General features: G+C 39.9%; 4 protein-coding genes and 1 long non-coding RNA gene across 7 annotated transcripts; 3 read left to right on the top strand and 2 right to left on the bottom strand.

Moving 5' to 3' along the window:
- Window positions 1–7,695: 7,695 nt before the first annotated feature.
- Window positions 7,696–36,482, top strand: LOC121730824 (endoplasmin homolog). Of its 3 annotated transcripts, none has more exons than XM_042119998.1 (8): window positions 7,696–7,886; window positions 8,008–8,103; window positions 17,282–18,123; window positions 21,810–22,273; window positions 22,756–23,081; window positions 29,351–29,550; window positions 35,890–36,271; window positions 36,337–36,482. In XM_042119998.1, the coding sequence occupies exons 1-7, from the start codon at window positions 7,841–7,843 to the stop codon at window positions 36,250–36,252; spliced, it is 2,337 nt and encodes a 778-aa protein (XP_041975932.1). In that variant the 5' UTR covers window positions 7,696–7,840; the 3' UTR covers window positions 36,253–36,271; window positions 36,337–36,482. The 3 variants fall into 3 exon arrangements, with proteins under 3 accessions (XP_041975932.1, XP_041975933.1, XP_041975931.1); XM_042119999.1 differs by having other exon boundaries at window positions 35,890–36,266; window positions 36,332–36,482; XM_042119997.1 differs by having other exon boundaries at window positions 35,890–36,482.
- Window positions 36,483–53,474: 16,992 nt separating this feature from the next.
- Window positions 53,475–69,058, bottom strand: LOC121730826. Its single transcript, XR_006036152.1, has 3 exons — window positions 69,048–69,058; window positions 61,645–61,650; window positions 53,475–53,578 (listed from the first exon to the last, which is right to left on the bottom strand). It is a non-coding gene; the product is annotated as an uncharacterized LOC121730826 (long non-coding RNA).
- Window positions 64,715–67,726, bottom strand: LOC121730825 (solute carrier family 35 member E1 homolog). Its single transcript, XM_042120001.1, has 2 exons — window positions 67,139–67,726; window positions 64,715–65,542 (listed from the first exon to the last, which is right to left on the bottom strand). Exons 1-2 carry the CDS (start codon window positions 67,455–67,457, stop codon window positions 64,914–64,916), a joined length of 948 nt encoding a protein of 315 aa, XP_041975935.1. The 5' UTR covers window positions 67,458–67,726; the 3' UTR covers window positions 64,715–64,913.
- A 303-nt stretch (window positions 69,059–69,361) lies between the features above and the next one.
- On the top strand, window positions 69,362–70,269 carry LOC121731012. Its single transcript, XM_042120302.1, has one exon. The coding sequence runs from the start codon at window positions 69,569–69,571 to the stop codon at window positions 69,968–69,970; it is 402 nt and encodes a 133-aa protein (XP_041976236.1). The 5' UTR covers window positions 69,362–69,568; the 3' UTR covers window positions 69,971–70,269.
- Window positions 70,270–100,716: 30,447 nt separating this feature from the next.
- LOC121730999 (protein vestigial) lies at window positions 100,717–128,486 on the top strand. Its single transcript, XM_042120280.1, has 4 exons — window positions 100,717–100,861; window positions 108,741–109,134; window positions 118,945–119,262; window positions 128,126–128,486. The coding sequence occupies exons 1-4, from the start codon at window positions 100,754–100,756 to the stop codon at window positions 128,173–128,175; spliced, it is 870 nt and encodes a 289-aa protein (XP_041976214.1). The 5' UTR covers window positions 100,717–100,753; the 3' UTR covers window positions 128,176–128,486.
- The last annotated feature ends 15,693 nt before the right edge of the window (window positions 128,487–144,179 follow it).

Raw genomic sequence — 144,179 nt, forward strand, 5'->3', positions numbered from 1 at the left:
ATAAACCGGTAAACACGTAAACAAAATGTTGGACTTTTCTAGAAGGTTCGATGTATGTACTTGCGCACCTCATGCCATCTAGTATTGAGTAGGGGATTTATGTTGCCTGTGCTCCCTCGGTAAGTTTCGCTGGTTTGTCGCTAGATGGCACCACGTGTCCGTATACCATGTACCGTAACAATACGTTAGTTAGAGTAAATATATTATGTGTCCCTTGTAGAGTTCACTGTGGAAGAAGCAGTGCTGAAAGACATTTTTTTGTGATTTGCATAAGCAAGCGCCCTGGCGTAAAGAGTTTCCCCATACAAAAGTGAAAAAAAAAATGTTCTCTTTCAGCGCTACTACTTTTACACTAAACTGTATACACTAGACTCATACACAGTACACACCCTAACGTATTATCACTTAGTTTTGTTATACCCTGTATACTAAAAATATGAAGCTGAAGTGTTTGTGTTTTTTTTTTTTTTTTTTCGAAAGGGTCTAAGCTACTGGTCTGGTTAAGACCATGGTAGTTTAATCGTGGCTATAACTAGTCTGTTGCTAGTTGGTTTGGAAATAAACAATGAGGGGGGCCTGGCCCCCTCCCCTAAAGTCACACGTGTGTCATTCTAGACGGGCAATATTGGGGAGAGCTACGAAAATAAGCTATTTTTATCTGACGTGGGGACACGGGTCCCCCCTGCTCTTAAGGGGTCCGACCCCTTACTCACTCTCAGACGAGTGAGGCTGCTCAGACGAGTCAGGATGTGTTTGTGTTTGAAAGTGCTAATCTCAGAAACTGTTTGTTCGATTTGAAAAAATATTTTTGTGTTGGATAGCCCATATATTGAGGAAGGCTTTAAGGCTAATAAATAATGCCGTTTTTTTATTTTCCTGAGTATTCATGTTATGATTGAATTTACTTTTAGTAGTGTCCGACCAAAGGTCTATTTTTGGCCGAAGCCGAAGCCGATTAATCGGCAATCGACACAACCTTCGGCCCAAGCCGAAGCCGAAGGTTTATAATCTTAATCTCGACTCTCAGTAATTAATTTTGTTCAAAATTTTCTATAAGCTACAATGAATATTAAAATTATTTCAAAACTTCAATATTGACAATATTGGTTTACCTCTATACGAGTATTGACTGTTTCATATAGAAATTGATTTTGAGATAGTAATAAAACTTGCGATTTTGTGATTTATTTATTAATTATTTGTAGTCGTTGAGTGCGTGAGCGGGAAGCTAAGCGATTTCTACTGGAACGATTGACGGTGCTTAGGGACAAAACATACTAAAAGTCCTGACGTCTAGGAGGTGAGCGGTAGTTTTTGTCTAATATATATATATATATATATATATATATATATATATATATATATATATATATATATATATATATATATATATATATATATATACACACCTTTTAAGCGTGATTACGTTTAGAAAATTTTCCCGCCTGTCATCACTTTCTTGACGGACTATACCAAATTTTAAAGATTAAGATTATTTTTACACAACTTTACTTATAAACTATATTTTATGATTGGTAGGTTTAAGGTTACGTCACTACATAAAGTACTGATTAGTGAGTTATTTAATCACGTGTATTAATTTATTAACAATCGAAAAAATCGAAAAACCTAATTCAACATGGTACCACCTCTTATAGAAATACGTATGAGTAAGTGATAGCGCGATCTAGGCGACTCTTGGCGCCATCTGTTATGAATTTTTGGAACTAACTTAATTTGAACAAATTTACGCATTTTCACCCCCTTACAACCCTTTTTTCCAGTCAAAAAGTAGCCTATGTCCTTTCTCAGGCTTTAGACTATCTGTGTACAAAATTTCATTATAATCGGTTCAGTAGTTTTGGCGTGAAAGCGAGACAGACAGACAGACAGAGATACTTTCGCATTTATAATATTAGTATAGATTATCATAATATGCGTCATATTTTGTAGTGATCATATTATGATCACTACAAAATAAACGCAATTTTCAAAAAGGTTGGTGGGCCCTATTCTATAAAAAATGTTACAATACCCAGAAACGAAGGCTACGAGGTCAATATACGCAAAAAATGAAGATAGTTTGATTCTGGGCAAAATTTTCTTTAAGCTTAATTGAAGGAGTTATAATTGATTTTAAAATGACACGCATTCCTGCCTAACGCCACACGCAAAAAAAGTGATGGCACTGATACGTGCCACCCGCAACGAATCTGTTAATTCACCACGTTACCCATCTTAGGAGTTTTTCAGGACAGAGTACAGACAAAAACCTACAAATATTAATACAAACATGACTTTGTTAAAAAAAAAATGTTAATAAATAAATAAATAAACGTTTATTCAACAAAAATTTACTATGCTAGTCGTGTATTGTCGTTTCAGAAGTGTGTATCGGCGAGGGGTGCGGGGCGAGCACGGGTGGTGTGGGCGGGGCAGTGGCCGGGGGCGGGGCGCTGAGCGCGTCGCGACTGCGGCTGCTGCTGGACACGACGATGATCGACGCGGCGCTCGACCTCGATGAGCCGGAGCCGCCGCCGCACCTGCCGCCCGCCGCGCCCCGCGCGCCGCCGCCGCCCGCCGCCCGCGAGCGGGTCCTCTGACTGCCGAACTGCAATACGACGAATATATCCGAACACCTCAATAAAATATAATATTATTATTTTTATTAAAATGATTGTTTTACTATGGTTTCACTTAGAAATCCTTTTAGCCTAAGAAAATTATGAAAGTAGCGACTGCATGAGACAGGTTCATTCTTTACCTATTTAAATAACTTAAGGCGAGAGCGACACGTGTGACGTGATTTACGAAGTCATGACTCATAACCTGCGGGGCTAAAATGGTAACTTTTAGCAATTCCTCTCAATCAATTCAGCGACGATATTACGAGCAATATCGTCGGTGATTCATCTAATTTTGTAAAATAACGTCCTACGTCAACGGCAATTCAATTCAGTAGCAGATTTATAATTGATACTGTATTGCCATTCTGAAAAACATAAAATCGAACAATTCTGGTGGTTTGAGAGGCCATTTAGGTTTTAGCGGTTTCTGGTGGTTTACGCTGCTGAATTTGGTGGGTTAGTAAAAAAAAGGTTGGCAACACTGGATTCAACTAAGCGACCATTTTAGCCTCGCTGTCACCTGACGGAGTCACGAGCACGAAAAAACGCGACACACCAAGTTCTAAAGAACTGAAGTTTCACAAAGTACGTGTAGCGCTGTCTCACCTTCAATAATCCTATTCACTAAATTATTGTACTAAAGCTAGTAGGTAATAGAAATTTGCACCTGAATAATTTATTGTAGAAACTAGACTGTCTAGAAAGTATTAGAAACTATAACAGTATTACATAAGCATTAATAATAATAATAGCTCCCACACCGGTTTCGGCAGTGTTGCCAACTTTTTTTTTTACTAACCCACCAAATTCAGCAGCTTAAGCCACCAGAAACCGCTAAAACCTAAATGGCCTTTCAAACCACCAGAATTCTACTAAATAACGTAAAGACAACAACAACTTATATGAATATAATTTGAAAATATACTAACCTAACCTAACCTAACCCACCAAATTCAGCAGCTTAAACCACCAGAAACCGCTAAAACCTAAATGGCCTTTCAAACCACCAGAATACTGAACACCTTATTTTAGAAATAGCAAATGGCGTGACTAAAATATTGCTTGGGGTATTCTACAGTCCTAATCTCTCCGTCAATTATTTTACTGCCTTCGAAAAATTGCTCGATGAACTAATTCCTTCTTATGAGCACATTATTTTGATGGGAGATTTTAACACTTGTCTGCTGAAAGACGATTATCGTTCTAAAAAACTTATCTCTATCATTAACTCATTTAATCTAAATACTCTTCCTCTGCAAGCCACGCATCACTATCCTCATTCCACACCATCACTTCTTGATCTTATGTTTGTTTCTTCACTTCACCTTGTAGACTCTTACGGTCAGTGTCCAGCGCAAGGATTTTCTTACCATGACTGCATATTCCTCTCATACAAATTTCGTCTAGCTAAAACCAAGCCCAAAGTTGTCTTGCATCGGTCCTTTAAAAATATCGACATAGACAGTCTCCGCGAGGATGCTGAAAATGTGGACTGGGAAGAGATAACCAATGCTGATTCGATTGACGAAAAAACTTTTATATTTGAGAGTAGAATCATCGAACTCTTTGATAAACATGCACCGGTACGCCCTGTTAAAATAAAGCACCTTCCAGCGCCATGGCTAACAGACGATATTAAATCCTTAATAAATAAAAAAAATCGTGCAAAAGCTAAATTACGCCAAACACATTCTGATGTCGACAAATTAGCCTATAATAAACTCCGCAATCGCTGCAACACAATGTGCAGAGATGCGCAAAAACGTCACATTCAATCGTGTGTCGAAAATGGTGACCAAGCTAAAGTATGGAGGTTTTTAAAGTCACTTGGAGTTGGCAAAGATCCTAAAGCCTCTATTTCGTCCGGCATTGATTTAGATCTCTTAAATAGTCATTTTGCTAACCCCGAACATGTCTACGATACTCACAAAAAAGCTTACACAAGTCATACTATATCTAACTTACCTATACCAGATTACCCCCCATTTTCATTTAAGGATTTATCTATCAGTGATGTTAAAAAGGCTGTTCTGTCAATTTCATCTAAGGCTGTGGGTAGTGACAACATTGGGCGTAACATGATAGTTCCATTGCTTGACACATTATCACCAGTCCTCGTCCATATCCTTAATTTTTCCCTCAAAACCTCTGCTTTTCCTAGCTCTTGGAAAGATTCTTATATAATTCCTCTGCCCAAGAAATCTAGTCCCCTATCTTTCTCTGATTACCGCCCAATTTCAATACTTCCTTTCCTCTCGAAAATTCTTGAACGTTTAGTACAGCAACAGCTATGCTCTTTCCTTAATTTAAATAATATATTAAATCCTCTGCAATCAGGTTTTCGCCCCGGCCATAGAACTTCTACAGCCTTAGTTAAAATTACTGATGACATTCGTCATGGCATGGATAACCAAAATCTAACTATTCTCATCCTTTTGGACTTTAGCAATGCTTTCAATACAGTAGACCATGACATTTAATTACTCCTTCTTAGATCGCTCAATCTATCTCCTGAGGCCGTTAACTGGTTCCGCAGCTTCCTACAAGGACGCCGGCAGCGTGTTAAAATCGACAATAAAATTTCCTCATGGTGTGATGTATTTGCAGGCGTGCCCCAAGGTAGCGTGTTATCTCCTCTTCTATTTTCCATTTTCATAAACTCTGTTTCACAAATAATTTCTTCTTTCTACCATATGTATGCAGACGACTTACAAATCTATAGACAGGCTTTACTTTCCTCACTTTCTAACGTGATTGCTCAACTTAATACTGACTTGTCAGAAATACTTAAGTGGAGCAATTATTACGGTCTTAATCTCAACCCGAAAAAAACCCAGTGCATCATCATTGGTAGCAGGCAGCTGATTGCTAAAGTCGACTGGGCTAACTTACCAGAAATAATTCTTGACGGGGCTATCATCCCCTATAGCTCCTCCGTTCGCAACCTCGGTATATATTTTGACCGCACTCTTTCATGGAACACCCAAACTCAAGAACTCCGCAAGAAGCTCCTCGCTGCCACTGCTTCTCTCAGACGCCTCAGTTACTTCCTTCCTGTATCAACCAAAATCTCATTAGTTCACGCTCTACTCTTTCCCATCCTAGATTACGCAGATGTCTGCTACAGTGATCTAAATGATCAACTTCTTTCTTCCCTTGAACGCCTGCAAAATCTTTGCATCCGATTCATCTTTGGTCTGAGAAAATACGATCACATATCTAACTACCGGATAGAGCTAAAGTGGCTACCTGTTAAGTTGCGTCGGAATACACATATTCTTCATCTTCTTTTTAATATTCTATTCAATCCCAAAACTCCTGCTTACCTCAAACAAAACTTTACCTTTCTTGGACACAAGCATCCTACACTTCGCTCAGCCAATAAATTAACTCTTGCCTTCCCTTCCCACAACACTAACTTCTATGACTCTTCCTTCACCGTCTCTGCTATTCGTCTGTGGAATTCTTTACCCGAAAGCATACATAAGTCCAAATCTATTGATACCTTTAAAAAAAGACTCAAACAATATTACTTAGATTTAGCTGCAAACTCTTAAACCCTTACGATTTATCCTCTTCTTCGATTCATATTATTATATTACTTATATGGTATAAAGTATCTATTATATTTATTTGTGTATTATATTTATTTATTTATATACTAATAGTATCTTATCTTATTTTTGTTTTAAATATTTTTAGTTATATTTTATGGTTGCCTGGTAGAGACTGCTTCCAGCAGTAAGGCCGCCAATTCAAACTATTTCTGTTTTTGTAACATGTGTAAATTGATCTATTTTGTTTGTTTGAATAAAGAGTTTTTTATTTATTTTATTTATTATTTAATTCTACTAAATAACGTAAAGACAACAACAACTTATATGAATATAATTTGAAAATAATACAATATTATTATGAAATAATTATTTTTGTTTCTACAAAAAGGAAAACTTTAGTTACCTATGTACCTATGTATAAGTAGGTTCTTAACTAAAGAGTAAAGATGAACATCTTTAGAGGAATCATTATCATTTACTTGTTCAGTTTGTGAAGAATAAATTTCTTTACTTCTAATTTTTGTAATACGGTATTTGGTATTATGTTCTTATTACAACTTTGCACAAAAGAAAGGCGATCAAACTTCATCCGGTTTCTCTGTAAAGTCTTGACAACATTCATCATGCTAAATAATCGCTCTATATCAGCGTTAGAATGCGGCAAAACTAATAAAGATAATAATAATATAATTAAGTTTCCAGTGTGCGTCTTCAAGGGCTAGAAACATAATAAAAAAAACTAGTGGTTTAACTTCGAAGCTAACACTAACTTAAATAATCTAATCCACTAACGGCCGTTCCCAATATTTGATCTATCTCTGGTTTTGCCCTACTAGAGATAGGAATAGCTCACAATTGACATAAAATATATGTCTCTAATGTCTAATGTGAGTTATTCCTATCTCTAGTAGGGCAAAACCAGAGATAGATCAAATATTGGGAACGGCCGTAAGAAATCCACTAGCCACTAAAATCAAATTTTTCCCGCCGAAAGGTACGTCTAAACCACCAGATCTAGTGGAAATTCCACTAAGTTGGCAACACTGGGTTTCGGTGATGGTGGCCGGTTTCATTAAAACCAGGCCAACTACGCAGGAGTAATTTTTTATAGTGCCCAAGCGTGTGCGCAGTACACAAGAGCACTCTCTATTCCTTTACTCTCATAACCCAGTGGGACGGAAGACCGACACGAGCACTACAATATCAGCATTACCAGCCTCAATTACAGCACAATAAGTACACACAACCAAACCTAAAAAAAACGTTTCTCTAGATTACGTTAGCAGTTTTTAAGCTATTAAAAAAACCTACTGTCAAAATATGGCGTCTGTCAAATGTGTGTCAACGTTAATGCCAGTGTCAAATATGTTAGCCAATGGAATTGAGACATTTGTATTTTTGAGACACCTCATTGGTCGTTTTAATTGCGTGGTCGAACGTCACTGGTTAAAAGAAATTTCTTTCGGATTGAGCCAACTATTTAATCCTACCGAATTATCTCAAAAGCACGAACGATCGTAGTTGGTCACCTCAAGTGAAGAGTAGCGTTGTTTTTTCAAGCGGGTTCGACGACATTCGTTATAGAGACGGCCGGCTTTCGGCATATTTTAATTTTTATAAGAACTAAAACTGATTTTGTAATTAGTTTACGTGAGAATGAAACATCTGGTGTGGATAGGGGTGGCCGTCCTGCTTTGCTCAGGTGAGTGATTCACGTTTCACTGCATTCAACGTCAACTCTCTTGCGACCGAACGACCATAAGTCGAACTGTAAGTAACATTTTGCAAGAGAACGAGTTTAATCGGTTCCGTTTGATGTTCAGGATGGAGTTCGGCCCAGGAGAGCGTCGGCGTCGGGAGCGTTGAGGAGGTGACGGTGGACGCCGATCTCGGCGCCTCCAGAGAAGGTTCTCGCACAGGTAACGTCGACACAACCCTTCGACTCGGCCAGTCATGAATTCATGGATAAATAGTAAATACTTATTGTATGAAATTCCTTTTTTTGACAAAATATAACAATAAGAATGTATGAAGTAGGTAGCTAGTATGTATATAATTCGAATTTCGATTCGAAATTATAAAATTCGGTAATTTGAACATAAAAATTATATGTAACCGATAAAGTTATTGGTTACAGTCCAAGGAAAGGATGGCATAGTAGATGTATGGCAGAAAATTGGTTCCTGTGTGATAAACTAATAGTAAATCTGGGAAATATTCAGGGGCACTAAGTTAGACAATGTACCTAATGGGTGACATCAATTTAAAAGAAAGATTGAGGCCTGAAATGTGGACTCCGCCAGCTGTTATCAATGATTAATCCCTGTATAATAAATTAACCCAAGGCTCCTCAATACACAATCTAATCTGGCGATTATTTTTTGTGGTCTGATTATGATAATGTCCAATACAAAATGTTTATCACACTACATCACTCACTACATCAGTTGTAGTAAAATAATTTTCATAGAGAGGAATTTAGGTGTGATTGATACACAATAGTTTACAACATTTTATTCATTAAGTTATCTTACAAGCGTTTGTAGCTTGCATCATTTATGAGAACTCTCAATTGCTCCTTCATCCAGCCTGAGTCCCGTATGTGATGCTTGAGTCTTCTGTCTTCTACATGGGACTCCCCAAACGAGTAATCCCACCACCAGCCATATCTTAAAATTAGTTCAATTTATAATATTGGATCCAATTCCATATTTCGTATTGTATTCACACATGACAAAAAAAATGTATGTATTGTAAATTTCAATGTATTGACACAAACTGAATAGTATACAGTAGACCCACACTAATCCGGCCCCTGCCTAATCTGGCGCCCCTTGTAATCCAACAGCATATCACTGGTTAATTTAGGTACATAAACATTATTTTGGCCAATCTTTTTAGGGTTCCGTACCCAAAGGGTAAAAACGGGACCCTATTACTAAGACTTCGTTGTCTGTCTGTCTGTCCGTCCGTACATCTGTGTGTCTCCAGGCTGTATCTTAAGAACCGCTATAGCTAGAATTCTGAAATTTTCACATATTGTGTAGATCTGTTGCTGCTATAACAACAAATACTAAAAACAAAATAAAATTAATATCTAAGGGGAACTCCCATACAACAAACGTGATTTTTTTGGCTTTTTTTGGTCGTTATCAATAACGGCAACAGGTAGGCACTCGGAATTTTCATAAAGGCATTATATGTGTAATTTAGATTACACATATATAGACATTATATGTGTAATTTAATTATTAACAATAATATTAAAATAAAATTAAATAAAAAACAATAAAAAAAATATGTTTATTGCAGACTATTACAGTCCATAGAGGTTAGTATTAACAATAATCTTATTCCTTTGTTAGTAAAACAATACACAGTGATTTTTAATTTTACCTATTTGCCGTATTTGCGCCACGGTACCGGCGCACTGGTGACATGGACGTGTTCCTAGTGCGCCGCTATCGCGCCGTCGGCTTGTCTACATATCGCCTTCAGTATGCTGTTGTCAGTCCCGCGAACCCTGTACATCAGTGACGCTGTACTAGCATCAGCGAACATGCCAGATGCACTACAGTATCGCGGGAGCGCCAGCAGCATCCTGAAAGCGTTTTTGTACTGGACACGAAGAGCGTCAAACGCCCGCCTCGTATATGCCACCCACAGGGTATACAGCGGTTGACAAAAAGCTTTAAAAAGTGCAATTTTGACCTCCACTGTACACCGCGCAAACCGGCTGGCTAGCATATTGCAGCGCACGGCTAACGCTCTTCTTGCCCTCTCCATATCATCATCATCTCTGTCCTCGTGTATGATATGTCCCAGGTATTTAAATGACTATTTTAAGCGCGGCCCCATTTAAAGTAACAGGTGGAACATGCACAGATTTTGCTTTACCCACCTTAAAAACCAAAAGCTAACTCTTGGAGACGTTATATCGAAGGCCGTGTACACTCGCGTAGGTCTCACAAATCGATAGCAGTCGCCTGAGTGCGCTGATTGACGGGCTAAGCAGTGCCATGTCGTCCGCGTAACTGATGCTGTTCATGCAAACGCCATCAATCGAGCAGCCGACACCGGCACTGCTCAGCTCCTCAATCAGATCGTTTATGACTTTATGTAGATGTTAAATAGGGAAGGCGAAGTGAGTCCACCTTGTCTCAAGCCACACTCAAGCTTGTACACCTCGGCTAGCTCTCTACTCCACCTAACCTGGTTAGTCTGCTCGCTATACCAATATTCAAATGTGCGGATGAGCGGTTCGGGTACTCCTGCCCTTCACAATTTAGTCCAGAGGACCTTGTATTTGACTAAATCAAAAGCCTTCGATAGGTCTAGAAAGGCTGCATACACCGGTGTCTTCCTCTGTGTATACATAGTACCTAACGGTGTGTTTGAGCGACAATATTGCACATTCGGTAGTATAATTTAGATCGAAACCCAAATTGCGCAACACTTATATGGAGATGTTTGACACGCATGCGATGGCTGTGCAATGGTCGCAACACCTCTACATGATGGCCGTGTTCAGTTGTGATCTAAACGTCGTTCACGATGTACGTGTAAGCATTAGCCATTGCGACAGTGCAAAACGTGCATTTTTAATAATTTATGACTTCACCAGATGACCCGGTGAACTTCGTATCACCTCCCTCCTAATATGAACCTTCTCTTGAAAATAATGGTTTATGGTAGTGATGATGATGACAATGATGAATGTAATAATAGCATAATATGCTTTCCGTTCTTAAAACAACGCCGAAACTCCCAAAATTGTATCTTTAAAGAGTCAGGAGTTATGTACATATATGTATAATGTAAAAGCTATAATAATTATTGTAAAGTTTCATTAAAATCCGTTCAGTAGTTTTGAGTAAAAGAGTAACAAAAGTACTCGTAACAAACATCCATACAAACTTTCGGCTTTATCATCTTAATATATATATTTCTTGTGTGCGTGTGTATGTGACTGAACTCCTCCTAAACGACTGGACCAATTTTGATGAAATTTTTTGTGTGTGTTCGTGGAGATTCGAGAATGGTTTAGATTTATAGTTTGGTCTACTGGAAAATGTTTTTTCAATTAATTTCTTATTTATAAGGAGTTGTTGATTTTGGAATGTTTTACATTAGATCCGGCGGACGGCGCTATCATCGCATTCAATATTATTCTATTTAAATTTTAGTTTGTCCTGACAGATGGTGCTACGATTAATTTGAAAAAAATTTTGTTATTCAATTCATGTGATGATTAAAATATTAAATAAATAACACATAGGCTACAATTTTAACCGACTTTCAAAATGGGGGAGGTGTTATGTTCGTTTTCTTATATTCAACGATTACTCCGCCGTTTGTTAACCGATTTTCAAAATTTTTCTTTTGGTATATATACCTTTATCATCTTAATATATATATTTCTTGTGTGCGTGTGTATGTGACTGAACTCCTCCTAAACGACTGGACCAATTTTGATGAAATTTTTTGTGTGTGTTCGTGGAGATTCGAGAATGGTTTAGATTTATAGTTTGGTCTACTGGAAAATGTTTTTTCAATTAATTTCTTATTTATAAGGAGTTGTTGATCTTGGAATGTTTTACATTAGATCCGGCGGACGGCGCTATCATCGCATTCAATATTATTCTATTTAAATTTTAGTTTGTCCTGACAGATGGTGCTACGATTAATTTGAAAAAAATTTTGTTATTCAATTCATGTGATGATTAAAATATTAAATCTTAATATATATATTTCTTGTGTGCGTGTGTATGTGACTGAACTCCTCCTAAACGACTGGACCAATTTTGATGAAATTTTTTGTGTGTGTTCGTGGAGATTCGAGAATGGTTTAGATTTATAGTTTGGTCTACTGGAAAATGTTTTTTCAATTAATTTCTTATTTATAAGGAGTTGTTGATCTTGGAATGTTTTACATTAGATCCGGCGGACGGCGCTATCATCGCATTCAATATTATTCTATTTAAATTTTAGTTTGTCCTGACAGATGGTGCTACGATTAATTTGAAAAAAATTTTGTTATTCAATTCATGTGATGATTAAAATATTAAATAAATAACACATAGGCTACAATTTTAACCGACTTTCAAAATGGGGGAGGTGTTATGTTCGTTTTCTTATATTCAACGATTACTCCGCCGTTTGTTAACCGATTTTCAAAATTTTTCTTTTGGTATATATACCAAAAGAAAAATTTTGAAAATCGGTTAACAAACGGCGGAGTTTACACCAAATTAGGATGATACCCTATAGGGTATCATCCTAATTTGGTATTATATTCAGAAAAGTGGTGATCTGATGAAGGATCCATAAGTAATCGAGGGAACTCCTCAAAACTTATAGGGAAACATATGGTGATTTCGGTTTCGTGAGAAGTATTCTAAGCATATGCTACCAACAAGTAAGATTTTGCACCGAGATATACCTGGTATACCGTGGTTCGGAAGGTACTGAGAGAATTCCTGATTCTTTATAGATACAAGTTTGGGAGTTTCGGCGTTGTTTTAAGAACAGAAAGTATATGCTACTATGCAAATTACATTCTTCATCATCATCATCATCACTACCATATTATACCATTTCATAGTCTTTTAGATCGAGACTCGAGTTTGTCAAGCGATAATTTAAAAAAATCTATATCTACCTAATATTATAAACCTGAAGAGTATGTTTGCTTGAACGCGTCAATCTCAGAAACTACAGGTCCGATTTAAAAACTTATCTCAGTGTTAGATAGATCATTTATCGAGTAAGACTCATCATTTATCGAGAAGGTTATATTATATTATTACTCTAAGACTAATACGACAGAAGAAACTCAGGAAAATGTGGGAAAAACGGGGGAAATATTTTTTATGGGAAAATGTACCTACGGATTCTGTAAAATTTCTAATTTACGCGGGCGAAGCCGCGCGGGACATCTAGTCTTAATATATATATTTCTTGTATGCGTGTGTATGTGACTGAACTCCTCCTAAACGACTGGACCAATTTTGATGAAATTTTTTGTGTGTGTTCGTGGAGATTCGAGAATGGTTTAGATTTATAGTTTGGTCTACTGGAAAATGTTTTTTCAATTAATTTCTTATTTATAAGGAGTTGTTGATTTTGGAATGTTTTACATTAGATCCGGCGGACGGCGCTATCATCGCATTCAATATTATTATATTTAAATTTTAGTTTGTCCTGACAGATGGTGCTACGATTAATTTGAAAAAAATTTTGTTATTCAATTCATGTGATGATTAAAATATTAAATAAATAACACATAGGCTACAATTTTAACCGACTTTCAAAATGGGGGAGGTGTTATGTTCGTTTTCTTATATTCAACGATTACTCCGCCGTTTGTTAACCGATTTTCAAAATTTTACTTTTGGTATATATACCAAAAGAAAAATTTTGAAAATCGGTTAACAAACGGCGGAGTTTACACCAAATTAGGATGATACCCTATAGGGTATCATCCTAATTTGGTATTATATTCAGAAAAGTGGTGATCTGATGAAGGATCCATAAGTAATCGAGGGAACTCCTCAAAACTTATACGGAAACATATGGTGATTTCGGTTTCGTGAGAAGTATTCTAAGCATATGCTACCAACAAGTAAGATTTTGCACCGAGATATACCTGGTATACCGTGGTTCGGAAGGTACTGAGAGAATTCCTGATTCTTTATAGATACAAGTTTGGGAGTTTCGGCGTTGTTTTAAGAACAGAAAGTATATGCTACTATGCAAATTACATTCTTCATCATCATCATCATCACTACCATATTATACCATTTCATAGTCTTTTAGATCGAGACTCGAGTTTGTCAAGCGATAATTAAAAAAAATCTATATCTACCTAATATTATAAACCTGAAGAGTATGTTTGCTTGAACGCGTCAATCTCAGAAACTACAGGTCCGATTTAAAAACTTATCTCAGTGTTAGATAGATCATTTATCGAGTAAGACTCATCATTTATCGAGAAGGTTATATTATATTATTACTCTAAGACTAATACGACAGAAGAAACTCAGGAAAATGTGGGAAAAACGGGGGAAATATTTTTTATGGGAAAATGTACCTACGGATTCTGTAAAATTTCTAATTTACGCGGGCGAAGCCGCGCGGGACATCTAGTATTAATATAGTTTCATTCATTATGAGACCACGTACTCGTCATTTTGAATGAAATTCGTAAATTGTAATACGAATTACGACGCCCTCACTCGACCGCGGTCAGGCACCGACTGTCGTATCGCCAACGTGGACGCGTACCGCCATCGCTGGGCCATCATCCTTTGATGTGCGGTCGAAAAACCGACACCGCCGCCATTCCACGGCCAGCGCTGGCGCCAACGGCCATCCTACGCCACTACGTCCTCCACACGCTGGGCCATCGTGATGGCCCACTACGCTGGCCCATCGTGAAGAGCCGCAATTATACAGAACGTATATAAAGACCTAAAAGTCTCGGCAAGTGTGGACCCGCATGCTGGAAATGCTCAATGTTGAGACTGTCGTCGCCGGATGATCGCCCTCGTGTCATACTTTTGATAATATTAGCAACATCCTTCGCTGTGACACGCGCCGGTACCTGGACGGAGCTATCGGCCCCGGCAGTCCCACCACTGTCGCCCTCATCAGCTGATACGGATGACGGAACCCTAAAATGTTTCAGGAACATATTCGCTATGTTTTTCGGCTCACTCATACCATCAACGCTCACCGGAACACCCGATTTCGAATTGAGCTGCTTAGTGGTTTTCCAAAAGCCACGGAAATCTTTTTGTTTATATATTTATTTGCCAAAATATCCATCTTGATTTGTTCATGATAATTTTGACAGAAACGAAGCTTCGCCTTAATAGTGCAGCACGAGTCGGCGCATGAGCACCGGAAACTATTCCACCTCAATTTTTTTATGCGATCCTCTTCAAATTGCCCTTCTGATGATATAAATGCATGTTGCCGTGGCGCAACCCGGTGCAATGTTGTTTAAACAATTGCAAGGAATTGTTATTTTTCAATTAATTTATTAACATTTTTTTTTTATATTCTTTATTGAAATATGTACCAATAAAAAAGGTCCTATTTCCCTTTTCACGATAAAGTTAATATTTTTAAAGATATGAATTTTTAAAGGTTCGAATAATCTTAAATTTGGGTACTTTCGACCCATGAAAAATATATTAAAAAAATAATAATGTCTAAGTAATATCTTTTTTTTTTTAATTCTCCATACAATAGTTAATAATATTGATAACAGAGATTAAAAAAAAACATTATTCGTATCTTTTTTATCTTAGCAAAAGTAGACAAAAAATTGTGTTTTTTGTATGGGAGCCCCCCTAGTCTAGCTAAAGCGGTTCTTGAGATACAGCCTGGCGACACACATACAGACAGACGATCACACAACAAAGTCTTAGTAATGGGGTCTCGTTTTTACCCTTTGGGTACAGAACCCTAAAAATGTAGGCAGTACTCTATAATCCGACAAATTCGCTAATTCAACACGGCCGTGCAAAATGTTTGTCGGATTAACGGGGGTCTACTGTATATAAAACATAATAGATACAACACAAGTGGTGGCTTTACTAATATACACCCGGAACCGGTGGTAAGCACCAGTAGTATCAACATTCTGAAAGTATTTGTTATGCTAAGTACACACATACGGTTCGGTTGTTCTCGATAGTTTTACTCCAAATAGAATAATTACTGTGTGGACCGCAAAACTCACAGCTCGAAGGCTCGCATCGAGCCAGCTCAAAGACTTGCATCGAGCTGGCTCGATGGAATTAAATATATTGATTTGGAGAAAACTATTGAGTAATGCTGAATGTATGGACGAAAGCCCGAGCCGTGGCTTTTACCCGATTGTGATTGCTCGATCGAGCAAAACCGTTACATAGAAATGAATCAATTTTTTTTACAGCAATTTTTCTGGATTATGCTGGCAATAGCTTCATATTTGTTAGATTTTAAGGGAGCAATAAACTTCTTATGGTAACGTTAGATTGAACTCCTATAGCGGCACTCGGTGACAAATATTAATAAGTTAACTGTAATTAAATGAATTTGAAGTTGTATACTGAAGATAAAAGCCTCAAGGGTGGCCATCAGTAACAATATTTGAACGTTAACGACTCACTGGTGTGTGGTGGTGAGGGGCTCCGGGTACCTGTCCCGCGGTCCGCGCCGGTATAGCTCCCCCACACGCAGCACCTCCTCCTCCCCTACACCCTCCACGCCGCCCGCCGCCCCCCGCTCGCACCCGGACATCTTCACCTTCACAATAGCCGCTAGAACGAAGGGGCGTTTTAGGGCGTTACCTCGGGCCTCGGGCCGTCTCGGCAGTTAAAAGCATTCTCGGCTCATTCGAAACCGTATACTCACGCAAACCCATCGGCTTGACTGATGATACGTAGGAGCGACCTAGCTGGCGGCGCGGCGCGAATCGCAGCTGGAACGGCGGCCCCCCTCCCCCCGCGTCCGCCCGCGATGCCGCCTCGCTCTCCATCTCCGCCGATCTCTCCATGTGTGATGTGGTGTACCCCGCTCGTGTCACTACTCCCAGACCGACGACGAATCGTGTATTTGTTGAATCGATACGGCCATGGGAACACCGCCCTTTCCTGCCGGAGTGTCGCGTGCTAGTAGTTACTCTCGACCCTAATATGGAAATAAAATAGTTTGTTGTTAAATAGTCCTGGGCCTAGTATAATAATAATTTCAGCACTGATGAAGCTAACCATTCTACATAAAACACAGGTTTTGTCGGGACAAAACCTAGCTGGCGGCGCTTTTATAAGCTTGGTCGGGACCCAGCCTATAAGCAACTAGATGATGCGCAACTCTGTTGCGTCAAAATTAGTTTTAAGCGTTTTCACATAATATTAGTATGGATACAGTGGTGTGGGCCTTAAAGGTTTAGATTGGGAAAAAAGTTTTACTTAATAATATTCTGTAATTTTCAAAAGCAACTGGTATATTTTGTAATGTCGAAAAGCAAACTATTGAGACATACTCGGATTCTTGTTTTTTTTTTCAAATTAATTTTTAATAAGTGTAATGGTGGGTATGCAGATGCGGAGGCGGTCCTGCGCGAAGAGGAGGCGATCTCGCCGGACGGGCTGAGCGTGGCGCAGCAGCGCGAGCTGAAGGCGCGCGCGCAGAATTACACCTTCCAGACCGAGGTTAACCGCATGATGAAGCTCATTATCAACTCCCTCTACCGCAACAAGGAGATCTTCCTCCGGGAGCTCATCTCCAACGGCTCGGACGCGCTCGACAAGATCCGGCTGCTGTCGCTGACGGACCGCGAGGTGCTCGCCGCGCAGCCGGACCTCAGCATCCGCATCAAGGCCGACGCCGAGAATCGTCTGCTGCACATCATCGACACCGGCGTGGGCATGACCCGCGCTGACCTCGTCAACAACCTCGGCACCATCGCCAAGTCCGGCACCGCCGACTTCCTGGCGCGCCTGCAGGACGCCGACGGCGCCGCCGGCGACACCGGCGATATGATCGGCCAGTTCGGCGTCGGCTTCTACTCCGCCTTTCTCGTGGCGGACCGCGTCACCGTCGTATCCAAGCACAACGACGACGTGCAGCACGTGTGGGATTCGGATGCCAACTCGTTCAGCGTAGCGGAGGACCCGCGCGGAAACACGCTCGGCCGCGGCACGCACATCACGCTGCACCTCAAGGAGGAGGCGGCCGACTTCCTGCAGCCGGACACCATCCGCGGCCTCGTGCGCAAGTACTCGCAGTTCATCAACTTCCCCATCTACCTGTGGGCCTCGCGGACCGAGACTGTCGAGGAGCCTGTCGAGCCCGCCGCCGACGCCGACGACGACGACGCGCAGGTCGAGGACGCCGACGACAAGGAGACCAGGAAGACCGAGAAGACCGTGTGGGAGTGGGAGGTAAGAACTACAGACCTATATACAAACTATGCATCTTTGCTAAAATATTTGAAACTTTGGTTTATAAACAAGTTTACGCATTGATTAAGAGTTGGTTTATCCATTATGTCCATTATATATGGACAAGGGTTTGCAAGTTGATGCCATATTTACAGATTTTAGTAAAGCTTTCATGATCTCTGTGTTTTGCTACAGAAACTTCTGACTGCAGGCATACATGGAAATCTTTATTGCTGGTTTCATCGTATGTTAGTAATAGGTAACAAGCGGTGGCACTCAACGGATTTATAATTTATATCTGGATGGGTGGCAGTACCCTCTGATGTCCCTCAAGGTTCACTGGGACCTCTACTCTTAGTAATTTTCTTGAATGATATTTTTAATTGTTTATTACCAGCTACTTTTGTACGCCGATGATACCAAAATTCTCAAATACATATCCTCGATTGATGAATGTCGGATTTAACAGGAGGATCATAATACATTTATCAATTACTGTGTGGTTAATAATAGGTCGGGACTCGGGGAAAAAGACTTTTCGCATTATAGTACGTATGAACTTGTCATAAAATTTCTTGGGCTATACAAAATGTATCTGGCTGATTTTGGTATCCTAAGATTTAATTTTACAGAAGACAATTCCAAATTCAAATTAGGTAAATGTGAGATTTTCATAATAGGCTATCTTAAATTCAAGACCATTTGTTTGTGTTAATATTACTTTAAACTTGTGGACTGTATTAGATGTAAAATATAAGATAAATATAAAATTAATACGTTGAAGAAAGAAGTCGAAGTGAAGATCCGGTGTTGCTAGCGTTCCTGTGTTGCCAGATGACACGACCGGAAGACGTCTTGACGTAGGCTGGATTGCTTATGTTTTTTGCCCGTTAAAAGTTATAACCGTTTATGGTTACTCTAAATCGCGGAATCGCGTACATACTCCCGGGCCTTGAAGTATGATCTTCAATGTTGTTTTATTTATTGATGAATTGGAAGAGGGCACAGGTTATTGAAGCTCCGAATTAAAGTGCCCTTTTTTTGTTTGTATTTCGGCAACTCGACCGACTCCGTCCCTTTATTAGCTTTGTGAACCCAACCCAAGAGCCAAAGCAAAGGTGGCACGTTGGACTCCTTGATGAGCACTATATCTCCAATTTGTAGTTTCCCAGAAGAAGTTTGCTTGAACGTTGTTTTTGTTGAAGTTGATAGATGTATTCTTGAGAGTAGCGACTCCAAAAATGCTGCCTGAGCTTCTCTATTCTTTGATGACGTTGAAGGACGTTGATGTTTGTATTTTCAAGTTGGGGATATGGTACAGACAGAAGTGGTCGTCCAATAAAAAAATGGGATGGAGTTAAAAAGGATATGTCTGTCGGGTTGGTAGACAAAGGAGTAAGAGGCCTTGAATTTAAGATTTTGAGATTGAAGAGAAGAGAAGCCTCTATCTGATAATTTTTAGCAAGAGTCTTGCTCCATGCAAGACTATTGCTAAAAAAATTTATTTTGTCGCAGTGACTATAATATAATAAGATAAAATATTTATAACAAATATTATATTATCTACTTAACATGAATTTTAAGTTCTTGTAATACAGCGTGCAAACAGGCAAACGAACAGGCAGCGATGTGTCAGTAATTGCAGGGTCCCGTTTTTATTATTTTGATTATGTAACTAAAAATTTGGGAATATACGTGGCGGCCGAAAAGGTCGAAGATCTTCCAACCAAGAGTGAATCCAAAAATCCAGCCAAGTGCGAGTTGGACTAGCCCATGAAGTGTTCCGCAGCAGCAAAAAGTTTATTTTTTGAAATTAAAAGGTTTTTGATTTATTTTTATATTTCAGTTGATTTAATGCAAGTAAAATTAAGGTTTACCATGAGCCATGACGTTTAGAAAAAACTACTTGCTAGTTCTCGTTCAAACCAATTTTAATTGGTAGTTTTATAGTAATATACGTCATATATTTTTTAACTTATCATAAGTTACTTCAGAAGTTAGAGGGAGGGACACAGATTTTACCACTTTGGAAGAGTCTCTCGCAAACTATTCATGTTAGAAAAAAATGATAGTAGAAATCTCAATATTGTTACGTGCTAGGGTTCGAGGATTTGGAGAGAAATACCTGCTGACTCTCTTGAAGACTTTATTAACACTAGGTCACACACACAAAGCACTAAGGTCCAAAACACTAAGCACTATCATTGTCCTAGGTCGTAGCCGAGTCGTAGGTTCACTATCACTATCACTCACTATAGATCACTTGTTTTCTCTCCGAAGTCGACTCGAATATCGCTCAGACGCAACTGAATTGCCGGGCCGTCTATCTGCGGCTATTTATATGGGCGAGACGAGTTCCAGAAAGTTCCTTGCCCGATTCACGTAAATAAGTAAACAAGACTTTTCTAGAAAGTTCGAGCACAGTCTATTCGAGTATGTACTAGCGCACCTAACGCCATCTAGTATCCAATAGCGGATTTACGCTGTCTGTGGCTCTAGGTGTCCGTAACACTATGATTTTGAAAGACCAATCTATAGATACTCCACACGCATATGTTAGATAAAAAAATACTTGAGAGGTGTCAAGGGACAACCGGATTGAATGAAGTTATTTCTTATGTACATAAAACCTGTATACACTAAAAAACAAATCATCGGCCAAGTGCGAGTCGGACTCGCGCACGTAGGTTTCCGTACCGTTGTAGAGCAAAAATAGGCCAAAAATTGTGATTTTTGTATGAGAGCCCCGCTTAAATATTTATATTATTTTAATATTTCAAGTACCTAGTTGTTGCCATTATTGATGACGAGCAAAAAAGGGTCGGAAAAATAACATTTTCAATTCAAGAATCATTCTCTAAGATAAGATCATGTAGCTAGTCTAATAATTTAGGTTTGAAAATGTTTTTTTGAGAAAATTAAAAAGTTCACAAAAAGTTTTGAAAAATGTTTGCAAGAGTCTTGCTTTTTGCAGGACCAAGGCCAAGACTGGTCCTCGTCTTGGTCTTGGTCTTGCTTCGCTCAGCGCTACCCCCAGGCCCCAACCTAATAAATTGAATCTAAATGTCTCCAAATGCTATACTCTGAACTTTAGTCGGAAAACAAAACTTATTCATTTTCAATATCAACTTGATAAGGTTAGGTGTGATATAGGTTTTAGTCTTGAACGAAATTAAGGACTTTGGAGTAATCATAGATAATAATAAATTAACTTTTGACCAGCACATAGATCACATCCTGAGCAAGGCATCTAAGGCTCTGGGATTTATCATCAGATCAAGCAAACGTTTTAAATCTATTAAGACTCTAAAAATTCTATAGACTATACTGCTCATATTTTTATGTCTTCTGGAATAACTCTGAGGTCTGGAATCCCAAATCTGTGCAAAAACGTTTCTTGAAATTTCTTTAACTTAAATGCAATATCATCCTTTCAGACTGTGAGTCACGGTGCAAAAAGTTTAATTTCCTCCCATTGTATTGATTCTCTGGCATTGCATACTTGCTTACTTAATAAATTATTCCACCACACAGTAATTATTACTCGATTTTGAGTAAAACTATCGAGCAAAACCGCATGTCAGTACTTAGCATTAGATGTTTGGGTCTAGACACACCTAATGTAGGGTGGTGATTTTCTGATTGTCGTGTATCTCCTCTCGTCTCACGTATTATCACATCGACAGGTGATGAACGACAACAAGCCGATCTGGACGCGCAAGCCGGCGGAGGTGTCGGACGAGGAGTACACGTCGTTCTACAAGAGCCTGACCAAGGACACGGCGGCGCCGCTTGCGCGCGCGCACTTCGTGGCCGAAGGCGAGGTGACGTTCCGCGCGCTGCTGTTCGTGCCGCGCACTCAGCCCGCCGACTCCTTCAACCGTTACGGCGCGCACACCGACCACATCAAGCTCTACGTGCGCCGGGTCTTCATCACCGACGAGTTTAACGACCTCATGCCCAACTACCTCGCCTTCATACAGGGTATAGTGGACTCGGACGACCTGCCCCTGAACGTGTCGAGAGAGACGCTCCAGCAGCACAAGCTCATCAAGATCATCAAAAAGAAACTGGTCCGCAAGGCGCTCGACATGCTCAAGAAGATCTCCGACGACGAGTACGAACACTTCTGGAAGGAGTACTCCACCAAGTGAGTGTCACTATGTCAACCGAGATTTTCGGTGATTTAACTCGCCCACTTGGGCCTAATTTTTATTATTAATTATTTGAGGGCCCAGTAACCGCTGGGCGCTAATACAATATATTAATAACACTAATCATACAGAACAGAACATATTTTGCACCGCTAACAACAGTGTCAGCAGTGCCAACTGAAAATAATATGTGGCAAGCACGTGTCTCTGTGATTTTAACGCTCAGATCAGATATAATTTACGTTAAAATATCTTTACTTATTTAAACATCTATCGTAAGACCCAAAGTTAATTTTGAATTTGTAGTTTATTTGTAGAGTACAAATGTAATCATTTTATTGCTCAATATAATCACCATAGATATTACAAAATATAAGTTCTCAGACTCTAACCGCTGCATTGCATCATTACTAAGAGCGCGAGAGATATAGGCATACATAAATAGTAGAGGGTTAAACTGAGTCTTGTCGTCGGGCAGCATCAAGCTGGGCGTGATGGAGGACCCGTCGAACCGGTCGCGGCTGGCGAAGCTGCTGCGGTTCCACTCGTCGCACGGCCCCGACATGACGTCGCTGGAGGCGTACGTGTCGCGCATGCGGCCCGGCCAGCACCACATCTACTACGTGGCGGGCACGGGCCGCGCCGAGGTGGAGCGCTCGCCGTTCGCCGAGCGGCTCGTGCGCGCCGGCCGGGAGGTGCTGTACCTCACCGAGCCCGTGGACGAGTACTGCCTGTCCGCGCTGCCCGAGTACGACGGACACAAGTTCCAGAACATCGCCAAGGAGATCTTCGACCTCGACGAGGGTGAGTCTATACGGTGTGCGAGTGTCCACTATCATAGTAGTGATGTAGGTATCCCACGCCAAGCACGAGGAGGAGAACCGAGCCTTTAAGGTTGTGTTATATAATGTAACACAGAACACTACATATGCAGACACTTGTTGGTTAGGAGGTAGTATTGTAATGTAATGTTTAGTCGAATTTATAATGTTACTAGCTGTCCCGGTGAACTTTGTGTCACTTTAAAACCTTCCCAGGACTTCTTCGAATATTTTAAGACTATTTTCAGGCCAATCCGTTCAGCCGTTCTTGAGTTTTAGCGCGACTAACACATTTGAAAATCCATTTTTATACATAAGAATATTACGTGCTAAAGCACCTGGTGAGGGAGCACCTATACAATTAATAATTTCTGTAATATAAAGGTGCTCCCTCGCCAGAGCATTCGCTTGTAATGTGACGTTACAGAGTCGAGTATTACATTTGTGAAGGCGGAGATCTGAACATTACAATGCGCACCTTATACGCGCGTTATAATATATACTAATACTAGCTGTTGCTCGCGACTTCGTCCGCGTGGACTTTAGTTTATAGCGCGCGGTGTCAACAAAATTTGTGTTAATTTTTAAAAACTTTTTAAAACCCTGGTAAGTGGTACCCCTCTTAGGGCCACGCTACACCGGAATGGCAGCGCTGAAAGTGCTCGCCTCGCCGCTTACATTCCGGTGTAGCGCGGCCCTTAATCAAAATACCCAAAACAGCTGTGCAGTGTGCACATAATCTATACTAATATTATAAATGCGAAAGTATCTCTGTCTGTCTGTCAGTCTCGCTTTCACGCCAAACGCCAAAACTACCGAACCGATTGTAATGAAATTTTGTATATAGATAGTCTAAAGCCTGAGAAAGGACATAGGCTACTTTTTACTGGAAAAAAGGGTTGTCAGGGGGTGAAAATGCGTAAATTTGTTCAAATTAAGTTAGTTCCAAAAATTCATAATAGATGGCGCCGTGCGTCTTCTACATCGCGCTGACGCTTGCTCAAAAGTCTTTCTATAAGAGGTGGTATCATCTTACATTTAATTTTCGATTTTTTTCGATTGTTATATCTATTCTACGGTATTAAATAACTCAGTACTTTATCTGTGCGGTGACGTAACCTTAAACCTATCAATGATAAATAGTTTATGGGTAAATTTGTGTAATTGGGGGGCTAAATAAGCTTTAAAATTTGGCATAAAATATAAAGTTTAATATAAAAAAATGAAATACTTATAATTGTGTGCACACTGCACTGCTGTATTGATTTAAGGGGTACCAGTGTTTTTTTATAAAAGCTTTTGACACCAATTTTGTTGACATCGCGCATTATAAACTGAAGTCCACGCGGACGAAGTCGCGGGCAACAGCTAGTAACTAATAAGTATGATTAGTTCTATGTTACAATGAAGTAAAAAATAAAACGCCATCTGTTGAATCGTATTAGAACTAAAATGTTCATTGCATCGATATATTTCTGGATTTTTTATAATATTATACATAAAATATATTTAAGTAAAGAATAAAACGCCATCTGTTTTCATATATTAGAATTAAAATGTTGATTGCATTGATACATTTACTGGATGGAATATAGGCCAACACGGTACACTTGAACTCCTTTATTTTAGAGCGCCTTCTGTTGTCAACTTGTCACATATATTAGAAATGCAGTAGGAGTTCTATAAGATAAGATAGATTGATTATTATTATACCAAGTGATAATATTATTAAACATCATATTCTAACGTATTAAAAACTATAAACAAAAACATAATAACTAATAAGTATGATTAGTTCTATGTTTGAATCGTATTAGAACTAAAATGTTCATTGCATCGATATATTTCTGGATTTTTTATAATATTATACATAAAATATATTTAAGATTTTTGAAATATTATTTTAATACACATCCAAGACCCAGGAACATTGAAAACTTTTTGTTCCGCCTGCGGGACTCGAACCCACGACCCCCGGGATGAGCGCTGGCCACGCGCAATGCGAATTAATTTTCATCGATATTTTCATGGAAATAAGATATTTTCCCACATCAAAATGTAGCCTATGTCCTTTCTCAGACTCTAGAATAACTGTGTACAAAATTTCATTGCAATCGGTTCAGTAGTTTTGGCGTGAAAGCGAGACAGACAGACAGAGATACTTTCGCATTTATAATATTAGTATGGATTATAAAGAGGTAAACTTTGTTTGTTTGTTTAATTTATGACGTTGGGACAAAGAAGACTACATTCCCGGTTAACGATCAGTTTATTAATCCTCGCTTAAACCTAATACATAGGTTCTTATACTAATACATTGTATACGTTAACGTATATATATTACTTATAGTCACTACGCCACAAATTGTAATGAATAGGCTTAAAAACTACTGGACCGATTTTAAAAATTCTTTCACCATTCGAAAGCTACATTATTTACGAGTAACATAGGCTACTTTTTATTTTGGAAAATATAGGGTTCCGTAAGATATTTCAGTTTTTCGTAAACAACCAGAAAATTTACTTATTTTGCGTACGCTGCCTAAACTATAAAATATACTAAGTAAATGTAGATCTTATATAAATATCTACAAAAATGTCCGCGACACACTATACCTATCTATGTCAAGTGAGGCACAACAACCATTTTTTTATTTAAAAATCTTGATTTTTATTGATCTACATTTAAACGGATTTGTTTTACTCATGCTAATAATCCTTATCAAAAGAAATTATTTCATCACTAAGTACAGTTTATCCATACTAATATTATCTCTGTCTGTCTGTCTGTCTCGCTTTCACGCCAAAACTACTGAACTGATTGCAATGAAATTTTGTACACAGTAATTCTAGAGTCTGAGAAAGGACATAGGCTACATTTTGATGTGGGAAAATATCTTATTTCCATGAAAATATCGATGAAAATGAATTCGCATTACGCGTGGCCAACGCTCATCCCGGGGGTCCCGGGTTCGAGTCCCGCAGGCGGGACAAAAAGTTTTAAATGTTCCTGGGTCTTGGATGTGTATTAAAATAAAATTTCAAAAATCTTAAATATATTTTATGTATAATATTATAAAAAATCAGGAATATATCGATGCAATGAACATTTTAGTTCTAATACGATTCAACAGATGGCGTTTTATTTTTTAGTTCATTGTAACATAGAACTAATCATACTTAATAGTTACTAGCTATTGCCCGCGACTTCGTCCGCGTGGACTTCAGTTTATAAAGCGCGATGTCAACAAAATTGGTGTCAAAAGCTTTTATAAAAAAACCCTGGTACCCCTTAAATCAATACAGCTGTGCAGTGTGCACACAATAAGTATTTCATTTTTTTATATTAAACTTTATATTTTATGCCAAACTTTATATTTTAGGCTAAATAAAGCTTATTTAGCCCCCAATTACACAACTTTACCCATAAACTATTTATCATTGATAGGTTTAAGGTTACGTCACTGCACAGATAAAATACTGAGTTATTTAATACCGTAGAATAGATATAACAATCGAAAAAAATCGAAACTTAAATGTAAGATGATACCACCTCTTATAGAAAGACTTTTGAGCAAGCGTCAGCGCGATGTAGAAGACGCACGGCGCCATCTATTATGAATTTTTGGAACTAACTTAATTTGAACAAATTTACGCATTTTCACCCCCTGACAACCCTTTTTTCCAGTAAAAAAGTAACCTATGTCCTTTCTCAGGCTTTAGACTATCGGTATACAAAATTTCATTACAATCGGTTCGGTAGTTTTGGCGTTTGGCGTTAAAGCGAGACTGACAGACAGACAGACAGACAGAGATACTTTCGCATTTATAATATTAGTATAGATTATGTGCACACTGCACAGCTGTTTTTGGGTATTTTGATCAAATAAGGGCCGCGCTACACCGGAATGGCAGCGGCGAGGCGAGCACTTTCAGCGCTGCCATTCCGGTGTAGCGCGGCCCTAAGAGGGGTACCACTTACCAGAGTTTTAAAAAGTTTTTAAATTTGACACAAATTTTGTTGACACCGCGCGCTATAAACTAAAGTCCACGCGGACGAAGTCGCGGGCAACAGCTAGTGTAGAATATATTTGGTCTTTGAATTATTAAAATTTGATGTTTGGTTTAGAAGTTATGGCGAAATTAAAATATTGCGATGTATGCCCGTTTCGAAGTGGGCGCTGCGCTACCAAAGCGGCGATGCGCTCGCGGGAAGGGTATCACTATACATCGCCCGCGTAATTTAGGAATGTCACGGAAACCATAAATTTTTCCGCAAGAAAGAAACCTATGTCCTTTCACGTGGTCTATTCTTCATGTAAATAATGTACCAATACAAAAAAAAAAAAAAGTATTGTACACATTGAATAGCTCTGCAGAAAACACGATAGTATATACGAATAAGGATATCCCACAATAACATTTATTTTGTTATTTACTTTTTACTTCAAATTTTCGAAGTGATTTTAACCAATACGGCAATAATCCTTATTCAGTTAAATACTTTTAATAATTTATTGATTATGGCCCTTTACAGCATTTTTTTTAAATGAAATAAGGGGGCAAACAAGCAAACGGGTCACCTGATGGAAAGCAACTTCCGTCGCCCATGGACACTCGCAGCATCAGAAGAGCTGCAGGTGCGTTGCCGGCCTTAAGAGGGAATAGGGTATTAGGGGAGGGAAGGGAAGGGAGTAGGGGAGGGTAGGGAAGGGAATAGGGTAGGGGATTGGGCCTCCGGTAAACTCACTCACTCGGCGAAACACAGCGCAAGCGCTGCTTCATGCCCGTTTTCTGTGAGAACGTGGTATTTCTCCGGTCGAGCCGGCCCATTCGTGCCGAAGTATGGATCTCCCACGTATGAAAGCGTATAAAGCATATTATGATTTAAATTTTAAATGAATATTTTCGAAGACATTACAGATTTAAAAATTGCGGGACGTAGCTTTTGCGGCAGTAGGTATCGACCAATGCGGGCCACGGGTAGTAATGAATATAAATTAATTATTTGTCAAAACTACTGAATCGATTTTAATCAATTTTTTTAGTGACAGGCTATAATATATTTTGTACCCGTGCGAAGCCGGGGCGGGTCGCTAGTACATAATATTTTGATATAACTTGGAAGTTGGAACCTATTAAATTTGACATTACACGGGAATGCTCATCGGTCAGGGAGTTAGTATTGTAAATTGTAATGTTACGCTCAAAGTCGAATCTACAGGATGCAATGAAACCTACCTGCCATTTTTTTCCAGGGCTTAGGTATCATTAGGAGAGTCCATTTAACGAAAAAAAAATGGGTGTTATTTTTTTTAATGACATATTTTATCCCATTTAAAAACGTTGCAGAACGGTCACTCGCGGCGATGGGTATGAGCGGGGGTGACGCTGGGGGAGGTACGCGCGCGCGGGGGCGCGTCACGCGCGGGCGTCGCGTAGTGTCCATTAAGAGGATACCACAGCGGCTAGAGAAATGAAAAAAAAGTACGTGTAATATCTATAGCTGTCTCCCTTACCTCAAGCCTATACCGCAGAACGCGATAGAGACAACTGCAGAAAATCCAGAAAATCAACGATTCGTTGTCCCCTGATTCCTTCTCCAAAACTTAACCGATTTAAGTACTTTTTTCATTAAAGATTAAAAAAAGGCTTGAGCTGTGTTCCTATGTTTTGCTTTTTTTGTACAATCTATCCAAATCTGTTTTCTGGACGTTTGAACACAGTGGAAAATCTGGCCATTTTTTTGGGTTTTTGAACGTTCATATCTTATTTAATAATTAAATTATGAAAAAAAAGAAAACATAGGGACATTGTATTAGTGGCCGTAGATATTCAAGAAAAAAATTATAACTCTACTAGCATTATCCAGGGAGGAAACAGGGGACAACGTTTGTATGGAGAAAATGGCGGTGTGGAATCCTCTTAATAGTAGTGTTTTTATGATAACTTTCGGAAACTATTTCTCAACATTTTAGTACTGAGTGATTATAAAAGAAAAAATACGTGTATTTTTATTTTTAACAAGGATGAATATATCAAAATTTGGCAGGAAGGTTTAATTGCACTCTGTATAATGTCACAATACACGCGAATGCTCCCGGTGAGGGTGCACCTTTATAATATTACAAGATGTTAGTGTAAACACCGTTATCCTTGAAACCATCAAATGGGCTCCTTTGATGGTTTCAAGGATAACGGTGTTTACACTAACACATAGTATAATTGCTGACGATGTTTGACGTCGTGCAGGTGAGCAGAAGAAGGAGGAGTTGGAGCAGTTCCGCGCGGAGTTCGAGCCGCTGACGAAGTGGCTGGGCGACAAGCTGGGCGCGCTGATCACGCGCGCGGGCGTGTCGCGGCGCCTGGCGCGCTCGCCCGCCGCGCTCGTCGCCACCGCCTTCGGCTGGACAGGAAACATGGAACGCCTCGCCATGTCCAACGCGCACCAGGTACCCGCCTACACCCAAGCGTTCAATATAATATTTAGTTCCCTAGAATTGATATACATGTTACCAGCCGCCTAACGAGCAATTTTATTGTCAATATCACGCTTTAATTTTATTGCACCCATAGCCCAGTCAAGTTAGACATTTGAGTTTGCATAAATTCGCACCAAGATGAACATCGGTAATATTGTTTAGAATATGAATACAAATTATATTTGAAAGTTCCCCTTAGTTCCCTGTATGATTTTTTAGGGTTCCGTACCCAAATGGTAAAAACGGGACCCTATTACTAAGACTTCGTTGTCTATCCGTCTGTCTGTCTGTCGCCAGGCTGTAACTCAAGAACCGCTATAGCTAGACATCTGAAATTTACACACATTGTGTATATCTGTTGCCGCTATCATAGTAGTGAACAAATACTAAAAAGTAAAACAAAATAATATTAATATTTAAGGGGGGCCCATTACAAATATCATATATCCCATACAACAAACGTGCTTTTTTTGGCCTCTTTTGCTTAATGGCAATAGGTAGGCACTTGAAATTTTCACAAAGGCCCAAAATATACGTGTACTTCAATAATTAATAATAATACATATTTAAATAAAATAAGATTGAAGGGAGGCTCCCATACAAAAAACACAAATTTTGGCCAATTTTTGCTATATAACGTTACGGAACCCTTCGTGCGCAAGTCCAACTCGCACTTGGCCGATTTTTTTTTTGCTCAAGGTCAAAGCTCCAAAAAATTTGTTTTTCACGATTTTTAGTAGAACGGTAAATTTTATTATAAGAAATGCCTTAAAAAAATTTTTGGTAATACATATTATGTACATAAAAATATTTTTCCCTACGAGCTACCGTTTTTGAAATACATATAACAATTCTAAATGTTGTTAAAGTTGTAATAGTCGTTTAAGGTATTTTCTTTTTCCACACAAGAGAATAATGGAGAACTTTAAAATTTAATTTTTAGTCCTGTTCTAAACAATTTTACCGATTTCAGCTTGGTGTGAATTTATGAAATCTCAAATGTCTAACTTGACTGGGCTATGAATGGGCGCGATGTTCAATATCAACCCTAGACGGACAATAATATTATGCAATACGTGATATTGTTAAATATTATTGTAGGTTTAGGCGCCCACTTACATTTTTAAAAATTGCTCAGTACATCCATAGTAATAGCACAGAATATATATTAGTAGTACCAACCGAATTCCCTTTCGTGAAACCCGTTTAAAAAATTACAACTCATGCTACGATACTATAAAGTTCAAATTTCGACCGCGCAGTGCTAGGAGCCTACAATTATATTTGCCTACATGTGCGCTCTCTTTCTATCGCCTAAGAGGTACCCTTTCTGACGAAATCAAGATCGTCACCTTTAATAAAATAAAATAATCTTCTTTTAATTACTATAGCTACTAATAGCAACCTTTTTATAGTAACTAGAGATCGCCCAATGATCGAAATTCGACCTTAGGTTCAACGACATTAGGACTACTACCTATATTTTGTAAAAAATAATTGACTTTATCATATTTTTTTCAACTGGCTGGCCGTGTTAGCATTGTCTAATAGTATCTAAGATTCAATAAAAATACTATAATCCATTTTCAATTTGTCACCTTGTTGTCAACAGACTTCAACCATAAATATAATTTCAAGAGTATAATTCGTATGTATGGCTTGTCACTCAAAAATCTGTCATTTTTCCTTGTGTGTGTGTTGTAGTGTGTGTTATGTTTTATTTGTTAAAAAAATTTATGATAAAAGCATAATTTCAAAATAATATTAGCTCGATGCACTCCTTCACCAAAAAAAAAAAAAAAAACAAACTAATAACAGGGTCATATAAACTATAACTGTGCAAAATTTCATTCACCTACGTTTCCCCATTTTTTGTCAAAAGGGATACAAAGTTTTTGGCTCACGTATTAATAAATAGATAATCAAATTTTAGTAACCCAACGTATATTTTATAATAGTTTTATATTCGATTAAAGGTAGCTGGTCAGTAATTTTTTACAACTTACCCGATTCAGTGCGGATGACACGGGAGCCGTGTCATACGCGTTTTTAACGTGTGGCGTATGACATGGGAGCCGTGTCATTTAAAAAACGATTGTATCTCCCTCAAATTACACTTTAGAAGGTTCTACTCTGAACAAAATCATCTTAATTTTCCACGTAGAATAAGCCTATAGGCTTCGCCTCTGAATATTCTGTGATTTGAAAAAAAGTAGGGGCTGTCAACCTTTTTTAAAAGGTGCATTCATTGCGGATTATACGGATTATTAGTTATTCTTAAGGTTTTCTACACAGTTTTGGCGATTTTGACTAACATAATTGTCACCAAAACACCTTGGTAGCCATAACATCATATTCGAATAATAGTATTATGCTTTAAAATAACAAAATAATATTAAAATCATTAGATAAACTACAGAATAATGATCAAAAACATCAGTCTCGATCTATAAGACTATGAAAAGTACTAATAACAGGGTCATAATTTGATGATGCATGGTCTAGTGTTGATGATGATGATGATTAATGTAATCAGCAGAGTAGCTTATGATTTTGGTATTTTAAACAACAGTGAAACTCCCAAACACGTATCTACAAGGAATCAGGAGTTCTGTTCAGCACCTTCGGGGCCGTGGTATACCATGGTGCAAAATTTAACTTTTTGGTAAAAGATGGCCCGTGCGAGTTTCTTACGCCGGTTCTTCTCGCCTGGTTAGTTCCCGAACCGGTGGTAGGCCCCAGTATCATCTACGTTCGGAAAGTGTTTGAAAAAAACCTATTCTGAATAATTTTTTTTTACTTTGACTTTACTTTTTGGTAGCATAATATAATCAAAACACATCCCATAAAACCAAAATAACCATATGTCCCCATATGATTTTCAAGAAGTCCCCTGGATTCCTCATGGTTTCCATCATCAGATCACCACTTTTGTGAACCAACACCACCAACCAACTCGGAACCGGATCAATCGGAACAAATACCCCATACAACAAAAGAAAAATTTTGAAAATCGGTTTACAAACGGCGGAGTAATCGTTGTCCTCTTTTTTGGAGTCGGTTAAAAAAACTTAACAACGAACTTCTTTCAATTTATCTACGAACGTATTATTTACTTTGGAAACCCAGATCTATTTAATATAGGTAGGTACTCATTTTTCTAACTTTGAAACCTACAAAAGGTTTGCAACATCTGAATAAAAAATTCGCTTACCTGCCATTTTCAGGTTTACACTTAGTAAAACTACTCGAAATCAACTCAAAACAATGTAGCCTTCCGTCAACAACAATGGTTTGGGCTCAACTAAATAAATCAAGTTAATACAAGCGTAAAAACAAAAAAAACATAAAGCTTTTTGAACGTGACGGGTGACATGGTAACCGTGTCATCTACTTCTATGGCGTATGACACGGCTCACGTGTCACGGGAAAATTGTATGCCGCCACGACTGAAAGTCTTCACAAAGTTGCGCCGCATTGAATCGGTTAAACATAGTTACTTGTGTTTATTTGTGTAGTATGCGGTTTGTTTGTAACAAATTGGTTTATTTGCTATGTTTGTGTATTTTTTATCTTTTTTTTTTATTTTAAAGTCTTAAATTACTTTATTGAAATATGTCTTTGACTTTTTTCAATCTATACTAATATTATAAATGCGAAAGTATCTCTGTCTGTCTGTCTGTCTGTCTGTCTGTCTGTCTGTCTGTCTCGCTTTCACGCCAAAACTACTGAACCGATTGCAATGAAATTTTGTACACAGTTATTCTAGAGTCTGAGAAAGGACATAGGCTACATTTTGATGTGGGAAAATATCTTATTTCCATGAAAATATCGATGAAAATTTATTCGCATTGCGCAGGCCAGCGCTCATCCCGGGGGTCCTGGGTTCGAGTCCCGCAGGCGGAACAAGTTTTCAATGTTCCTGGGTCTTGGATGTGTATTAAAATAATATTTCAAAAATCTTAAATATATTTTATGTATAATATTATAAAAAATCCAGAAATATATCGATGCAATTTAGTTCTAATACGATTCAACAGATGGCGTTTTATTTTATTTTAGTTCTAATACGATTCAACAGATGGCGTTTTATTTTTTACTTAAATATATTTTATGTATCTATACTTCTATACTAATCCATACTAATATTATAAATGCGAAAGTATCTCTGTCTGTCTGTCTGTCTGTCTCACTTTCACGCCAAAAACTAATATTATAAATGCGAAAGTATCTCTGTCTGTCTGTCTGTCTGTCTGTCTCGCTTTCACGCCAAAACTACTGAACCGATTGCAATGAAATTTTGTACACAGTTATTCTAGAGTCTGAGAAAGGACATAGGCTACATTTTGATGTGGGAAAATATCTTATTTCCATGAAAATATCGATAAAAATTACTTCGCATTGCGCGTGGCCAGCGCTCATCCCGGGGGTCCTGGGTTCGAGTCCCGCAGGCGGAACAAAAAGTTTTCAATGTTCCTGGGTCTTGGATGTGTATTAAAATAATATTTCAAAAATCTTAAATATATTTTATGTATAATATTATAAAAAATCCAGAAATATATCGACGCGATGCAATGAACATTTTAGTTCTAATAAGATTCAACAGATGGCGCTTTTTTTTACTTCGTTGGAACATAGAACTAATCATACTTATTAGTTATTATGTTTTTGTTTATAGTTTTTAATACGTTAGAATATTATGTTTAATAATATTATCACTTGCTATAATAATAATCAATCTATCTTATCTTATAGAACTCCTACTGCATTTCTAAGGAGTTCGAGTGTGTTGTGTTGGCCTATATTCCATCCAGAAAATATATCAATGCAATCAACATTTTAATTCTAATATATGAAAACAGATGGCGCTTTATTTTTTACTTCATTATTATAACAGAACTAATCATACCTACTTTATTATATATTATTGTTTTTATTCATAACTAGCTGTTGCCCGCGACTTCGTCCGCGTGGACTTTAGTTTATAGCGCGCGGTGTCAACAAAATTTATGTCAAATTTAAAAACTTTTTAAAACCCTGGTAAGTGGTACCCCTCTTAGGGCCGCGCTACACCGGAATGGCAGCGCTGAAAGTGCTCGCCTGGCCGCTGCCATTCCGGTGTAGCGCGGCCCTTAATTAATCAAAATACCCAAAAACAGCTGTGCAGTGTGCACATAATCTGTACTAATATTATGAATGCGAAAGTATCTCTGTCTGTCTGTCTGTCTGTCAGTCTCGCTTTCACGCCAAACGCCAAAACTACCGAACCGATTGTAATGAAATTTTGTATACTGATAGTCTAAAGCCTGAGAAAGGACATAGGCTACTTTTTTACTGGAAAAAAGGGTTGTAAGGGTCGTAAATTTGTTCAAAAAATTCATAATAGATGGCGCCGTGCGTCTTCTACATCGCGCTGACGCTTGCTCAAAAGTCTTTCTATAAGAGGTGGTATCATCTTACATTTAAGTCTCGATTTTTTTCGATTGTTATATCTATTCTACGGTATTAAATAACTCAGTACTTTATCTGTGCAGGCAGTGACGTAACCTTAAGACCAAATTTCACCAACGACTGTTAAAGTTAATGCTCGAATTAGTATCACGTTAGCTGTTTTGTTTTTCATATGAATGAAAGAGAAGACAGGATATTTTAACAAGCTGTTAACACTAACAGACGTTGGTGAAATTGGGGCTAAACCTATCAATGATAAATAGTTTATGGGTAAAGTTGTGTAATTGGGGGGCTAAATAAGCTTTAAAATTTGGCATAATATATAAAGTTTAACGTACAAAAATGAAGTACTTATTGTTTGCACACTGCACAGCTGTATTGATTTAAGGGGTACCAGGGTTTTTTTATAAAAGCTTTTGACACCAATTTTGTTGACATCGCGCGCTATAAACTGAAGTCCACGCGGACGAAGTCGCGGGCAACAACTAGTTGTTCATATTTATCAGATTAATAACGATTCTGTCACAGCGGTTAAATCAGTAGGTAGATATATGCGACGAAAAAATCTTGCGCGCGCGTCACCGCTCGCTTGTGAGTCATAACGATTCTGTCACAGCGGTCAAATCAGTAGGTAGATATATGCGACGAAAAAATCTTGCGCGCGCGTCACCGCTCGCTTGTGAGTCCCTTGTGATCTGCCCCTTTAAAGGGGTACTTACAGTTCGATACCTAAACGCGCGAGTGGGACAGGCCCCTGGTAATAGTAATAAATTATGGTGCTAAGATACATCGATTTTCATAATACTGGCGTGGAATAGAGATGTAACTACGTATTATAACCGCGATGACGTGTTGCAGAAAGCGGACGACGCCCAGCGCAAGCACCACCTGAGCCAGAAGAAGATGCTGGAGATCAACCCGCGGCACCCCGTGATCCGCGAGCTGCTGCGGCGCGTGACGGCGGACCCCGACGACCCGCGCGCCGCCGCCGCCGCCCGCACGCTCTACCGCACTGCCGCGCTGCGCTCCGGCTACATGCTGCAGGAGGGGCAGGCCATCGAGTTCGCCGACGCCGTCGAGGCCATGCTGCAGGCGGACCTCGGCCTGCCCGCCGACGCGCAGCCCGAGCTTGAGGACGTGGCCGACGTCGACGCCGACGCCGGGGACGGCGACGACACCGCGGCCCCCGAGGACGCCGACGCCGATCACGACGAGCTGTAGACGCGTGCGCCGGACTAGTACAGTCGCTAGGAGTGAGTGAGAAGGGATCGGGCGACCTCGCCGCCCCTAGTGTACGCCGCTAGTGTATGTGTAGTGTGTGTGAAACCGTCGCAATTAATTAGTGAGACGACAGACCGTTTAAGACTGCATTCTTTATATTTTCGTGTAAATGAGCTCGAGCGTCTGCTGATATGTTATAATGTTGTAAATAAATTTATATTTATTTAGAATTTGTATTCTATTACTTACTCAATAATTTAAGTATGACGATAAAAACTAGTTTGACGAACGAGACCAGAATAATAAAAACTAGTTTTTGAGGCCTCCGTCTCAAAATCAGCAGCGAGGCGGCGGCGGCGGCGTGGGAGCGGCGCGTTCCAATGTATTTTATATGGGCCGGTTCTCGAAAACAGCGGTGTTCTGCGTACTAGACGGCTGACCGCGCCGCCGCCACCGCTCCGCTGCCCACAAAATTCTGGGCTGAGGCTTAATATTTGTAGGCTTTGGCAAAAAATGTATACATTTTTTTAAATTTGGCATTATTAAAAAAGCCTACAAATAGCAGTCAAGTGACCTTCAGAGAAGTGCTGCTAATAGAAAAAAAATTTACTAAAATTATGGGGAAAATAAAAACAGCCACGTTTGTGACTCCCAAGTAACAAAAGTACCCGTAAACCGTATGTTACAAAGATACAGGGTCGAAAATGCGTAAATCTGGGTTTTGCACACGCCACGTTGCGTGACATTCTGTTACATAAACCTTAAAAAAATTGTGCTGATTAAAATAATAATGTAAAACATGCTTGCTGGGGTAAATTTAGTCGAATAACATCGTATAATAATATATTTTTTTTGACATTCAATTATAACGAAAAAAAAAAATCATGCTATGACACTTTTACATGTGTAAATGAAAATGACCTGTAGGTATGTAACCTTATCTGATGCTGCGATGCCACAGACACACAGACAAAAGACAGACACGTCAAACTTTCAACACCCCTCTTTTTCCGTCGGGCAAAATAACAGCACTTTACAGCATTGGGATGAACTATAGCGTTAATAATACCACAATAGACATAACTACCAGTAGTTCGAGTGCAAAGAAACGGACAGGTTTCAATATCTGATCTATTCGTCGGGTCTCTCTATAGTGGAGTCACTGAAGGTTTTCACCTCCGATTTCGTTGAACCTCCATCAATTTTCATGAAAATTAGTGAGTAGGTGGGGATACCCTAAGAAACAAAAGTGACATAGTGCCAACTTGCGCTTTTGCCCTGGGGGTGGATGCCAACCCTTCTCGGGGGTCAAATATTTTTAAATAAAAATAACCGCAGAAATCGAAAAACAGACAAATTTTAAGCAAAATATTGTTTTATAAAGTTTTTGGAATAAATCAATACTTTCTGAGTAATCAAAGATCGAAGATAGTGATTTTTCGTGATAAAACTACATGTTTTAAAGCGGTTTTTCATAAATAACTCAAAAACTATACGTTTTTACGAAAAATGTGTAATAACCTAATTTAAAGTCAATTAAAAAACAAATAAATCTCTTATTTTAATAACCTTCTAATTTTAATTTAAAGTGATATACAGGGTGCAATTAAACCTACCTGCCAAATTTTTTTTGGGGCTTTAGGTATCATTAGGTGAGTCCATTAAACCAAAAAAAATAGGGTGTTAATTTTTTTACAATAACATATTTTATCCCAAAAAAAATCGATGCACAATGGTCACTTCATCAGTTAATAAATAATTGCGATATTGCGACCGAGCTAGTACATCGCGCCGCACAGATATCCAGTCGAGACCGGTTATGCGTAGAGGTAAAGCGAGGGTGACGCGCGGGGTGGGAGGCGGGAGGCCCGCCGCCCGCCGGTCGCCGGCGACCGTTTACCGGTGACCGTTTACGCGTGGTACCTACTACCACGCGCGTAGTTGTATAGCTAACACCTTCGCTAAAAGTTTTTGCGAAACCCAGAGACTGTACGAGCAAGAAAGCGTTCCTTGTCTTCGTAACAGCTGATTGATGATTCTCGAATGCAGCAGCTGTACCCTGAATCTGAATCGCGAGACAATCAAAGACTCGGATTATGGACAGTTCGCACTTCGCAACACCTGCACACGCCTAGCCAGCCTCGAAGACATGCCTCTGACGAGGTTAAAAGTGACAAAGTTGTGCTTAACAAACTTTTAAAGACAATGTACAAAACGCGCTAGACTTTGCTTAGAGCAAAACGGATTGCAGTTTGAACTCGTTTGAACTATGCTAAGTGTAGACAAGATGGAAGTAAATAAGATTTAGAGGTGGGTTGTTTTGTTTTTATTTTTTAATATACTGTGTACATACTGATACATACTGTGTACATAAGTTAATTGAATTTTTAAATACGCCTAAATGCAAAGGATGTGGTTTAGATTTATGATAAATTTCTAAAGTGCTTATTTTTCGTAATTAAAAAGTTGTAATTTTCGATTCTTTTCATGTGTATCAATTAATTTTATTCTAAACATACCTGTCTACGTCCTTTACATTTGACGGTCCCAAGTTCGTCAAAGTATGAAGTACTTGTACTATTATCTATTTTGTGGTATGAAGGGAAAATTCGCAACTTATGATAATAACAAGAATGCAGTGACCGATTAGCCCTTAATCAAATTAATTATTAAGCAATTGCCTAGGGCATCACGTCTGAGGGGGCAACAAAAGAGTAAAGGTTCAAAGACCGATTCTAGTTGAGATACGGATAGGGGGGCCCACAGGCATGGATTGCTTAGGGCATCAAGTAGTCTTAATCTGTCACTGCAAGAATGTCAATGGAAGGGCGGGGCAGGGCCGGGCCGCGCATGTGTCCATATTTTGTGGTGTTTGGTAGGATAACTTTCGGAGGCTATTTCTCAAAATGTTAGTACTGAGTGATTATAAAAAAAGAAATACGTGTATTTTTATTTTTAACAAGGATCAATATATCCAAATTTGGCAGGAAGGTTAAATTGCACCCTGTATAGGTGATTATATGTATACTTTTTTTCGGCGAGTACTTTAAACTAAACAATCATACACAAATAACGGAAAATTGATGCATTTTATGACATTTACTTCCTGAACACTTTTTAAAGTACTTAAAATTATCTTTCTATTGAGTACTGTAAAAAGTTAATAGCATTAAAATTGAGCAAGTTATGATAAAAATAAGATGACACTTTCGATTTTTTTTGGAAAAAAACGAAAAATAAAACGTTCACCATTTCTACAATATCTCAAATTTATGATTATCCCTTTAGGGAATATATGCTAAAATAAAGAAAAGCCTTTAGGCTTTTCTTTATTTTAGCATAAGTTATGACTTCAAAAAATTAACCTGCTTTAGAATGCTTGCTTTTGAAAAAAAAGCTGATTTCATAAATTTTTAATTTTTCAAATTTTCGTAAATTTCATTTTCTTTTGGATATAACTTTTAAAATATTGGATATTCGTAAAAAAAACATAAAGGATAAAATTTGAGTTCGTTTCCTAAAAATGCTTTTGGTTTCCTTTTTATTTTTGTAGGATGAAAAATAGCCAAGATAGAGACGTATAAAGCCTAACTTTTACTGCGATAACCACGTAACCAGCACTTATTAACCCTTTGTATTTTAAAAATTAAGGGCTTTAAAAAGGGTTTCTTAGCATGATCTCAATGCTCTTGAAATTACCTTTAGAATGTTTTTTTAATGAACCTGATAAGGGCGATTCCGCTAGAGACGACCCTCGACACGAATTTTTAAATTACAGCATTTGTTACATTTTTTTATTGAATTATATATAGAAAGATGTATATTTACTAGCAAAAGAACTTTTATTAGTAAAAATTTAAATTTGAATGATTTATAACATTCTGAAGTGATATCATCTAACGGCGCGAGGAAAACTGCTTATGCCACACATGATTATTTTTATGACAAATCACTAGCTCGAAGTTGAATTTCACTACATAATATTGACTGTATAACATAAGTTTATATTTCTGCGCAAAAAAATCAACAATTTTAAATTAGTTTTCAAACATTATTAAAACAAAAGTTGCAATTGTTGCACCCGCGATAAAAAAGGTACAAAAGTTTAGTTTTCTCGCTAAAATGAATTGTTAATAATTTGAAACTTTGTAAAAGTAAGAAGAATTGAGAGGGAAATAGGAATTAATCATTGGAATAAACTATTTTATGGTTTTTAATGAAAAAACAGTACCTTAAAAGTGGTTGCACCCGCGATCGAAGCAGTACAATGGCAAAAGCAACAATTTATTTTTTAACTATTCTAGTAATTTTCGACATATTTAATATTATTAAGGTAAACAATAACGTTAAATTATATTTGTTATCAATAGTTTTCATGTAATTACAAGATTTATAAAAATTTCAATAGAGTCACATCGTGTTTTATATTTTTAGATATATTTCATGTATTACTTAAGAGATGTTTCAAAATGATGATTAATCTTCTTTTATTTTGAAACATTTTATAAGACATGCTACAAATGACATAAAAATCATATATATTTAATATTTTTCTTTGAAAAAAATATTTTTACTTATAATTCTACCATATTCTTTTAAATTATAGATATAAATTTTGAATTCAATGTTTGCTGCAGTTCGGTTTTATAGCAATACATCGAAAAACGTTTGCCTAAGTTACATTATTAAATTGTTTTTAGTGATTTAGACAATTTATTTTCTCAGATCGATAAATGACTGATAATTAAAAAATAACAAAATTTTAAGTAGTATTATTACAACTTACTAATAATATTATGTATTGCATATCAAAAATGTAGAAATTAGTCGCAGACTTATGAGTAAATTCAATTTCTTTAGACTTGTTGCACCCGCGATATTCTGATGTTGCACCCGCGATCGTGGAAATTGTTAATAATTCCTAGTACTAATAACTTAAATTAATTGTATCTAGTTAAATAATTTCTTTGTCTTATACACTTTTGAAATATGGGTTAATAAATAACTAAAAGTTTCACAATTAACAGTATTCTCAAATGAACTCGTCCGAGTTCTTAATGGAGGGCCGATTTGGTTGCACCCGCGATACTACTTAAAACATATTTTGTGGCTTTTCTTAGATTTAATTATACTTTTAATTTACATATCATGATTAAACTAGTTAAAATGTATCCCTTCAAAAGATAATAATTTATTAATAGATATGTTTTATTTTGTCAGTAGGACGCTTTAAGTGCGTCAAAAGGTTGCACCCGCGATAATGGAATCGCCCATAACTAAAAAATTAAGGGAGCTATGGTAATAAAACAAATAAATTATTAAAAAAAAAATGAAGCAGGTACTAAGGTACTAAACTAAATACACCCCATGTTTGGGTACGTGTGTATTTGTCTTTTCATGACGGAAAAAGTGAAAGAAATGGTAAACATTTACTGGAAAAAGTGATGGGGCTTTCGAGGAAGACGTGGTCTTTTGAATATTTTAGTATATTTTCTTAATTATAACAATTAAAATACCTCCATACCGGTTTTGGTGATAGGCAGGAATAATTTTACAGTGCTCAAGTGTGTGCGCAGTACACTAGAGCCTTCTCTCTTCCTTTACTCTCAAAATCCCCACTAGGTAAGTGAGATTCGATAGAAAGGGGATAACCTGCTTTTAATTTCAGATCAGTCGGAAAACAATAGACAATCCAAAAATAAAAAATCGGCCAAGTGCAAGTTAGACTGGCGCACGAAGGGTTCCGTGCCACAATAGAGCAAAAAATAGGCTGAAAATTGTGTTTTTTTTGTATGGGAGCCCCCCTTAATTATTTAATTAATTAAAGTTCAAATACAACTAAGTATGTCGTGAATATTTCAAGTGCCTATGTGTTGCCGTTATTGATATCGAGCAAAAGTTGCAAAAAAATTACGTTGGTTGTATGGGAGCCCCCTTAAATATTTAATTTAGTTTGTTTTTAATATTTGTTGTTATAGCGGCAACAGATATACATAATCTGTGAAAATTTCAGAAGTCTAGCTATAGCGGTTCTTAAGTTACAGCCTGGAGACACACAGACAGATGGACAAACGGACAGACATCGATGTCTTAGTAATAGGGTCCCGTTCTTACCCTTTGGGTAACGGCTCAGCTGAGAGCTGTGTCGAACTAGAATAAAAATGTGTTTATTTTTTAACTGACTTCAAAAAAGGAGGTTTTCAATTCGACGCGTATGTATGCAAAATTTCAAATGTATGTATGTTTTTATGTTTGTGTTCGCATATCTCCGGAACTACAAGTCCGATTTAAGTAATTATTTTTTTGTTGTACTGGGTATTATTCAACTTAGGAAACACTACGAGTTTCACCAAAATCGGTTTAGTTGTTTTTGAGATAAGGCAATTTTAATTCTCAGCTTCGTACAATTTTGAAGTCGGTTTTATCTTTTTAAAATACTATTTAATTATAAGATAAATTAACGTTCCATCCAAATTTTTTTATCAGGTTTACTAGCTGATAAAAAAGTTAGAACTATTATTAAGACAAACCGTAGTTTTTAAGGATAAAAAATTTCGCAATAATTATAATTTTAATACATACTTAGTAAGTACTTAAATAAGATTTTACTTCTCTCGTGTACAATAATTTAATGGGCTTAAGTTTTTTAACCAATAGTTTTACAGTGATTTTGCATCGAGAGAGTAGTTTGTAAGTGTTGAAATTTCATCGTCAACCAAAAATTATATCATAAATATGAAACAAACCCTGTATGTAATATTTAGAAACTCAGAAATACAAAAAATGATTTTTTCATAGTTTTTCATTTAAGGGGTGGTTGTTAAAAGGGTTAAAAAATTATTAAAAACATAAATCGGGCATAAAAATATTGAAAAAACGTTTATTTTATCTAATTAAACACAATTACTAAAGCCACAATGGTTAGATCTACATTTTTCCTCCTTTTTGAAAAAGGGGTGAATTTCACCCCTAAAATGTGAAAAGCGCAATACGAGCGTATGTCACTTTTGAAGTAGAGGGTCAATGATGAAATACTCAAACCAGATATGTTACTACCGCGCGCGTTGTGAAGCTTCAAATACGGCCCAATTGAGCCGTCTGGTGATTAGTCTGCATCGAGCGCAGTCACGAACGTGCCGCGTCTTGTCTTACCTAAATAAATTAAAATGACGTCGTGCGTGTTTCGAAAATGTACCAATTATGACTCGAAAGTAAACAAAACACATGGAATCTCTTACCACACGTCTTGATTGCAATAAATACCTCGATTATTTACATTTTCAATTATTTTTCGAACAATCTGGAAAAAATCGAATTTTCGTCATAGCTCAGGCGAAGAAAGAGACAGCGATACGATTCGACGTTTAAAAATAGAACTGTCTCTTTTATGTAAATGGTTTTTCGCATCTTTTGTTTCACTTATCTGTCAAATTTGTCAATGTCTGCAATTTTGAATTTGAAAATTGTTCGGAAGAGATTTAAGCCGGAAAATAGTATGGACGTAACATATCTGTATAAGTAGAATATCATTGTAGAGGGTAAAACATACTCAATTCCAAAATTTCATCCAAATCGATGGAGGTTCAACGAAATCGGAGGTTGTGCCTGATTTTTGCCTTCATTAATTACTGTACTACTAGGATCATGAACGGAATGTGCCTCGCGCTGGCTGATATAATTTATTTTTAAATATTTAAAATAAATATTTCAAAATTGGATTCTGAGTTCTGACAATTTTAATTGCATGTGCCAAAACACAAACAACAATACAACCAAAGAGGAACACGTCCAGCGAATATGTCATAGTTTTAAATTCGTAGGTAACAATTTAACAAACTTCGTCATACAACGTCAAATTTAAAAATTTCAACATCAGTTCTAGTTAGGGAGGCGAATAGGCGAATTTTCGGCAATACTCGAGCGTGGCAGTTTAAGATATGAGAGATACCTTGGACCTAATAGAACAACCTTGTAAAGTATTTAGTTCTATATGTATTCACGCGCGCCTAGGATAGACGATCAGATTAGTAAAAAAAAATCGATAGTCTGAAATACTCGAGCGCGTCAGATTAAGATATTGGGGGTTGATTTTAGTGTTTTAAGGCTAAATTTAATCTGACGATAAGTCCTTGACGCGCCGAGTTATAGGGTCGCAAACTTGTAGAAAAAAACATTAATCCGGCATTCTCGAGCGCGATTTTTTTATTTTTTATTTTGAAGAATATAATCTAAAACTTACTAAAAATACAAAATCTGCCGATTTCCTCATGACCGGAAGTGTGGAGGAGCTATTTCGTCTTCCGAAAAACGCGTTGCGGCATATAAGTCGCGAACGATACATTTTACAAAAAAAGTTTAAATAAACAAAATTTAGGTAATTTTATTTTACAGAAAAAAGGTCCCTTTACATTTTTGTCCAAAGTTAAAACTTTTCGACTTGAAGCACAATAGACATAACTGAAGCACCATAAAAACTCAAACTCCCGGATTTTCTAGTATATATCTCGAAAACTGAGGGTGTTAAAAAAATTTAAATGAAATAACGAAGATTAAATTATGTGACTTTTGTTAAGTATATCTCAATATTTTTTTTTTCTAAAGCTTCTCGACAATTTTCGTGGACTCGGAAAAAGTTACGCATATCTGCATACAAAAGTATTATTAACATGTACAGTTTCATGTGTATATTATGTTGTTGATCCTCCTGTTGATCCTCAAATTGTTTTTTTGGACGTACCATAAGCAAAACGAAGTGAAGAATTGGAGCAAAAAAGAGGAATTTATTGTGTAAAAAAATTTTCTATACAATTCATCTACATTTACGTTGGTTGTATCTATCGCTTTATTGTCATTCTTAAATTGTCATTCCCCGTTTTATCAAGGAGAAAGAAAGGAAAAAAAGAAACCAAAAACCTTTCCGGTCAGATTAAGAGAACCCACCAACATTTCTGTCAGATTAAGAAAATATGCTTTCAAGTTTCAGGATACCGAGATAAACCTCCCCTATGAAAATCTGATGCGCTCGAGTATTTAAAAAAAACCTTGGGGCCTACTTAACACCCCTTCCGAAAATCTGACGCGCTCGAGTAAATTTTTTTTGCATTTTTAATATATTATATATTATATATTTTATATAATAGGCATATAAATGCCTACCCCTACCACGCAAACCGGCAGATTAGTATACCGATATTATCAGAGGCACTTGGGGCATACGTAGTATGAATATCTGACGCGCTCGAGAATGCCCAAGTAACTGTTTTTTTTTAACATTTTTGAAAAACCGTACACGCCAAACCCACCGCTAAAATAGCTTTTACCATACAAGCTTTTCTTTTCGAAATTATTTTATCTTTCGATTTTGATAGGTCTCGACGGCGCCGTTGAATTACGCCATTTAGCTACCTCGCCTCCCTAACTATTCTAAGTCGGCATACTCTATAATTCTGTCTACTCCATGGAATTAATATGTACTACGTAGTACATAATATTAATTCCATGGTCTACTCTGATAATACACTTGATTATGTCAGCTTTCAAACAAAAAAAAATCGCGTCGTGGCTGTCGTCGTCTAATGAAAACGGCCACGATTACGACAGTATATAAATAAGGCTATGGCCACGACGCATTCTGGCAATCACAGAAAGACCATGTAGCAGTACCTACGTTCGTGCGCCGATTGAAACAAAGAAAACAACGCGCTCTGAAAAGAACGAACGCCGTCTTTGTATACGTTCGTTATAGAAGTTGAAACACAGAAGAAAATCGCTCTGCAAAGAACGTACGTTCGCAATGACGAGAGAAACTGTCCGTGTAATAATACCGGACATGAACCGGCCTTGAAAAAGGCGTTTTTCTAATAAGAATTCTTCGCAACACAACACTTCGCGTCTTCACATCGAGGCTACGTCGAGAGAGGGATCTTCGCAGCGTGGCTACGGTCTTCATGGCGTTTGTAGAGCTTCATAACAACTTCACAAAATGGCGGCACTAATATTATTACCGGCGCGGCGGCAAGGGACAGCAAGACGACGTCGGTATGGAATGCGCGCGCGGACTAAATTCGCGTCGTCGTAACTTCCCACACGCCGAGTCCCGCGAAGGGGCCCCGGGTGGGAAACCATGTCCAGGGGCTATACCCCTCTGTATGGGAAAATATCATTTTATATATACCGTTTTACGGAAAAACCCCCGCGACAGAACGCGGGGAAAACCAAGAGCAACAGACCATACCACGCCTGACCAGGCCACAATCGAACATCAGACGCAGCAGGTTATCCAAATGGTGCGTGCGGGCCCCGGCCGGGACCAAGGGAGCGTGTATGGGTCCACTCCCGCACACACCATGCTACCACGCCTGCGGATCTAAGCGACCTGGGAATTTTTTTGGGGTAGAGGAAAGGCTTCCGAACCCCGGCCTTTTTTATTTACGGCGGACGGGGGGAAGTTGCGCCATGGGGTCGACGGTTACGACAATAGGGCTGTCGCGGCCGTCAGGCCCCAGGCGGAATAGAAAAATACGCCGACATGTAAAGTGCCGGCGCAGGGATAGGAGGGGGAAGAACGATCCCACGGTGATAGTGGGCACCGCGGCTGGGTGCCGCGGTACAATCTCCTCCTCTTCAATGGCTGGTGGGCGGAACATCCGCGATGTCCTCTGGGACGGCGTCTCTGGGCAGACGGTGGCGGTCCGGCGGTCGTGCATGCCACGGCGCCAGGTTGGCCAACTCAGGTAGGCGCGAGGCGTCCGCTCGCGCGAATAGATTCTTAGAGAGTTGCGCTACGAACGCCTCAACGCTCTCCACGCGCAGATCTCTCGCGATGGTGTCGTTCCTCACGTACCACGGCGCTCCGGCGATTCGGCGTAGCACCTTGTTCTGCACTCTTTGTAGCATTCGCTTGTGCGAAGCAGAGAGCAGATGGTGCCACGCTGGGGATGCGTACGTGAGGCGGCTGCGAACATACAATTTGTACAGCGCGATGCGCATGTTGAGCGGGATCTGCGGTGATGAGTAGGCCGGGTGCAGCTGGGCTACCGCTGCCTTGGCTCCGTTCACCGCTGCCTGACACTGGGCTGTCATGGAAAGGGAGCGGTCGATAATTACCCCCAGGTATTTCGCCGTTCTGCCCCACGGGATCTCGGCGTCACCAATCTTCAGGGGGGCCGGAAAACCTCGACTCCTGGTGACGGCGAGCGCTTGGGACTTGGCTGCATTGACAGCCAGTCGCCATTTGCTCAGCCAGTCTGGGAGGAGGTCCAGCGTCCTCTGGATCTTGATGGCCGCATGATCTACCGTGAGGGAGGAGGCGAAGTACGCCGTGTCATCGGCATACAGCGCCGCTAGAGTGCCCGGATCCTTGGGCACATCACTACCATAGTGCTTATAAAGATCCGGGGAAAGAACACCCCCTTGGGGGACACCTGCGTAAATGGGGTGCTCTGATGAGAGGACCCCGTCGACACGGACTTGAAAGGTCCGGTCGGAAAGAAAGGATGCCAGTAGCCTTACAAGGAAAAGGGGGACGCCTGCTCGGATGAGCTTGCAGAGCAAGCCATCGTGCCACACGCTGTCGAACGCCTTCTCCATATCTAGGAAAACTAAATTCGCGGCCCGCGAGAGCCCATATTTATACTCGGGCGATGCCAGCGCCGCGAGCCGCGGTGCGTCCAGTTTCCCGCGCGGCAATCGTAAAACCTTGTAAATATTTCCTATTCGATTTTTTTCTCTTTCATGTTTCTGTAAATATTTTTTCCTTTCTGTACATCTCTTTCTAATTGTAATAGCCAATGAAAATCAACCTTTTAACTTCGTGTACATTTTGTCATAATAATAATTATCTCATTTTTTGTATATAAGCAGCGCATTTTTGTAAATAAATCACTTCAGTTCACCACAGTATATCGAGTTTTACTCTATACTCCTCCGACCTCTAGTGAACTCTTAGAGTGACCAACCGGTCCTCTACACTGGTGACTCCGTGAACAACAAGCAACCTCTGCTAGAAGAAACTCTGCTGGAAGAAACTCTGCTGCTCTGCCCGAAGAATCTCTGCTCGACGAAGTTCTGCTCAACAACGCTGCTCGGACGAAACACTGCACGACGAATCGCTGCCCGAAATACCACTGAAGAAAAATGGAACCCAGAGGCGAATCCCTGCCCGAAACCTCGGCACTCACCAGCAACCCGGCGACGTCACCGTCATCGCAGGAAATCGCCGGCATCGCACTTTCGATGCGAATTCCGCCATTCTGGAGAGACAAACCCAGGCTCTGGTCCTTCGAGGCAGCCACCAGCAGCCTACAGAAAAACCAAAGCCAGCTCTCCCAGATGGTCATCGCTCGTCTAGAAAAAGAAGACATCGAGCAAATCGCCGATCTTCTGTACAACCCGCCAGAAACAAACGAGTATCAAGCTCTCAAGGACCGGCTCATCTCCGCATATGAAGAATCTGACAGCCGGCAGTTTCAAACGCTGCTGTCAGATATGGAGTTGGGAGACCAAAAACCGTCACAACTGCTACGACGAATGCGAAACCTGGCTCGCAACAAGGTCCCCGATTCCACCCTACAACTCATGTGGGCCAACCTCCTCCCGGCAAATATTCACTCCGTCCTGGCCGTCAGCGCATCATTCAAGACGAAGACCACACTCGACGAGCAAGCTGCGCTGGCCGACAAAATAATGGAGCAGTCAACTGTAAATACTGTACATAGCATTTCATCATCAACTCATCGTGCAAATAGCTCCGCATCAACATCATCAAACATCGAGTGCCTGCTCATAGAAGAAGTAAGAAAACTGTCTCTAGAGGTCGCTGAACTAAAAAATCACGCGAACTACAAAGTATTTTTTTTTATTAAATCACTGCATTACGTGTTTATCATTATTATTTATAAAATATCCATAGTTCCATAGTCCATACCATCCGTACTAATATTATTACTATATGTCTGGCGCAACGTAGTTTCGGACATCAACTAGTAGTATTAAATTATATAAGTAAATTAAAATAAAACTTTATTTTTATTATTTATTGAGATCAGATTACTTATATTAAAATAAAAACAACAACACGTTGCGAGACAGACAGACAGTAATAATATTATTAGTACGGATACCTAATATGGAATTATGGATATTTTATAAATAATAATGATTAACACGTAATGCAGTGATTTAGTAAAAGAAAAAATATTTTGTAGTACGCGTGGTCGGTGATAATTCAAATATAATCTTCCATACCTATGGCACACCTGTGGACGACTAATCAATCAAGAACAAATCATGAAAAACGAATAGCATATCAGCTACGACACGAATTTCACGTTATGGTCTTTTTGTGATTGCCGGAACGCGTCGTGGCCGTTTTCTTTAGAGCCACGCGCGCAATTCGCGTCGTGGCTGCTTCACAGTGACCACAACGCGTTGTGAGACATTTTTTCGCTCACTGAGCGTTTTCGGTCTTTGAGCGTAACACATCACTGATCTCCATTATGGAGGTCAGTGGTAACACATACACCAAATCATCACGTAGTACTTATAAACATTTTTTACAATTGGCTGTCTGTATGTGTTTTTGTTTGTAATATCTGAAATGGCTGGACGGTGGACCTATTTTGACGGGACTTTTATTGGCAGATAGCTGATGCAGTGATGTAAGGAGTAACTTAGGCTAGCAATGATATTCTACTTATACAGACGTCCATACTATTTTCCGGCTAAAATCTCTTCCGAACAATTTTCAAATTCAAAATTGCAGACATTGTCAAATTTGACAGATAAGTGAAACAAAAGATACGAAAAACCATTTACATAAAAGAGACAGTTCTATTTTTAAACGTCGAATCATATCACTGTCTCTTTCTTCGCCTGAGCTATGACGAAAATTCGATTTTTTCCAGATTGTTCGAAAAAATAATTGAATATGTAAATAATCGAGGTATTTATTGCAATCAAGACATGTGGTAAGAGATTCCATGTGTTTTGTTTACTTTCGAGTCATAATTGGTACATGATTCGTATCTATGGCAACGCAACAGTAAACACATCTTTGTTTACGCTCCGTAAAAAAATTGATTTTAAAACAATTTTTAAACAACAGGACTAAGTTTTGTCAGTAATTTAAATGGTTCTTAATTCGTTAGTGATAAAATAAACAAACAGTGAAGTAACAACTACACAGTGTGAGCAAAAACTAAATTGTGCTTTCGGTCATACGTCATGAGGAAGAACTTTCACCAAGAAAACCTAGTGTCTTTAAATAGCAATATATAATTACTGTTGTGCCTGTTCAGTGCAATTAGTTATTAACATATTAAGTTTGAAGACACAATTACTACAACTTACGCTAAAAATGACCACACGTAAAGCTGCAAATAAAACAATATCGGCAGTTAATAATAATGAACGTCCCGCATCCCCTGTCTCTACAAACCTGGACACTATTGCCAGTGAATTACGTTCTTTCCGTCAAGAGATGATGAAGATGCAAGCCGAATACTGTAAACGATTAGATGACTTGTCGGAAAAATTTTCTTTCTATGAAAATCGCATAAAAGTCTTAGAAGACAAAGAGAAAGAAAATGGTGAACTCAAAGCTCAAATAATCATTCTCCAAAACCAGCTCCATAACCAGGCACAAAACTCCTTGCGTTCCGAATTAGAAATTCTAGGCATCCCAGAAGTTCCCGGGGAGAACCCGTACCACCTAGTCTTGACCACTGCCACCAAAATAGGAATCGAAGTCGACGAACGAGATCTAAATTACGTTTCCCGCTCTGGACCACAGCACACAGATGAAATCAAGAATCCCAAGAACCTGCCTCGACCCCTCGTTGTATCTTTTACGCGAAGAATAAAACGAGACGAATTTCTGAAAGAAAGTAAAACCAGACGATTGCTAGATAGCAAGGACATAATAGGTTCAGGCCCCTCGACAAAGGTTTACATAAACGAGCGTCTCCTGCCTATGTGTCGCCATCTTTTTCGCGAGGCTCGTAAATGGTCTAAAGAAAATGGTTACAGGTATTGTTGGGTTCGCGATGGATCTGTCTTCATCAGAAAGCGAGAAGGACGTGAAGGCAGCCCACCAATACAAATCCGGTCCTTGGAAGACCTGCACCGCCTCACATCTGGAAAAATGTATAATCTTGTTATAATATTATCATCTTGCTTTTCAAAAGTTTCAGAAGTTTTTTCCCTCTGGCTTTGTACCGTCCATATTATTTTTCTTTCTTTATTTTGTTACTTTTTCTCTGTACTTACCTTTGTGATTGTTAGCTGTATAATATTACACACACCTTATACATCTCACACATCTTCACTCCTAATACACACACTTAATAGAATAGCCAAAATGCACATAATTCTCATACACCCGATTACTATAAATTTACTTACCTTGCTTCTTGTAATAAAAGTTTCACCAATCTTAAGTATTATCGCAGCTAAAAATTATATAACTCATAAGGCATTCTCAACTTCTTCTTTGAAACTTCATAACATATAAATAATGTATATTTTCAATGTTTTTAGATGTTCTAAATGATATTGATCAATCTTTAAATATAGAATGCCGAGTTTATTGCCACTCAATCCAACACACTGTTCTCCAGGTTGCAGTCCTTCCTTGCTGGATCTCATCATCGTATCATCGCCAAATTCTGTAACTAGACATGGCCAGAGCTCAGCCGAAATGTTTTCGTACCATGATCTAATCTATGTTGCTTATAATGTTCGCGTGCCTAAACCCAAACAGAAAATACTTTTTCAACGTAATTTCTCCTCGATGGATCTGGTTAGCTTGAAGGAAGACACACACAACATAGATTGGTCAGCACTGTACTCATCGGAATCGGCTGATACTAAGGTTGAGATGTTTAATACCCAACTTAAATCCCTATATGACAAACATGCTCCTGTAAAGCCAGTTAGGATTAAGCATCTCCCTGCTCCATGGTTGACAGACAGTATTAAGTCCCTTATTAGTGCCAAACATGCAGCTAAGGCGAAATACAAGAAAACTAATTCGATTGAGCATCGAGATAGATATATAAAACTACGAAATCGGTGTAACACTATGTGTCGCGATGCTCAACGCCGTCATATACATTCGTCGATCGAGAATGGCGACCCCACAAAAACTTGGAAGTTTCTTAAGTCTCTCGGCATTGGAAAGAATCAACGCGACTCAGATAACTCTTGCGATATTGATATCAACATAATTAATAAACATTTTACTAGCTCTCCTAACTTAGATCCGGATGTTAAACTGACAACACTAAATAAAATTTCCTTTTTACCGATTTGCAACTCCGAGCAGTTCTGTTTCACCCCATTTACTGAGAGCGAGGTTAAAAGGCATGTCATGATGATAGCTTCAAATTCCGTTGGTGATGATGGAATCAGTCGCAGAATGATTATCCCGATCCTGGACATAATTTCACCAGTCCTATTGCACATTTTCAATTATTGCATATTAACTTGCTCCTTTCCCGATACTTGGAAATCTGCCCACATAATCCCATTACCTAAATCCTCCCGTCCTAAAAATGCTTCAGATTTTCGTCCAATATCAATTCTTCCTTTCCTATCCAAAGTCCTAGAGCGACTCATTCATCACCAACTCACAAAATATATCACTGACAATAAACTACTTAGCGCTTACCAGTCTGGCTTTCGTGCAGGCCATAGTACCACTTCGGCTCTGGTTAAGGTGGCAGATGACATTCGAATTGGCATGGACAATAAGAAGCTTACAATTCTAACTTTGATTGACTTCAGTAATGCTTTCAACTCCATTGACCATGACATTCTTATTGGTCTGTTAGCGTCTTTTAACCTTTCGCCCTCTGTAATTCAATTACTCCGAAGTTACCTTGAGGGTCGTCGACAGAGAGTCAAAATCTCTGAATCTTTCTCAGATTGGACCAATACTACTGTCGGTGTCCCTCAGGGCGGCGTACTTTCCCCATTACTCTTTGCGTTGTTCATAAATTTTATCACCCTATTCATTACTGCCTGTTTCCACTTATATGCTGACGACCTGCAAATTTATACCCAGTCAGCTCTGGATGAATTACCTACGGCCGTAGATGTTATCAACCGAGATTTATCTGCTATATGCAACTGGAGCAGAGAAAATGGACTTCTCATTAACCCTGTTAAGACTCAGTTGATGGTTCTAGGCAGTCCGGGACTCGTATCCAGAGTTGACTGGAGTACTTTACCATCGGTGTCTATTGACGGAGTAAAAATACCATACAGTAGGGTTGTGAAGAATCTTGGCGTGTACTTTGATGAGCATCTATCTTGGTGCCAGCAGCTAAAAGAGATTAGCAGGAAAATATATTCAACGTGGCATTCCCTGAAACGTCTCCGGTATGTACTGCCGGTTCCTACCAAAGTAGCCCTAGCCGAATCTCTGTTCCTCTCTATCCTCGACTACGCGGATGCTTGCTTCATTAACTTGACCGAAGATCAACTCAATAAACTCGAGCGCCTCCAGAATCTGGCAATTAGGTTCATCTTTGGCTTACGCAAGTATGACCGCGTATCAGAGTTTCGCAATAGGCTTAAATGGTTGCCCATCCGTCTTCGACGAAATTCTCGTGCACTTTCCTTCCTTTACACCATCCTATTTGATCCCAACAGTCCTAATTACCTAAAAGAGACCTTTAACTTCCGTTATCCCGACAGACACGAGCTGCGTTCCTCTAAAAATCTCCTTCTTGATATCCCCATTCACCACAGCAAGTACTTCCACTCTTCCTATTCCGTACAATCCGTCTTACTTTGGAACTCCCTCCCTGCAAGATTAAGACTCTCAAAAACATTAGGAACATTCAAGTCCTCCCTTAAAGAATATTACCTAAATAAGTGTTCGTAATTTATATTACGACATTAATTAATTTGGAACTGTACATTATAATTTCATGTGTTATGTAATATGTTACTTTATGTATATGTATGTGTATATATATATATGTATTAAGTATAGTATATTATTTAAATTATTTTCTAATATTATAATTATTATAAAATAGTTATTTTACTCGTATTATACTTTGTATGTATAGTATTGTATATTATCTATTATGTACTTATCTATTTATTAGGATAGTATTTATAGGTATTTATATATTTTTATTATTATAATCACCATTATAATTTTTTATTCTTATTACCTATAGTTAAATACTTTTAGCACAACACCCTCTTTCCAGCAATTTGTTCCTTTCTTCCAAAGGTTGCCTGGAAGAGATTGCAATTTTGTAATAAGGCCGCCTTTGTGCACTCTCTTCATTTTATTATGTTCTTTATTTTATGTGTGTGTTTGTAACTGTGATGTGCGCAATAAAGTATATTCATTCATTATTCCAATTCTCGAAGATTGTAAGAAGAATATAGGTAAGTATTCATTTAAAATTTTACATTTAAATATCCGTAGTGTACATCATAATTTTGACGGCCTATTGGTAGTATTAGAGAGACTAGGAATTAATTTTGATGCTATAGTTTTGAGTGAATGGATCTCTGAATCCTCGGTGATTAAACAAATTGACGGTTACCACAGTTTTAATACCACGAAATTCTTAAATAAAGCAGGCGGAGTTATCGCATATGTTAGCTCTAAGTGGTCGGCTTATGCCGAGGCAGGGCCGTAGCTAGGGGGGGGCATAGTGGGGCAATGCCCTACCTTAAAATCACAATGCCCTACCTTAAAAATACCAATAATCGGCCAAGTGCGAGTCGGACCCGCGCACGAAGGGTTATACCGCGCACGTACCGTTATAGAGCAAAAATAGTATGGGACCTACCTACCTACCTAACCCTTAATTTTTTTTTAACTTTTATTATTATTTATTAAATTACATATATTATTAAGGCCTTTGTGAAAATTTCAAGTGCCTACCTGTTGTCATCATTGATAGTTAAGCAAAAAATGTTAGAAAAATCACGTTTGTTGTATGGGAGCCCTCCTTAAATATTTAATTTATTTTGTTTTTAGTATTTCTTGTTAAAGCGGCAACAGAAATACATAATCTGTGAAAATTTCATTTCTCTAGCTATTACCGTTCTTGAGTTACAGCCTGGAAACAGACGGACAGACATCGAAGTCTCAGTAATAGGGTCCCGTTTTTACCCTTTGGGTACGGAACCCTAAAAAGGAAGACCTAAAGGACTTGCATTACAGGTATTAGACAACAGAAATATACCTTATTCTTATATAAACTATACATTATATAGTTAAGATTTTTATAATACCTTTAAAAACTTTTTGTTCCGTGGGCAGGATTCGAACCCGCGTCCCCCGGATTAAGCTGCCACACGCCCAACCATTGGGCCACAGAAGTCGTCGATAATAATTCTTTGTTCTGTGTATAGATGGCATTTGAATCACGATTACATGAAGCGATGCGTCCATTTAATTATAATCTTAATGAAAAAAAAAGATGTAGTACTGCAGTGTGCGAGTCCACGTTTTCAACTTTAACTGCAATTAATAGGCCTCAAAGACTGTCAATGGGTCACGAAAGAATGGCTGGTATGGTATTTCTGTCCTTTGAAAAAAAAAGAACAAAAAAAGTTGATCTGAACGAAGTTCTTCGCATTTTTAATAATATGGCGAATCGTAGAATTCAGCTGTTTTAAATTTTATGTTATTTTATTATTAATTATTATTTTAATAAGTTTGCAGAAACAATAATAATCTAAATATATTTTAGTTGTTGCTGCGTAGGGTAACCTCAATGAAACCACCACACTGCTGTTGGAACTCGGTTTATTCGAAAGTAACTCGGGCTTATATAGGCTCACATTAGGTTTTCGATAGCGCGATGTAGCGGATTACAAAATTTGTACAGTGCCATCTGTTATCACATCCTATAACTAAAATAACAACTATCGAACTAACAACTTCTATTTAACCTGCCTAGATATGAACCTATACTAGGTGGGATCTTTATATGTCAACGTTCTCAATTGGCAATATTATTTTGTGTACTTATGTCACCTGTCATACCTCTAATTCGTATTAAACATCCCGCCCACCAAAAGGACTCGTTCCTTTTCAAACTTATAAAAAGAAAAAAGCTAGTTAACTTACATCTTGTTGCTATTACAATTACATGAAAATGTTAACTTTCTCAAACTTGACATTCACACATTTGACTTAATAATAAATATTAACAATCTCCTTGGTGTAAAGAGCAACAATGTAACTTAAACACATGAAACTTAAAAAGTAAACAATTTTACACTATCATTCAAACTCACAATTAAGTAACAGTAGACACACAAGATATAATGCAAGTAAAAACATAACTCAAATTTAACAAAACTTATTAGGCTTTTCGCAATGAACACAACTTATTATATGGACGTTCACAGATAGTATTTTTGATAACAGGTTTAATACTAACTACTCTGGTAAGGTTGTCTTTACCTGCATGGTTTTAACTACTCTTATCTCATACACAGTCATCTCTAGCTGATGAAATATTTTGATCTCAAATACTACAAAATCAATAACTTCTGGTACAGCATTTTATGGGAAACATTCAAGTATATTATTTAAAGTCACATTAACCATCGTTTGAGTAAGCTTTCATCGCTGAACGCCAGTAAGACGCGTCTCAGTAATCTGGTTCTGAAATTGTAACCAGTGGTTCACCGATCAAAAAGTGATCGGGCGTCAAGGGCATTGAATTATCTATACTCTCACTCAAAAAGTAGATTGGATATAAAACTTAAGCAACTTCCACCAGGGTCAAAAGCGGTTCTCAATTTTCCAAAGGTAAGTGTTGCTAGTAATCTCCCTCTCTCTGACGAGCGAGTCACTAGGCAAAATTGTTTCTCATTGTAAGAAAAAGAACATTGGGTAATATGGCCGCCCACCCTGAACACTCCGTTTCAATGAAAATGGATGATAGGGGGTGCAGCTGGTTTTTCTTCGTAACACTTCTCGTAGTTCTCCGACAAATTAAATAATCTTGGAAATAAAATGATTGCGCAGCTTTTAGACTTCTATCAAATACTTCGTCCATTTCTTTAACACTTGTATCACTTTTGTTTTAGGTTTCCGACTCTTTTCATGCAGTATAATAATACTCTCTGGATTCACTCAAGTTTGGAAGTCTCAGCTAAACAAATCTTCTTTAGGATAAATTGCCAGCACCGTGGTTGTTCTCGCTTCTATGTCAGGGCTGACATCTATTTTCTTACAGGGAATATCACTCACTTGCATTACGTCTGGAACATACCACCACAAATCGTGCTCTCAGTTCTCTGACCGAAGTACCTCTTGTTCTTGAGGCACAGTCAGTGGGTTTTGATCTGTGGCAATGTGAATCCAGTGGTCGTATTCTGGTCGAAATTTCGGAAACCTCTTTTATCTTGTGGTCTAACAACTCGGTTCTCTTCGAAGCCAAGCTAAAGCTAAAAGTAGAGTGGAATTGGACCAGGCAAACAGGACAGGACAAGGCAGGACTTCTCCTTAGGTATCTTCTATCTGTGAATACCTTAAACAACACCTTTACTCCAATCATAGTTGCACACAACTCAAAATTTGGAATAGTACTAATAAGCTTTTGAACAGGTTTGGCTGCAACGATATATACGTAAGTATTACCACTTTACCTCTTAGATTTTAGGTACACGGCTGCAGCATATGCCACCTGAGACACATCAGTGAAAACGTGCAACTCTACGGGATTGTGCTACGTGATCAACATCCATCGTGGTAAGTACTTCCTTAAACTCATCTCTGTTAAATTTGTTTCCTAAGAACTGTTTAGATCTCTTTATTCCGACATCCTTGGATTTATCATACATACACTGTGGATCAGGATCTCGAAAGGGTAATCTCACAACATGTCTGCCTTTAGTAATTCTTCCAGCTGTAGTCTCATCTATTTCTTTACATCTCTTTTCTTCTTTACATAATTTCCTTTCCTTTATGTCTGGCTTTCTCTCTATATCTCGAAACTGTTTCAGCATACTATCTTCTTTTACTTTCAGGTGATAACTAAACGCTCTTGGTGTTTGCTCTCTTGTACGACCTGCATTGCCAGATATGATCCAGCCTAGCTGGGTATTCTGAGCAATCGGACCACTGGGTGATGAATGCTTAAGAAGACCACTTAATAATATTTGACTATAACCCTCTACTCCTAGAATAATGTCTATTTTTCCAGGTGAACCATAACAAGGATCTGCTAAAGGTAAGTGGACAAGATCTGGCCAGTTCAGGATGCAAGCTTTGGAAGATGGAAGAAATGATGTTAATGAATTTAAAACAAATGCATTAATCGATAAAGAAAAATTACAATTATGAAGTGACTCTATCTCAAAATTAGCAATGCTCTTAGATATATTATGTTCGTTACCTCGACCTACACCTGACACTAAATTATTAACTGGTTTGCGGTTAAGACCAAGTGATTTCACTACACTCTCAGCAACAAAGGATGTCTCTGAACCTTGATCAATTAACACACGCGCACTTTGACAGTAGCCATTTTGTGATTTAATTCTCACTAAAGCTGTAGGTAACAACACTCTGTTATGCTTTTGGTAATTCTCACTGGCAAAATTAGCTACTACTTTCGTCTCATATTTTGGAGTTTCTCTCTCATGACAGTGAACTGCATCTACTGAGTCGGATGCAGTACCAGTGGATGAAGTTGGCTGGCTGGAAATCACTTGAGGCCGACTTCTCTCATAATGCAGCAGTGTGTGATGCCTCCTACCACAACGTCGGCAACACGTAATTTGATGGCAATTCTTGACGTTGTGGGTAAGTGCAAAACAATTGATACAAAGCCTCTTGGATTTTATAAACTCTGTTCTCTCTTGGGGAGACTTAGATCCAAATTGTTTGCATTGGTATAACAAGTGTGGTTTCTCACACATTACGCAGCTTCTCTTAAATTGGACAGTTGAAGAATGATGGGCTTTAATCTCATTGGACAATGCAAAGCGGCGACCGGACTTGGAATCGGACAACATCTCTAAGGTTCTGAATTTCTTCTCTAAAAATGTAACTAATTCATTCCAGGTTGGGAAATCATCTGACTCTCTTCGGCTCACTTCCGACTCCCACTCCGTTCGTGTCTCATAGTCTAGCTTTGAGACGGTGATATAAATAATAATCACATCCCATTTATCCGTCTCAACTCCTAAATTCTGTAGCGATTTCAAACAAACGGCAGTAGTGTCAAGCAAATTCTTAATTGCGGCTGCGGATTCGCTATTTGCGGATTTCAATGAAAATAGTTTTTTCATAACCTCATTTGCATTATATCTCTTATTGCTGTACCGCTTAACTAGTTTGTCCCAAGCTTCAGCGTAATTTGAATCGGTAGTAGTCATACTTCGCAATAGCATCTCAGGCTCGCCTCTTAAGCCGCACTTCAAATAATGCATCTTTTGCACAGCACTTAAAGAGTCATTGTTATGGATGAGCGACAGGAACATATCGTGAAAGCTTTGCCACTCTTCGTATGCTCCCGAAAATGTGGGAAGCTGGATTTGAGGTAATTTAATCTCTGGCTTTGCGGGATTACAGCTTTGGTTGCATGCAGACATCGCAGGTGCATCTCTTATCTCGCTTTTATTAATCATATCTAATCTTAATTTAGCTTTGTATTCTATGTATCTCTCTTCCACAGTGTCAAACCACTCTTCCTCAAAATAAGCTACTTGCGATCTTTCGGGCTCAGGTACAGCGCTTACAATCTTATAATGGTTTTCTCTAAATTTTGTCCATAATTGTTCTAAGCTTTCCAATCTGGTGTCAATATAAATTGAAGTTAATTTGTCTTTAGCTGTCTTTTTATAATTGGTAAAAGCTTTGCTTATCTGTGTACCAATTTCCTTTTGCTCCGGTAAAAGTGACTCCATTATGTCAATCGCAATAGCGCCAAAATACTACTGTCATAAACTTCACGGAAGACAATTCGCACAGCTCATATAACTGACAAGTCCAAGCCACTTAACTTGAAGAGTCTCTTATTTACAATCTACTTACGGTCTATTGTCCTTGCACCTACTACTCACTGCAATCCAATTTTCTTGTTATTTGCACGCACTACTCACTGCAATCCGAATCTCCTGTCACTGCAATCCGAGCTTCCTGTCACTGCAATCCGAGGGTCCCTGTCACTGCAATCCGAGGGTCCTGTCACTTGCACTCACTAGTCACTTGGGTCCTGTCCACTCACTATTCACTGTTCCACCGCACTCACTATTCACTGGGTTCCTACCTTGTCCGCCGCACTCACTATTCACTTCACTTCTTCACTGTCCACTACACTTACTACTCACTCACTTAGATCCCTGGTTTCGGCACCATATGTTGCTGCGTAGGGTAACCTCAATGAAACCACCACACTGCTGTTGGTTTCTGCATTCGAAAGTAACTCGGGCTTATATAGGCTCACATTAGGTTTTCGATAGCGCGATGTAGCGGATTACAAAATTTGTACAGTGCCATCTGTTATCACATCCTATAACTAAAATAACAACTATCGAACTAACAACTTCTATTTAACCTGCCTAGATATGAACCTATACTAGGTGGGATCTTTATATGTCAACGTTCTCAATTGGCAATATTATTTTGTGTACTTATGTCACCTGTCATACCTCTAATTCGTATTAAACATAGTCGTATCTATTGACTCGTATCACCCAACCCAACAATTAATTATTATTTCCTCACTCTCACTCACACGTGGATCGCTACATCCAGAAGTTTAACCATATTGTTCGCTTGTTCTTCGTAATTGAGGATTTAATAATATGTAGTTCTTAGATATAGTGCTCATGCTTTGTAACAGATTTTTTTTAAGTATCTAAGAATAACTATTGAATGAATTGAATACATCATTGACCTAGAGATAAATCAAAACAACAAATACTAAAAACAAAATAAAATCAATATTTAAGGATTCGTGTTTTTGGCCTTTTTTGCTGCATATTGATATTAATGGCAACAGTAGGCACTGGACATTTTTGCGAAATCACTTAATTAATTAATAATACAATTAAAATAACATTTATATTTAAAGGGGGCTCAATTACAAAAAAAAACAATTTTGGCCTATTTTTTATCTATAACGGTACGAAACCCTTCGTGCACGAATCCGACTCGCACTTGACCGATTTTTTTTGCTTCCGCCCTACCTGTAACCGACGCTGCCCTACCTCAAATTTGACTCTAGCTACAGCCCTGTGCCGAGGAGCCAAATATTGAAGAAGCCAATGGCATAAAAATTACCATCCAAAACGAAATTACTCTCTTAGCATTATACAGATCTCCCTCCTTTTCCAACGCACAGAAATTCATAACATCTTTAGGTAACGTGTTAGATACTATTCATAGACCTTCTTCTTTATTTATCGTTGGTGATTTAAATATTAATACTATAGGTTCAGACATTAACAGTGATAACTCTTCATCTTACCTAACTCTACTTTCAGAGCATGGCCTTATTTCTTGTATTAATCTTCCTACCCATGCTCATTCATGTATCGACCATATATTTATAACTTCAATTATAGAAGCAGAATCTGTAATATGCCCAAATGACCTTACAGACCACGACCTCATTATGGTCGGAGCAAACACAACAAGGCCTAATAAGATATTTAAAAATAGAACTAAGCTTCGAATTGATTACGAAAAATTAGTAGACTTAATTAAAGAAGTCTCGTGGACTGACACACTGAACAGTAACTCTATTAATGAAATGGCTGAAACATTTACAAACACCTTGAAATCTGCTATATCTAAATGCTCAACTTTACAGCGACTTAGCCATAAAATGTATACCATTAAGCCCTGGATGACCCCCGGACTAATTAGATGTGCTAAACATAAAGATAAATTACATCTTGATAGTAAAAGGCATCCTAATGATGAAATGAAAAAACTTATATATAAAAGATACAGGAATTTTTACACAAAAATATTACGTAATGTGAAAAGTTCACATGACAAAAATTACATAGCTGAAAATCAACATAAACCCTAAAAAATTGTGGAAAGCTATAAATCAGGTTTCCCACCGAAGTAGAAAAAAACTAGCAACCCGCTGCTAGATATTACAGACATAAGTGGTACTAGTGAAGAATCGCTAGAGTTACTCAACTCACATTTTACATCTGTAGGAAAGTCTTTAGCAGAAAATATACTTAATAGCCTCAATAAAACACAGGAATCTATTGCATCCAGTTGGTTTTCAAACAAATCATTCCCTAATTCATTTTTCTTAGCTCCAACTGATCCAAATGAAATTATTGACATTATAAAAAGCCTTAAACCAAATAGTCCTCCAGGTCTCGATGAAATAGATAACAAAATACTAAAAGTTTTATGCAAATACATCGCCGAACCCTTATCAATTTTATTTAACTTAAGTATAGAAACAGGAACTTTTCCAAAAATATGGAAGGTGGCGGCTGTATTTCCTATACATAAAAGCGGCACTAAATCTAACCCCTCCAATTACCGCCCTATCTCTCTTTTGTCCAATATATCCAAACTCCTAGAACGTATAATAAACAAAAGATTGGTGTCGTTTCTAGAAAGGAATAACATAATCTCGGATAATCAATTCGGTTTCAGACAGGGAAAATCCACAGAAGATGCTGTGACTTTACTTACAAACTCAGTTGTTAATAATCTCGATAATGGGCATAAATGCATTGGAGTCTTCCTCGATCTTGCCAAGGCATTCGACTCTCTTTCGATCCCTATTTTATTAAAAAAGCTAGAATGCTACGGCATAAGAGGCAATCAATTACATTGGTTCGAAAGTTATCTGTCGAATAGAAGTCAACTCATTCAAATTAGCGGAGTTAAAAGTAACATGTGTTCTGTTCAATATGGCATACCACAAGGAAGCATCCTGGGTCCCTCGCTTTTTCTTCTTTATATTAATGATATATCAAGCCTATCTCTTAAAAACTCAAAACTTAAATGTTACGCAGATGACACAGCCATTATTTTTATGATGAAACATGGGAGCAAGTCCGCAAGAGAGCTGAAGATGGCATGGCTGCTCTATCTAACTGGTTAAATTTTAATCTCCTCTCCCTTAATACTTCCAAAACCAAGTTTCTTTGTTTTCACAAAAATGCTGCCTCCGCCCCTTCCTCGCTTAATGAATTAAAAATCCATTCCTCAATGTGTACTTATCCCGTTCAGAACATCCAACTGCAATAATTGTTCTGCTATCCAGCGCAGTGAATCCATCCGCTACCTTGGTGTTATCCTGGACCACCAAATGACCTTTAAACAGCACACAGCAGAAACGTCCAAGCGTGTTAGAAAATGAATGGCCGTCATGAGGAACTTACGAGGTGTGGTCGATGGTCAGACCCTCAAAACTATCTACTTCGCTCTATGCCAATCGGTTATTAATTATTGCATTCTGGCTTGGGGAGGCTGTCCATCTTCTACTCTTCTTCCACTGGAAAGAGCGCAGAGAGGAGTACTGAAAGTAGCACTGAAGAAGCCCTTAAGATATCCTACTACAACTACGCACGACGTCATTTTCAAAGTTCGTGACTGCGCTCGATGCAGACTAAACAACAGACGGCCCAATTGGGCCGTATTTGAAGCTTCACAACGCGCGCAGTAGTAACATATCTGGTTTGAGTATTTCATCATTGTAGGCTAGTTTTTAATCGACTTCCAAGGAGAAGGATATAATATGTTACTTTTGTCTTAATGAATTTAGGTTTAAAAATGTTTATTATAGAAACTTTAAAACATTTTACAAAAAGTTTTGAAAAATGTTCGTTATTACCTTTTCTTGGGGGTTATCTGGGGACTGGGACCGAATCCACGGCATCACTGCCATTTAACTGTGAATAATACTCTAATAGTTGTTTGTAACAAAATATAATATTAATATCAATTAGGTAGTTATTAACATTAGTGAAAGTCATTCACTAGGATTACAATTAATATAAATTACATAACTAAAAACTCCAAACACAGTAGGACATTACTAAATTCGTATTATTGAGTCTTCATACTCCACAGCACTGGGTAACTTCTATAGTAAATTCTTGGGCCTATAAATAATTAAATTCAATAGTGCTAAATCATTGAAGCAGGTTTCATCTATTATTCAATACTCATAGTAGAAAGACATAAACATAACAAGTAACATAAATGTTTGCTTTTGTGAGAATAATGATGTGGGTGCTAATTGTGGGTACCGCCACACTTTTATTAAAGAAGGAGACGGTGGACTATCTACACAGAAGTTACAACTAGTTGAGGTATCAAGTAAATACTGCTGCTATGTTCACAAACTCATAGCATTCTCTGTAACAACTCAATACATTAAATATTAGTGAGCACCACCAACTTATAATTACAATAATTTAGCTAATAAAAAGCCACTGTATTGCATATATATATATACGACATATACAACAATTGGTTTTATAAAAAAATCTTAAAATAGACTGAATTTTTTTCACTAAGTACTTATATCTTTAGATTCTGATATGGCATATCATGCCCTATTTAAAGTTAATTCTAAACTGAATGAAAAATTATTATATGTAAATTTTTATTTTACCTGCGCGAGCAGAAGGTCCATCTCAAAGTAGGTCGAAAACACGATTTACTACAATCATACTGGCAGCAACGGGCGGCTGTCCTGCGGCGCGGCGCGGGCGTGTATTTTGGCGCGGTTGTAGGCGAGCACGCCCAGCAGCGCCAGCGCCATGCCTGCCAGGTTGAGCGGCGGCGCGGGGTTCCCCAGCAGCAGCAGCGACGCCGCCACCACCGCCGCGCGCTTCGCCGACGACGCCACCGCGTACGCCAGCGGCGACACCCGCGATAGTACGCTGAACGCCGCCACCGCCTGCAGCCACGCCAGCGCCCCGTCCAGCGCCAGCAGCGGCGCAACGCGCACCCAGCCCCCCGTCGGCCGCGCCCGCAGCAGCGCGCCCGCCTCCGCCCAACCCCACACCGGAGCCAGCAGCGGCAGCGCCAGCGCCGACAGCAGCAGCAGCAGGCGCAGGTGGTGCGCGCCGGTGTCACGCAACGCGCGCTTGGAGAAGATGTGCTGCAGGCTGAGCAGCGCCGCCGCCGCCAGCGCCGCGCCCAGCCCCAGCGCATCGAACTGCAGCTCGGTGGCGGATGCCACGCCCACGCCCAGGGCGATCAGCACCAGCGCGAACGCCACGGCCGGCGGCTGCCGCTCGCCGAACAGCACGCGCACCAGACCCGCCGTCCACAGCGGAGTCGTCGCCTTCACTGTAACCGTGTACATCACTTTAGTGGTAATATGACGTTATTGAATATTATATCAGGGCATATTTATTAATTATTGTTAAGAGTCCGTATACGAAATTTTGCCGAAATTTTGAAGAAAACGACAGAAATAATCTATAATTATAGATAAAATTCTATCCAATTCGAGAAAAAAGAAAAAAAAAAACATATTGTGCCAAAAAACATGATTCAAAACATCCTAAATCTCACATTATAATATTACTCGCCGCAAGGCTAATGTGAGATTTAGGTTGTTTTGAATCATGTTTTTTGGCACAATTTGCTTTTCATTTTTTTTTCTTTTTTCTCGAATTGGATAGAATTTTATCTATAGATTATTTCTGTCGTTTTATTTTTTTTATGAATTACAGCTCCAAGTTGCCGAAATTAACAGCAATTCTTTGTCCATTTTCTCTAAAATTTTGCCGAGTTACATATTTTTTTACTCGACTATTTCATATTAAAAAGTAAGTCCAACATTGTATAGACGACTTTCTCAACAGTACATTGTATTTTTTTCATAACGTTAAGATGTCAATACAATCCATAAACAGGTGAGATTCTAAACCTTTTACAGCAAAAATCACAAAAAAAGGGTTTGAGTTGGATTATTTAAAAATACTTAAAAAAAAAAAAACAAAAATCTAGCTCCAAAATTAGATTATAATTGAAATGATCTTACATGTTGTGCATTAAAACTTATAGAAATACTGTGTTTTAACTGTTAAATCACGTCTGTTAATCACCTCGGCTAATCAATCTTATCAAGACTCTTAAAACAACTGGCTCACAATAATGATACAGTTAATACAGACTAAGGCAATAGGAAATGCATAGTTCTTTGCAGACTTTTCTGAATGTCTTACTGTTTAAATGTGTATAAAAAAGTGTTTTAACTTTTAACCCATCAATCTCGAAGCGGCAACTGGCTGCTGCATAACAATTGAAAATCTATTGTGTCTGTGATACCCCCTACGTGTGATGGAGGTGTTAATAACACAAGTCAAAACTAATCTGCCTGAGATATGTGTACTCAATTTGGATGCTTATACCAGAAACAAAATATGATTTTTACTCATAAAGAGTGATTTTAGAGACACTCGACTATAAAAGCAGACTTCATGAAGAATACAATTCAATGTCATTTTTTTTCAAAAAAATTATTTGTTGACTTGTGTAATGGGAAGCAATGAATTTACTGCACTCTCTAGGCCAGTGTTCCACAAACTGTTTTGTGTTCAAGGTACATCTCTATGGAAAAAAAAATACTATATGGAGGTGCACCACCAATTAATCAGTCTGTTTAGGGCTTACTCTGAGCTACCAACCCTTCGTCGATTGTCCTGAGATGTCCGTTTTTGGCACTTAGCACTAAAACTAAACTTAGTGTACAAAGACCTTTTCCGTGGCACACCAACTGCTGGGAAAGGTACACTAGGGTGCCGTGGCATCAGTTGCAATTGCGGATCACTGGTCTAGGCAATAGAGTTGATAAACTATGGTTCACCCACAAGACATAGAAGTTATGGACAAAGTCTCTATCCAGCAACTGGACTTCAGTAAATAAATAGTAGGTACCTGTGTGTGCATATGATATTGGTACTTTCCAAATCGAAATCTGCGAGAACATAGTCGTAAAGAATTTAGCGCAAGCGAGCGGGACGAGGACCCTCAGGTAGTAGCGGCGGGGGAAGGCGGGGGCGCGACGCACGTCGCATAGCGCGAAGGCGGGCACGCTGTACATCACCGTCGACAGCAGCTGCACCATCGTCACCGTCATTGGCAGCGGCAGCTCCGTCAGCACCAGCTTGCCCACCACGTTGCTGGCCGAGCTCAGCGCGTACCACGCGACGCACAGCAGCCCGATCGTCACGGTCTCGCGCCGAGATGCCACCATCCTTTTGTACTGAGTTCGTGATACCTAGCATGCCTCGGTCGTAGGGTGCCCCTGCCGGACGGTAAAGATCACCGTTGTGCTTGTGATAAAGTTAATGGTACGCGATACGTCATTGTCCTTTATTTCTTGGACGTGTTACACGAAAATTCCGTTGAGGTGGATTTCCACTCCGTGAATTATAACCACCCGAACCTGTTTTATATTACAAATTTTCGACTTTTGAACATTATAAATAGCCACAACGACAGAAGTTACCCGTAGCCGTAGCGTACCATATGATATTATATGTTTCTTCTTCTTCTTTTTTGTTAATGGCTCCTTTGTGAGTTGCCAGTATCAGAGTGTTTTGGCAAAGACTTTACTTTATGAGATGGCTTTATGAAGAAACAAGGTTACGGTATGATGAGACGCTTACGGTGACTGTTGAAAAATCTAAAACAAACACAAACATTTAGGGTTAGTCCTATACACCTTACAATTTAATTCTGTTAGTATGAATGTATGAACATAAAGTTTCAACAAAGGGAGTATTTACAGAGGACAGAACTGAAGTAAAATTGATAGGGCGAGGAATAGTAGGGGGAAGGAAATCGTATAAAGTTGGTATCTTGGGCAAGAGAAAAAAATATGGTCTAGAGTGCCCTCGTCTAGGCCGCATTCACATAAGGAGTTATCTCGGATCCTAATCTTTGCTAAGAAAACAGGCGTGCTGCAGTGTCCTAGCCTCATGCGACAATTTGTTGAACGCACTGTTTTGTTTGCCTTTTTGAATTTAAAAAACCATGGCTTTACTGGAATAAAATTTTGAATATTAAAATAGTTTTTTCCTTTACTTTCACTAGTTCTGACCCATATATTGTGCCAGCTATTGTACATGTGGGTTTTGGCCAGCGGAACTAAATCCTGGCAATAGACTGTATAGTGGCCGTGTTCGTCGGCGTATTTTTGGACAAACCTTTTATTGCGCATGTCCAAAAGATGTCATGGCAACGCCATAACAAGTTGCTGGTCAAGTCGCAAACAACGTCTTAATTGCTTATACATGATTAAAATAATAAAAGCTAAACATAAATACATAAGACTAAATTGTCTAACAGCCGTACAAAAAATAATTTATTTAACACTATGATAGCGTTTGATTATTTTATTTCGGAAAATATGGATATGGATCACTTGGAAAAATTTGAAAATTTAAATGTTTTGTTTTTATGAAATAAGAGGGCAAACGAGCAAACTGGTCACCTGATGGAAAGCAACTTCCGTCACCCATGGACGCTCGTAGCATCAGAAGAGATGCAGGTGCGTTGACGGCCTTTTAAGAGGGAATAGGGTAACAGGGGAGGGTAGGGATGGGAAGGGAAGGGAATAGGGGAAGGTAGGGAAGGGAATAGGGTAGGGGATTGGGCCTCCGGTAAACCCACTCACTCGGTGAAACATAGCGCAAGCGCTGTTTCACGCCGGTTTTCTGTGAGAGCATGGTATTTCTCCGGTCGAGCCGGCCCATTCGTGCCGAAGCACGGCTCTCCCACTGGTTTGTTCATTGCAACGCCACCAACAAATTGCAATTGGGTTAAAGGTCAAGTCGTAAACAGTTGTCGTTGCCATGGCATGACATGATTTGGACATGCGCAATAACTAGGTTTTGCAGCGAATGCGCTAAAAATTAGGCCGACGAACACGGCCATTATTTCCACTTTTATAAATAAATTACGTACCACAAACTTTTATTTTTATGATCAAAGTGTAAAGTGTCCATCTATGGTTTTATAGCCGAAGTGCCATAATAAGAAAAAAAACTTAACTGTCATGACATTTATACTAGTAATCTGTGGTCATGACATAACAATATTTTCATTTTGATTGACAGCGCAATATTTTGAATTTGATTGTTATTTGTTACTTACGGTCTTACCTCTTGCTTGCATATTTAATTCATAAAATAATATTATATTATTAAAGTATTTTAGCTAAAAAACTGAAGCAGAACCACATAATACTTGTCAATAAATTGTAAAATTTTTGCACATAAGCAAACAACTGAGGTTAACCACTGATTAAAGGAATAAAGTGTCAATTTTGTAGGTATTTTGTTACTTAACAAATTAGGAGCAATGAATAGCGTATCGACAAAGATGGGACCTTCGAAGAGGACAATCAAACTCTGCGAAAGCACGTGGAAAGTTCACGAGTTCGAGGTGTGGAGCGGCGAGTTGATCTGCCGGGCGGCGGCGATCAGCATGCCGGGGTCGTTGTTCGTGTGGCTGGGCGGCCGCGAGGCGGCGTTGTCGGCGGCGGCGCTGGGAGTGCCGCGCGCCGGCTCCGCGCTAGCCAGCTCGCTGCTGGGGGACGACCCCGCCGCCGTCGCTCTCGCCCGCCGCCTGAGCGCCGCGCTCGCGCGCCAGGTCTACGTCTGCAGCGGTAAGGAGTTCGACCGCTTCACCGCTCCGCTCGTCGAGCGCGGCATCGTCGCTGAACTGAAAAAACATCCTGATGTCTTTGGGAAAACATCCTGATTTAAAAAAAAGTGCTAGTGTTTAAAAATAAATGTAAAGAATGCGTTAAGTTCGCTTGATGAAAAAGGAACCCAGCTCATATTAGCTGGGACTGAGATTTATATTTTTTTTAAGTGGTTGCGGCTCGCGCTGAGTATTGGTTAATTAAAAATACATTTTATTAAGTTTTAGATTGTCAGCTTGTGGTCAGGATTTAGTACAAGTTGCTGTCACAATATCATTATGGTCTAGGTAAAAGCTTATAGCTACGAATAATAAAAACTAAGGAAACGTAACTCCCATATGTTACCCATCTGCAACCGTTTTGAATTTGGTACCTTTTCGCACACTAAAATATGGCAATAGCAACGAAACACTAACACTCAAAACGAAATAAAGTCGTTGAAATTAATTGTCACTTCTATATTTACACAAAATTTGTACCGAATACATGCATAAAGTATGCATGTATTCGGGTCACATTTTGTAGGCTCATGGACAATTTTTTGACACAGTTACTTTTCCTTAGTTTTTATTATTTGTAGGCTTATAGGCGTTATATCCTAGATTTTCTCAATCAGTAAAAGGGCATAACTTAGGGGCTGCACTACCACTCCCTGATAAGTACCGGATAGGCTGTCCACAACTTATCTGACATACTTACTGTATCTGTCAGATAAGTAGTGGATACCCTATCTGGCACTCATCAGCAAGTGCAGGCCCTTAGCCTCTTTTGAGTGAATGTCAACAATTTATTGTCCCTGTTAATCCCTCGATCGCGGATTCTTGAAAATCTAATAATTGTTATTGCGGTCACATGCGACCGCTTGGGGCTTGAGCTTTGCAGGATTAAAGTAAGAATGTAACTAATTAGATGTCCATTGTTAAGGTATTCTGAGACAAATGACCAGCTTGGCAGCAAGCACCTAGACTTCAAGCAAAAGCAAAAATATAAAATCACATCAAGTGTGGAGCAAGCACATTTAATAAATGCTTGAATCAAGCATCAAGCAAACATTGTAAAAGGTCGATATGCTTGAAGCAAGCAATAAAATCTGTGTGCTGCTCTAAAAATCTGCTTGCTTATCTCAAAACTCTTTATAATAATATACAGTAACAATAAAGTACTAATTAAAAAGCGTGTTTTATTACAGATACTATTCTTCTCTGTGAATTCTACTAAAATTTAAGAGCTCTGAAGAATCCGGGGCTGAGGAATGCCATGGGTGGTCGGTACATTCATAAGTATAGGAAAATGAATTCCTTATAATTCAGAGCTCACGTGGGATGATTGTGTGATGATGACTTGATGGTACAGCCAATAAAATCCTACTATCCTACTTCCTACAATGTTATAAAGGCGAAAGTTTGTTTGGATGTATCATGTATGGATGTATGGATGTTTGTTACTCTTTCACGCAAAAAGCACTGAACGGATTTTAATGAAACTTTACAATAACATAGCTTATACATCAGAATAACACACAGGCTACAACTTTAACCGACTTTCAGAATGGGGGAGGTGTTATGTTCGTTTTCTTATGTTCAACGATTACTTCGCCGTTTGTTAACCGATTTTCGAAATTTTTCTTTTGGTATCTAAATACCAAAAGAAAAATTTCGAAAATCGATACCAAACTGGGATGATACCCTAAGGTATCATCCCAGTTTGGTATTATATTCACAAAAGTGGTGATCTGATGAAGGATCCATAATTAGTCGAGGGAACTCCTCAAAATTTAAAGGGAAACATGTGGTGACTTCGGTTTCATGAGAAGTATTCTAAGCATATGCTACCAACATGTAAGATTTTGCACCGAGGTATACCTGGTATACCGTGGTTCCAGGGCCGTAGCTAGGGGGGGGCATAGTGGGGCAATGCCCTACCTTAAAATCACAATGCCCTACCTTAAAAATACCAATAATCGGCCAAGTGCGAGTCGGACCCGCGCACGAAGGGTTATACCGCGCACGTACCGTTATAGAGCAAAAATAGTATGGGACCTACCTACCTACCTAACCCTTAATTTTTTTTTAACTTTTATTATTATTTATTAAATTACATATATTATTAAGGCCTTTGTGAAAATTTCAAGTGCCTACCTGTTGTCATCATTGATAGTTAAGCAAAAAATGTTAGAAAAATCACGTTTGTTGTATGGGAGCCCTCCTTAAATATTTAATTTATTTTGTTTTTAGTATTTCTTGTTAAAGCGGCAACAGAAATACATAATCTGTGAAAATTTCATTTCTCTAGCTATTACCGTTCTTGAGTTACAGCCTGGAAACAGACGGACAGACATCGAAGTCTCAGTAATAGGGTCCCGTTTTTACCCTTTGGGTACGGAACCCTAAAAAGGAAGACCTAAAGGACTTGCATTACAGGTATTAGACAACAGAAATATACCTTATTCTTATATAAACTATACATTATATAGTTAAGATTTTTATAATACCTTTAAAAACTTTTTGTTCCGTTGGCAGGATTCGAACCCGCGTCCCCCGGATTAAGCTGCCACACGCCCAACCATTGGGCCACAGAAGTCGTCGATAATAATTCTTTGTTCTGTGTATAGATGGCATTTGAATCACGATTACATGAAGCGATGCGTCCATTTAATTATAATCTTAATGAAAAAAAAAGATGTAGTACTGCAGTGTGCGAGTCCACGTTTTCAACTTTAACTGCAATTAAAAGGCCTCAAAGACTGTCAATGGGTCACGAAAGAATGGCTGGTATGGTATTTCTGTCCTTTGAAAAAAAAAGAACAAAAAAAGTTGATCTGAACGAAGTTCTTCGCATTTTTAATAATATGGCGAATCGTAGAATTCAGCTGTTTTAAATTTTATGTTATTTTATTATTAATTATTATTTTAATAAGTTTGCAGAAACAATAATAATCTAAATATATTTTAGTCGTATCTATTGACTCGTATCACCCAACCCAACAATTAATTATTATTTCCTCACTCTCACTCACACGTGGATCGCTACATCCAGAAGTTTAACCATATTGTTCGCTTGTTCTTCGTAATTGAGGATTTAATAATATGTAGTTCTTAGATATAGTGCTCATGCTTTGTAACAGATTTTTTTTAAGTATCTAAGAATAACTATTGAATGAATTGAATACATCATTGACCTAGAGATAAATCAAAACAACAAATACTAAAAACAAAATAAAATCAATATTTAAGGATTCGTGTTTTTGGCCTTTTTTGCTGCATATTGATATTAATGGCAACAGTAGGCACTGGACATTTTTGCGAAATCACTTAATTAATTAATAATACAATTAAAATAACATTTATATTTAAAGGGGGCTCAATTACAAAAAAAAAACAATTTTGGCCTATTTTTTATCTATAACGGTACGAAACCCTTCGTGCACGAATCCGACTCGCACTTGACCGATTTTTTTTGCTTCCGCCCTACCTGTAACCGACGCTGCCCTACCTCAAATTTGACTCTAGCTACAGCCCTGCGTGGTTCGGAAGGTGCTGAGAGAACTCTTGATTATTTATAGATACAAGTTTGGGAGTTTCGGCGTTGCTTTAAGAACGGAAAGCATATGCTACTATGCAAATTACATTCATCATCATCATCACTACCATATTATACCATGCATCATCCCATGGTTATGACTTATGAGCTTATAAATACCCTGTTATTCGTACTTTTCATAGTCTTTTAGATCGAGATTCGAGCTGTTTGTCAAGTGATAATTAAAAAAATATATGTCCTACCAGTATATTTATTATTATTATTATTATATTACCAGTGTCCAGAACCTAATATTATAAACCTGAAGAGTATGTTTGCTTGAAATCGTTAATCTCAGGAACTACAGGTCACCGATTTAAAAACTTATTTCAGCGTGAGATAGCTCATTTATCGAGTAACGGCCATTCCCAATATTTGATCTATCTCTAGTAGGGCAAAACCAGAGATAGATCAAATATTGGGAACGGCCGTAAGACTATAGGCTATAGGACGCTGTCAAGCATTCATGTACTAACCCACACAAAAATTACGTATTGAGTTATGAATGCAGTTATGTTCTGTAGATGATTTAGAACAAGACTGCATTCAAAATTTAACAACAAAAAAATTGTGGGTTAGGACACTAATGCTTAACAGCGACCAATTATATTATCACGTTTAGACTCAGGAAAATGTGGGAAAAACGGGGGAATTATTTGAAATTACGAAATACTGGAGCAATTTTCATGGCAATATTTGGCATAGATATAGAGTAGGTAAGCCATTTTTTTATGGGAAAATGTAGATACGATTTCCGTAAAATTCCTAATTTACGCGGGCGAAGCCGCACAGTCAAGTCAATTATACAAAAAGTAATAATTTCATTGTACAGTTCAATAGGCTCATATTTATATTTTTTAGGAGGCAGGTGAGGTTTGACGCAATACCTACTTACCTAATGTGGGACTATTTTCCTTGTCTGGAATGCATATCTACTATTTTATTAGTCCTAAAAGAGTGGGTATAATATACAGGGCGTATACTTGAGCACACCAGTCTTCGTCAGGTCGAAACTTCGGTTTCGGTCGGACACTAGTTCTCAATTTCGACATCTGCATAATCTTATATCCCGTGCTTATATCTTTAAAAAAAATATATATATATATATATATATATATATATATATATATCTAGCTAGGAATCATTTTTAGAAAATGTCTTTTTATTCGTATTTTATCGATAAACGATAAACTGAAAAATATGACTCTTCCTGACATCTATTGGCGAATAATAATACTATTTTGTAAGCAACTAATTGCTTTAACGACACAACAACAGCTAATGTTATTCCAGGAGATGGCGTTGTTGAGTAACACGAAGCAATGAGTATTTGCTATACCGAGCAAAGCTCGATCATCCAGGTACATTATGTGATTCACTACAAGCTACATTTGCGGGCTCTATTGACTATTGAGTACACCAGTTTTGAGTTTTCGTCGGGTCGAAAGTTCGTTTCGGTTTCAACTGAAAATTCGGTTTCGGTCGGACACTAGTTTTCAGTTCTTATTTTGAATTTCACAAAAGCTCTGCCACTTTTAAACTCGAAACAGTACACAACCATGATAATAATTATAAGTTGTGTAATTAACTCTTTTAAATCTAATGCAGAAGGTCATGACGATTGACGGTATAAGTTTAAGTTGTTGTTAATGTTAACGCTCCCCAACTCCCTTGATGCTATTACAGCTATTGTAAACCAGTCTATTGTAACCTCCTCTTTTCTTGATTTGTGGAAAATCGCAAAAGTGCGCCCTTTACCAAAAAAGAAGGAAGCACTAGATGTTAGTGTTAGAGTTAGTTAGAGTTAGTCAAGTAGAGCTGTAGAGCACCTCTACAGCTCTACTTGACGTTACCGATAACATCCTAGCCGCACAAGATAATGGAATGTGTATTTTGCTTGTCCTATTAGATTTTTCGCGAGCTTTTGATTCAATCGATGCAAATCTACTTATAACTAAACTAAGCTATTACGGTTTTAGCGATTCAACTCGGCGGTGGTTCCACAGTTACTTACCTCCAATCTCCATAATAGAAGACAATTCATTAAAATCCAGCACATTAATGGTAACTCTATCTGCTATACTTTAGAGCAAGTTGAGGCGGGAGTACCGCAAGGGTCGCTTTTGGGTCAGGATCTTTTTAGCATATTATATTGTGCGCAGTGTGGATATAGTATATTGCATTAGGAATTGTAAATGTCGTAGGATGATTTGATAAATCGAATTGTCGCAAAAATTCTAGGGACTTCGCGAAAACACGGATAATTAGACAATGGTGATTACATTTTTCAACCTTACTGACAAAAAGTAGTGTTTTCGCAAAAAAGCGAGTCGCCTTAGTAAGATTGAGAAAGGAATCGTTAGATATTATCGAAAAAAATCACTGATTAGTCGGTTTAAGCGCCCCACAACAACATCTTCTCTGATGTCAATTCATTGTCATGCGTTGTTTTGTTTGTGGTTGTTTTTGTAAGCCAGCTAGCAGTTTTTGATATATTTTAATGTGTTAATTGCAGTTAGACTTGAAAAATAGTGCAAAAAGTTATCTAAAAGTGTGTTTGTAAATACAAAATGACTGATACAAGTGAAATTAGTGCTGAAAGTTCAATAGAACCTAATTCTGAGGTTATGGTTGATATGAGAAAAAAGTTAAATAAAAAGTAAAGTTCCTATGAAGAGGCATTGTCATTTCTTACCCTTTATAATTCTATGGTGTAATACCTCAAAGATACATAGAAAAAGATAGTAACCAATCAGAATAAGAGTTGGCCAGTAAGCAAAAATCATTGGCTTGATTTTAGCGTTAAGAATGTGCAATGTTACTAAGGCAACTCGGAATTTCCCAAAAAACCTAATTTTTTTTAGAAAAATTGAAAAATATAAACATCATTATTATTTACTGCGAAACCGCCGAAATTTTTCACTTTTAATGACGTTAGTCACGGTCAATATTTTATTGACTTTTTTCTTTTTTATTTTGTACCAAACCGAGGTAAAGACACCACAGATTAGCTCCTTTCTGATTCTTTTTAATTGCAATGCGGGAGTAAGCGGCAAATGCCTTGAAGCTGTAGCAGTACCTACGTTCGTTCGCCGATGAAACAAAGAAAACAACGCGCTCTGAAAAGAACGCACGCCGTCTTTGTATACGTTCGTTATAGAAGTTGAAACACAGAAGAAAATCGCTCTGCAAAGAACGTACGTTCGCAATGACGAGAGAAACAGCTGTCCGTGTAATAATACCGGACATGAACCGGCCTGGAAAAAGGCGTTTTTCTAATAAGAAATCTTCATAACAAAATGGCGGCACTACTATTATTACCGGCACAGCGACGAGCGGCAGCGAGACGTCGTCGGTATGGAACGCGCGCGCGGACTGAATTCGCGGCCTTTTTTTTTTTTTTTTTTTTTTTTTTTTTTTTTTTTTTTTTTCGAATGGGTCTACGCTACCGGCCCTGTGTGAGAGGGCCGTTTCAGCTTCGTCGGTAAGGAGACTGCCGTTTAGCAGCCTTGAGGTTTAGTTTTTCGAAAGGGGTCAGGAGACCCCCCGTCACCCCCTAGTGGGCGACGTAATCCGGATATTGGGGAACAACGGATAATTTATTTAGGGTTGGTACTAGGGGTCCGACCCCGGCCGCACACGCTGATGTGTGAAGCCGCTCGCGCGCGTAGCAAAACCTAACGGCGTACGAGTTTTTATCGCGATAGAGTAGCTCTGGTATTTTAATCTATTTGACTAGGAGGGCCGGCCCTCCCCCCTCCCGCGTGCGGTCGGGTGGACGCGCGCGCGATTGTCCTTATGTCGAGTAAATTGTCCGCAGTATTGATAGAGCTCTCTATATCAATGTCGCGAACGCGATTAATGTTTAGGGTGCCTAGTCTGGCGGAATCCGAACTCGTTCCCGGTCGCGGGTTCGGTTCCGTGTCAGAGTCGGTCAGTACGTCTGTACGTGTGTCCGTGTTAGCTGTAAGACATCGGAGTCGACGCCGGCGCCGTCTCCGGTGCGTGTGTAACGCGGGTGCGTGTGATTTGTGTTTACGTAACTGTACACAGTACGTTACGTATTCTGTTATCCTGTCTACTGGGTCGGCTAAGATGTGCTTAGGCCGTTTATGGGGATTCCTAAACGTATTATAATTGACGTCATAATCAACTGCCCTTCTAACTAGGGGGTTGGGGTGAACTTTGCCTCTCTCAAAGAATCTTTCTACAAGTTCTTTGATGTGGGCTTTAATAGTGATTAATTCGAAGTCTCTATGCAGGTCGATGTTCCTCATATACGCGGGTGCTCCTGTTGCCATACGTAGGAACCGGTTTTGGACTCTCTGTAGATTACTCATCTGATCTTCACTTATGTGTGCGAAAGAGACACACGCATAAGTGAGTATTGTTCTAATACAAGTTTTGTATAGCGTCAGCTTGTGCCTTAAGGGCATCTTACTGCGTGCATTTAATAGTGCGTATAATTTGTAGAGTACAAATTTCGCTTTTCGGACCGAGTTTTTAATATGTCTACTGAAGGTCATCAACCTGTCTAGAGTTACTCCGAGGTATTTAACGTGGGTGACTTCCGGAATGATGTTCCCGTGCAGACTGATAGGCTTCAATCGGATATTTGTTCGGCAAAACTGGATTGCTTTGCTTTTTTCGGGATTTACCTCGATTCTCCATTTAGAGAACCATTCACCCAGCTGGGTGACGGCCTCTTGGAGCCATAATTGGGCGTTGCGAATGTGTCTGCTGGCACAGAACAGAGCTGTGTCATCGGCAAACATGGCCCTATGCACCCTAGGGTGTCGGGGGATATCTGAGGTGTACAGATTGTATAGGGAGGGCGAGAGGACCGAACCCTGAGGGACTCCGGCCTCTAAGTCTCTTAGGGAGGACAGTGCGCCTTCGACTCGGAAGCGGAATGTACGGTTTTTGAGATAGTTGCTGATAATCAGCACTAAGCTGTCGGGTATGCCGAGCTGATATAATTTGAAAATTAGGCCTTTATGCCAGATTTTATCGAAGGCTTTTGCGATGTCGAAGAATACGGCGCAAGTCTTTTCTCGGTTGTTCTTTTTTTCAAGAATGTACTCCGTTAGGCGGTGTACTTGGGCGGGGCAGCTATGGCGTTCGCGGAAGGCGTACTGCTCATCTGGAAGGAGATTTTTCTCTTGGATGACGTCTTTAAGACGTTTGAGAATTATCCTCTCGTATACTTTGCCAAGGGAGCTAAGGAGACTGATTGGTCGGTAGCTACTGGGCTTCGCCCGGGGTTTCCCCGGTTTGTGTATGCCTATTACAATAGCTACCTTCCAGATGTCTGGGAATGAACATCCTATTAAAAGGGCGTTAAAGATGTTCACTAGGAGTTGAATAATTTCGGAGGGGAGCATTTTTAGAACTTTATTTGAGATGCCGTCCTGTCCGGGGGATTTTTTGGCATGTAAGCCTTTAATGATATCTTTGACCTCCTCTGAGTCCACCGGTCTTAGTGACTCCGTTGGTGGTCTCGAGAGTCGGTCCTCCACCTCATTTTCGACAATCCTAAGGTGCACAGGGTCAATCGGGAGGGTGCTTGGCCGGCACTGTTGTTCGATTGTGTCGGCCAGAACTTCGGCTTTGTCTTCATCTACCAGAGCAGGAGGACGATTTGGTCTAACAAGTGGAGGCATATCGCTCTCCGTACTCTTTTTAAGGGCTTTCGCGAGGGGCCAGTAGGCCACGTGTGAGGGCTTTAATTCGCTCAGAAGTCGGTCCCATCTTTCTGTTTTGCGTTCTTTAATCTTGGACTTTACTTCTCTTTCGAGACGACGGAGGGCTTTCCGACAGTCCTCTGACGGGTAGCGATCATAGGTGCGTTTAGCCGCATTGCGGAGTCTGATGGACTCCTTTATGTCGTCCGGTAGGGGCCAGTGACCTTCATGGTTCATTGACACCTCCCGAGACGACTTTTCTATGGTCGCTACCAGGTGGTCGGTCAAGTCGGATGCGGCCGCTATAGCGGCTTCGCTACTAACTATGGTGTCTGGGATTTTATCGAGGTGAGTCGATTGAAGGTTTTGGATGTTATCGGCTAACGTTTTGTAGTCGATAATCTTTTTCTTTACGTTATTGAAACGGTTAGGGTTACCTATTGTAAACTTTACCGGTCTGTGGTCTGAGTTAAGTTCGGAGAGTGTCTCGGCAGAGATGTCGAGAGAAACATTTTTGCACAGCGCTATGTCTATGGTGCTAGGGTTTAGAATTATGCCGCTTTGGCGGTTGCAAGTGTCGTAGCGGGTGGGGTTTTCAGGAGCGATAATAATGAAATTAAGTGAGTCGGCGAGATTTGACAGAATCAAGCCGTTTGAATTGTTATTTACGTTGCCCCACTCTGTGTTTTTACAGTTTAGGTCGCCGGCTATGAACACGGCGTTGCCTAAGTTGAATAGCGCTTGTAGGTCGCTAGGAGGGAAACTACTTTTGCACCTTAGGTAGGTGCTGGCTATTATGATTGGCTCATGGCCTGTCATACTGACATGACATAATGAAACCTCTAACGCCTCTAAGGGAGGCGGCTCGAGAGGGACGCAGTGGAGGCAACTCTTATAATAGATAAGAGTGCCGCCTTTTGGGGCTCGACTTCTGTCGTTTCTTACTAGTCTATAATTTGCAATTTTTGGTGTTTTCATGCTAGGTTTTAAGAACGTCTCCTGCACTAGTAGGATGTCGACTTCGAGGTTTTTGACGAATTCACGGATTTCGTCACCAGAGTCTCTAATGCCGTTCGCATTGAACGACACTACGCGTAGGGAATGAGGTTTTGTTCTGCCCGGGGAAGCCATTAATAATGGACGGTGGTTTGCGCCTTTATTGCGTCGACAAGGCGGGAGTGGGTGATTATTGCTGCTAATCTGTCGTCAAACGATCGGGCAGCTTTTATTTTTGCGGTGAACACATTAAGTTCCTCGCGATCAATATCCCTGAGGAAGTCTGCCGCATAGGCAAGATTCTTGGCATAACTTGTCTCAGGGTACGAGGTGGGAGGAGGCAGCGCCTTCACCACCCGTTTTGGTGGGGGAGGGGGGGGGTGCCACCTTGGCTGGTGGGGGAGGAGGGGGGGCCGCCTTTGTCCGGGGGACCGGGAGGGGCTCCGGTTTCGGCGGGGGGGGTCCCCTGCTGCTCCACGCATTTACAGAGGGGAGGGGGGCAGGAACAAGGTTCTGCCTGGGGGGAGGTGGGGGCCTCTTTGGCCTTGGTGCACCTCGCCTCTTTTGCTTGGGCTTTGGGGCGCATCTGCACCCCCTGTAATTGGCCGGATGGCCAGAAGATTTGCACAGAACGCAGCTGGGAGGTTCAGTCTCCTCAGCTGGGCTTTTACGGGTGCAATCGGCTGTGCCGTGGTCGCCTAGGCACTTGACACAGCGCGGTCTGGCGAAGCAGTTTTTGGCTGAGTGCCCGTACAGTTGGCAACGGTGGCACTGGCCGGGCATTGCCCTTTTCTGAGGGGGCTCAACTCGTATGCCAACGAGGTGGCACACAGATTTAATGTTAAAAATGGCTTTCCCCTCGGGGGTGAGGGGGAGGGTTACAAGTACCATATTGTACTTGTATTTTTTGATCGGGTGGTACATTCTGTGTACCGCTTGGACGGGGAACCCCTGGTTAAGGAGGTCGTCTTTTACTAGACTGGGGTCGATTTCTTTGTCGATCCCTTTTATGACGGCGCGTAGGACGCGCTCTTCCTCGAGAGCATAGGTGTGGTATCCTATTTTGCTCTCTTGGAGAAACTTGGAAAGTCTGCGGTGGTCCGCAGGAGTGGCCACCTGCATTACAATGCCGTTTGGGGTGGAGTGGGCAGACGAGAAGCTGATACGCTTCTCGTTTATTGCCGCACTAATTTCATTCCATTTTGCCTTCTCCTGTATAATAAGCGGAGGAGGCAATTTGGGGGTCGGTGGGGCCTTCTGGGAAGACGGGGGGGCCGTCTGGGAAGACGGGGGGGCCGTCTGGGAGGACGGGGGGGCGTCGGTCATGCTGTCAGTCTGCATGGGGACAGCGCGGGGTGATTCCGGTTTGGGGGCCGGGCCCTCCTTTTTATTTTTGCGTTTAGCCGGTGTGGTGGCCGGCTGGGAACTGTCCTCAGAGGAGGCGCCGTCCGAGCGCTTCCTCTTTTTGGACTTCTTAGACTTCACTTCCGTGAAGTCCCCTTGGTCGTCGTCCACTTCCGAAACCTCAGAGCATTCCATCTCCGAGGTCTCGCTTTCAGCGGACGAGGTGGTGGTGGTCGTCTCGGATTCCGGTGAAGCCGGCGCCGAGGAGTCTACATCCGAGCCATCCGGTGAAGCCGGGGACTCGGTGTTGGCGCTAAATTCTACCCAGGCCTCTGAGGCTCCTGGGAATTTAGCCTCGAGAAAGGCCAGGAATTTGTTAATAATGGATTTCTCCATTATTAATTAAGCCTGGCTATGGGCTCTGCTCTACTTTTAAAACGGTTATTTATTTCCTAGCTAATTACAACCCCGCCCGCATCACGGGAGGGGAGGTGTGTTTGCGCGGGGGAGCGCAGTGGTGTGTGCCTATTTCGTTCACTCTACTTACAGTTTTTACAATCCGTTCCTCGGACGCAGGAACGCACCGAAAAACACTAACACTGAACACAGACACTCAACACTATATCGGTGGAAAAGTGATACGATAGAACACTTGGCCGCGGCGGAACGATATCGATCGCGAACGCGGCGGTTTGTACGGTCGCGGCAGCGGGCGGTCCGCAACGACGCGGCGGATGACGCAACGAGCGCCCAGGGCGGGCCCTGGCGGAGAACGCGCGAAACAGGGCACTCGATGCCGGCAGTCCCGAGAAGAAGACCTTTTTTCTTGAACAACAATTCACTACACTTATTATATTATAGTGCGTTACACAAGGAAGTCGGAAGGTGGGAGGTCTGTTCATCGGACGGAATCCGAGAGCAGAGTGAATTCGCGGCCCGCGAGAGCCCATATTTATACTCGGGCGATGCCAGCGCCGCGAGCCGCGGTGCGTCCAGTTTCTCGCGCGGCAATCATAATTACCTTGTAAATATTTCTTATTCAATTTTTTCCCTTTCTAATTTTTGTAAATGTTTTTATCCCTTTCTGTACATCTCTTTCTAATTGTAATAGCCAATCACAATCAATCTTTTAACCTTTGTACATTTTGTAATAATAATAATTAACTCATTTTTTTGTATATAAGCAGCGCATTTTTGTAAATAAAGCACTTCAGTTCACCACAGTATATCGAGTTTTACTCTTTACTCCTCCGACCTCTAGTGAACTCTTAGAGAGACCAACCGGTCCTCTAAAAAGCCATACAATTTGAGCGGGAAATATGAACCGGTGCCATTCCTATGACAGGGCCTCTATCATGAGCTCTTAAATACATTCACTTTACGTCCTTATACTTACTGTATAAGGACGTAAAGTGAATGGATTTAAGAGCTCATGATAGAGGCCGGTCGCGACACAGACAGGCGTTTTTCCCGTGTTCCTATGACAGGTCGCTCGACAGACAAGGGGTCGTTATTATTAAATGTCGGAAATCCATAAAGCCTAACACAAAAGGGTACCTACATTCAGCTCCATTACCTATCTATTAACCCAGGAAAATAAAACATTCGACCTCGGAATAATTCGCATAGAGCTGAAAATTGGTAGACACTAGACGTTAAACGTTAGACGTTAATATTATAAATGCGAAAGTGTGAAATCCAAAAAATCCAAAAAAATGGTATGGAGATACTTTGAGTCCCTGGAAAGGACAAAGAATACTTTTCATCCCGGAAAAGCGTACGGTTCCCGCGCGATAATCGAATTTTGGCGCAACGAAGTTGCGGGCATCATCTAGTTATAAATAAAACCTCAAAACTCGGCGATCCTCCTTGTGCTAAAATTTTTATTCAAGGTCAACCCTCACTTTCATACCTTAGCCCTTGAATAATTTTTTTAGCAGGTACGTTATGTATGATGTGAAATGAGACTACATATATTATGTACTGATCTGATCAGTACATTTTGACATTTATGATTCAGACCTAACCACCCGGACACACTTATCCTCTTCGTATTCTCGTTGTACCTATCACTGGTACATAAGAATTCTATCTTAAGTCATAAGTGTTACTGTAAAAGCTCGAACTTCGATAAATCTTAAGATATGAGTGAATCTTAAGATTTACCGACACGAGTTGGTAAATGTAAGTATTTCTAATATTTACGACGATTTTTTCCCCCTCCGGTCGAGCCGGCCCTTTCGTGCCGAAGCATGGCTCTTTTTTTTTTTATTAAATAAGGGGGCAAACGAGCAAACGGGTCACCTGATGGTAAGCAACTACCGTCGCCCATGGACACTCGCAACATCAGAAGAGCTGCAGGTGCGTTGCCGGCCTTTTAAGAGGGAATACGCTCTTTTCTTGAAGGTTTGCAGGTCGTATCGGTCGGGAAATACTGCTGGTGACAGTTCATTCCAGAGTTTTACAGTGCGCGGCTGAAAGTTACGCGAAAAACGCACTGTGGAAGACTGCCACTCATCAAGGTGATGAGGATGGTATGTTTTTCGCGTGGGACGATAGCGAAAAGTTGCAGGTGGTATGATTCCGAACAATTCCTCAGAGCACTCCCCGTGATACAACCGTTAGAGGATGCAGAGTGAAGCTACATCTCGGCGTAATTCCAGGGGGTCCAAGCTGTTTGAAACACTATGGCAGTCAACAATTCGAGCAGCCCTTCGTTGGATACGATCCAGAGGGAGCAGTTGGTATTTTGGCGCCCCTGCCCAGAGATGAGAACAATATTCCATATGAGGCCGAACCTGCGCCTTGTAGAGTTTTAGGCGTTGGTCCGCACTGAAGTACTGTCTCGCTCTGTTAAGGGAGGATACCCATACTACGTGACCTACTTTTTAAGATTTTTTGACCCCCCCCCCCCTGGTGACCACGCGTGGTATATGCACCCCCCCCCCCCCCCCTTCAATTGTTCACGTGGTATTGACAAGAATAATTTTTAATCATTTTGCAAGTTGAAAGAATAGATACTAGATAGCAAATGGAAATTTGACTCATATATTTTGTGCATATTAAGTTATTTATTACAAAAGACTCTTTGCATGTTTATAATAATTATTACTACTTAATTATATAAGGGAATAAAAATAACGATCTCCAAAAAATACATTGATACCCAATAGATTGCCAAAAAGAAATACTTGACAAAAATAAAAATAAAAACTTTACTGTGAAAGTATCAGCGTTGAATAAGCATTTTTTTTTCTCCATACTGAAGTGAAAAAAATGGTCTTTCAGGGCTGCTACTTTCACAGTGAACTCTATGTTAGGAACACATACACATCCTAAAGTATTATCACTTAGATTCATGTATAATATTGTATAATAACTAGCGACCCGCCCCGGCTTCGCACGGCCCAGGTATAATAAAATATACCTATAGCCACTGAAAAAATGATTAAAATCGATTCCGCAGCTTTGATTTATATTCTTTACTTATACTCTATCTATATCTGCCCGTGGCCGGTAGCCCGCATTGGTCGGTACCGCCGCAAAAGCTAAGTCTCGCAATTTTTAAATTTGTATTATCTTCGAAAATATATTTATTAAAATCATATGCTGTAAAGGGCCATATAGATCTACTAGCTGTTGCCCGCGACTCCGTCCGCGTGGACTTCAGCTTGTAGCGTGCGGTAGTTCCCGTTTCCATGTAGGCTACAGAAATGCTTCCGCGGTACGATTATTTCAAACTTCAAAAATCTTCTTATAACTTCAAATAAACTCGCGAAAAACTTTCGTTATCCTTACCACCTCTTATAGAAACACGTTTGAGTAAGCGCTTGTGTGATGTAGGACGACGCACAGCGTCATCTATTATGAATTTTTGGAACTAACTTAATTTGAACAAATTTACGTATAAACACCCCTTTACAACCCCTTTTTCCAGTTAAAAAGTAGCCTATGTCCTTTCTCAGGCTTTAGAATATCTGTGTACAAAGTTTCATTACAATCGGTTCAGTAGTTTTGGCGTGAAAGCGAGACAGACAGACAGACAGATAGAGTACTTTCGCATTTATAATATTAGTATAGATATTCAATTTACAATTTATTTAAAGTGGTTTTATTGAATAAGGAATAATGCCGTATTGGTCAAAATCGCTTCGAAAATTAGCCATTATAATATTCTGTCGTTAAAAGTAAATGACAAAAAACTGTTATTGTGGAATATCCATAAGAGGAAGACATATTATACCATTGCGGAGTTTTCTGTAGACCTTTTCAATGTGTACAGTACTTGGTACATTATTTTGATAAATCTCGTAGGGTTCAGCCTGCGTTTACAATGTAAGCGGAAAAAAATGTAATTATTTACGACATCACATTAGAAACCCCAACAATAACAGTATTTCTCCACTATTTAAGGAATGTTATTATACTTATAAACCTTCCTTTTGAATCACTCTATCTATTAAAGAAAACTGCATCAAAATCCGTTGCGTAGTTTTAAAGATTAAAGGGAACAAAGGGGCATGGGGGAAAAACTTTGTTTTATAATATTTAGTGATAGTCTAAAATTACAATAGAACAATCAGAGAAATTAATTTCTAGGCAGATGGCGGACCTAAGTAATTTGGTCGCGTTTAAAGTTAAACCCAATCGACAGATCACAATTAACATTGAATTGACATGATCCGACTACATGACGTTGGTCTGTCAACTACTTTGACAGGTTCGCTGTTACCTGGAAAATGTAACAGGGGTTCGTGGAGTCGAAAGGTTTGAGAAACCCTGCTCTAGCACAAGTGGTAGTGGCCTAGAGGTTTTGAATACCGGTCAGCAAGTAAGTGACTGAATGAGTGAGTGAGTGCAGAGTGAGTGCCAAATTAGCAATTTTATAGGGACATATTTCAGAATCTACCGAAGCTCTACATATGAAATTGGGTATTATACCTACTGCTTAAGTACTAGTTTATATTGACGTGGGTTTAATTTTATCTTTGCACTCGCAATAGACTGAGCTACAGGGGAGTCAAAAGTGCGTCGAAACGGTTCGTAAAATATTCTCACGCCAATTACAGATAGCGAATACTAATATTATTTCCACCGAGACTACATCGCTGACCATAGTCTACATAATAAAGTAATAACTATCGACGACCGTCTTCAAAGGAGTTGCAAGTCCGCCTCTCAGCCGCAGTTTAACAATCGGCAGGCCCACGGGAGCGGGCCAAAAGCGGCTCGCCCGCCCGTCGCGCCCCGCCCACTCGGCGCAGCGAGCGAGCGCGATCGGGCGGGGCCAGCGAGCGTCCCGGCCAATAGCACGGCGCGGCGGGGAGTGCGGCGCGGGGACGGGGGCGGCTCGCGGCCCGCAGTGCCGCTCGTCCTGGCAGTATCTACGCACGCCGAGCCGCGCTCGCCGACCGAGCAGCCCGCGACACGCGAGTGCCGTGCAGTGAACGCCGACGGAGCCCATACTTGATACAGTGAACCAAACAGTGTTATATCGGAACACATTACTCGTGAACCGTGCCACGTTGACAGTGTTATCCATACGTGACAAAGTGTTTCTCAACTCCTCTTCCACCGTGAAGTACGTAGGTATCGATTTAAAAAGGTCTAGATGTGACTCTACATTATACATAATATCACTAATGAGTATACCCCAATATAACCTACAAATGTCCAATATAATATCTACCATAAGATTATTATGCTCAAAGAGTGTTAAATTCCATCATTAATTGGCTCATTGCTCCCAAGGAAGAGGTAAATCCTTCGACAAGTCGAATGCTTACAACGTTAGGACGTTAGCTTGAGTGAGTGTGTCAATAAAATGTGAGGGTCTAAAATCGACAGTTTATTACACCCCACTGGAAAAGTTACCAACAATAATGAAAATGATGGCAAAAATATTGGTACCGACTTGTTTAAGGCCTCTGACACAATTTGTCTCAATGTTTGCATGATCTTTGAACTCATCAAAAGGAAGTAAGGATATTTCGTGTAAAAATATTGAACATTAAACTGGAATATATAAAAAATAATTTAAAAACTAATACTTTTAGCCTAACTAAAGTTTGGAATAACTAGTGTTCCTCAGGGTCATTGTCTAGGGCCACCTTTGTTTTTATATTATGACTTGGCTCTTAGGTTAGTTTTAGTCAATAATTATCATAAAATGAGTAACAGTGGTTAGGTATAAACGACACACAAATAAAGTACCTACTTTGTTAAACTACATGTACCAAATCGTGATAGGTATTTTTATATATTATTAGGTTCTTAGGTGGTCCTACCTAAGAACCTAAGCGCGCACGCTCAGTACATATACCTACGCATTGTGTTATGTATATTATAAATATTTGTTCAAGACATCATGGCAGTTCTATTTAGATAAATCCTAAGTAATTAGGTATTGCTAACTTAGTACTTAATTATTAATTATAATATTATTATTGGTGTTCGTCGTATGTTTCATTTTGTCCAAATATAAACAAACGTGGTTATATTATATGGTAAATTTTATACCAAAGGGCCTACGCCAATCGCCAATCTATTATGACCTATAATGTAGAGGTTTTATTATTTATTAATGTTTCTACTCTCTTACATTCTCGTGATGTATTTCGATACGGAGCCCGATAGTTTGCTATTTCTCATCGACAGATATATGTTATGGTGCCGTGACCTTTCCTTTATAAATAATTCTATTGTGTTTTTCTTGTAATTATTGCACTACTACTAGCTGTCCCGGCAAACGTTGTTTTGCCATATATAATATTTCGCCCATATTATTTTATTGAAGAGATTAAATGAGTATGGCACCATGGAAACGTCCATCGCTATTCGCTTTTCGCTATCCCGTCGCCGTCAGTCTCGAGTTGTAATAATTTACTATTGTTTTTTCAACAAATGTAGGTACTTATCAATATAAAAAGTTGCCAGTAGCCGATTCTCAGACCTACCGAATATATGCATATAAAATTTGGTAAAAATCAGTAAAGCCGTTTCGGAGGAGCACGGCATCTAAAATTGTGATACGAGTATTTTATATATAAGACTAGCTGTCCCGGTGAACTTCGTGTCACTTTAAAACCTTCCCTGGACTTCTACGAATATTTTAAGATTAAAATCAGCCCAACCCGTTCAGCCGTTTTCGAGTTTTAGCGCGACTAACACATTTGAAAATCCATTTTTATATATAAGACTAGCTGTCCCGGTGAACTTCGTGTCACTTTAAAACCTTCCCTGGAATTCTACGAATATGTTAAGACTAAAATCAGCCCAATCCGTTCAGCCGTTTTTGAGTTTTAGCGCGACTAACACATTTGAAAATCCATTTTTATATATAAGAAGACTAGCTGTCCCGGTGAACTTCGTGTCACTTTAAAACCTTCCCTGGACTCTTATGAATATTTTAAGACTAAAATTAGCCCAATCCGTTCAGCCGTTTTCGAGTTTTAGCGCGACTAACACATTTGAAAATCCACTTTTATATATAAGATTATTTAGTATTTTTGTCACGAGAAAAATATGATATAGGCAAAATGGTACATGAAATCTTAAAAAATAAATTATGGCACCTTCCCTACACATCAAGCGGGGATGATTTTTTTTTCGCATCCACCCCGTCGTGTGGGGTGTCGTTGGATAGGTTTTTTAAAAATATTATGAGTATTCATAGATCATTTTCCGATTTAGGGATCCGTTTGTGAAATATTAAGTTTTAAAGTGGAATAAATCGTTAAGAGTCCAGTGTCCCCCTTCTACCGGCTAAACGGTTGCTTCTGGAAATGTTAAAATTTTTTTTTAAGGGAGGTTTAATTTAATGAAATTAAAAGGTTTTTGATTTATTTTTATACTTCAGTTGATTTCATGAAAATTAATTTAAGGTTTATCATTTATGACGTATAAAAAAACTACTTGCTAGATCTCGTTCAAACCAATTTTCGTTGGTAGTTTTATAGTAATGGACATCATATAATATTTTTAGACTTATCATGACTAGATATTTTTAGACTTACCTCCGTCCGTCCTATCCCTACATACCCCACACCCATAGGTTAGACAAAACAAATTTTTTTGTTGGTTTAAGGTTTACCATTTATGACGTATAAAAATAACTACTTACTAGATATCGTTCAAACCAATTTTTGTTGGTAGTTTTTATAGTAATGGACATCATATAATATTTTTAGACTTATCATGACTAGATATTTTTAGACTTACTTTAGAAGTTACGAGGGGGGGGGGGGGGGGACGACGACACATTTTACCACTTTGGAAGAGTGTCTCTCGCAAACTATTCAGGTTAGAAAAAATTGATATCAGTAACCTCAATATGATTTTTAAAGACCTATCCATAGATACCCCACACGCATTGGTTAGATGTTTTTTTTTTGTTTCAGTTGTAACTTGTACCTATTGGGACCCCTAAAATTTTTAATATTTTTTTCCATTTTTGTATCAAAATCTTAATGCGGTCTACTGACCACATCTACTTGCCAATTTTCAATAGTATAGCTGTTATAGTTTCGGAGAAAAGTGGCTGTGACATACGGACGAACAGACATACAGACAGACATGACGAATCTATAAGGGTTCCGTTTTTAATATGAATATCAAAAATCATGTTTTTTGTATGGGAGCTCCCCGTAAATATTTATTTGTGAAGAAAATTTTTGAAGTGAAGAAAGTTTATGAAATGAATAGAAAGTGACTTTATAAAGTGTGTCTGTCTGTCTGTGACCTCTTCACGCAAAAAGTGATTGTACCGATTGTTCTTAAATTTGGTAAGGAAATATAGTTTGAGTCTCGGGAATAAACATAGAATTTTTTTAATCCCTGTCTGTCCGTCTGTCCATCTGCCCGTCTGCCCGTCTGTCCGTCTGTCCGTCTGTCCGTCTGTCCGTCTGTCCGTCTGTCCGTCTGTCCGTCTGTCCGTCTGTCCGTCTGTCCGTCTGTCCGTCTGTCCGTCTGTCCGTCTGTCCGTCTGTCCGTCTGTCCGTCTGTCCGTCTGCCCGTCTGCCCGTCTGTCCGTCTGTCCGTCTGCCCGTCTGCCCGTCTGTCCGTCTGTCCGTCTGTCCGTCTGTCCGTCTGTCCGTCTGTCCGTCTGTCCGTCTGTCCGTCTGTCCGTCTGTCCGTCTGTCCGTCTGTCCGTCTGTCCGTCTGTCCGTCTGTCCGTCTGTCCGTCTGTCCGTCTGTCCGTCTGTCCGTCTGTCCGTCTGTCCGTCTGTCCGTCTGTCCGTCTGTCCGTCTGTCCGTCTGTCCGTCTGTCCGTCTGTCCGTCTGTCCGTCTGTCCGTCTGTCCGTCTGTCCGTCTGTCCGTCTGTCCGTCTGTCCGTCTGTCCGTCTGTCCGTCTGTCCGTCTGTCCGTCTGTCCGTCTGTCCGTCTGTCCGTCTGTCCGTCTGTCCGTCTGTCCGTCTGTCCGTCTGTCCGCCTGTCCGCCTGTCCGCCTGTCCGCCTGTCCGCCTGTCCGCCTGTCCGCCTATCCGTCTGTCTGTCCGTCTTTCCGTCCGTCCGTCCGTCCGTCCGTCCGTCCGTTCGTCTTTCTGTCTGTCTGTTAAACAGCTATAATAACAGCTACTTAGCCTCCGCACAATAAGTTGTACCCTATACTTAATGGTTAGAATTATACACTTGTATTATACCGTATTATTCCAATGCCTCCTGATGGTAGCTGCTTTTTCCATTCGCTTGGATTTTCTTTGTTTTATTCGACTGATACTCAACAAGCCTTAGGGGATGTTTTCCCACTTCCTGATAAGTGTTAGATAGGCTATTCACAAAGTTTCCAATATGTTATCCACAACTTATCTGACAGGTAAAGTGTCTGCCAGATAAGTTGCGGATAGCATATCCGACACTTGTCGGGAAGTGGTGAAACATACCCTTAAGGTTGCGATTGAATATAATATGTACTCGAATATTATGTATGTTTGAACTGGGAAGATTAAGATGTCTACCCTTGCTCGGAAAGTTTTCTTTACAAAAAGTAATGATATCGAGAACGGAGATCTAAATTAGTGTCAAGTTGTATGGAAAATTTAAATATGTATGTATAGGAACCAAATAACATTATGAACAATTATAATTATTAATAGAGTCTATTTCTTTGCTTTATCGAATATCTATAACAATTGACGTTATTTAAATAATGTGAGATCTTAAACTAGATTAGATTTGACTTGGTTAGTTTTCATCAGAATTAAAATGTTCAATAACTTTATGAAGTGACTGATGTAATGAAAACTGGCCAAGTGAGATCTAATCTATTTTAAGATCTCACATTATTTAAGTAACATCAATAAAGCAAAGAAATAGACTCTATTATTTGTTCAATTTGACAATTAATAATAGAGAATTCATACATATAGTCTAAGCGATAAGTTGAGAATGGCGAAATATAGAGATTAGGGTCATAAAAATACGTGCGATAGCTCATTAGATTCGTATCGATATCGGAAGCGTGTATTAGCACACAAAAAATTCCAAAAGTTATAAGCAAATTAGGTTGCAAAAAAAAGGTATTATGTTCTTTGTTAAAAACTCCGAAACTATTAATATTTAAGAAATTTTAAAAAAAGATTCTTAAAGAAGAGGAAATTTCCATAAAAAAACCCAACTATCGGAATTCCATCTTTATTATTTATAATTTTAATTTAACGCTGAAAGTAAGCCTCCGCGCGGCATTTTTAGGTAGCGTGCGTGGCTTCAAAACCGAGCACGTCACACTGATTATTTTTTAAAGGTATTAAATATTAATTTAAAATTTTCAAAAACTTATGGTGTACTCCGAACACTTCAAAGAATTTGCTTCCGTTGGGAATTTAACTTACAGTTAATTTTTCAACAAATTAGACAAAGGTTAACTAACGAAATTTTTTCGAAATTTGTCCTCATTGTACTTTAAAGAAAACGTTTAAATAATTTTCCTAAAATTTTTCACTTCGTGGAGCCCTTGATATAAACATACTTAACAAGATCACGCCACTTTGTTTATAATACTTCCGATATCCATACGAATCTAATGAGCTATCGCACGTATTTTTATGACCCTTATTATATTTCGCCATTCTCAACTTATCGCTTAGACTAATATTTCAATTTTCCATAGAACTGCATTGGCACTCATTTAGATCTCCATCCGTTTTACGGCGAAGTCCATAGACAAGAATTATGTTGATGATGATGCATCTAATCTTTACGAATTTTTTATATATTGTCATAAAATCCTACTTCCTACTAATATTATAAAGGCGAAAGTTTGTTTGGATGTATGGATGTTTGTTACTCTTTCACGCAAAAACTACTGAACGGATTTTAATGAAACTTTACAATTATAATATAGCTTATACATTAAAATAACACATAGGCTACTATTTTAACCGAATTTCGAAATGGAGGAGGTGTTATGTTCGTTTTTTTATATTCAACTTTTACCAACCGTTTATTAATCGATTTTCAGAATTTTTCTTTTGATATATAGGGTATCATCCCAATTAGCTATTATATTCACAAAAGTGGTGATTTGATGAAGGATCCATAAGTAATCGATGGAGCTCCTCAAAATTTATAGGGAAACATGTGGTGACTTCGGTTTCGTGAGAAGTATTCTAAGCATATTGCTACCAACAAGCAAGGTTTTGTACCGAGGTATACCTATACCGTGGTTCGGAAGGTGCTGAGAGAACTCCTGATTCTTTATAAATACAAGTTTGGCAGTTTCGGCGTTATTTCAAGAACGGAAAGCATATGCAAATTACATTCATCATCATCATCATCACTACCATATTAGATATTATACCATGCATCGTCCCATGGTTATGACTTATGAGCTTATAAATACCCTGTTATTCGTACTTTTCATAGTCTTTTAGATCGAGTCTCGAGTTTGTCAAGCGATAATTTAAAAAATCTATCTATACTTACTTAATATTATAAACCTGAAGAGAATGTTTGCTTGAACGCGCTTATACTCGTATCAGGAATTACAGGTCTGATTTAAAAACTTATTTCAGTGTTGGATAGCTCATTTATCGAGTAAGGTAAGTAATATATTATGAATTATCACGCTAAGACTAATACGATCGAAGAAACTCAGGAAAATGTGGGAAAAACGGGGGAAATATTAGAAAGGGTTTATCTCACGAACTACTATAGACTAGACCACGTGATATAGCTATACGCGAGTAGGTGTAGCTATTTTTTATGCGAAAATGTACGGTTTCTGTGAAATTCCTAATTTACGCGGGCGAAGCCGCGCGGGACATCTAGTAAGTTAATAATTTAACACATTGTATAAAATTCTATTATTGAGACACTGACCTGGCGGATTCCTAAAATGTTGTATATTTATCGAGTTATTAATTACCTATGTACTTATTTAGTTAATGTACAATAATTAAAGAAGTTGATTTATTATGCAGATCGTAGGCCAACATATTACGATCGTGTTATCAGAAGCGTAGCGTGGCTTGGTGGAGCTCCGCATAAAAAATTGTTTGGGGGCCAACAAATTTTTATGCGGAGAAATTTTAAAAAGTTAACCTGTCCTAAAATTTTTATTTAGGACAGTCTGTCTGTCCGCTCAGAAACTATAGGACCTAAAAAGCTGTAATCTGGCATAAATATATACATATTAATGATGCCGACAAAACGCTACATAAAATCTTTAAAAAATATTTTTTATGGTACCTCCCCTACACATCAAGGGTGTATATTTTTTCGCGTCCACCCCACCGTGTGGGGCCTCGTTGGATAGGTTTTTAACCCCCGACAAAAAAAGAGGGGTGTTATAAGTTTGACGTGTCTGTCTGTCTGTCTGTTTGTCTGTGTGTGTATCTGTCCGTGGCATCGTAGCATCCAAACGGGTGGACCGATTTTGATCTAGTTTTTTTTGTTTGAAAGCTGACATGATCGAGAGTGTTCCTAGCTATAATTCATCATCATCAGCCTGCTCAGTGCTGGACAATCAGGGTTTATCTGGTTCATGAAAGGCCGTTAGCAACTTGTAGTCGTTTGATGGGTTTTATATTTCATTCTAGTTGTGACATTTGTGAATATACAATATATATACACATAATAATGGAAAGTTGACCTGGTGCTGCAGCATCACCTGGTAATCAATAGGATATCCAATTCCTCGCCAACTTAGAGCAGAGGTTTCGTGTTTGGGCGCATTTTAATTGCGACAACCAGTAAGAAGTAGATGAAGTATAAACAGTAAATATTTACATGCTGCTGCTGCAGCATCACCTGGATTCTATAGGAATCGAGCTTCTTATGAACGCAAAGTGGAGGTTTCATGTTTGGACTCATATTAACGGCCTCATCGAAAAGGACATTGATAGATGATAATCATGAGAATATGATTCTGTTAATAGGAATGATTCTGCACTATAACCAACACAAGTTTAAAAAGTATGAAATAAAATAAAATTAAGAAATTTAAAAAAAACCTCTGCCAAAACAACTTTAAAGCAAAAAGAAGGGAAAGGGAGCTGCCAAAAAGGCGGCCCCCAAGTGAAAAAAGAAGAGGAAGCTGCGTCCGCGCAAGTCCGCCGCCATCACTCTCACGCTGGAGAAGGGGGTGGACCAGAGCGTGACGTACGCTTTCATATTCAAGGAGGCGACGAGCCGGATCGACCTTGAGGCGGTAGGAATCTACCAGAGAAGCAACAAGGTTCGATTCCAGCGGGCGAGGACGGGCCCGGATACTTTAAGTGCCCTGGGAGGAAGCCCAGCTGAGGGCGGATGCCCTCGCGAAGAAATTGAGGGAGGTCTTGGACAAGGATGCAGTGAAGATCGCTCGCCCTGTTCAAAGGGTGGATGTGCTCGTCTCTGGCATGGACGACGCAGCGACCGCCGCCGATTTCACCAAGGCGGCGGCGAAAGAAGGCGGCTGCCCGGCCACCGACATCCGGTCGGGCAGAATGATGGTGGGTCCTAGGGTTAGGGAATTGTTTCCGCTGCGGCAAGCCGGGGCACAAGGCCGCCGACTGCGCAGAAGAGCCGAGCTGCTTCTTCTGCGCCGAGCTCGGGAAGGAGAGCGCCCACGTGGTGGGAGGTAGTGGCTGCATAGCAGCGGCCAGAAAGCTGCCCTCCGGCGCGAGGTGGATAAGGAAGGCTCCCTCTAAGGCTCGGCTGCGTAAGCGGTCTGGAGCCGATGAGGCAGGGGCGAATCAAAACGCCCCCGCCATGGAGGTGAAAGCCTAGGCCTGTGGGTAGCTGATCGGGGGATCACCTCCCACAACATAGGCCCCGAGGAGATAGGCTCTCCCGATGCCCGGGGAGCCTCTCGGTGAAGGCAGGCGGCGGTATAGAATGCTGTAGTGATGTGGTGCCGGAAGCGGCAAGCGCTGCGAAGGACGCGGGGCGTATTTTGACCCCACTCCTCCGCGAGTAGCGTTGACGAGGGCATGGGGGGGGGGGTTTAGTCGGTAAACCTCAGGCGCACTGAGCCGGAGGGTGTCCGACATACCCTTGCCCCTTTCCCCGAGGGGGCGGGGGATGCCTAATGCATTTCCCCTCCTCAATAAAAAAAAAAGGTATGTGTAGCTCTGGACTCTATTGAGTTCTCTTTCACGGTTATGGGCCATTCGCGCGGTGCAGTTTGTCATTATTTTAGTTTTTGAAGCGTTCATTTTCAAACCTATTTTACTGCTCGCTTGGTCGAGGAAGCGAAGCAGAATGTTTTGTAGTTGTTCTGCGGTTTCTGACAGAAACCAAGCGGAATCATAATTCACATTGTAGGATACAGGAGTACACCTCGTGCGCTGTCGTACCTAATGATAATCGTTACATCTGTCTTTTGACAATTGTTTACGAATACCGAACATGAACAAGTAGTACCGTAGTACCGACTAGACGCTAGTAGTAGCCCAAGGGCGGCCGCGCGCCGCCATGGTGCCCGGTGCCCGTAGCGCGCGCTGTTCTCTACATTTCATATTCACATCAGCCGCATAAATCCTACTCAACGCATATACTCCATAATTACCCATTAAATGGTTTTAGTTGCTAACTAACTTGTAAAATTATTGTTTACTTGTTAAATAAAAATATAGTACCTGGATGACCGAGCTTTGCTCGGTATAGCAAACACTCATTGACTTCGTGTTACTTAATAACGCCATCCGCTGGTCGTTAAAACAATTAGTTGCTCACAAAATAGTATTATTTTGCGCCAATAGATGTCAGGAAGAGTCATATTTTTCAATTTATCGATTATCGATAAAACACGAATAAAAAGACATTTTCTGAAAAAGATTCCTAGCTAGATCGATTTATTCATGAAAATCGTTGGAGCCGATTCCGAGATTCCAATTATATTATATATATATATATATATATATATATATATATATATATATATATATATATATATATATATATATATATATATATATATATATATATATATATATATATATATATATATATATATATATATATATATATATATATATTGCTCGTATTAAAATATAAGATAAGATTATGTGTTTTGCGAATTAAAACTTACTTTCTCTGTACAAAAATAAAAAATTGTGTGGATCCTTCCGACGACTTTAACTTTATTGGCAAATTTTTAACTTAAATATAATAATTTCAATAATTTACTAAAAATCATAATTATTACATCGTCTAACATAATCTTAATCGATACAAGAATCTCCGGTCTCGTTTTTGTGGCATCACTAATCTAATTTAAATTATTCCAATTAGCTGTTGTGCATAATTATTCTAATCACAAATAAGTGTTGATAACAATGAATAAGAGAATACGTATAACAATATCAATCTGCTAGTACTACAGTTTGATGTGTCCGCTGACCGCTCTATAATAACAATTCAATATAACTCTACACGATAGAGCTGAAAGACTGAGGTAGACCGATGGGCGGTGATGATGTTAAACGTATAACAGTATTCTTCGTAGGCGAGGCGAACATCTCGACGGACGATCGGACGCATAACGAAATAATATAGTAGAGAATAGACATTTATAGAATAGCTATATAGAAGCAATTACAGTTAAGTCATTATAAAAGTAACGTTAAAATGTGGCGTAGAAGTCTCCAGGGAAAGTTGTGAGGCTGATTTATATATTGTGTATATATAGTATATATTATAAATTGTGATAAATTGTGAATTAACGAATATTAGGACGTTACGTCATTGTTTTAAAATTTTCTCCGACGCAGATGTAGAAAGATTTTTGTTGAGCCCATGACTGCAGAGTTTTGCTCGTAGTTGACGAGATAAGACGTGTGCTTCTACGTTTTGGAGCCAATAAAGACACGAGGATGGTTGTAGCAAAAACTACGGCAGCGTCCGTAGAGCGGTAGTGTGGACTGTGGACACCGGACAGGTGTATCAGTTACACGCTCGGTGCCACCACCTTATGCCTATCAATCATCAACGTTACTCGTCGAAGCTCGCTTGCACCCTCGTGGGTTACTCGTCTTTGGCCAAAATATCACGCCCTCCTTTTCGTAGATATGTAAAACGAGGAAAACGACGTATTCGATCGACGATCTACAGTCGCCGGCGCGAGCGGGCCTCGTCATATCGTACACGATACAGTATTCAAATCGGACCAGTTTTAGTAAGGTGTCGGGTTACGACCGGACCATTTAAGTATAATGTCCACCGCTTATCAGATAACATTACGCATATATTTTACAATAAAATTGGCTTTGTAATATAGCTATCCGATATTTATTAACAGTAGTAATAATTGGATTAATCGATTGGATTCAAAATGACGCCGCGTTGTTTCGAATTTTTATTAAAAAAAGTTGCGTATATTAGACGTACTTTCCACAAAGGCCTTATAATTATATGTCTACTTCAATCATTAATAATAATATTAAAAGTGGCCTCCCATACAAAAAAAACACAATTTTTTGTTTATTTTTGCTCTATAACGGTATGGGAACCCTTCGTGCGCGGGTCTGACTCGCACTTGACCGATTTTATATTGCTTATGACCAGTGGTCGGCGTAGGTAGTGCCATCCCGCGGGATTCGTTAATCGCGGCATAACGTGGACATGCCTCTCAATCCCGCGATTTTGGGATTCGCATTGAAATAATATATAATCGGAAATACATTCAGAATTTGATATTTAAACAACAAATATTGTGACAAACGTAAATAAAGAAATAATTTGTTAGTTTTTTATTTATTTATCATAATTATAAGTTTTATATGATATTAACAAATAAGTAAAAAATTTACAGAAATGTGATTATATTTATTTGGATATAAGTAGTATATCGTGGATCACTTTCAGGCTTGCCTGTGTTACCTGCAAATAATTTGATTGTTTAATTAAAAAAATCCATTTAATGTTTATCAAATATTGACTTTCTTTGAAAATATATTTAAACAACCATAAACAATAATGAATTCGCTTAGTGGCACCGTTAAACATTCGACGCAAACAACCGAGCGATCATTCGCAGGCAACACAGGCAAGCCTGAAAGTGCTTTACGATATACTACTTATATCCAAATAAATATAACATTTTTTGTTCTTTTCGTCTGTTATGTGTGGATGGGATATTTTGGACTCACGCGCAAAAAAAATGCTACACACAGAACAACAAGCCATGCGCTACTCGCAAGTGTCTGCTTGCTGTGTGTGGGGTGCGGGCCACCCCGCACCCCGCACACGTCTTGCTACTGCGGTATTAAATAAATATGGATTATAATTAAAAAGAAAGAGTTATGTTTAGTTAATAAATAATAGATATCGATTTTGACGCGTAATCTTTTTTTTTCATACTGGCAACTAAGCAAAACATGGCTGAAGAAATATTAGACGTAGAAAAACGTTTAGTGACTCATTTATTTAGCCTTTTTTATCCGGCGAAATTATGACTCAAAACTCGTTTTTTTTCATTAATTGTAAAGTAAATACTTGATTATTCGCGATAATTCGGAACGCGGGATTTTATCCCGCGATCCCGGAGGTATGTCCATGTTCACATATACAATTGAGGTCATTCACCCTAAATGGCACTACCTACGCCGACCACTGCTTATGACACGGGATTATCACCTACACTGAAGGTCGAATGAGCGGTGGCTATCGTCCATTGGCTTAAAATTGAAAAAAGTACAAATAGTTGCATGTTCAATCGAGTTTGGTGTTCCATGAATTCACTAGCGACTCCCAAACTTTTATAAATAAAATATCTCGACAGTAAATAAATTCTGTGGTTTTTTATAATTTTTTCGTTCCACCAAGAATTTAAATTCTTTCGTGTAAGTCATTATTCGAATCTCGTAAAGTTAAAGATTCGGGGAGTAAATTTTTTTTTTCATTAATATAAATTTTATAGTACAATCTAGTTTTCATTACGGTCGCAGTATAATATACCTACCATACGCCATACGGGAGCGGCGTTCCCAGCACGAAGTGGATAACGTTGTAAAAAATAATTTGCCTTTTTAATTGCTTTTGTAACATTGATTGTCATCGAACTTTTTACGAGTGATATTTTGATATCTAAGCCGGTTAATTGGTGGGGAAGTAAAAACTAACGCATAATGAGCTGGGGCGGCGCGGAAGTGGCGGGGGGAGGGGGCGGTTAGGGGAGTCACAATAATATTACAATACAGTATGGTCAACTGTGTTTTACTAGCACAATATTACATGAATGCAAACGGTAGCGACATCGACACGCAGATACCTACCTACCACGGTACTCTCTCGCAATTCACTTTGATCTAAAGAAAAATAAAAACATAATAACATCGAGACATTTGTACACAATTGTCACTTTTTAAAAGCTTTTACATTTCAATACACGTACTATGTAGCTTTAGGTCAACAGGTTAATTTCTCTCTATCGTAGCTAGATCGAATTATAACATCAAAATATGAAGTAAATAAATAAATAAATAAAAAATGTTTTATTTCTGAGTAAATTTGAATCAATTTTTTTCAGAATGGTCTACCTGATGCCTACTACCGGTTCGGGAACTATCCCGGCGAGAAGAACCGGCGTAAGAAACTCGCTCACTCGCAAAAGTGATCACTACCACCGCTATCCTGAGACCGACTTCCTCCAATAAGTTTCCTCTCCATGTCCCCTGTTCTTAGACCGTCCAGCGTGTACACAGTGACGTATCTGTTCGCAGGTGGGGTGCGAGCGGGCGGCGGTGCGGGGAGTGGGGCGGGCAGGCGGGCTGTGAGGGCGAGGGGGAGATGGGGCGCGCGCGGCGGCGGGCGGGATGGCGGTGAGCTGCCCCGAGGTGATGTACGGGGCCTACTACCCCTACCTATACGGCCGCGGCGCCGCGCGCTCCTTCCACCACGCGCCGCACTTCCAGTACGACCGGGTGAGTATCGACAACGAAGCACGATGACCAATGTACAGAAGTACCTAAGGCAGCAATGGATTTATAATAGGTAGTATAGGCCGCGGCCTAGGGGTGGCAGCGTCCATAAGAGCAGAGAGATTTCGTACATGGGGCGGCGGAAATAAAATGGCCTACACTCATAAAAAACATAAATTGGGCACAGAGCTAAGGTACCTACAGATCATTAGGGCAAAATAGCTCGTGTCGTCTCGTCGACAGGGGCTATTATGTTCCGAATCCTATGCTAGATTTACACACCAGCGAAGACTTCACAAGCGCTTGAATGCCAATTAAACATTTTAAAGTGTGCGTCAGGGCGATTAGGCGACGAGCGCACGCGTTTTTGATCTGAGTCCAAAAACCGATACCGACCCGGGTCAGCCACGTCTATCACAAACTTACAGCCCGTAAATAAATAAATAAATAAATGGTTACTCCATCTTGCCCCGGACGTACCATAATGCGCAATACACCATGTGGCCCTGCCCCAGACTCTACGATACATTATACTATAGTGTATTCCAGGATATAGTGACTATAATTCGAGTATGTTATATGTCACTAGTAGACATACAACGTACTCGAATTTACGAAATAATATTGTACATGGCGGACATCTAGTCGTATCCTTATGGCTGAGGGACGTGACCACCAGCCTTCCGGGATAGAGTTCTCCACTTGTCTCTGTTTTTGGCGGATATTAACAGAGCAGTAGGTATAGTAATACTGCTAGAGCTAATTCATATTTGTACACGCGGACATCACAATATGATATCAATTAGAAAGTATTTTTAACAAGCAAGCACATTATATAGTTATATACATAAAGCAAGTACATTATATAGTTATATACATAAAGCAAGCACATTATATAGTTATATACATAAAGCAAACGAGGACTCCTTGTATTTCCAAAATTGGGAACAGCTAAAAGGAAGCAAAATAATTATTTAAGTACTGTATGTATATTTTATGTATGATTGTATAATATGATTGTATATTACAATATTACAATATTATCTATTCTGTCGTAGCGCCCAAGTTATTAATTTTTAGCAAATGAGGTATCAACTGTCAATCGATTCGTAAATCGTAATATTGGCCCTCAGCAGGTTAATACTTAGATCAAAACTTTTGATGAAATAATTATAATAATATTTCATAATATGTATAATTTAATAAAATACGCCCGCGTCGTGATTGTCGTCGTAGTGAAGCGTAGTGTAGACCAACGTAGAATATCGTAGCACGACGTAGCGCGACGTAGCATGCTGTAGCGCGACCTAGCATACCGTAGCGCGACGTAGCATGCTGTAGCGCGACGTAGCATACCATAGCGCAACGTAGCATGCCGTAGCGTGACCTAGCATACCGTACGCTTTAAATACTATTTTATTTTAACTTATATTTTTTTATAAACAGCATTTAAAACATGTTTTCTTATAGAATTGGTATATTATAATGCAACTTCACTTTTTATCACATTTTAACTTTTAGCTTCATTAGTTTTACCATAAATCTATTTTGTAACAGCTAATCTTGACGATTCGATAACTAGCGTTCGTCTTTTAATTAATTACTACTACAGACTACTACATACTTACATAATAAAATCGTCAATGAAAACAGTCGTTATCTATACAAGGCTGATAAGCAGCGGTAGTTATGAGTATGATAATTTATAATCCGAGTAAATGAAGAGGAGTTACGACGAGAGTACGAGAGTACAGTATACACACAACAACATACAATACCCTGTACAATCTCACGGAACAAATTGCCGTCGTCGTTACATTACGAGTGATATTTTATTCGCTCGTAAACTTAATTACGCACAATAAAACGGGACAGATTCATAAATCGTGATATTTTATGTCCGGCGGAGGTGTGAACCGCGAGCATTACCGAGAGTACCGTTAACCACGAGACGAGTCAAAAATTCGCATTAAGAGGATACACCAGGGGCGAGAGAAATTGAAAATAGGTATTTGAAAATGTATTGCCGTCTCACCAATCTCAAGTCTCCCACCGCAGAGCGCGATAGAGACAACACGACAAAAGTTCTAATAAAAGAACAGAAAATCTTCGATTCGTTGTCCGCTAATTCCTTCTCCAAAACTTAACCGATTTAAGTATTTTTTTCATTAAGAATTAAAGCAAGGCTTGAGCTGTGTTCCTATGTTTTATTTTTTTTGTATATTCTAGCCAGTTTTGTTTTTTGGGTGTTTGAACACAGCGGAAAATCTGGCCATTTTTTTGGGTTTTTGGACGTTCTTATCTTTTTTAATTATTAAATTATGAAAAAAAAGAAAACATAGGGATATGCTAATAGTGGCCATAGATATTCAGGAAAATAATCATAACTCTACCGGCATTATCCAGGGAGGAAACAGGGGACAGCGTTTGTATGGAAAAACGGCGGTGTGGAATCCTCTTCATATCAAAAGTATAAAGTTTTCTTCGTTGAACCGTAGTCGTAGTGCAGCGTGTTCCGTCGTGTAGGGCACGTTCAAACTTTACTACGTCTCAGACTCAAAGTCTACGATAATAATATTATTTATTAAAGACGACAATTATTGTATCAAATTCTTTTATATTCTCGATTACCTGAGATGAGACGCAAAGCTTTTGTATATTGACAAGCTCAAGTTATTTTCAAACCTGTATGCGTAACCTTCATAGGTTCTATAATAGCTAAATAGTCTGAGACACTAAAGTCAAAATCACCATCGTTTTAAGTATCTAAATATTTTATGCAAATCAGTGGTATCACGTTTGTGAGCTCCTCAAGCTACAAGTTTGGGAATTGTCCGCATCTCCCAGCTCAGTTGACGCGTGCTACCGCTTATCACGAGCACTGCTGTAAATTATTGTTCTAATGTCTGTCGGCGGAGATAATATAATTTTTATTCCGAATATTTTAAGCCGCCGCCGCTAGTAAATTTAAACGTAGAAGTTTTATGCTTTTACTTTTATATCTTATCGTCGCTGGATTAATTTACTGAATAAATTAAATACTTGCCGGTTTTATAATTAATTATTTGAATATTTAAAGTAAATCGGGACACACCTTGTGTACGCGAATAGATGTAAATTGTAAGTACACCACGGATCGAAACGCATTACGTAGTAAGTCAAGCTTGCCGATTGCCGTTACATATCAAAACAATAATTAAAACTTAAATCTTCAATTAACCATCGTAATGTAAGCGATACTTCTTTCAACTTTACTTTATATACTTCTGTCACATAATTAAAGTTGAGGATCATAATCAGAATATAATAATTATGACTAGATATGAGAACTGCTTTTTTTAATACAATATTTTATCACCGACTCTCCAATAGTCACCATCGGCGGCTCACACAAAAGAGAATAACATAAAACATAACCCAGCTATCTCTATTACTTTATCTTTCGAATATTTTTTACTTTAAATTATTACAATAATGTTAATAAGGCATTAACATATGAGCTCATCGCGTTTGAATGTAATACGCTACGAGCTGCTCGTATCGTGTTCCACATACGGTAGGCGATAAATTGATAATTTTATGTGAGAGTCAAAATATACTTAAAACCGTGGTGATAGATATTCCATAGATAGAGAGCGGTAAGAGAGTAGCGCTACACCGTACACGTGACTGGCTTCCTTGTCGTCGATTCATAAGTCGATTCGTATTAAAAATATTGACTCAGCAGGTAAAACAATCTTCATGTCTTTGTTTAACAAGACGTGACTTTACGTGAGTATCGGAAAATTTTAAAATAAATATAAATAATTTATTCTACCTACTTACATTGATTTGTTTCATTTACCCTTTAAGGCATTTCATTAAAACGCATAGGTATAGCATGACACCTGCCAGTAGTATTTTCTTTTCAACGGAATTTGCGATTTAATCAAAGCCTCTTTCTTTTAAACGTCTTGGCTTTAAACGGCTTTCAAACACCTATCTTATCAACTCGCTCATTTGGTTCACTATTCTTAGTACCTCCTACCTAGTATCCCTCTCTTTTGCAAGTTGAACTTTGCCAATACCTACAACTAGTACATTGGCCAGCTGCTAGTTGTTATCTCTCGTTTCAATCGGCCAACGTTATATTTGGGCGGTGGCAATTAGATGCTACGTAATGAAGCTTCGCTTGTAGTAGTTACCGCAGTCGACGTGTTGTGTATAGCTGGGCAGTGGGCGCTGTCGCAGTTCGTTCCCATGTCTCGTATTTAATATGAGCAGGTAATTGCTGTATGCGGACATGTTTATGCGGTATAAATATGGAGGAGCAGAAAAAATGCCGTCAGCCTAGGGCGAGGCGCGCCGTAATTGAGGAAGGCGTGAGTGTGCGACCGCGCGCTCCCCCCGCGCCCCTCATCACTGTTATGTATATTGTATGTACTGCGCATGTAGATCTCACGTATTACATAAGTTGTTGCTTGTTGGTGAGGACTGAGGAATGCCGAGCGCAGGGTGAACAAAGAACTGCTCTACCCGGTACCTAATGCGCGGTCAAATAATCTATGTAACAAGTTCGTTCGTCAATACACGATACACGTACGGACACTTTCATCTACTACTTAAGAAAATTCTTAAGTAAGTTATCGAAGCCAAAACCACACTCGTGCTTCGAAAACCTGTTGCAGGAGTGGTATAGTGCCGGGCCGGTAATGATTGTCGCGTCGCGAAGTCATCGACTGTAATCTGTAACGTGCTATTATTTCGTCGTTTTCTGCAGCATTTCCATATACAAAGTTCCGTTATGTTCTGTGCGGCACATGCGATAGGCGGTCAGTATCGTGTGCGGTCCGGTGCCCTTCGCGGAGCGGCAATTAATGAACATGAGGTGTACTAATATGGCGCGCGCGGATTCGCCGGAATCGATTTATTTATGCATCGCTAATGTGCTGGCTGTGCTGGCCGCTCGCCGCTTGCTCCTCGTATTTACATCATGTTTACGTGACCGAGCGACCGCTTCCCGCTGAGCTCGACGCGACCGGAGCTACTGTTGCCAGTTAAGAGGATACAACAGGGGCTAGAGGAATGAAAAAAAAGTACGTGTAATATCTATAGCTGTCTCACTTACCTCAAGCCTATACCGCAGAACGCGATAGAGACAACTGCAGAAAATCCAGAAAATCAACGATTCGTTGTCCCCTGATTCCTTCTCCAAAACTTAACCGATTTAAGTACTTTTTTCTTTAAAGATTAAAAAAAGGCTTGAGCTGTGTTCCTATGTTTTGCTTTTTTTTTATAATCTAGCCAAATCTGTTTTCTGGACGTTTGAACACAGTGGAAAATCTGGCCATTTTTTTGGTTTTTGAACGTTCATATCTTATTTAATAATTAAATTATGAAAAAAAAGAAAACATAGGGACATTGTATTAGTGGCCGTAGATATTCAGGAAAAAAATTATAACTCTACTAGCATTATCCAGGGAGGAAACAGGGGACAACGTTTGTATGGAAAAAAGGGCGGTGTGGAATCCTCTTAAACATTTTTATAGATGATTTAGTTTAATAAAGCTATATGACGAAAATATGACCTGGATATAAACATTGTCTGTCGCTTTTAGAAATTGGATACCAATTACGCTATTGAAGTTATAATATGAGTAACATTCGAATGAAGCTTTAACGTTGTTAGTGGCGGCCGAAAAGGAAGATCTTCCGACCGAGCGAGATAGCATGCTCGGTCAGGCCGAAGCCCACTGACGTCATTTCAGACGTTGTATATATCTTGCCGTTCTACGAAACTTCGATAGCGCGATGCAGGAATGTTAGGCGAATTGTGGGTACCGCCACAAAGCAAACGCGCAGCGATGCAAAAACCAACATAAATCCCTCAGTGAGTTCGCCGACTGTCGGGTCACATTCCGCTTGGTCTCGCACGTTAGATACTCTCCAATGAAAGATTTTTAGTATACTTTACTCTGCTCCTGAGACGATCGAAGTCTGATTCACACCTGGGAGGCTAATCAGCTATCTGCATGATTTGCTTTCGCAGAAGGAAAGATTTGACCATCACCAACAGTTAACAAAAGTGAAACCACCAATAAAGTTAAATGTCAACGCAAATACACATTACACTGAGTTAGGCTGAGAAGTGAAGCCTAGTCGATATAAGGAGATTTAGGAGCCGATGAGGTCGGCAGCGACTCTCCCGGGGCCGCGGGCCGCTGCCGGCGACGGTCGTCTGGCGCGATATCTCGCTGCGACCGATGCCGGCGATACGTTCCCATACGACCGGTTCATTAAAATGCAAGCGGCTAATGGTTATCAATCGCGCAGCGCCCCGCGGCTCATATTCCACGCGGCATCGAACTAGTGCCCCGCAAAAACCCGTCATTAATGTTTCATTCAGAGCTGATATGAATCGGGTCTTATCATAAATATTGCATTACACTTATACCGTCTCTCGAGCGGTCGGTACAAAAAAAAACACCAAATCTTCGACAGACAGCGATCACCTCCATATTAGGATCTCTGGGGAAGCGCCATGCAGGGGGAAACATCATCATCGCACTCGATAGACAAATGAAAGTGGTCGTATTCCGGCCGCATCTCGTGTGGACGGTGCGGCCGCGACCGGTCCGCGCCGCACCACCATTTAAATGTTAATCCGCAGCCATAAAATGTAATCTCCTCTGTCGTACACGCTCGTCGCCTCGCCCGGTCCGGGCCGGGTATGTATGAGTTCGGAGACTCGGTTCGTCTAATACGCGATCATCGGGCATCACAGCTGTAGATTTATTATACGAGTAGGAACATGAAGTCGTCTCCTATGAGTTATGATCCATCTTTTATGAGTTGTAACACTCGTCCCCCTCGTCTAGCATATTTTATTTCGCACATTGTCTTCTAAAAAAACATTAACAGCACCTATCCGACTAGACTCTAGAAATGTATTAGCTTCTGCGCATTTTGAGATAATTAAGTTCTCACGTACTACTAAACGTTCACCGTAGGCAGTAATATTGCTAGTGTATCTGGAATATCTAATGCTGTCCAGTTTTTGCCCGCCGCCTACTTATAATAATCGCCACATATTTCGTCACCTGGGACGTGAGAGCAGCGGAGCCGTTTTTAAACCTTCGATTTAAGTATGCAGTTTAATCGTGCTAGCCCCAAACGTGTCACATGCATAAAATACAGTATTCGTTCGGCCCTTCGCAGTAATTAAAGTTCATTTATCAACATTAATACTTCTAAATAGCATTTTTAATCGATCATACAATCGGTGCGACCGTAACACTCCTAGCTCGAGTATAATTAATCTTAATTAAAACGATTTGTCGACTCGTTAGCGGTAGCTTGACGGCCGACTCGGACCGATCGCCTACTCGCCGCTGCTGGGAGCCGCATGATCTAATGTGATTAACCTTCCAGCTGGCTCGGTGTTTCCACGAGCGCCGAGATCTAGCTCGTCCTTGTGCCTCCCCCCTCCCGCGCCGCCCCGCTCCCGCGCCCCGCACGTAATAGCACATAGTTATCGAGGTATGCGCGGCATGTATCACTGCCTAGTGTTTGATACGCTCCAGCGCGAGGAATTCTTTTTTATAAGACGCTTTCAAAGTCCATTGACAGCTCGAACTATAGACATCTTACTATACCGTTTATACTTTAAGCGGCATCAGCGAGGCGATGAGAGTTGAGAGGATTGGTACATAGCGTACATGGTCATCATTTTAAACATTAAACTGATTATTGTAATACGTTAAATGACTCTGCTTACTGTTCTCCTTTACGAGCATTCTTAAGGCCCGAGCTGTCCGAGGTGAGCTAGATCCACCGTTTATATAAATGGGCATAGTAGGAGACTAGAGATTGAATACTAATCGTTCGCTTTGTGTGTGTGCAGCTGAACGTGCAGAGCGCGAGTAATGGGGGCGAGTACGGCGGCGCGGCGGCGCTCAGCTCGGGCTCGGCGTCGTCGGGCGCGCAGTCCCCCGGCTCGCCGCCGCACGCGCACCTCGCGCACGCTCACGCGCACCTCGCGCACGCCCACGCGCACGCGCACGCGCACCACTCGCCGCGCCTGCGCGCCAAGGAGGAGGACCTGTCGGCGCACGGCCGCACCAGCGCCGACGGCGGCGGCTCCTCGGAGTCGGACGGCGAGTGCGGCGCTGGAGCCGGCCGAGCGCGCGCGCAGTACGTCAGCGCCAACTGCGTCGTGTTCACGCACTACGCCGGCGACGTCGCCGCCGTCGTCGACGAGCACTTCGCCCGCGCCCTCGCCGTCGACAAACCCAAAGGTGAGCAGTTGAGCGCCCCCCCGGCACCTTCTCAGATACACTATCGTTCACGTGACACGTCCTACGAAAAAGGTGTTACAGCTCGCTAATTGCGCGATCTGCAAACTTCAATTCGGTCTCTATTAGTCGGGGGCTGATTTCATTGAAACCGGGCCAGCTAGGTATTTCTGTGGAGCCAAAACTTTGGCGCAATATACGAGCTATGCGACATACCTTGTATGTATAGCGTATAGGCAGCGAGATAAGAAGTTAGTCCACAATGAGCTGCGTTATTGTGGTCGTATGTATGAGTTCCCCGTAGCGGCGGCGCAGTCGGCCGGGCTCCAGCGCGCATTGTCGCGGTTTTTGCGCCGCTTCCGCGAACGCGCGCGAACCGCCGCGCCCGGACTACCTAACTACCTCGATACCGGACCGACGCGCCCAGCCCGACTCAGCCCGAGCGACTAAATTAATTAAACGCTTTTTAATTTTCCTATTATTCTGCTAGAAACGCATCTTTAAGAATGCTACCGATATTTTTCGTTGCTCAACGTTGCTCTACGAAGGTCTACGTAGCGACTCACACCGCACCTTCGTCAAGAAGAGACTTCTATTACTGTTAATTATTATACAGTGTAAATATTTAACTGATGCATTGACATGTGAATGTCACAATTTTAAAAATAATATGTAACAAAGTTAAAAATATGTAAAACGTAATTCGCACACAAAAACAATTACAATGGAGTTAGGTCTACATCATTCTTATTTGCAGTTAAAGTTTTTAGTGAAGGGTAGGGTCAGGAATTTTGAATCAAAATGAATAAACGTCTAATACCTTGGAAGGAGGATCTAAAAATAGTGGCCATACAATAAACAATAACAGAAGGTGGTGGGGCATTAAGTCGAACAATACGGTGGTTTTTGCGTAGCGGAGTGCGCGGGGTGGGTGGACGGGTAGGGAGGGGGTAGGGGGGAGGGAGCAGCGTTCCCGGTACCGACAGCGGCCGCTAACGACCGGCTCCCGGGAACCGCCCGCAAAAACCCGCGCCCGCTTCGTAGAACAGCTCCGGTCGCCGCAGTAGATAAATCAGCCTCGCTCTTAATTAAACTCCTGTTAATTGCCGATTCGGCTTCCGCGCTCTCCCGCCCCGCGCCCCGCTCCCCGCCCCTCGCCCGCCCGCACTCCATTGCCTCCGTCGTTATTGTTCCCGCTCGGGTTGGCTACTATAATTGCAGTCCCGAGTCTTCCAACCGAAGCTACCATTTTTACGAGCGTCATTCGGTACTTAAAAGTCCGGCCGAGTGAGGAGCGTCGCGGGCGGATGACGCAACCGGTCCGGTAAGTCGCCAAAAGTGGGTCGAGCTCGGGTCGTCGTAGCGGCCGACGATTAGACCACAAAAAGGACGCCATTATTTAGAGATGGGGCGAAAGGGGCCGCGCGGCAAAAACACATTCCTCCGCGTCGGCTTTGTGCGGAGCCGCTAATGTATGTGGCACTGCGCTGCGCGGGTGCGGTAGCGGGCGCGGGAGCGGGCGAGGACAGATTTCATGAATTACAAACCGTACTCTGCGGTGCACCGAGATGTTTGCACATATTTGGCAAATTATAAAAATTTCCTAAGATATGCTTAGGAAATTTTATTATAGTGACGACCACTACACTTTTGAAGAAAAGCAGTCAGAATATTTGGTATCTCACTGAATAATCTCGTAAATATTTGGCTTCCGTTATACATTATAATATCATCACCCTAAGTCCTAACACACATATTTTTTTGTAAAATATCTTTATAATAATAATAATAATAATAATAATAATAATCATTTTATTTTCAGATTAACATCCATAGAATTTTTTTTTTTTTTAAGTCATTACGTTACCAAACATTATCAGAACAAATCATCATCACATACAAATCATCACTTCAAATGTTATTAATTTTACGGTTCACATTAAAATTATGACAAACCTATCCTATTTTTAGTCCCATTAAGATTTTCATCCATTTATCTTGAATGGGACAGTCAAATCTTGCATATATCATTTGCAGGATGCTGTTGCTGCTTTCACGTAAGCGCTGACGCATAGACGCTACTTTTTTGCGAATAATCGCATAAAAATCGTCCGTACGTGCTTCACAAAACATTGAAGAAGCACTACAGAAGCGAGGCAGCCGCAACAACACCCTGAAAATGTCATTATACTGTACACGAAGGGCACTGGCTGTCCGACGCCGATGACGAAACCACAAGCTACTCGAATAAAAGGATTGACAATAGGCCTTGAAAAGGGTTATCTTAACTTCACACGAGCAGCGCGCAAATCTGCGTGCCAGCATGTTTCCTCGAACAGCCAGAGCCCTTCGCTCCCGCTCTATATCATCGTCATCTGACAAATCATCTGCAACTATATGTCCTAAGTATCTAAAAGTTTTTACAAACTCTAATGCAACATTATTCAACCTTATTGGCAGGTTATGAGCTATTTTATCTCCACTGCTTTTAAAGACAAGGACTTTGCTCTTCTTGGAGTTATACTTGAGCCCATGGTCCTCCGCGTATGCCTCACACAACGATAAAAGCTTTCTAACTGACCCAACTGATGGGCCCAGCAGTACCATATCATCGGCATAGCTAAGGTTATTAACAGAAACTCCATCAATGATACATCCAGTATGTGTACTGCTGAGCTCACAGATGAGATCGTTTATGTACCAGTTAAACAAAACGGGTGATGTGATCCCCCCCTGTCGAACGCCACAATCTAAGCCATACGCATCGGAAAATACCCCAGCCCACCTTACATAATTGCGCTGCTGACCATACCAATATTTAAGTACAGATATAAGTTCAACAGGTACACCTGCCCTGAATAGCTTTTCCCAAAGTTTTTCATATAAAATTGAGTCAAAAGCTTTGGACAAATCCAGGAAACAGGCATAAACTGCTGTCTTTCTGCTCGTGTAGTACGAGACAGTATGCTTAAGACTTAAGATTGCACTTTCTGTCGATAAGCCCGCTCTAAAGCCAAATTGTGCATCGTTCAGTTTCAAATGCGAAAGCAGTTTGACATTAAGCATACTGTCAAGCACCTTAGCAAAAATAGTTGCAAGCGAGATAGGTCTGTAATTAGTCTTCTCCGACGCATCACTTGACCTAGACTTTAAAATCGGTACCACTATCGTTCTAGTAAGCTGTTCAGGCAAATAGCCGTGACAAACACACAAGTTGTAAAACATTGACAGTAGTCGTGGAAGATGTACACCTGCATATTTTAAATGCTCAACACTTAGACCGTCATGTCCCGATGATTTTCCGTTTTGAATGCTAAGTATAACTTTACGCACCTGTTTAGCTGTAAACCTCACTTTTCTTATTACATGATCAGTCTCAGGATAGGGCATCACTCTAGAAAATCCACGAACAGAAGGGCTTTTGCACGCTGGTTTCACTCTAAAATGTTCTTTAAATAATTCTGAGATCTTTTTGGGATCATTTGCATTATTAACACTCACAGGCAGGCCAGGCTTACAATTCATTTTTTTGGTTTCGTTCCAAAACTGATTAAAGCTTTTGGCTGTGTGATGATAGGCTAGATTATCCATTTTAATTTGCTCTTGCCTATCTTGACACCATTTGAGCTTTTGTTTAAACTCTTTTCTGCTATTACACATATCAAAATAGGCACGGCCTTGAGCTGGTTTACCAGCTTCCACCCAAGCCAAAAACTTTAACCTGGCCTGTCTGTGGAAATAGGCTACGTGTTTGTTCCAACCAGCTATGTAACCGCCCTTCCTACGGGTTTTACCACGCTTACCAGTAACGATCGCAGCACTTGAGAGAGTAGAGACAATCTCGAGGTACATCTTAGCTATAACATTTCTATGATTCTTATCCGAGCACATCCCATCACAGCAGTGTGATAACTCATCCGGAAAATGTATATTCCTCAATTTTGAATTGCAAATATTCTGATATTTTAAAATTTGGTCTTTTGAACGTCTTCCCCATACTACGCCACTCTGAAGTGCTTGGACATGCTCAGACAGAGACTGATGATTAATTCTACCCAGAGCACACTCCACAAACAGCGGAAGATGGTCAGACCACTGCACGTCATAATCAACCCATATACGTTTAACCGATGGGCGAGCACCACGCGTAACTAGGCAGTGATCAAGCCATCTCACACTACCATGGGCTTCACTTATAAAAGTAAAAGTTTCAGAGTCGTGGCCTAGCATTTCCACATCAACACATGTCCACTCCTGATCGATACAAAAGTTTACCAATTCATTATGAAAAAGTTGTCCTATATGTGCATTAAAGTCACCCAGCATGTAGAAAACTTCAGTGTCTATATGTTCGTCGATAACCGAATTTATTTTACTTAAACACTGAGTAAATTCTGGTAAGTTCTCATAACAGTCTGTGGGCATGTATATACTAAACAATATTAAAGTTTTATCACCAAGTCTTGCCTTTATCGCAGCTATGCGCGGATCACTACACTCGATAACGGTAACCGACTGAAAAACACTTTTACGCCATAAAATGGCCACACCTCCATAGGGTCTACCCTTCAACAAGCCCGCCTCGGTATCTACAGCCGATGTGCCCGTCGCGGCAAAGTCGGAATCTACTACGTCTAACAGCGATAAATCATGCGGCAACAACCAATGCTCCTGTAGTGCAACAATGCTTGCATTCTTGCAAAGACATCTAATCCCATGTAGAGATCGCTTTAACGATTTGCAATTGAATGTTACGAAGTTAATGTTATTATAATTATTATCCATTTTATTGTAGTCAAGATTGCCGCTGATCGTTCTGGTCACCTGTGCGTTTGTTGTTGCCACTATTAAAATTCACAAAATTTATGTAGTTAGTTTTCCTCGTAGCGAAGCATGTTTCGGACCATCTTAACACTCGAATATTATTTTATTCAAATGTAAAGTGTTATGATATAATTAACGGCCTCTCACATTAACGTATTCACTACACTGACATGAGCGTGTAACCGTACTTATTATTATTAACGCTCGTAGTTTCTCTACCGTACCTATCCCTTGTGCGTTTGTAGCGAGTCAATGGCTACCTGGCTGTACGTTTCAGGAGTATTCGACTCCTCAGAAAAATGCAATTCATATTATACAGCTAAGGGTTGATTCAGACCGCAACGCGACGCGTAGATGCATTTCTAAATTAGTGTGGATTTGACAGATTTCAATTGCGTCAGACGTCTTGCGAGTCTGTCAAATCCATACAAATTTAGAAATGCATCTACGCGTCGCGTTGCGGTCTGAATTGACCCTAATTCTGTTCCCCGTGACGACGTAGGCCTATGAAGGCCGTCCGCGCTACGTAGAGTTAAAACGAATGACATAATAATTATATTAAATCTAACTTGTTTACATCTTGTGTCAAGGCAATAATATTTACTATTACCTATTGCATTTTTATAATTTTATACACATGATGCATCACCCTTCGCCGTTTATAAGAATTTTCAACATGCGTTTGAGTATAAGTTACAAAATATATTTTTTTTACACTCGTCAAATTTCTTGTTCGGTTATCTACTTAATATTTTTCGTGTCGATCGCGATATGTTACCCGCATAATGTACAGTGCAAATTGCATAATTACAGTAGCGCGCGAGCAGATGAGCCTAGTCGACAAGACGACATGTAATAATATTTAGATGCAATATATTATGTATATTAGTTCTTCTGGATCCTCCTTCGCGAAAATTGGACGACGTCAAGCAACGTAGAGTAAAAATTCATCGAGTGAGCAATGTAATACGGAATGTGAGGCGAAAAGCGGCACAAAGAGTATCAGTCGACATCGACAGCAAAAATCAAAAAATCAAAATCAAAATTGTTTTATTTCTGAATAAATCCTACTCCTACTAATATTACAAAGGCGAAAGTTTGTTTGGATGTATGGATGTGTGGATGTATGGATGTTTGTTACTCTTTCACGCAAAAACTACTGAACGGATTTTAATGAAACTTAACAATAATATAGCTTATTCATCAGAATAACACATAAGCTACAATTTTAACCGACTTTCAAAATGGGGGAGGTGTTATGTTCGTTGTCTTATATTCAACGATTACTCCGCCGTTTGTTAACCGATTTTCAAATTTTTTCTTTTGGTATATAGGGTATCATCCCAATTTGGTATTACATTCACAAAAGTGGTGATCTGATGAAGGATCCATAAGTAATCGAGGGAACTCCTCAAAACTTATAGGGAAACATGTGGTGACTTCAGTTTCGTGAGAAGTAATATAAGCATATGCTACCAACAAGTAAGATTTTGCACCGAGATATACCTGGTATACCGTGGTTCGGAAGGTGCTGAGAGAACTCCTGATTCTTTATAGATACAAGTTTGGGAGTTTCGGCGTTGTTTTAAGAACAGAAAGCATATGCTACTATGCAAATTACATTCGTCATCATCATCATCATCACCACTACCATATTATACCATTTCATAGTCTTTTAGATCGAGACTCGAGTTTGTCAAGCGATAATAAAAAAAAATCTATACCTACCTAATATTATAAACCTGAAGAGTATGTTTGCTTGAACGCGTCAATCTAAGGAACTACAGGTCCGATTTAAAAACTTATCTCAGTGTTAGATAGATCATTTATCGAGTAAGACTATATTATATTATCACGCTAAGACTAATACGACCGAAGGAACTCAGGAATATGTGGGAAAAACGAGGGAAATATTTTTTATGGGAAAATGTACGGTTTCTGTGAAATTCCTAATTGAAGCGGGCGAAGCCGCGCGGGACATCTAGTTTAAAATAAATGTTTTCAGAATGTCCTACATGATGCCTACCACCGGTTGGAGCAAATTGTAGACCATAGATTGTAGAGCCAGTAGAGAGAGTAGAGCCAGTAGAGAGAGTGAAGCCAGTAGAGAGAGTAGAGCCACTAGAGAGAGTAGAGCCAGTAGAGAGAGTAAAGCCACTAGAGAGAGTAGAGCCAGTAGAGAGAGTAGAGCCACTAGAGAGAGTAGAGACAGTAGAGAGAGTGGAGCCAGTAGAGAGAGCGGAGCCAGTAGAGAGAGCACAGCCAGTAGTGTGGCCATCCCTGACCTCAACGGCCGGTGCCGCGGTATCGGCGGTCATCCGTTTATCGCTATTTTATCGGCTTTATTTGAATTAACATAAACACATTCTAAGTAGTGTTATGTTAATGAGGTGTTTTACGACGCGGGCTTTGTTTCGTGTCAGCGGCCGGCGCAATAAACTCCGCCGAATATTTTTTGCGTGTTTTAATCGTTTCTAATAAAACTATGTAGTATATATTATATTGTAATAAATAATAATTAACCTAAAATCAATGTTGACTTTTAATTTTTAAACTAAAACTGGTCGTCGTCACCGGTTATAGTAGTATTAATTACAAATTCAATTGTAAGTTGTAGTGTGCGCGGCCACGTAACGCGCCGCGGACCGCGGTCGGTCCCGCGCCGCCGCGCGCCGGTCACACGACTCGTTAATCTCCAAATAAATTATAACCACTCGCGAGTGGTAGAAGAAAGGTACGAGTAAATGTGGTCGTAAAGAGATAATTTATGGTATTACTTACATTACAAATTAGGGAGATATAGCGCTGGAAGAGAGCGAATCGTGGTTTTACGGGTCTGCGCTCCCTCGGCGACGCTTCGGAGCACATCTGCTAATATCGCGCCAAAACGTTACTCCAGTCGTACACGAATTGTTCAAATTCCTACTAGACTTTCGGAATGTACAGTAATCGTCGCGTAAATGCCGAAAATTATACAAATTCCTAGCGTTTCTTTAGTAGGTGCAGGCGGCAGATGTCATTTGCATCTCTTCATTCAGTTAATTCACCTTTACATAATATATTTCTACTTTAGTTCCGTCAATAGTTTCGTGACTCCAGTGAGTCTATAATTTGTATCATAATATCGTAGGTGATCGGTTTATGTTTCGTCGATCTCCGGTCAATGACATTTATAAAATAATAATGGTAATGAATCGGTCAGCCGCCAGAACCAGTAGCGATGTCACTACCGGTGCGGGCGGTGGCAGCGACATCGCAATTCGGAAGCGAGTGACGAAACACTCCCAACACCGCTTGCTTGTGTATGTGTCATGTGATATGTATCGAGGGCGCGGGTGGCACCTGCAGCTGCGTGCTGCGGCCCGCTGCGGCTGCGACCCGCTGCGGCTGCAGCCCGGCGGACGTGTCGGCAGCGCCGCGGCGATTAGCGCGCGCGATAACATCTTTATTATCATCATTTTGTGTTGATTTACGGCGCTCGTAAAGTTGCGCCCGCCGTGTCAATGCTATTTTACTATTATAATTATCAACAAACACTTAAACGTACTCACGGCGCGGCTTTTATCGCCAGCGCCGTTTCGCAACAAACTCGTAAATGTAGCACGAAAAGAAGTGGAAACTATAAAAAAATGAGCTTCGTGAAGTAGTTTAATTAGATTAGATCCAGCGTTATCTAACGCCTATCTAGTTCACGGGCGCATTCCGCGGCGCTACACCGAAATATAAATTAAACTTATTAAATTAATGAGATCTTCCGAGCGAGATTACCGAATACTCCGACTGTTAGCTGGCTCTCGACTGCTTCTTTGTTTCTTATAAGTAATAATTTATATTTTATAAAATTATTTTTATATGGGTATAGAATGTGAAAACATTAGTTTATTTTATAATTAATATTATTTTATTATGCATCAGTGATAGTACAAAACATATTATTACGATATTAAGCGGTGAGGTGTACACTGTACAGTACGTGGACTGTAGGCCCATTGTCGTCGTCCGCGGCGGCTCCTACTCGCAGGTGCTCGTACGCGGTGTAATTTGAGCTTTAATTGGAGGAGCCGTATCACGTATGTTAATAAGTGAAGAATTGTGTAAACGGCGGAGAAGTCCCGGAGATGGTGGACGATAGCGGCGCGGGGGGCGGCCGGGGGGCGAGAGGGGCGCTCCCACGGCCCGCGTTCCGAGAACCCCGCTTGTTTTATTGCTTTCATCAGAAATTATTGGGAGCCGTTTGAGCTGGCCCCGCTCCGATCTGTTATCTCCCTCTTTATGGTGTCAACTGGTCGTCGCGGCTAATAGTAGTCGTTTTGTCGCCGCCGCCCGCCGCCCGCCGCCGGACTCGAACGTCTCGTTTTTATTAATTTACGCGAAACAAAACTAACTAGACTGGCCATTATTGGCCGTCGCCGAGCGACGCGCATTCTTCACCTCGAAAATCGGAATGCTGTTTCGGAATACGTAATGCACCCCGACCGTGTGTGATATATGATTTATTGTAATTGTAATTAATTGAGTAATTTATAGTAGATATCGACCCACCAGGTTCTTGTGTACAAAAACCTAAGTTATGTAGTATTAGTAACTATTAGTAAAGTTCGTTTGATATTTTTATGTAGACTTAAATGGGTCACGCTTTAAAGAAATCATTGAAAACAATGAATCATTGAATACAATAAATACTTTTATAAAGAAATGGAATAGAGCTATCTTCAAAATTTTAATGTTTAATACAGTAAAAAGCCTTGAAGGAGTCAAAAGTATTTTTATAATTTTGTATTATTGTAAATATACCACAAAAATTGTGGAATTCAATGAAGTTACCAGTTACTTAACTATATTACCTGTGTTTGCGGTTCACGAGGCGTTAATTATTTATTTAAGTGCCCTCTTCTATAAACAGCCTTCACTTGCTTTTTAAACAATAACAAAAATTACAAGAAGGTTGACAATAACATGGTGAACTAACGGATTGTGTTTTGTGTGCAGAGGGTGTGCCGATGGCGTCGCGCAACCTGCCCGCGTCGTTCTTCAACGCGATGGCGGCGGGCGGCGGCGGCGGCGGCGGCGGGAGCGGGGGCGGGGGCGGGCACTGCGGGGGGCTGGAGCTGTACGAGTACGACCCCTGGCACCAGCACTACGGGTACCCGCACCGCCACGCGGCCGAGTATCACGCGCAGCACATGGGCTACGGCGGGCTGCTGCTGGGCCGCGGCTCGCTGCACGCCCAGTACAAGCCCGTCGACTGGGGCCCGCAGCACCTCGACCCCGCCGCCTGCGCGCCGTACTCCTACCCCGCGCCGCCCGGTACGTCGCACGCGCTGCGCGCTGCGGACACTGTACACTACACACTACACGACGCAGCCTACACCACACGACACGCTTGCTCGGAGATGCAATCATTTGTTTGCAAATAGGAATTTAAAGGTGTTTATAAAGATGTTTATAACTTAAAGGCTTTCCTTGCCCAATATTGTGGTAAAATGGTGGTATCAGTACGATGTACAGTGTACAACCCTATGATCGTATCGTCGGAGTGGTCGCGCTCTATTAGCGTCGTGTCGACTGTCGAGTACTCGTAATTATTGAGCTCGTATTCCGCGAACGTGGATTTCGTGCCGGCGACTATTACCCGGCGGCCGGCCGGCCGTGTCGGCGCTGTGTCTGTGTACGCCGACGGCCGCGTCCCACGAAAAAAACGTCCCGTGGTCGCGCGCCGCCGCCGCGCCGATTACCGCCGGCGCGCAAAAACTGCGGCGGCGAGTTGAAAGACTCCGCAACATGGCCGCTCCTCTAATGACGACGATTAAAATTAATTTGCGCGGCGAGGGGGCGCCGCCGAATTAAATTCCCGAGCCCCTCCCGCGCGGGGTGATTGATAGAGCGGCCGGTCCGCATTCCCGCTGAAATATAGCGGGGGGTGGGGCTGGCCAGGGGGGAGTGAGGGAGGGGTGCCGGCAGGCAATCCCAGTACTTTATTCACTCTAAATTCCTCTGTGATTCGCAGCATCTCCAACTAAGCTCTGACGAACGATTTACGATTCGGGCTATCTATAATAGCCATAGTTATAATATAGTAGTAACCACTGTGTATCCCTGAGGCTCCGCAAAGCCTAACGGCCATTCCCAATATTTGATCTATCTCTGGTTTTGCCCTACTAGAGATAGGAATAGCTTACAATTGACATAAAATATATGTCTCTAATGTCTAATGTGAGCCAATCCTATCTCTAATGAGGCAAAACCAAATGGGCTCCACGAGCGATATATGAAATCATATTTTTTAGAAACGTCATGAAACACCAGCAGTTTTTAAAAGAGTTCCGTTACGAAAAAAGTTTGCAAACCGCTGCCACAGACATAATAATATTATAGAAACTATGTAGTGCTTCAATTCTGATTTTTAACCGACTTCCAAAAAGGAGGAGGTTATATGTTCGGCTGTGGAGATTTTTTTTTTGTCTTTTATCTTGATGCCAAGCATGCTCCTTTCCATTTTGCGTTGATGGATCGCTATCTTGTCTTCATCTTTCCTCCGTAAGGACCAAGTTTGACAACCGTAAGTTAAGCACGGTAGAATGACAATATTGAATAGTTTACTTTTAGGGAGTGACTTCGCTGCCGGCGCCGGTTGCCGAAATGGCTGCCGGCGCCGTTTTCCGAAGGTTCGTTCCGAAGGAAGTTTCCGAATTTGGTCTGCCAACAGGTCTACATCTTATAAAAAACTTATTTCACTAAGATTACAACACGGACCTTATTGAGGTGCAGACCCAATTACAGGCAGACTCAGCATGCAAATAATATATTTATAGCGAAATTGCTTTTACGAGGTCGATGATGACAATATCGCACATTAAGTTGGGTAGGGGATTTCTGCTAGCACTCGCTTATAAGGAGCAAGCGGTAATGTACATCGAACTCCTTGTACAGCTTGTTATGGTCTCGACATATTCTCGGTAGCATGCTATAAGTACCTGTCCTTCGATCGGGGATTTCAAGAATTGCTATTGTTTTCTATTGCTGTCGCGATCACCGGTGCTCGTACGGGGCTTGATGGGAACGCTGAAACTCTCTAACATGTATATTGTATAAGGATTAAGGAGTCTGAAGTTCTGTTCAGTACCATCGGACCGTGGTGCAAAATCTTACTTTTTGGTAGCTGAAAAAAGGTAGCTAAGGTAAAGCTAAGGTAGATGAAAATGCATCACAAAAAACTAAAATATCCACACCCGAACATAATAATATAACCTTCACCTTTGGAAGTCGGTTTCTTAACCGACTTCCAAAGTCAAATATTTGAGATTTTAATTATGTCTTTTTAAAATTTGTGTATCGCCACTTGAACCTAGCGTTTTACGCATTATCGCCGGTTCCCATTTTGAGTGCCAGCGCCGGCAGTCGTTGTTTTAAATCTCGGCTGCCGGCAGTATACTTACTGCCGGTTTCCATTACTGATATTTTTGGGAGCCGGCGTCGGCAGCGGAGGCACTCCCTTACTTTTAACGTCTATGCTGACATCTCAATTTTTCATGATTTCTTTTAAACTCCAGAATTTTTTGCAAGCAATAGCTATTCGTCTATCTGTTTCTTTCTCTGTCTGGTCTTTAAAGGAAATTGACTGTCCTAGATAAATATACTCTTTAACATATTCTATATCTTGATCGTTCACTCTTATAGGTTGTTCTCTACTGTTAGTTAACATTTTTGTTTTTCCTAAAACAAAAATAAAAAAAAAATTGCAAAAAAGTGGGCTTGTCATTAAATGCTTCTGCATTTAATGACAAGCCCACTTTTTTGCAATTTTTTTTTTATTTTTTGCCCACTTTTTTGGTTTTCCTTTCTAGATCTTTAATCATGTTTTCATGTTGTTTACTGTCCTCAGCAAATATGGCAATATCGTCAGCAAAGCGTAAATGGCTAAGGAATTCTCCATCAATTTTTATTCCTTAATTTGTCCAATTAATATTTCTAAATACCATTTCCAGTACAGCCGAAAATATTTTAGGTGAGAGGGGATCTCCTTGTCTCACTCCATTGTTTATTGAGATTTCTGTTCCTACTCTTTTCGATCTTATTTTGAACCATATCTTACAATATATACGCTATACAAAATCTCTATATACTCTTCATTTACATTATACTTCATTTTGGCTTCTTAGGGCTTTCCATATAGCATTGCGTTCCAATGAGTCGAACGCCTTCATAAAGTCTATCAAACCAATGTACAAGGTCCTTCCAAATTCATTACATTTTTCTATTTGTAGAGTGACAACATGTATATAGTCTGTTGTTGAATAGTTTTTTTCTAAACCCTGCCTGTTCTCGTGGCTGATTCTCATCTAAGTTCTTTGTGAGTCTCCCAAGAATGCTCTTTGAAAAAATTTTATAAACATAATATACAAAATACATATACATTTTTATATTTTATTTTATTTTTAACTTTATAATGCAGTTAGCGAGTTGTTTTGGGCGCTTAGTTAACGTTTTACGTTACGTAGTGGACCAACGTGTCGCAGTAAATGGCCTGTAACGGCCGTTCCGCCTCCGCTCGCGATACTTAATTGTCTGCTCATAGGAGCTCCTTTTATTTCGTAGGATTATTTTCTTCTTTACCTGTCGTAAGTAACTTCAGCTGTTATTGGTCAGGGCCTGTCCACCATCTCCACGTCACGACGTCATCAACGTGGAACGGTGCGGTGACGTGGCACGGTACGTTGGCGTGACGTGCAAATTTATGTTAACGTAACGTAAAATGCACATCACGATATAGCAACATTGTACGTCGCCATGCCCTGTAAAACTGCTACATTCTTCACAACTCATCTAGATGTGGACCGCACAATACGTATTCTGCTTTCGCTATTGTTAAAAACGGAGAAAGAGAAGAAAAAAGACGTGAATTTTAAAGTTACGATGGCGTTTGGAACGTAGAGATCAATTTGAATTAAACTAATCTATGTTTTTTTAGTTCATAGGCGTGTTTCCTGACATGTTGTCGGGTGTTGTGTGGTGTTGTCACGCGGCAGTTTACACGCCACGTGTTGGCCGTCTCTGTACTACACAGTAGGTGCACACTCCGATGTTTAGTCGTGTTCAGATGTAGGTCTCGCTCGTTAACATGGTCCGTGAGTTTTTTCCTTGTTACTTGTAACGTTAGATTACAGTTAATCAGCTGAACGTTTAACAAATCGTTTACGTTCGTTAAATAACATAATATGTTTATTACTTAGATATATTAAACTGAAGCTTCAGTTTTCATGTGGACATCTTATATCGTCGTTGTAGTTTCATGGGTTTTCCGCGTGACAGCCTCGTACCCGGGTGCGAAGGCGGGGGCGGTGGTGACAGGGGGCCAGCTTATTGACAAATACTGCGGCCCCCACTCGGCCCCCGCACGCACAGGCGCCCCGCCGCCATTGTTGTCTCGCGGTATGTCATATAACCGCCCCCTGTCACCCCCTGTCATTACAGCGGTGATGCTAGATGTGTGCGTAGATAGCCTCCGCCTATCACACACACAACACCGATGACATGTTGTCATTAAAGTTGATTTATAAATGGCTATGCTAACAATAAACATACAAAATAAATAATAATATAATATCGTAAATTCTACAGAATGTATGAAAACAAAGTCATAATTCTTTAGTCTGTGCATGTGTCTCTCAATATAATATAAAGCTCACGCTAAATGTAGTACCGCTGGAAGTAACTCTAATTTTGACCTCTATATTTTTATGAGAAATGCCCCAACGTCATCGACTTGTACTCACCCTAAAGTATTATGACTATGTTATGTTGCTCCCGGTATACGAGCGAACCCTATATTACATCGGCTAAGGGTTCTGTCATAGTGTATCACGTGTCCCGCGTCACACAACACTGCAGCAGGGCTGTCCCGTATCACCCTCTCTGTTTGAACGATTTCCGGCGGCGGCCATGTTACTTGTACTGCGTGTTTGTTCAATATTAGGGACACTGTTCGTTCTAAAGTACTTTTTTTTACCTGTACCTATTATTAGTACAAATTATTCCTGTTGTAGGTAATCACTCCAACTTTTCAGAAACTTATTTCTATTACTCTAATTATAATTTGTATGTTTCTCAGATCACTTTGTATAACTCTTGATCTTGAGTAAAAGATCATTCCTATTCCAGCCTAAAATTTTTTTTATTTCTCACATTTTTTCAAGCCATTTTTTTCTACTTCTATTATTAAGACTTATTTTTAACTGTTCTTTTCAATAATTATTATTTGTATAACTTTTTAGTTACCTATTTATCGTCCTTTTTTCATATTACACGTTGCACTTAATAGTGCAACGTGTAACTTGTGGGAATATAGGTAATATTCCCTAAAAATAAATGTTGCCTAAATTAGTCAAACTATTATTTTTCTTATTTTATGAATTTGCCACATTTATAGCAATTTTGATGTAAGTACCTACTACTTATTTATAATTAGAAAAAAAAATAATATTTGGACTTGATATACCGTACACACTACAATTTAAATCTATCTGTAATAATTAATTATGATTGCTACTACATACCGTAAGAAACATTAAAATTTTTGTTTTTTAGATTTTTAGGTAGAACTAGAGACATCTTTATTACTTTTTATTAAATTTAACTATTAGTTTTTTGGCTTCACACAAACAGTTTATTAAACTAAAAATTATAAGGTGAAGATTTAATTTTAATAGCAACCAAATAACTAAATTAATAATACTCATTTCTACTTGAAAGTACAACGTTGACGGACTGCCATGTTATATTTGTCGTGGGGTTGGGGTAACCTCTAATTAGTACTCATGATAGTGTTATCTACATCAGTAATACTGGGAATAGTTCCGCGCAGTGTGGGGGGAGGGAGCAGCGCGCGGGGGGCGGGGCGGGGCGTGTCCGCGGACCAATGGCGGCGTGCTGACCGACGGCCGGTCGATACCGTCCGCCAGAGCCCGCCACTAAATCACGAGTGCTGTCAATTACCGGTCACCGCGCCCCCCGCGCTCCCTGCGCCCCCCGCGCCGCAATTAACCCGCCGCCGGCCGCGCAATTAATGCCTCTATTGTCCCCTCTCGCCCTCCCGCAAGTCCCCCCATCCCCCATCCTCCCCCTCGCGCGTCCCCGCAGTGATACAAAAAGGGCCCTCGAGCCGTTTGATGTCTGAAGTATTCGAGGACTGGTCATTTCGTTTGAACATCAAACGCCGCCGCCGGCCCGGGTCCGCTTCTACACATTTTATTGCATTCACTCGCAACGTTCAAACTTCAGCTGATTTCTATCGCCGTATCTCCACATAATTTGTTGTATCGTATCTCTAGTCTCTACATTTTGTGTAAGTTCTAAACTATAGAGTAGGTATGTCTCAAATAATTGTGTCTTTACATCATCTCCATACAATAGACATGTAATTTAACTGAGATTACAAACCGGACCCACCTTATTTAATTATAATTCCCCACCTTATTTAAGAGCTCACCTGACTCTAAAAATCAAACATCGTCCTTCTCTCTTCACACTCACGCCTGTCTTTCATATGCCAGGTGAAAAAAGACGGCGCGGAATCATCGCCGAGTTAGTTTTACTTGAATAAAAGACGAACTATAATGATTATGAAAAAAGTGTTTTGAGCAAATTTAGGTTTTATCAATACCTTTTTAGATATTAAAACATATTAAAGAAAAGACAGCAAACTTCGAAGATCCAAGCAAAAATGTGTCTAAAACAAGTTTTTTTGTAAAAAAGAAACTATCGAGCATTTTTTGAGTACTTGTGTTTTCGTCTTGAGCATTTAATTTTAATGAACTGAAGTTACTTGTGTCATAAAATCAGTTTTCTAGACCTTACAGATTTTGAGATTTAGGTTAAAGTATGTAGTCAAGTTAGGGTCATATGGGCTCTTAATATAAATATTATTCAGTATTAATAGGGGTATACTGTAGCCACTAGGGTTCAATGAAATTGCTCGTCTAGGCGGCCGGAAAGAGTTATTCTCTGACTTCTGTAAAACCCTAATATCTAAGCTCATGGTAAGATGGAGAAAAATGTGCATACAATAAGCCCTCAATATTATTATTGCATTTTATGCGTTTTGTCATAGCTGGGCACCGTTAATCAAATAGTTCACTTCGTTAATCGTTAATCCGTTAAAAAAAAGTTAGCTTCGTTAAACGTTAAAGCGTTGCATTTCGGACGAATTAACGTAAGGTAACGTTAATCGTTAATTCGTTAATATGTGTAATATGACCTTGTTATGACTTATTTTTAACCGACTTCCAAAAAACGAGGAGGTTGTATGTTCAGCTGTAGATATATTTTTTTGTTAGTGTACATATACAAAACCTGTTGGTTTAGGTTCTGGAAGTTAATAGGTTAGGGACAAAACAAAATTATTGTATTCTACCTAACTAAATTACACTGCACTCTTCTTTGTCAACATGCAAATGATTTATAATAACAAAAAAAAAACACTGTTCACTCTATTGGCGCTGAGTAATGAAATGATAAAACAAAACAAATCTCTTCTCAATCGCACGTGCCTGAAAATGTATCTAGTATTGTTTTTGTTTCACTCGCTGTTGCCCGCCCGGCACTGACTTGTCGTTTCAGTATGAAATTATTATATTATTATATTTACTATTACTGTCTGAACCTTGTCTGAACTCTGTTTTCGCGCCGCGCCGCGGTACCGTGCGGTAAATAGTAGGCATTGGATTAACGATTAACGGACTTCTGCATATTTACGGAAGTTAACGAGTCCGTTAATATTTTTAAAAGTTAACTTAAAAGTTAATCCGTTAATCAAAATGTTAACTTCGTTAATTAACGATTGACAGATTAACGAGTTAATGTCGAGCTATGCGTTTTGTTATGTTTAAAATTATATTTTGTAAAACTTTGAAAAATATTCAAGACAGCTCTACCAAAAACAATCCTGTTCATACGAGGACGAAATGTACTATAATACATTATATACACTATAGTATTCAGCATGTCTTTGTCTTTGAATTACCCATAGCATAACACGATTGGTCAACTTTTATAACACAGAAAAATGAATCAAAAAAAGGGATTCCTATTTTACCAGAGGAGTTCCAAAATTTGTACATGGATTGGTTCAAGCATATACTTTGCCCATAGCTTGTATGAAATGTATTTATGGTTTACAAAAACCATTATGTCGCTACGCCCTTTCCATTTTTTGCTGTTCCATTCAATCTAAAACATATCCAACACGGTTTTTCACTTTAACGCGGCGTCACCTTAATATCAGTACCAACTCACAATGAATGTGCATGAGTAGGTAGAGGTCTGATTGACCGTAGCGGCGGCCGGCGCGGCGCTGCGGTTAGACGGCAGATAACATCGCGCCGGACACCGACCATTTATAACAATCAGACCTGCGCGTGACCTGACCCCCTCCCCCACTCACCTCCCCCCTTGCCGTCCCCACTCCCCCCTGTACTTGCCCATCACCTCCTCCGACTGTTCAAAAGTCAAGACGCAATATAGATTGTAGACGATCATCTGATTTTAGATACGCTTTAACTTATTAGTTTACAAGAGAAAGAAGAAATTGGGGTTCGGTTAGAAATTTAGGTTAAACTAGGTAAACAAAAATGGAAATTGTTATGCACATAAATCACTATATTATATTATACATGCTACATATCTCAGATATTATGTTAAGAACTGACAACTCAATACACCTCTAGAACTTCAATAACAATATATCGTTACTTTGCCGCCAGCCTGGGAACAAAGTAGCACAAATAAAAACGAATGTTAGGTATGTAGTAAAATATTATGTACCTACTTATGATTGAAGATGTTGCCTATTATTTATTTTGGCATACTGCTAAATGCTAATAATACTATTAATGAAACTTCTCCAAGCAAAATCTCTAATGAACTGCCACGATGTCCATGTGTTAATTTGTCTCCAAATAGCAGTTGAATTGCATGATTAGTATGATGTTTTAGAATTATATTATGTCCTCGTAATTTTGTTCTCGTCTTTTAAAACGCCTTGATTTCATATTAAATATTATATTTTACACACGCATACACATGAAAAGCCAATTACAGCTACACATACTTTGTTTGAGTGTCCCATTGTTATTATTTGCTAAATATCTGACGGTCTGTGTGTGTGTGTGTGCAGGTCTGGAGGCGCAGGTGCAGGACACGTCGAAGGACCTGTACTGGTTCTGAGCTGAGCGGGAACTGTGATATATGTGACCTGTGCACGGACCACGTGCTTGTATATTAGTGCTGTGACGCGCGGGGGTCTCTGACGTCGGGTGAGGGCACAAAGATGGGGCAGTGTTCAGGATGCTGAGAGAAGCACCGCGGCACCAGCGATTGGATCTCAACAAACTCGATGACGCCGAAAATCAAATATCACGATGAGATATTAAATGAAATATAACATGTAAACTAAGAAGATAAACATCTGTTAAAAATAGTTTGTTTGCACACTTAGGGTCAATTCAGACCTCAACGCCACGCGTAGATGCATTTGTATGGATTTGACAGATGTACGAGCTTCGATCAAAAGAAATATTTGATCGAAGTTTGCGAAAAGTCTCACGCTCACGAAATCTGTCAATTCCAATTCAATTTAGTGTCAATTCAGACCGCAATGCGATGAGGCGAAGCGCGGCGCGGCGCGGCATAAATTTGTATGGATTTGACAGATTTCCATTGCGTGAGACATCTTGCGAATCTGTCAAATCCATATAAATTTAAAAATGCATCTACGCGTCACGTGACGGTCTGAATTGACCCTTAGCAATAAGAAGTTCATAATGATTTTATAATTTTCAAATCTACGTTTTAAAAATATTAAAATTTACCCAAGGACAACAACATTTTCACTCACAAAACACAAGACGTAGAGTTGATTTTATATTATGTACGGGTATAATTGTGTAGGCAGATATCAAATCCCGGTATGTCCACCATAAGCGAAACTTGGCAAATGAGAGAAATATGTTTTTTTAACTTTATTCTCGGCATTTTTCTTTTCAACTTTTGACACAGACATCTTCTTTGCTCTTTCAGGATTCACCACACTAATTTGTATATACTGCGTTGTTCCATTTTTCTCACAAAATTCAATAAAATCGACAAGAGTTCAGTTTCGAGTATGGGTGTGACTTGCCGGGTTTTGATATTCACCTACACAATTGCAGTTCATTATGATAGGTACCCAGATAATTTATTAAGGCTTTTCATTTTGTACCAGGCTTTATGATGTACAGTGGGAGGGGGGCGCAGGGGGGGGGCGCAGGGGTTTCTCGGAAGCGCCGCCGTGGGAGCAGAGTGGACAATTAGCTCGTCCGTTCCTCGCTGAGCTGACTCGCTAATAAAGGTTGCACTAATTATTATGAAAGTCCCTCAGAATCTAAAAGTAAATAAACTACAGACTCCGGTACTGCTTGTTACATATTTAAATTTAATATAACACTTAATTAAAATTAATGTACAATATTGACAAGACACAATTTCATTGATTCCATTCTAGTAAATTGGATTCGAACGAGTGTTGTCTTTAAAATGACATTGTCAAACGGGAAGTCTATAAATCTCGTACTTAAAATGTCGATTAGCTATTTCTGGCTCACGATCTGTGTAGAGTATTTATTTAGGTAAATTAATTGTGGTTTTAAACGCTCGGCATGTGGGCTATGTGGATCCCGCCCCGCTGCCCGCCCCGCGCTATTAATATTCACGCAGCGATTTTAACTAGTGAATAGACTGTGTATTTAAACTCGATAGTATAGTGTGAAATGATTTTGTTGTTATCCTGTGGCAGACTTTAATATTATTTTGTTATTAAAAATGTCAGCATCATTTATTTATTACGGCGTCTCAGGTTACTAAATTGTGTATTCATTATGATCTTAATTAATAAATATTATGTTATACTGAATATTGTGAATGTCAAGTTGTGTACCCGTCACGTCAAAGAGGGGTCTCCCCCCGCGAGCGGCAGCCCACCGCTGGGCACGAGAGAATATACAGCTTTAGCTTAGGACCAGAGTATTAGATGTATAATATTATGTTAGTGTAACTGCATGTAAATACGACGCGACACTAGTTTAGTACTCGTAAAGTCGTCTCCGATGGAAACCAAACGTAACTAACTTCTGGGATTATAAACATACGTCTTAAAATGGGAATACAGTCTAACAGATCCTAATGATTTAAAACCATCTTCAGAAAAACTTAAATCATAATTCAATTGAAAAACTTAAAACTGAATTCAGTTACTTTTGGTTTCTACTGGACCAGAGGATAGTGTAAGTAGAGCTGTACATAGAGCAGACAATAACGACCGGCCTTACTGTTACGTTACACTCTCACTGTAGCCCCGTGTATAACGTATAACGTGTATTGTATAGCACAGTATACACACTTTATCGGAGGTGTCTGCGATTGTGCAACGAGATACCGACGGCTTTTGATTTACAAATGGCCTTATTATTGTAATGACGCCCGTACAAAACCTCACAACTAATGACTGAGATATGTTAATTCCGTACTCGAAGTCTCTATTCCACGTACTTAATTTGTTAATTAAAAATTCTTGTAACGAGGTATCATACACGCTGTGTTAATCGGTATTATATTGTAATAAATATTACGACCTGTCATGTTGCTTGTACTGCGGCACCAGTGTGTAGAGCAGTAGGTACTAAAAGATTTATGTATGAAAGAGACACCAGCTGTATCCTCGGACTAAACTATAAAGTAAGAATAGAGTCGTCTAAGCCGCAGAGGCCGATCAAATTACGCCTACACGGTGCCTGCACGCCAACGAAACGTTATTTGATTGGGCGAGCCATCACAATAACTATGTGGTTTACCGGCCTCACTTTTTGTTTATCGAAGCTTTGTCTCGCTTTTTCGTTTAGTCTGGAGCTGTTACAGCGCGTCGTGAGTCTGCAGTGCAATATACGGCCGGTGTACTGGATATTCTCTGCTATGTTCCGATTCATTTGTTCAATTTGAACGAAAGCAAAGCTCTATATGGGCGATAATGCTCTGTATAAACTATTCATCGCGTAGTGTTTTGATAAAGAAATACCAAGGGTTGATAAAATTCGGTGGAGGCTCTACTTTTCGTTCACGTTTGAGTGAAAATGAATCGAATCTAGTAGTAAAGTGTCCTCGCAGCTGCACCGGCCCGCGTTATTTTCATCACTTTAGTTTAACTAGGCGTAGCACTTGTACATATTTTTTCCCTGTATTTCGAGAGCGAGGGTATAGTTTGTTTAAAGTGATAATAATTGAAAAAATATTTTTGATGCGGTGCACTAGCCGGAGGACGTACGTGCGGCGAGGTTGATTCCATTTTCATTAAGAAAATATTGTATTTAGATTTTGCGCAGCTATGTTCAGTAGAGATATATTTAGAGTAACGCGCAGGACGGCAAAGAACGGGGGCTGAGACAGTGATTATCATTATTGATGTCGTTAAGGTACAAACACTGTTACCAGAGTAGACAGAACTGAGACTGAATGACTAACTGTAGTTCTGTTTACTCTGCTGTTAATATTGTCAACTTATGATAAGAAGTTAATGATTTTTCAATTATCAACGCCAATCGGTACGGGAGGGTCGTTGGGCAATTCCTCTGGAGAGTTTACTCTCTTTTTAACCCGAAGGGACTACATTGTAATTAATATTTGTAAATATTATGTTTACATGTCAATATTGCGCGCCGCCGCTGACCAAAACTGCGATGCGGCAGATTACATTATCAGCTCCAATGTTATAAATAAATATGAACAAAACCCGGTGGCAGCAACAAGTTAATAAGCGCCGAGCTGTCAGCCGCTGTATAATACTGAGCTGCGTGACGCAATCACGGTAACTGACGGTAATTTGTCAGCAATATAATGCTGCCGTGAATATGACATGATAATTACCGAGCACGTGAGGCCTCTACGTTTAAGGGTTGATTCAGACCGCAACGCGACGCGTAGATGCATTTATAAATTAGTATGGGTTTGACAGATTCGCAAGACGTCTGACGCAATTGAAATCTGTCAAATCCACACTAATTTAGAAATGCATCTACGCGTCGCGTTGCGGTCTGAATCAACCCTTAGTCGTAATGTGAAAAGTTTTGTTTGCGTTATTAGTCGGTAATTCGGTACTCTGTAAGTTGTAACCACAAACTTATCAATTTGTAGAATTGGCAGCATCTATAAAATCATCTGCGTAATCGTAACGTCATTAAATTTCGATTATTATATTAACGCTGTTATAATTTTTATAAAATCTCTTTCATTAACGTTACGATTATGCAGCTATCAGTGAAACAGCGCTTGCGCTGTGTTTCGCCGAGTGAGTGAGTTTACCGGAGGCCCAATCCCCTACCCTATTCCCTTCCCTACCCTCCCCTATTCCCTTCCCTACCCTCCCCTATTCCCTTACCTTCCCCTATTACCCTGTTCCCTCTTAAAAGGCCGGCAACGCCCTTGCAGCTCTTCTGATGCTGCGAGTGTCCATGGGCGACGGAAGTTGCTTTCCATCAGGTGACCCGTTAGCTCGTTTGCCCCCTTATTTCATTAAAAAAAAAAAAGATTGTGAGTTGAACACTGAACAGTGTATGTCAGCCCCTCGTCTCTGCCTGCGCCATCACCGATATGTCGGTCGGCCGGGGGTCGAGCGGTCTACAGCGATATGAATGACACTAAGTATTTACCAGGGCGTAGCCCCAGGTGTATACTGTATAGGGACAGAGGGGGCTAGGTGTAACAGGTACTAGCTACATCTAGCCCTGGCCGGGGATCGCTCCGCCGGCGGCCGCCGCTCGCCGCGAGCAAACCCACTCTATTGTGTATAGTTTATATTTGAAAGGGCTCAATAAATATTCATTATAAAATCATTCTGACTTTTCATTTTTATCCGTTATCTTCCTAACATGTTAATGCACCTTTTTTGTATACCTTAAAATATTATCTTTATTAATTATTAATTTCTCCCACAATACAAAAAACACATATACAATCATTATGATGCTTAGTTAAAAATTATAGTAGGAGACTGGTGCCCTTACTAGGTTGCCCTGTGTTAAGGGGTCACCAGGCCCCCCCTCAGAAGGTATTAAATCGTGTCTAACATCATTTATATTTTAGAGGTAAGTCACTAGTTGTGAGAGCATCTTCTAATGATATCTAATCATAAATTGTGTGTGTGTGTGTGCGTGTGTGTGTATGTGCGTGCGTGCGTGTGTGTGTGTGTGTGTGTGTGTGTGTGTGTGTGTGTGTGTGTGTGTGTGTGTGTGTGTGTGTGTGTGTGTGTGTGTGTGTGTGTGTGTGTGTGTGTGTGTGTGTGTGTGTGTGTGTGTGTGTTTATTTATTATTATTTTATTATTATTCAGTATATCTATTAAGTTAACTCCCTACACCCCAGCCCTACGACTAATGTCTTGGGATCAGTTGGACATTAGATTATAACATTATATTGCAGAAAAAATATGAATTAATTAATTTGTAGAGAAAAATGTAATCTTAATCAGTTAATAATTAATTATTATAATCTTTTCGTATATATTACTTATTATATTTATTATATGTAATATGTTTTTAACTTTCTTTTACGAATAATTAAAAACAATATTAATTACTGAATAATCATCAGATTTTATAGAACGATCTTTTTTTTCAAATATTTCTACGTTAGTATTTAGTACTTATTATATTGGGAAGCAATTGAAGAAAGTACATAAATATTGGACTAAAATACCATAATATTAACGACGGCTATCGAGATACCGGACGTATTTAATTTAAATTCACTTATATTTAAAAATAAATGGCTTATAAAACAATCTTTTGTTTCTAAAATGTGTGGTGTGCATTTGATGGATGAGTATACTCAATAACCATTTATCACCAGTATTACTTTGTCCTCAATTTACAAACCTCCGTTTTGCTGACGCCATTGCCCCTTCGCTTCCACCACCTCTGAGTTACAAACAATGCTCCAAGACATGAGCACTGCTAGCCTCGAGGTGGGACTAAAAATGAATAGGTCCAAAACCAAAATAATTACCAACAGCACGAAGCGTCGGGTCGAGGTAGACGAGCAAGAAATGCAATATGTCGACAAGTACATCTACTTGGGCCAGTAAGTTTCTTTTGAAAATAGACATGGGAAGGAATTCGATCGCCGAATCGAAAACGCCTGCGAGAGCTACGACATGAAGACGCTGATGAAGGGACCAATCTTCCTAAAACACAGACTCGTCGACATGTGCATTCTGCCTGTCCTACCCTACGGTGCACGAACTTGGTAATTGACCGATTCACAAAAGTTCCAACTCGGGGTTTGCCAAAGAGCAATAGAGCGCAGTATGTTAGGAGTAAAACTTCTGAACAAAATAAGGAACACCATACTGAGCTCTAAAACAGGTATCATTAGGATGTAGGTGTTAAGGCTGGCAAGCTAAGGTCCGATTGGGCGGGTCACGTTGGCCGTATGAATTCCGACCGCCGGGCAAGGATCTCAACAGAGTAGACTTCCAAAGACGGACGCCACCACCGAGGAAATCTTTGGAAGAGGCCTTTGCCCAGCAGAGGTACAGTTTAGGCTTATAATAATAATAATTACTTTGTCCTCAGTTCTTTGTAGATTACTAGCAAGTAGCAAGTTGCAACAATAGCTGTTGCAAGTACCACTTATTTATTGGAACACATTTTATTTTTCGCCGTTAAAAAGGTTAATAAACAGTCAACGCTTTAAACATTTGGAACAAAAAGAAAACATTAATACATTTATGTTTAGTAGATTTCAGTAGAGCTATATTTAGCTTGATTGTTCTCTCACATTAAGTTAACACAACGGGACATCGGTTACGTTGTTTATGTTTGTAGTGGGAGCCGCTTTACGATGTCTCTGATGGACAGTTACACCGTGTTGAGTGTTGCGGGGGGACAGGGGGAGGACGGCTGTCGGCGCCCGTCACCAGCGACAATAGCCGCGGGACAACAGCCGCGGGGGTGCGAGGGGGGGAGGGGGGGAGGACGCAAATAGCTCCATTAGCGGTGGCTGTTGGTAAATATAGCGGTGGGAACACCACACGACACCACTACGCATGGACTAGCGGAGAAGATGGTGATGATGATTAGAGCAATGGAACTTCAAGTACAGTAAGTAATTTTTCTTATTAAAAAACAAACGTAGCAGTATGTTACAAAACATTGACATCAATCATCACGTCTATCATCACGTCGTATTATTGGCTCAGGCACTTATACGAAATGGTCACACTGATTGCTTAAACCAAGTTAGATAAAAATATTATATGCTATAATAATAAAATCCTTACAAAATAATATTATATAGATAAAATACAAAATAATTTAGAGTAATAATAATAATATTTATTAATAATATTATGTTGAGTTTCTAACCTGCGGTCTACGTAGCTCGTAGCAGTACTACGAGCTACGTGCTACGATTCATAAATTATTATTAGTTATTTTTTAATATTGATTTTATTACATCAGAAACATTGAACTCTTCAAGCGGCAATGTATTGTTTTGTATCATATTGGTTCAATACATCTCCGAATGCCGTTAAACTTTTTCAAGTAATGTCTGATGGGGAGTTTTTCCTTGACATTTAATAATTACCCAATGAACTGAAATATTTATGTGATATTATCTGTCCCATCTACCATGTGTGTGGGCGGACTAGTCCCGACTACACCGTCGCGCGTGGTCACCCCGTGATATAACATCGCTCTCGTCGCATTCCCCAATTTCGGTGTATTAGGGAATATATAAATCGCGGCGTCGCGTCGGTCGCTGTCGCGGCAATCTGTCGCCGCTAATGAAGTGCCCGCGACTGTAAACAGCCGGTTACATTACTACTACTAATTGACTTTCTTTTAATGCGTTTTAAACTAACTCCTAATATTTTGTCACAACGGTACGGACAGAAATAATAATATGATGCTGACAAATTATGTGTTTCATAAGTCATAACCTAAGAAGCTGTGCCGCGATTGTTTTATCATTTAAAGGCTATTTAATAGTTGTGGCGGATCTACGTAATTTGATAGATTTATATTAAGCGTTTGACATAAATTACCACGACTAACATTAACTTGACATATAATAACAAATAATAAATATATAAAGTAGATTCGCTCTGTCTATGAATAATATTCCCTGGTGGTAAATACGCAGACATCATTTTATGAATCTTCCTTAACCTAGAAAATTAAAACACTATTGTACGTTTAATATAATTATTATTGCTTAAATAAATAATCCATCAAAATATTTTTCAATGGAAATTAATGAACAATGAAATGAATAAACATAGTACATAGTTAATTATTAATCACAAGAATATTGCATTAACAAGTACGGAACATCGTTGCGGTGTAGGAAATGTATCAGTAATTAAAATACACGTGTAACTTAATAGTTAATGAACATGTTTAGTAGCTAATTGGTCTGATAAATCACAACATACAGTATGTTTATGTTGACCAACAACGTGTTTTTATAACCGGGATTCGTGAGCATCGCGATACTGAATGTAGTTTTTTGGTCGTAGCTGGTGTTAGCACTAGGTACAGACACAGTATTACAATATTTAGGGCCTGTTCACTTTCTGATAAAGTTGGCGAATTGGCTATTCACAACCTTTTTGACAGATCCTCCGAACTTTATCTGTCAGGTTAAGTGGTAGATAGCCATTCGGCACTTATCAGGAAGTGGTGAAACAGGCCCTTTATTTATTGATTTGAAAAATTGAAAACAAACAGTCTTTCTTAAGTGGGAATTAACAAACTAAACAATCTACATATCTATATATTAATACGTGAGCCAAAAACTTTGTATCCCTTTTGACGAAAAATGGGGAAACGTAGGTGAATGAAATTTTGCACAGTTATAGTTTATATCGTGAAGGAGTGCATCGAGCTAATATTATTTTGAAATTATGCTTTTATCATACATTTTTTTAACAAATAAAACATTACACACACTACAACACACACACTAGGAAAAATCACAGATTTTTGAGTGACAAGCCTATACATACGAATTAAATTCTTTTATTTATGATTGAAGTCTGTTGACAACAAGGTGACAAATTGAAAATGGATTACAGTTTTTTTTATTGAATCTGAGATACTATTAGACAATGCTTACACGGCCAGTCTGAGATCAGTTGAGTCCCAGAGACAAGAGTTGAAAAAAATATGATAAAGTCAATATTTTTTTACAAAATATAGGTAGCAGTCCTAATGTCGTTGAAACTAAAGTCGAATTTCGACCATAGGGCAATCTCTAGTTATTGTTAAATAAACCAACAGGACCCTGCGATGCTACCTATTGAAAAACAGATTCATCCAAATGTAAACAAATATTTTGTTTACATTTGGATGCAAGTAGATTTGAACAGAGTACCTATGTTGTTAACGTTATCTTCTCCTTACCATTTTCCCTGATGCTAATCGCTGCGGTGATCCAGTAACGGTAATATCGTCATTATCCCCGGCAGTGTCGGTCGTCACTAGCCCCAGCTCCCCCAGCTCCCCCAGCTCCCCCAGCTCCCCCAGCTCCTCCACCTGTTTAGTATTCCGTCGGCGAGTGTCGCGCTCCGTCGCCGATTTGCTTACCGCTTACAGCTTCGTTACAGTCGGACACGCCTCAGTGGACGCGACAGGGAAACATCGCGGAAGGTCGACCAGGTTTTTTTTTTATGCAATAAGGGGGCAAACGAGCAAACGGGTCACCTGATGGAAAACAACTTCCGTCGCCCATGGACACTCGCAGCATCAGAAGAGCTGCAGGTGCGTTGCCGGCCTATTAAGGGGAATAGGGTAATAGGGGAAGGTAGGGATGGAAAGGGAACGGAAAAAGGGAGGGAAGGGAAGGGAATAGGGTAGGGGATTGGGCCTCCGGTAAACTCACTCACTCGGCGAAACACAGCGCAAGCGCTGTTTCACGCCGGTTTTCTGTGAGGACGTGGTATTTCTCCGATCGAGCCAGCCCATTCGTACCGAAGCATGGCTCTCCCACGTCAAAAGTCACACCGGTTGAGTGACTTTGGTTATATTAGAAGTTACTGAGTTAAATGTGATGCTCGAAAGGAGTTCGAACATTATGCCTAGGAAGATCGTGACCACTAACGATGTAACTGTCGACTTTGGGCAATATTCGATATTTAAGTGATCTACCGAGTCGCTTTAACTACAAATTTCTGTATTCTCAACAAAAACGACCGACGAAAATCGTGTGTCTGTTGACACTCGGCAGAGACCATTATTGTGATCATTATACGACTCGGGGGTGGGGCCGAGGCCGTTTCGCTAATCTCTGCGGTACCGCCGCTCGTCTTAATGAGGCGGCGTCCTCTGTGCCGGCGGCAAAAAATCACAAGTTGTCAAACAGCGGCGGCTAACGACGCAGCAGGTCGTTAGGCCGCGGCGGGCCGATTGTAACAGGAGAGGGGGGCGGGCGGGGGCGGCAGGCTGCGGCGGGCCGCGTGATATACCGGCGGCACACGTGCGGCGCACCGGGCCTCGTTACCGCCGGCTCATTAGCCGCGGGTGTTGTTGCCGCACTCCTAATAGACAGGATCACGCGAGCGATCTATTTCTGATGTTTCCGTGCCGGGACGATGCCGGGATGGTTCCCGCGGGATCGTTTACGGAACAATATACGTCCCCGCCGTGTAGCCGCGCGCTCGCCGCTACTCAGCGCGTGATGTATGTCGCCGTCTCCGGCGGCTTTGTCGCTTAAAATTAAACGAGACATGTGCGGACAAACGGCCCGACAGATACTTAATGTGAATAGATCCGTAGATCGTGCTATTTATGTTTCGGAGTAATTGCATCAGAAATGAGTTTCCTATTCTTCCATCAGTCCGCACTCCGCACGTACTCCTCATATCTTAGTCGTAATTATCTGCACCTTCCTATTTTGTTTTCACGGTCCAATGCTATCCCTAGTAATGAATTCAATCTGAAAATTTGGTAATGGTAAATGTTTCCGGTGGCAGATAAGACTAAATTAAGAAAAAAAACAAACTATATTTTAATATCACACTCACATCGATCCCGGCGACACAGGAGATACAGCGGTGGGAATGTGTGGTGGGCCAAATATTACACTCAAAAATGATCTCTAGTGTAGCACTCAGAAAAGTAGAGCTGTATGTAGAGTTAAGAAGACACTAAACTTGCTTTTTTAATCTCATCTGAATTTGCAAGTGTGCGTGAGTTGTCCCACTCACTCGGCGATACAGGGTGTGAGGTATGTTAATACGCGCTATCTAAGTCGCGGTAACGAGGCGATGCGGCGATGCGGCGATGGGCGATGGGGCTCGCCGCGATAAGCAGCGCGGCGCGGGATGGGAGATGCTATCTCGGGATTAACTCGTCCCCAGCCGCCCGCGCGACAGCCGCGACATCGCGATGACCAGATATCGCGCATTGTCCCGCACATCACACACACACACACACATACACACACACACACTGAACATACAAACAAGTCACATATGCAAAACATTCTTGTCCAACGCACGTCGAAAAAATATAGCTATTTAAACTCATCACAAAATAAGCTAGGGGAAGCTCTCAACGTTTAAAACACCGAGTTAAACGCTACATAGTAAAACGCTTGCAATTCTCAAAATAAAATTACAAAATAGGTATGCATCATGTCGGGAACTAAACTGGATCGCGATGGTAAACGAGGTGTATATTTCTACTGAAAAATACCGGCGACCCGTCATACCTGTCATAACCGGGGGCTCGGCGGCAACAGTGTTGCGGGCGGGCGCGGGGGTGAGGCGGCGCCGGGGGGGCAGGGGGGAGGCTGCATCTCGCGGGGCGGGGCCAGCGTGCACCGACACCGCCTCGTGCAGCCTTATACAGGTGCAACTTGATATTGCACACGAGAGAGAACAATGATAGCATGCTCTTTCCTTTCAACTGAAGGTCTATCCTTTAATCGAAAGGAACCCTTACTATTATTAGTGGATAAAGGTGACAGATTTATCACGGCAATCTGTTACTTTGTCCCAAAAATCTGTCAGTGTTTCTATTCTTTCGCATTTCTACCGTCGGCATGAGAACCCTGCTGGTTGGTGCTATATTTTGGATATCAGAATTTCACTATCGTGCAAGCTCATCAGTTCTTGCAACCGACGTGAAACGTTTCTACTCTATCGTTTATAAAATGATTTATACACTTTCCTACTTTACTATACACTTAATATTTTAATGCCATTTTACCAATATTATATTTTTTCTCTAAAGTTGCACACGTGAATGCTCACGGTGAGGGAGCACCATAACAAACATTTTACTAGTACATATCACAATTTTGTACCACATTGTCAAAGTTTAAATAAAATTTTGATATTTTTATTTTCTACTAGCATTTTATATCACTACATAGTAAGTATAAAACAAAGTCGCTATTATTGATACTTAGGAAGGTACTTAGTGCTCGGGCTGTGCTGTAATTACGGGATATTAATGTGGTCTACAGCGAGCGTTGCGTGTGACGGGACCATAAACTCTACAGCTATTATTTACTGCGGATCAAACTTTTTGTCTCTGTGAAAACTCGCCGAGGAATTCGTGAAATATATTTATTACTTGAAAATTGAAATGTTGTTTCCACACAATTTTTAACATTTTATTGATAAAACGTAACACACTCTACATTTTTCTATTGCGTCACAACGGAATAACGCTTTGCAAACTGTAGCCCACTGCGGTGTATCGAAGGTGCAAACTAGCATGATTATCTTGTTAAAAATGAAAATAATATTATCTAACCAATAATTGCTGTACGGTGTCAACATGATTAGGGAGATCGCAGACGACAGACTTTTTGTGCGATCGAGTCTGCGGCGCCCATACAATCGGCATGGCGCAACCGGCCATGCCGCCAGAAGGGCACCGCAGACTCGATCGCCCGACTGTATGGGCACCGCAGACTTGATCACACAAAAAGTCTGTCGTCTGCGATCTCCCTAAACCGATGCTGTCGCAGTCTATTCCCGTCGATCCGTTGGGATCGAAAAGGACTGCGTGTTGGTAGTACGTGGTGTTTCAACAAACCTCATGACTTACGACGCTACCAAAATATAAAAGTTAAGCATAAGCACACTTCGGCATTGTTCGACACTGTAGGCCTACCACGAAACCGTCTTGAGACTCAAATAATCGAAAGAAAATGCAGCGTTCTATTCATATTCATATTTCTTTATTTGCTTCAAAAGTGATACATTTTGAAGTTACAGTAATTATGATAGTCTTTCCATGATCACACTTTTCACTAAAAACATAGCATGCAAATTCTTAGGCACTTATTCTAAATACATTAATTATCCATTTGATTACATTTCATACTATAAATAATTAAATAATACAAAAAATTTATACAACATTAAAAATAATAAACCCTTACATGTCCTAATCTTACGAGCTATAATATAATATTAGATACATCATTCAAATTTCAATTGATTCCAAAATAATAATTCAATGTCAATACGTTTGTAAGAGTAGGACTCGGCATTCCGATTCTTTCGGTTGAGTCTCAAAATGGTTTCATGGTAAGGCCTCTGAGTCGCACAATGCTTTGCGACTGAAAAACATAGACCATTTCGTAGATGTAGCGCTAACGCTAGGACGCATAGGACGTCACAACGAAACATAACAAAGCTCATTGGCTTCGCTCTAATATAACACTTTATTATCTAAATACACGAACGATTTGGTAGAGTCAGGACATAATGTCATCAAGGAGGAGTTCATAAAAAAGGGTTTCAAGTCGGAAGCTCGTCTACTGCCGAGGGCAGCAAAAAATATTTTTTCAAGCGATTTATGATTAATGTTACATTCCATCCATCATCATAATTGGCATTAGTCCTCTGCGAGGAATGCCAAATATTTTGTAATAGTTTCCGAACAAGAAGTAGGCTGGTCGCTTAATCCTGATTTCCTGCTTCGAGCATGAGAAAATTCATGAATAATATACTCGCAGCTCACATTCCCAAACATAATTTATACTCGAAGGTTACTATTCATCTACGTAAAATACTACTGATCTAATAGTACATACAGGAACAAGTCTTAAGGGCGTTCGGAATATCTAGAATATTCTCAGAGGTAGGTGTGTCTGAGAGGTGTTTACTGACATGGCGCTACGCTTGTCAGTAGCTATTAGATTATTAAATACAGGCGGTGCAGCCTCCCCCTTACCCTCACCCCCTCCGCCTACCGCATACCAGATACAATGTAGTCAAGTACACTCGTTTATGTAACTTAATAGACATGGAGTTAATAACACAAGCATTTATAATAGGCACATACTACCTAATAGTTACTATGCGTGGTAGAGTCTCTACCTGTATATGTGAAAGAAACAACATTTCGGTTAAAAACGTTTGGACCCATAGCCAGCGACTACCCTGACGCTGTGACATCTGTGAGTTACAGCACTTAGATATAAAATATCTGAGTGCGGACTCCAGTGAAATCACACCCAGGCGTTGGGCTGTATTATTGCCTATTAAAGTGACATAAAATAGAGCACATGCCCCCGCCCAGCTGCCGGAAGTGGCCGGTCGACCAACGTCATAAAATTATAACAAGCTGATGACAGGTACTGATTACGCATAGCTACTGTACACAGGTCGCGACAAAACTTTGATACATATAAAGATAGTATTATATTATGTAATTAAAGCAAACAGTTTGTTTTATGACAGGCTGCTGTAGACCTTTTTTAGGATCCTCTGTTTTTCTTTTGAGATACTCAAGTCTCACGATTTTTCTAAAAATATGTGATTAAAAGATAAGCTATATCCTGTTTATTAAATAAATAAATAACTTATTCGCCAGAGCGAAATGTACAATTTGATATTCTTAATATTATAATACAATACAAGATCATAATAATATGACTCAACTAGATAAATGCAAATACAATTTTAATAATTAAAAAAAACCGGCCAAGTGCGTGTCGAGCCACCCGCAATATAGGGTTCCGTAGTATCGTATAGTAGTATATAGTAGTAGATAGTTTTAGAATTTTTTTTTATGGTCAATGAATGTACTATCAGAGAAGTTGATTCCTATGCAAATCGGTGACCTAAGTAGTTTGGTCGCGTTACGTCAAACCCAGCTGACAGATCACAATTAACATTGAACTGACATATTCGACCAAATAACGTTGGTCTGCCAATTGCATAGGAATCAACTTCCTCGATGTTACATTTATAACGCGTTCACTAAGTTACTTACAACATCATCTCAGTCAGGTTCAAAGAAATTTGAACGAAAAGTTCTTTCATACTTCGCCGAATACATATTTTTAGTTGATCGACTATTACTCAAAAACTTATGAAGTCTCCTTAGCCGTGATAGTTTTCCTTTTAAATTCAGCATATATCCTACTCCCGTGAATTTTTTCACATTTCCATAAGCAACTGTTTAGCTGGTAGAAGGGGGGAGAGGAGACACTGGACTCTACCGATTTTTTCCACTTTAAAACTTCATATTTCACAAATGAATCCCTAAATCGGAGAATGATCTTAGAATACTCATAATATTTGTACACGGTCGGGTGGTCGCAAAAAAAAAATCATCCCCGCTTGATGTAAAGTAGATAATATCATTTTGTCGGAATTTATATACCATTTTGTCGGCATCATTAATATTTGCATTCATGCCGAATAACAGCTTTGTAGATCTATGGTCTCTATGGTTTCTGAACAAAACCGCGGTCAGACAGACGGACAGACGGACTGACAGACGGACAGACGGACGGACAGACCGAAACTATAAGGGTTCCTTGTTGACTACGGAACCCTAAAAACTGGAGAATAGAATAATGAAAATATGAAATGTCTAGCAACAATATAACATTTTTTTAGATCTCAGAAATAAGTATGTACCTAAATTATTACATATTATTTATTTATTTATTTAATATTGGAAAACCAACAGCTTACAATTTTCCTTAAATAGTTAAATTATAGATAAAACAAGAAGCCAATGACAGGTTTTCACCATTAACAAAGATAATCTAGCAAACAAACATGATTTTTTAACACAACAAACAAAATTTTGTGTAACTATAATTATATACTAAGGTTACAAAGTACAATGATGTTTAAGAGAATAGAATATAGAATAGAACAGTAATT

This window comes from Aricia agestis, chromosome 10, assembly GCF_905147365.1.
Source record: "Aricia agestis chromosome 10, ilAriAges1.1, whole genome shotgun sequence".
Lineage (NCBI taxonomy): Eukaryota > Metazoa > Arthropoda > Insecta > Lepidoptera > Lycaenidae > Aricia > Aricia agestis.

Excerpts from the sequence above, each read along its gene's own strand:
- LOC121730824 (XM_042119997.1), top strand. The coding sequence starts at position 7,841 with ATGAAACATCTGGTGTGGATAGGGGTGGCCGTCCTGCTTTGCTCAG. Across the intron at positions 7,887-8,007 it reads GGCCGTCCTGCTTTGCTCAG|GATGGAGTTCGGCCCAGGAG; the intron begins GTGAGTGATTCA and ends TTTGATGTTCAG. Across the intron at positions 29,551-35,889 it reads CCATGTCCAACGCGCACCAG|AAAGCGGACGACGCCCAGCG; the intron begins GTACCCGCCTAC and ends GACGTGTTGCAG.
- LOC121730825 (XM_042120001.1), bottom strand. The coding sequence starts at position 67,457 with ATGGTGGCATCTCGGCGCGAGACCGTGACGATCGGGCTGCTGTGCGTC. Across the intron at positions 65,543-67,138 it reads AATATCATATGCACACACAG|TGAAGGCGACGACTCCGCTG; the intron begins GTACCTACTATT and ends ACACGGTTACAG.
- LOC121731012 (XM_042120302.1), top strand. The coding sequence starts at position 69,569 with ATGAATAGCGTATCGACAAAGATGGGACCTTCGAAGAGGACAATCAAA.
- LOC121730999 (XM_042120280.1), top strand. The coding sequence starts at position 100,754 with ATGGCGGTGAGCTGCCCCGAGGTGATGTACGGGGCCTACTACCCCTAC. Across the intron at positions 109,135-118,944 it reads CGCCGTCGACAAACCCAAAG|AGGGTGTGCCGATGGCGTCG; the intron begins GTGAGCAGTTGA and ends TTTTGTGTGCAG. Across the intron at positions 119,263-128,125 it reads CTCCTACCCCGCGCCGCCCG|GTCTGGAGGCGCAGGTGCAG; the intron begins GTACGTCGCACG and ends GTGTGTGTGCAG.